Source organism: Mesoplodon densirostris, chromosome 19, assembly GCF_025265405.1.
Source record: "Mesoplodon densirostris isolate mMesDen1 chromosome 19, mMesDen1 primary haplotype, whole genome shotgun sequence".
NCBI classification, from domain to species: domain Eukaryota; kingdom Metazoa; phylum Chordata; class Mammalia; order Artiodactyla; family Ziphiidae; genus Mesoplodon; species Mesoplodon densirostris.
In genome coordinates, this window is record NC_082679.1 from 11,173,453 (window position 1) to 11,317,631 (window position 144,179).

Genomic DNA, 144,179 nt, shown 5'->3' on the forward strand with positions numbered 1-144,179 from the left:
GATCCCCCTCGGCTTGGATCCACTGTGGTGGCCCAAGGCTGCAGCCCAGGGGCAGGGGAGGTCTCCTCTGCCTCTAAATACTTCTTCTGTACTTCTACTCCGTGCAAGCTCATCTACGCTGGTAAGGGCGCGGGGCTCCTCAGGTGAGGGGGTGCTTGGCTGTGAGGCAGGAGGCACACAGATCCCAGGGAGGCTGAGAGGAAATCCAGGGTCATCAGAGGTGATGAGGGCTCTGTGGAAGAGCCTGGGCAGGATGGCTGAGCTGTTACGAGGGCGTGGATGCCAGCTGAGTCTGGGTGTGTGGGTGTGTGAATACTGCTACTACCATGGTGGGGAAGTCAAGGAGCAGGGGCCGGAAAGGTCTGGGCTTGAGGTGGAGGGAAGAGGGACCGGATTAAGCATCTTCAGAGGAAAATGGAGGCTTTGTCTTTGCCTTTGCTTCCAGAGAAGGACAGAGTTCTGCATCATAGACCTCCAGGCTCAGAGCAGGACCATCCAGCTCAGGTCCACACAGCTCACACATCCATGCGCCCTCCAGGCACAGCCCTTCTCAGTGCACACATAAACCCCAAGCACGTGATCCACAATGCTCCTCTCCTGCACCACGGCCCCATGCCACAAGGAATGCACCACCGATATTCCCAAACTCACACTCCTCGTCGTACACGCATCCAGCCGCATCCCTCACATTCCACAGCCCTCACCACCATACTCCACACCCCTGTATACAGACACTGCTCCAGTATCCCCCCCACGCACATGAAAAGCCCACAGATGACACCAGATACACCACTCCGTCCTACGGCTAACAGACACCAAGCTCACGACATAGCTATGTCATGCAAATGTCCCTCTCTCGTCTACCACACCTGCTCCCTCAGCTTCCGGCATGGCCCATGCATGTTATTATGTTCTTAATTTCCTTTTTCAGGAATCCGGAGATTTCATCGAGACACTGCCCAGCCCCTAGTCCAGGATCAGGAAGAAGGAGAGACTGCTTCCCCATCATACTGTGTCTCCTCCTCACCCTCTTCACCCTGTAAGAACTATCTGCACCCAGACAAGGAGGAAAGGGGCATGAAAATATACTACATGCAGGTACAAGTGAACAAGGGTGTCGCTGTCTCCTGGAAGACAAAGAAACCCTTGGAGTTGCCTGAAAAGCAGCTGAGGATAGAAGAAGTGACCCTTCCTGAGGATGTGTGCGCAGTAGCCACTGACCCCTCTTCTGATGTGTCCACCGAAAGCCTCCTGTCTGACAGTGAGCCCACTGGGGAGGAGAAAGAGTATGAGGAAAGGGCAGAGCCAGGCAGCCCATCAGGGTCACCTGCCGTCGAGGAGAGACCCAGCGCCAAGACAGCGGACTGGATGGTGACCATGGAGACCGGCTTCAGGTGCATGGCTTGCTGCCGGGTCTTCCCCACCTTGGAGATCCTCCAACAGCACGTGAAGTTCGGCGTCCTGGAGGGCTTCAGCTGCCGTGTCTTTCATCTCACCATGGCCAAGCTGATGGGCAATGTGGAATCCAGAGCACCCCCGAGGAAGAGGAGGAGGAGGAGGAGGAGGAAGAGAAGCAAGAAGAAAAGGAGAATGAGGGAGAGCAGCCCACGGGGGAAGGCCCCAGCCCGAAGAGACCCCGCAGGTAGGGTCTTTTCTCTCTTTTCATTTCCACACAGCAACTGAGATTCATGGGACAGAAGTCCTGGAAGACGGTGTGGCCGTCCCTTGGAAGAGGTAAGGCTTGAGGCTGGCAGTCTTCTGAGCCTATGTCACGAGGGCCCAGAGGAGTCTAAGGGAAGGGGCCGCACACATGTGCTGGTTGACCTAATGGCTCTGCAGTTGCATCAGCTTGGGACACACCCAGCACTACCAAAGGAACTGAGCTCTGTTGACTTAATCAAGAAGGTGGAGCCTTTTCCTAGGAGTTTTCTCAGGGTCTGCACGATGGACCTCAACTCTTAGAGGACGTACTCCCAGCAGCTCCTTCTCGGCAGAGAGAGCCAGGAGTGGTCTGAAGAGAGGACAGGGGCCCTTGCAGGACCAGAACTTTGAGGTCTGAGAGCCTGGGGCCTGAGCCGAGATCTCACCCTGACCACTGGACCTAGCCTTCTGTGACAAAGGGGAATATGAAAGAGAGTCACGTGGCAATGAGGTCCCCCGAGATATGGCAATGTTCCAGAACCTCCGTTGCGTGGTCGTTGATCTGGAGCCAAGCTCCCTGTGGTGTGTGTGGCTCTGAGCATTAAGGCGACGCTGGAGGGTGACCCTGACCAGCAGAGCCTGGAGAGCTGCTCGTCTCTTCCTGTTCTACCTCATTTGCTTTATCCCTTCCAGGGAGAAGAAAGGACCCTCGGGAGAGTAGCAGACAGAATGCCGTGGTCTGAAGGAGGATGAAGGGACCGGCACTCAGTCTAACATCATATGACCATAGAAACGTCCTATGCAATAAAGGGCATTTTCCAAACCTTTCCTGAGGTTTTATTTAATTACATTGTTCTATCTATGCATCTATCTGTCATCTACATCTGTATCTTTCAAGGTTTGTGAACAAGCTTTCACATAAGCACTAGAGATGTCCGCCAGCATTTTCCAGAAGAGGCCTGCAAATTGCTGGGGACTCCTCACAAATAGGCAATGGCCACAACCCCTGCCACACAGACTATGCGCGTGGCCCTCCTGACGTACTCCCACTCTCTCTCTGAATTTCCCGAGGTCTCAGATGAGGGTACTGGCTGGAGGCAATGATCACGTGCAGGCTGAATCTTCTCCAGATTCTGATGCTCTTCCTGGGCATATCGTCCTCAAGCACAGTCTCCATGTCCCTGGCCACACTGATCTCTCTCCTTCAGTCCTTCCCTCCCTCCCTCTCCTGCCTCCCAGTGCAGAGAATACTTTTTGACATTTGAGACGACATTTATCTTTTGTTCACAGAATTCTCACCTGTTCTACTGTGGCCTCCGTTGTGAACATTCCAAAGCTGAGAATTTTCTTTTTTTCTCCCTCATTTCTGCTGAGTCTTTACCTTCCTAATGCAGTGAACTCAGAGTGCCTAGCTGACTGGATGGGGAAAAAAATCCAGGGAGCAAAGAAAAATAATAAAAGAATATATCAGTTAATTTTTCATAGTGTTATCCAACTACATATTTTTAAAATTTTGGAATAATATTAGGAATCTTCTCTTTATAAAAAACTGAATTCTTGGGCTTCCCTGGTGGAGCAGTGGTTAAGAATATGCCTGCGAATGCAGGGGACATGGGTTCGAGCCCTGGTCTGGGAAGATCCCACGTGCCACGGAGTAACTAAGCCCACGCGCCACAACTACTGAGCCTGCGCTCTAGAGCCCGTGTGCCACATCTACCGAGCCCACGTGCCACAACTACGGGAGCCTGCCTGCCTAGAGCCCATGCTCCGCAACAAGAGAAGCCACTGCAATGAGAAGCCCGTGCACCACAGCCAAGAGTAGCCCCCGCTCACTGCAACTAGAGAACGCCCGCTAGCAGCAACAAAGACCCAATGCAGCCCAAAATCAATTAATTAATTTTAAAATACTGAATTAGTTTCAAGGGTACAATGTACAAAAGCACAATAAAAGCCCCCCTTCATAACCCCCCAACCCCACTCTCAAGATGGAATAGATAGGCTGTGATACAATTTAGAGTCGTAGTCCTACTACTACTCCCACCACATCCGAGATCCTCTGAGCCAGGTGCAGCAGCTTCCTTTCACAATGCTAGGACCCGCCCACAAGACAGATGATAATCCCTTTGGACATTTCAAGGAGCGGCACCAAGGGAACAGTACCTGGGAAATGCCACTGACAGCTCAGAATATCCATGGCATTTCTAGAGCCTCGGCACTGCTCTCGCTCTGGGAATGAAGGTCCAAAAAGCACATCGGAGAATGTTCATAGTTGTAAACAAGCTCCACCTTTGAAACACAATCTACATAGAACCACATATACAAGCCTGCACAATGGATGAAGCCAAGGTCTCCTCCATGATTTCCCTTCTGACCACCTTATTGTCTCCTCAACCATAAAAGGTGAACTTGAAACTCAGGACCTTGCCTTGTCACCAGAAACATCCAAGCTTGGATCAGTCTTTCTAAGACCAGATACTTGCTCTCTGAACTATTAGAGACTTGTCACATACACAGAAGTAGAACAGGATTATTTCTATCTACCTGGGGACCTGGAGTCTTTCACATTGCTCCTGTTCAAACTCTCAGAACAGCAAAACTTTACCTACAAAGGGTTCAAGCTATGACACTCCCAATTTCCACACACCTCCTCATCTCTTGTGAGTCACATGCAGCCAATTCCAGGAATTGGAAACATGGTTGTGAGGAGGAAACTGACTTTGGGGCTCCCCTTGGATATGGTCTTCCAGACTTACCCAAAGGCCATTAAGAGGAAGGTTTACCCCACCTCGGGGAAACCCGAGGCAGTACGTGCAGTACTTGCTGGCCATGGCTTCTGAGCTACATCCAAGAAGAATTTCATCCTGTACCTCGATCTGCTGAAGCCATTTCTGACTGTCCGAGAGCCAGCATGTACCGCTCCTCAACTGCCTCCATTGTGGACCATCAGTAGGGCTGGCAGATTTAGTAAATAAAAATACAGGATACCCAGTTAAACTTGAACTTCACATGAATAATAAGTCATTATTTTTACTATAAGTAGATCCTATGTACTATTTGGGGCCTACTTATCTTCAAAATGTACTCGTTGTTTTTCTGACATTCATATTTAACTAAACAGCCTATATTTTATCTGTCAACCCTACTCAGCAGAAATGATGGAGGCTTATAGAGATCCAGGAGACGCCTCAGCGCCTCCTCAGCTTTTATTTCTACGTCCTGGACAGCGAGCACGAACCTTCCACTCCCAGTCATTGGCTAGAATGGAGGATATTCTCTGTTTTAGAGCTTTTTCTACTTGTCATTGTTATTATCTTCCTTATTTTAAAGAGAGGTTTATTTTTTTCCAAACTTAATAGCTCATCCAAAAGTATTTCAAAGTTCATTAGACAAGGGAAAAACAACATGGTTCTGAAAAGTGAAGGAAACCGCCTGGTGTTTAGTAAAGAAGTAGTAGGGAGATTGAAAAAGCCAAACTTAATAAGCAAATCTCTCCAAGGGTATTTTCAGAGCTTGATACCCTCCCACACCCTGAAAATATTATTACATCAAGAATGTAGAACTGCTAACCAAATGTAAGGCTCCCATATGATTCTATCAAACTCAGGATGCTTCTTTACTAAGCAGTGAGCACACTTGCTGCCCCAGGGACCTTGGCAGTTGCAACATAGGGCTCTTCCCTTTGGGATGGAAACAGCAAGTTTTCCTGTGGTCTACACGCTGGCCCCAAAAATACTACACTCCCAATACTTGTCAACTTTAAGTCTTTTTCTACATAGCTCCATTTTCCTGTTACTATCTGGACTACATCCTAGACTTGACATTACATAAATTGCATTCAAGAAGCTATTTTTAAAAGTTGGTAGGAAACCTTCAATCTATAGCTTGCAGTCCCTGGCTTACTTTCATCCAGGTGCATAAGGGTTTTCAAAAGTAGTCAGGTTAGTTACCCCGTATCACAGCCCCACGCTTGTGTCACAGATATAAAAATGGAACATGATATTTAAGGTTTTAGTTGCCAAATCATCAAGCCTCCCAGACAGAGGCAATAGAGCAAAATGATTACAGAGGCATGGATTTTGATTTGCTCCAGTGTCTTGGGCAAGTCACTTGGCCTCTGTATTTATTTGTACTTATCTGCACTTATCTGTCACTTGGGGGTTATAATTGTACCTGGTCCATGGGTACGTTGTACAAAAGATCTGTAAAGTAGTTACAAGAAACCGACACAGAGTAAGCACTCCACAGACATTGGCTATTACCTATTGGAAATATTTCTCCATGAAACAGATTACTTTATCAGTGGATGACTTGGTGGGAGACAGTGAATCACAGAATCACAGCATGTTGAAAGTGACCTAGTTCACACTCTTAGGTGAGAAAAAGAAAAGTGTGCATGTGTAGAAAATGTCTGAAACTTTACCTAACAAAGAGTTCATCATGTTAACTTTGAGGATTAGAATAAATCAGGAAAGGAGGAAAGAAAAACTTGAGTGTACTTCAATTTCTATATCACTTGTGTGTCTACACTGAGACTCTGAATACACTGGAAGTGCAATTTTGTTTAATGTGGCAGGATAAAGGTTTTCAAGTTTTCCTGATCCATCCGTATTATTATCTCAGAATTGCTGGCATTTCTTGCCATCTTCGGATCTACAGCCATTTGAGTCAGTGGGCCATTCTGGACGGAGGAGATAATAGAGCAGAAGTGAAGTGAGAGAAAAGGAGAGAAAAGATTTTCTCTTTTCTCTTCAAAGAGGAAAGGTCTTTGGAATGGGAACAACTCACAAGCAAACTTTGGGGAAAGGATGTGATGGAAAATGAGACAAACATCCTACCCCTGTGATGAGAAGGATTCCCTGGGCTGGATGGAGGGAGGTCACAGGTGGCTGGACGAGGAAACCAACTAGGGAGAAACACACACAAGTGCACAGCAAACACCCTGAGGCCACTCAGCCTGACTCCATGCAAACATGTGTCCAGCAGCCAGCCCTTCACCTGTGGCTCCCCAGCAAGACAGGTACCTCGGGGGTGCCAACTCATTCTGAGTCCATTAGGCCTGGCCATTCATAAACCGCTGTCTAACGTGTGAGGAATAAACTCTAAATGTTTATGAGGAAATTGGCGAAAGAGATTGAAAGGTTACTTAAACGGAAAAAAAAAGAAGTTCAGGAAGGCAGGATGGTAGAGAGACAAGAAAAAGACCTTAAAAGATAGAAAGGATTTGCCAAAGGAGAGAAGGAAAAAGAAATGATTCCGAATGGGTTAACCTGCAGCTAGGAAGTTAAAGAAGATTATTGATGTGTGAAGACTATGGAATAAAGTGAATAAAATTTCTCAGAAGTTGCTGAGAATATGGTAAGAAGCATGATTATCACATTATGAATTGGCTGCAATGGCATTCTAGGGGGACACTAGGAAGGGGAAGCAAATGTTCATGAGATGACAGTAGCAGGTGGAAAGTGGTTTCAGGGGAAGATCAGTCTTGCAGAGGGTGTATCAGAGGAGGGCAAGTGTGAGCAAGCAAGGAAATACTAAGTGTATACGGTTTCTTCACTGAGTGCACCCAGCCCCGTGGTCAGCCTTGAGAACAAGCAGGACTTCAGGTACTGGAGCTACATTTCATTCATCAAGACTTGAGAAGACACCCTTAACTCAGGTCTTCTCTTCAAACTCCATCTTTCCTTCTTGACCTTCATTTGGCCTCTTCCCTTACCCGCAAGCTGTGGACTGAGGCCACAGAGCAAGATGGGTCACTAGTGTCCTCCATCCCCGAGCGACTGTGGTTCACATCAGTGGAGCACCAAAGGCAGTAACCAAGTCACAGACACAAGAGTGTATGAAGAAGAAGAGATTCTGATAAGGCTTTCTGTGACAGTGTGGGCCAAGTCGGCTCTATATGGCTGGTATCACCTGAATTAGGAGCAGCCTTAGGGGAGAAGTTCTCAGAAGGCAGAGCCTGGCTCTCTAGAGGCTCTGCGTGCTCACAGCCCACTCCAAGACCTCAGTCACAGCTTCGGCCCCCAATATCTCTCCCTCTACCTACTCACAGTTTTTGAAGTCTTCTTTCCTCCACATTTCTCTTGAGAGGTGGAGCAGGAAGATGAGCTTCAGGCCAGCTCAGACTCCCCTGGGATCCCAGCAGGATGCCTATCATTAACCTCCCACCTTCTAGGAAGCTCCTGAGATCTCCACATTTGGGGGAGTTTTCATTTCCGCTGTGCTTCAAATGGCTAGCTGGAGATGGCCTGTTGGAAGGTGGCTAAAAGCAAGTAGCAATCCTTCGGGCAGCCTGGCCCTTCTCGACTGTCAGACATCTTCAGGGATATTCTAGGAAACGTTGTTTGTTCTAGAGAAGGGAGGGAAACAATCCAATTGTCCAATAATGCTTGAATGGAAAATAAATGATGCTATACGCATGTGATGAAATAATAGCAAACGGTCAAAAATCAAAGACCTAGATCTATATGGATTCACGTGGATAAATCTTGAAAACGTAATATTGATTGAAAGAAAAGAAGATCAAGAACGTTAGATTGTGATAACGGGTATGTAAGTATTGAAATATTTAAATCAATTCAACATATTGCTTCTATATATATAGATGCAAGAAAATAAACTTTATCCAAAGAACACATTATTTACATTTAATATGCTCATTTATCTAGGAGACCCAAAGGAACCCACAGATAAACTAGCAGGAACTAATAAGACGGTTCAACAAGGCACACACACACAAGATCAATAAATTTTAAAAATCAATCAGGCTCCTCTACACTGGCGATAACAAATGAGAAACTGTAAAAGAAAATAAGAAAAAAATAAGATCTAAAAATAGTCACAAGAGCTATATAAATTATTTAGAGCTAAGCATACGTAGAAGGAAATAGAACTAACAAACTGAGTACGACCAGTTAAACTCCGCCCAACCCAAGGTTAGGAAAAGACTGTTGTTACTTTATGAGAACAGACCCTCTTCTTAAGGAGCAGATCAATAAGTGAGAGTGAATCAAAGAAACACACCATTTGAAAAGTCAGCTAGTCCAAGCCTCTTGATTGCACATACAAAAGCTGAAGCCCAGATAGGTTGAGTTACTTGGTAAAGGGCCCAATGTCCTGACTCAAGGACTAACATTTTTCCTCATTCGTAAGACACAATCAAATTCAGTACCTTGGAAAGAGATGGGGAAAAAATGAAGAAATCAATTATATAGTTCCTCATCTTTAAGTACAGAAATAGCCGTGACAAAATTACATGTATTGAGGGAAAATTGAAGTGCAGAGTTGAAAATGACAATAATCCACAGGGAAACTGGAGACCATTTAAAATATTCATGTTAAATCTCTCTAGAAAAGACATTAAAAGATCTCCAGAAGAAGTAAAGCTGTCACTGTTTGCTGATGACATGATACTCTACATAGAGAATCCTAAAGATGCTACCAGAAAACTACTAGAGCTAATCAATGAATTTGGTAAAGTAGCAGGATACAAAATTAATGCACAGAAATCTCTGGCATTCCTGTACACTAATGATGAAAAATCTGAAAATGAAATCAAGAAAACACTCTCATTTACCATTGCAACAAAAAGAATAAACTATCTAGGAATAAACCTACCTGAGGAGACAAAAGACCTGTATGCAGAGAATTATAAGACACTGATGAAAGAAATTAAAGATGATACAAATGGATGGAGAGATATACCATGCTCCTGGATTGGAAGAATCAATCTTGTGAAAACGACTCTACTACCCAAAGCAATCAACAGATTCAATGCAATCCCTATCAAACTACCACTGGCATTTTTCACAGAACTAGAACAAAAAATTTCAAAATTTTTATGGAAAGACAAAAGACCCCGAATAGCCAAAGCAATCTTGAGAACGAAAAATGGAGCTGGAGGAATCAGGCTCCCTGACTTCAGACTATACTACAAAGCTACAGTAATCAAGCCAGTGTGGTACGGGCACAAAAACAGAAAGATAGATCAATGGAACAGGATAGAAAGCCCAGAGATAAACCCACGCACATATGGTCAACTTATCTTTGATAAAGGAGGCAGGAATGTACAGTGGAGAAAGGACAGCCTCTTCAATAAGTGGTGCTGGGAAAACTGGACAGGGACATGTAAAAGTATGAGATTAGATCATTCCCTAACACCATACACAAAAATAAGCTCAAAATGGATTAAAGACCTAAATGTAAGGCCACAAACTATCAAACTCTTAGAGGAAAACATAGGCAGAACACTCTATGACATAAATCACAGCAAGATCCTTTTGGACCCACCTCCTAGAGAAATAGAAATAAAAACAAAGATAAACAAATGGGACCCAATGAAACTTCAAAGCTTTTGCACAGCAAAGGAAACCATAAACAAGACCAAAAGACAACCCTCAGAATGGGAGAAAATATTTGCAAATGAAGCAACTGACAAAGGATTAATCTCCAAAATTTATAAACAGCTCATGCAGCTCAATAGCTAAAAAACAAAAAACCCAATCCAAAAATGGGCACAAGACTTAAATAGGCATTTCTCCAAAGAAGATATACAGACTGCCAACAAACACATGAAAGAATGCTCAACATCATTAATCATTAGAGAAATGCAAATCAAAACTACAATGAGATATCATCTCACACCAGTCACAATGGCCATCATCAAGAAATCTAGAAACAATAAATACTGGAGAGGGTGTGGAGAAAAGGGAACACTCTTGCACTGCTGGTGGGAATGTGAATTGGTACAGCCACTATGGAGAACACTATGGAGGTTCCTTAAAAAACTAAAAATAGAACTACCATGTGATCCAGCAATCCCACTACTAGGCATATACCCTGAGAAAACCATAATTCAAAAAGAGACATGTACCAAAATGTTCATTGCAGCTCTATTCACAATAGCCCGGAGCTGGAAACAACCTAAGTGTCCATCATCGGATGAATGGATAAAGAAGATGTGGCACATATATACAATGGAATATTACTCAGCCATAAAAAGAAGCGAAACTGAGCTATTTGTAATGAGGTGGATAGACCTAGAGTCTCTCATACAGAGTGAAGTAAGTCAGAAAGAGAAAGACAAATACCGTATGCTAACACATATATATGGAATTTAAAAAAAAATGTCATGAAGAACCTAGGGGTAAAACGGGAATAAAGACACAGACCTACTTGAGAATGGACTTGAGGATATGGGGAGGGGGAAGGGTAAGCTGTGACAAAGCGAAAGAGAGGCATGGACATATATACACTACCAAACGTAAGGTAGATAGATAGTGGGAAGCAGCCGCAGAGTACAGAGAGATGAGCTCGGTGCTTTGTGACTGCCTGGAAGGGTGGGAGGGAGGGAGATGCATGAGGGAAGGGATGTGGGAACAGATGTACATGTATGACTGATTCACTTTGTTATAAAGGAGAAACTATTTAAAAAATAAATAAATAATAAATAAATAAATAAATAAATAAAATAACATATTCATATTAAATCTCTCTAGAAGAGACATTAAAAGATCTCCAGAAGAAGTAAAGCTGTCACTGTTTGCTGATGACATGATACTCTACATAGAGAATCCTAAAGATGCTACCAGAAAACTACTAGAGCTAATCAATGAATTTGGTAAAGTAGCAGGATACAAAATTAATGCACAGAAATCTCTGGCATTCCTGTACACTAATGATGAAAAATCTGAAAATGAAATCAAGAAAACACTCTCATTTACCATTGCAACAAAAAGAATAAACTATCTAGGAATAAACCTACCTGAGGAGACAAAAGACCTGTATGCAGAGAATTATAAGACACTGATGAAAGAAATTAAAGATGATACAAATAGATGGAGAGATATACCATGCTCCTGGATTGGAAGAATCAATCTTGTGAAAACGACTCTACTACCCAAAGCAATCTACAGATTCAATGCAATCCCTATCAAACTACCACTGGCATTTTTCACAGAACTAGAACAAAAAATTTCAAAATTTTTATGGAAAGACAAAAGACCCCGAATAGCCAAAGCAATCTTGAGAACGAAAAATGGAGCTGGAGGAATCAGGCTCCCTGACTTCAGACTATACTACACAGCTACAGTAATCAAGACAGTGTGGTACGGGCACAAAAACAGAAAGATAGATCAATGGAACAGGATAGAAAGCCCAGAGATAAACCCACGCACATATGGTCAACTTATCTTTGATAAAGGAGGCAGGAATGTACAGTGGAGAAAGGACAGCCTCTTCAATAAGTGGTGCTGGGAAAACTGGACAGGGACATGTAAAAGTATGAGATTAGATCATTCCCTAACACCATACACAAAAATAAGCTCAAAATGGATTAAAGACCTAAATGTAAGGCCAAAAACTATCAAACTCTTAGAGGAAAATATAGGCAGAACACTCTATGACATAAATCACAGCAAGATCCTTTTGGACCCACCTCCTAGAGAAATGGAAATAAAAACAAAGATAAACAAATGGGACCCAATGAAACTTCAAAGCTTTTGCACAGCAAAGCAAACCATAAACAAGACCAAAAGACAACCCTCAGAATGGGAGAAAATATTTGCAAATGAAGCAACTGACAAAGGATTAATCTCCAAAATTTATAAACAGCTCATGCAGCTCAATAGCTAAAAAACAAAAAACCCAATCCAAATATGGGCACAAGACTTAAATAGGCATTTCTCCAAAGAAGATATACACACTGCCAACAAACACATGAAAGAATGCTCAACATCATTAATCATTAGAGAAATGCAAATCAAAACTACAATGAGATATCATCTCACACCAGTCACAATGGCCATCATCAAGAAATCTAGAAACAATAAATACTGGAGAGGGTGTGGAGAAAAGGGAACACTCTTGCACTGCTGGTGGGAATGTGAATTGGTACAGCCACTATGGAGAACACTATGGAGGTTCCTTAAAACACTAAAAATAGAACTACCATATGATCCAGCAATCCCACTACTAGGCATATACCCTGAGAAAACCATAATTCAAAAAGAGACATGTACCAAAACATTCATTGCAGCTCTATTCACAATAGCCCGGAGCTGGAAACAACCTAAGTGTCCATCATCGGATGAATGGATAAAGAAGATGTGGCACACATATACAATGGAATATTACTCAGCCATAAAAAGAAGCGAAACTGAGCTATTTGTAATGAGGTGGATAGACCTAGAGTCTCTCATACAGAGTGAAGTAAGTCAGAAAGAGAAAGACAAATACCGTATGCTAACACATATATATGGAATTAAAAAAAAAATGTCATGAAGAACCTAGGGGCAAAACGGGAATAAAGACACAGACCTACTTGAGAATGGACTTGAGCATATGGGGAGGGGGAAGGGTAAGCTGTGACAAAACGAAAGAGAGGCATGGACATATATACACTACCAAACGTAAGGTAGATAGATAGTGGGAAGCAGCCGCAGAGCACAGGGAGATCAGCTCGGTGCTTTGTGACCGCCTGGAGGGGTGGGATGGGGAGGGTGGCAGGGAGGGAGATGCATGAGGGAAGGGATGTGGGAACAGATGTGTATGTATGACTGATTCACTTTGTTATAAAGCAGAAACTAAAAAAAAAAAAAAAAGTTCTCCAATGAAAATGTTAATTTTATAATAGACATGGTATGATACAATTTATAATAGATATGGTATGAACCTTTCCCTTTCACGGGAAAGGTTCGGCTGGGAAAAAGGAATTGTTCTTGAAAATGGGGCCTGTGCTATTGCAGACACTGTGCTCAACCTAGGTCCACCGAATGCTCTGATGTCATCACTGAGGTCACAGAATTCCGCTGTGCGCCTGGCAACCTTGCAAACGTAACAGCCCTGGTGAGCACTAGGCAGTCCTGCTGGTTCACTAAGTGGCACAAGTTTTTCAGCCATTTAGGAGACTTGACTATTTTTATTTGTATTGAATCATTTCAACGGATTGCCCAAGAGCCAACAAGGGCCAACCTGTAGGGAAGAGGAGGAGTTGGACATCTCTTGAGGCATCTTCTAAGGGAGACTTCTAGTTGGTACGATGGAACGGCGACAAAAGAGGAAACATCTGGAAAATGAAGAGTCCCAGGAAACTGCCGAGAACGGAGGAGGTATGTGGGGGGCAACTTGTCTGGGGCACATGGGTTTCTGCCAAACTGAACCTTCTCTAGGAAGCGGGGGACTGAGAACGTGTCACCTGTGAAGCAGGGAGCGAGAGACCTTGTCTCACTGATGCTGCCGTATCCATCCGGAGGGTCCCTGTGGTGTGAGATGGCACAGAACGGCCAGATGCCCCCTGGGAGATGGGGGAGGTCAGCTCCGCTGGTCTGAGGACTCTCTCCTGGGGCAGCCGGGCCTGGAGCTTTGTCGGACTCATAGCAGGCTGCAGCCTGCTTGCACAGACCTAGAGGTGCAGCTTTTCTCAGTCCCCGATTTCTCTCTTATTCTCTTGGATCTTTCCCTGGGCTCATGAGGTGGGGGATGTGAAGGATGCAAGGATGCTGAGAGAGACCCAGGAGTTGCTTGGCCTCTTTTACCAAAGTGGAAAGAGAAGCCCCATGAGTTGAAGGCCCTGTTGAAAAACATCTTGACAAGTGGAATGCACTTCGAAAGAAGATTGTTTGTCTAGGGATGGTGTCATATGGAAAGCAAGGAGATTTTATTCCTTCAACAGGAAGAATTTCCCAAAGGAGATCAAGGGAAGGGAAGGGTTTTCCAGAGACTGAGACCGCGTGGGCGGGGGTGAGAAATGGCCTCAGGGTCCTGCGGGGAGCTCTGAGAGCCACGGGCCACGGGGTGCCTGCGTGCATTAAATGTAGGCGAGTAGCTTGCCCTGGGAGAGGGGTGGTCACCCCAGAGCTCCAGCTAGAGGCCTCTGCCCCAGATTAGAGCCCAGTAGCTCCTACCAGGCCCAGGGCCCTGGAGACTGTAGGATGGGCCCTGGGAATGGAGCTCTAGACAGCAGGCAGATTTTCAGGCAGTGGCTGGGACAGGCTGGGGAAGGCAATGACCGCCCCTGACCATTCAGAATATTTTTCTCTATGTTCCTCTGTGTGTGTGGGTGTGTGAGTGTGTGTGTGTGTGTGAGTGTGTGTGTGTCTGTGTGTTTGTGGTATTGCAGAGAAGAGCGGGATGAATGGGGGTAGAGTGCTTACCAGATACAAAGTCTGCATGGTAAAGTTCTTGTCACCCTGCCTGGACCTGGCTGACACTCGGTGTACGTAAGAGTGTATACAGAATTCTTGTTAGGGGTGTTTTATGAGACAGTAACTCATACACCCATGTACACTCTGATACAGCAAGAATATCACACACCCCACATATAACTTCCTTATTAAACCATACACAGCACATGGAGGTATATACACGCATCCCTCTTGTACTACGTTCTCATACAACCCACCTGTATCACAATCCTTTCCTCCAACACCAAACGCTGGAGATGAGATATGTATATAGACACGCACACTATCTATATAGGACACACACACACACACACACACACACACACACACTATATATATATGTATCGCCTCAACTCTCGCACAAACACAGCTAACTTCAGCCATCTCTAAATACCTCTATAAAAACGAGTCACGTGTCATACACACCACACTTACAACACATTCTTGAGTAATGCCATACCCGCTTTGTACAAACCACAGTAAACCACAGTCTCACTAACCCATGTCAGGGTTGCCAGAGAAAATATGGGCTATCCAGTTCAATTTGAATTCCAGATAAACAACAAGTAATGTTTCAGTATCAGGATGTCCCAAATATTGTATGGGCCATACTTACACTCAAAATAAGTAAGACCAAATACTGCATGGGAATACTTACACTAAAAAATTATTCTGGGTTTATCTGAAACTGAAATTTAACTGGGTGCCCTGTATTTTTGTTCACTAAGTCTGGCAACCCTTATAAACTTACCACCAGCTGATGTATTATATATTTATTGGAGTTTTGTTTAGTGTGTGTCTTCCCCTACTAGAATGTGCAGCATTACCAGAGACTACAACAATGGAAGAGTGCCGGATACACAGGAGTAGCTGCTCACTGAATCTTGGTGAATGAATGAATGAACACACACCATAAATACAAGCCACACCGTGGAATGAGGAAAAGTTACATGTCCCAGAATTCCTGACTTGTGAACAGAAACCATGCACACAAAGGCCACAGACACAGATAGACACATCTGCACTGGGCTCCCCACGCCAACCCCACACTCACCACAGTCATAACTGATACACATCACTCACTCTTCCCACACACTCACAGTCACCACCGAGGCCTACATTACCAACAAGACAGTGAGAGAATAAGTATTGACTGGAATTAAATCCTGGAGTATCCACTGGGAACCACACTCTCAACTGTGTGTATTCACTGCACCTGACACGTGTCACACACTCAGTAAATATTTGTGCACAGAGGACTGATGAACCCACCCTGAGCCTTTCATTCCTCCCTCAGGAATCTCGAAGTCACAAGAGGATCCCCCTCGGCTTGGATCCACTGTGGTGGCCCAAGGCTGCAGCCCAGGGGCAGGGGAGGTCTCCTCTGCCTCTAAATACTTCTTCTGTACTTCTACTCCGCGCAAGCTCATCTACGCTGGTAAGGGCGCGGGGCTCCTCAGGTGAGGGGGTGCTTGGCTGTGAGGCAGGAGGCACACAGATCCCAGGGAGGCTGAGAGGAAATCCAGGGTCATCAGAGGTGATGAGGGCTCTGTGGAAGAGCCTGGGCAGGATGGCTGAGCTGTTACGAGGGCGTGGATGCCAGCTGAGTCTGCGTGTGTGTGTGTGAATACTGCTACTACCATGGTGGGGAAGTCAAGGAGCAGGGGCCGGAAAGGTCTGAGCTTGAGGTGGAGGGAAGAGGGACCAGATTAAGCATCTTCAGAGGAAAATGGAGGCTTTGTCTTTGCCTTTGCTTCCAGAGAAGGACAGAGTTCTGCATCATAGACCTCCAGGCTCAGAGCAGGACCATCCAGCTCAGGTCCACACAGCTCACACATCCATGCGCCCTCCAGGCACAGCCCTTCTCAGTGCACACATAAACCCCAAGCACGTGATCCACAATGCTCCTCTCCTGCACCACGGCCCCATGCCACAAGGAATGCACCACCGATATTCCCAAACTCACACTCCTCGTCGTACACGCATCCAGCCGCATCCCTCACATTCCACAGCCCTCACCACCATACTCCACACCCCTGTATACAGACACCGCTCCAGTATCCCCCCCACGCACATGAAAAGCCCACAGATGACACCAGATACACCACTCCGTCCTACGGCCAACAGACACCAAGCTCACGACATAGCTATGTCATGCAAATGTCCCTCTCTCGTCTACCACACCTGCTCCCTCAGCTTCCGGCATGGCCCATGCATGTTATTATGTTTTTAATTTCCTTTTTCAGGAATCCGGAGATTTCATCGAGACACTGCCCAGCCCCTAGTCCAGGATCAGGAAGAAGGAGAGACTGCTTCCCCATCATACTGTGTCTCCTCCTCACCCTCTTCACCCTGTAAGAACTATCTGCACCCAGACAAGGAGGAAAGGGGCATGAAAATATACTACATGCAGGTACAAGTGAACAAGGGTGTCGCTGTCTCCTGGAAGACAAAGAAACCCTTGGAGTTGCCTGAAAAGCAGCTGAGGATAGAAGAAGTGACCCTTCCTGAGGATGTGTGCGCAGTAGCCACTGACCCCTCTTCTGATGTGTCCACCGAAAGCCTCCTGTCTGACAGTGAGCCCACTGGGGAGGAGAAAGAGTATGAGGAAAGGGCAGAGCCAGGCAGCCCATCAGGGTCACCTGCCGTCGAGGAGAGACCCAGCGCCAAGACAGCGGACTGGATGGTGACCATGGAGACCGGCTTCAGGTGCATGGCTTGCTGCCGGGTCTTCCCCACCTTGGAGATCCTCCAACAGCACGTGAAGTTCGGCGTCCTGGAGGGCTTCAGCTGCCGTGTCTTTCATCTCACCATGGCCAAGCTGATGGGCAATGTGGAATCCAGAGCACCCCCGAGGAAGAGGAGGAGGAGGAGGAGGAGGAAGAGAAGCAAGAAGAAAAGGAGAATGAGGGAGAGCAGCCCACGGGGGAAGGCCCCAGCCCGAAGAGACCCCGCAGGTAGGGTCTTTTCTCTCTTTTCATTTCCACACAGCAACTGAGATTCATGGGACAGAAGTCCTGGAAGACGGTGTGGCCGTCCCTTGGAAGAGGTAAGGCTTGAGGCTGGCAGTCTTCTGAGCCTATGTCACGAGGGCCCAGAGGAGTCTAAGGGAAGGGGCCGCACACATGTGCTGGTTGACCTAATGGCTCTGCAGTTGCATCAGCTTGGGACACACCCAGCACTACCAAAGGAACTGAGCTCTGTTGACTTAATCAAGAAGGTGGAGCCTTTTCCTAGGAGTTTTCTCAGGGTCTGCACGATGGACCTCAACTCTTAGAGGACGTACTCCCAGCAGCTCCTTCTCGGCAGAGAGAGCCAGGAGTGGTCTGAAGAGAGGACAGGGGCCCTTGCAGGACCAGAACTTTGAGGTCTGAGAGCCTGGGGCCTGAGCCGAGATCTCACCCTGACCACTGGACCTAGCCTTCTGTGACAAAGGGGAATATGAAAGAGAGTCACGTGGCAATGAGGTCCCCCGAGATATGGAAATGTTCCAGAACCTCCGTTGCGTGGTCGTTGATCTGGAGCCAAGCTCCCTGTGGTGTGTGTGGCTCTGAGCATTAAGGCGACGCTGGAGGGTGACCCTGACCAGCAGAGCCTGGAGAGCTGCTCGTCTCTTCCTGTTCTACCTCATTTGCTTTATCCCTTCCAGGGAGAAGAAAGGACCCTCGGGAGAGTAGCAGACAGAATGCCGTGGTCTGAAGGAGGATGAAGGGACCGGCACTCAGTCTAACATCATATGACCATAGAAACGTCCTATGCAATAAAGGGCATTTTCCAAACCTTTCCTGAGGTTTTATTTAATTACATTGTTCTATCTATGCATCTATCTGTCATCTACATCTGTATCTTTCAAGGTTTGTGAACAAGCTTTCACATAAGCACTAGAGATGTCCGCCAGCATTTTCCAGAAGAGGCCTGCAAATTGCTGGGGACTCCTCACAAATAGGCAATGGCCACAACCCCTGCCACACAGACTATGCGTGTGGCCCTCCTGACGTACTCCCACTCTCTCTCTGAATTTCCCGAGGTCTCAGATGAGGGTGCTGGCTGGAGGCAATGATCACGTGCAGGCTGAATCTTCTCCAGATTCTGATGCTCTTCCTGGGCATATCGTCCTCAAGCACAGTCTCCATGTCCCTGGCCACACTGATCTCTCTCCTTCAGTCCTTCCCTCCCTCCCTCTCCTGCCTCCCAGTGCAGAGAATACTTTTTGACATTTGAGACGACATTTATCTTTTGTTCACAGAATTCTCACCTGTTCTACTGTGGCCTCCGTTGTGAACATTCCAAAGCTGAGAATTTTCTTTTTTTCTCCCTCATTTCTGCTGAGTCTTTACCTTCCTAATGCAGTGAACTCAGAGTGCCTAGCTGACTGGATGGGGAAAAAAATCCAGGGAGCAAAGAGAAATAATAAAAGAATATATCAGTTAATTTTTCATAGTGTTATCCAACTACATATTTTTAAAATTTTGGAATAATATTAGGAATCTTCTCTTTATAAAAAACTGAATTCTTGGGCTTCCCTGGTGGAGCAGTGGTTAAGAATATGCCTGCGAATGCAGGGGACATGGGTTCGAGCCCTGGTCTGGGAAGATCCCACGTGCCACGGAGTAACTAAGCCCGCGCGCCACAACTACTGAGCCTGCGCTCTAGAGCCCGTGTGCCACATCTACCGAGCCCACGTGCCACAACTACGGGAGCCTGCCTGCCTAGAGCCCATGCTCCACAACAAGAGAAGCCACTGCAATGAGAAGCCCGTGCACCACAGCCAAGAGTAGCCCCCGCTCACTGCAACTAGAGAACGCCCGCTAGCAGCAACAAAGACCCAATGCAGCCCAAAATCAATTAATTAATTTTAAAATATTGAATTAGTTTCAAGGGTACAATGTACAAAAGCACAATAAAAGCCCCCCTTCATAACCCCCCAACCCCACTCTCAAGATGGAATAGATAGGCTGTGATACAATTTAGAGTCGTAGTCCTACTACTACTCCCACCACATCCGAGATCCTCTGAGCCAGGTGCAGCAGCTTCCTTTCACAATGCTAGGACCCGCCCACAAGACAGATGATAATCCCTTTGGACATTTCAAGGAGCGGCACCAAGGGAACAGTACCTGGGAAATGCCACTGACAGCTCAGAATATCCATGGCATTTCTAGAGCCTCGGCACTGCTCTCGCTCTGGGAATGAAGGTCCAAAAAGCACATCGGAGAATGTTCATAGTTGTAAACAAGCTCCACCTTTGAAACACAATCTACATAGAACCACATATACAAGCCTGCACAATGGATGAAGCCAAGGTCTCCTCCATGATTTCCCTTCTGACCACCTTATTGTCTCCTCAACCATAAAAGGTGAACTTGAAACTCAGGACCTTGCCTTGTCACCAGAAACATCCAAGCTTGGATCAGTCTTTCTAAGACCAGATACTTGCTCTCTGAACTATTAGAGACTTGTCACATACACAGAAGTAGAACAGGATTATTTCTATCTACCTGGGGACCTGGAGTCTTTCACATTGCTCCTGTTCAAACTCTCAGAACAGCAAAACTTTACCTACAAAGGGTTCAAGCTATGACACTCCCAATTTCCACACACCTCCTCATCTCTTGTGAGTCACATGCAGCCAATTCCAGGAATTGGAAACATGGTTGTGAGGAGGAAACTGACTTTGGGGCTCCCCTTGGATATGGTCTTCCAGACTTACCCAAAGGCCATTAAGAGGAAGGTTTACCCCACCTCGGGGAAACCCGAGGCAGTACGTGCAGTACTTGCTGGCCATGGCTTCTGAGCTACATCCAAGAAGAATTTCATCCTGTACCTCGATCTGCTGAAGCCATTTCTGACTGTCCGAGAGCCAGCATGTACCGCTCCTCAACTGCCTCCATTGTGGACCATCAGTAGGGCTGGCAGATTTAGTAAATAAAAATACAGGATACCCAGTTAAACTTGAACTTCACATGAATAATAAGTCATTATTTTTACTATAAGTAGATCCTATGTACTATTTGGGGCCTACTTATCTTCAAAATGTACTCGTTGTTTTTCTGACATTCATATTTAACTAAACAGCCTATATTTTATCTGTCAACCCTACTCAGCAGAAATGATGGAGGCTTATAGAGATCCAGGAGACGCCTCAGCGCCTCCTCAGCTTTTATTTCTACGTCCTGGACAGCGAGCACGAACCTTCCACTCCCAGTCATTGGCTAGAATGGAGGATATTCTCTGTTTTAGAGCTTTTTCTACTTGTCATTATCTTCCTTATTTTAAAGAGATGTTTATTTTTTTCCAAACTTAATAGCTCATCCAAAAGTATTTCAAAGTTCATTAGACAAGGGAAAAACAACATGGTTCTGAAAAGTGAAGGAAACCGCCTGGTGTTTAGTAAAGAAGTAGTAGGGAGATTGAAAAAGCCAAACTTAATAAGCAAATCTCCCCAAGGGTATTTTCAGAGCTTGATACCCTCCCACACCCTGAAAATATTATTACATCAAGAATGTAGAACTGCTAACCAAATGTAAGGCTCCCATATGATTCTATCAAACTCAGGATGCTTCTTTACTAAGCAGTGAGCACACTTGCTGCCCCAGGGACCTTGGCAGTTGCAACATAGGGCTCTTCCCTTTGGGATGGAAACAGCAAGTTTTCCTGTGGTCTACACGCTGGCCCCAAAAATACTACACTCCCAATACTTGTCAACTTTAAGTAATTTTCTACATAGCTCCATTTTCCTGTTACTATTTGGACTACATCCTAGACTTGACATTACATAAATTGCATTCAAGAAGCTATTTTTAAAAGTTGGTAGGAAACCTTCAATCTATAGCTTGCAGTCCCTGGCTTACTTTCATCCAGGTGCATAAGGGTTTTCAAAAGTAGTCAGGTTAGTTACCCCGTATCACAGCCCCACGCTTGTGTCACAGATATAAAAATGGAACATGATATTTAAGGTTTTAGTTGCCAAATCATCAAGCCTCCCAGACAGAGGCAATAGAGCAAAATGATTACAGAGGCATGGATTTTGATTTGCTCCAGTGTCTTGGGCAAGTCACTTGGCCTCTGTATTTATTTGTACTTATCTGCACTTATCTGTCACTTGGGGGTTTTATAATTGTACCTGGTCCATGGGTACGTTGTACAAAAGATCTGTAAAGTAGTTACAAGAAACCGACACAGAGTAAGCACTCCACAGACATTGGCTATTACCTATTGGAAATATTTCTCCATGAAACAGATTACTTTATCAGTGGATGACTTGGTGGGAGACAGTGAATCACAGAATCACAGCATGTTGAAAGTGACCTAGTTCACACTCTTAGGTGAGAAAAAGAAAAGTGTGCATGTGTAGAAAATGTCTGAAACTTTACCTAACAAAGAGTTCATCATGTTAACTTTGAGGATTAGAATAAATCAGGAAAGGAGGAAAGAAAAACTTGAGTGTACTTCAATTTCTATATCATTTGTGTGTCTACACTGAGACTCTGAATACACTGGAAGTGCAATTTTGTTTAATGTGGCGGGATAAAGGTTTTCAAGTTTTCCTGATCCATCCGTATTATTATCTCAGAATTGCTGGCATTTCTTGCCATCTTCGGATCTACAGCCATTTGAGTCAGTGGGCCATTCTGGACGGAGGAGATAATAGAGCAGAAGTGAAGTGAGAGAAAAGGAGAGACAAGATTTTCTCTTTTCTCTTCAAAGAGGAAAGGTCTTTGGAATGGGAACAACTCACAAGCAAACTTTGGGGAAAGGATGTGATGGAAAATGAGACAAACATCCTACCCCTGTGATGAGAAGGATTCCCTGGGCTGGATAGAGGGAGGTCACAGGTGGCTGGACGAGGAAACCAACTAGGGAGAAACACACACATGTGCACAGCAAACACCCTGAGGCCACTCAGCCTGACTCCATGCAAACATGTGTCCAGCAGCCAGCCCTTCACCTGTGGCTCCCCAGCAAGACAGGTACCTCGGGGGTGCCAACTCATTCTGAGTCCATTAGGCCTGGCCATTCATAAACCGCTGTCTAACGTGTGAGGAATAAACTCTAAATGTTTATGAGGAAATTGGCGAAGGAGACTGAAAGGTTACTTAAACGGAAAAAAAAGAAGTTCAGGAAGGCAGGATGGTAGAGAGACAAGAAAAAGACCTTAAAAGATAGAAAGGATTTGCCAAAGGAGAGAAGGAAAAAGAAATGATTCCGAATGGGTTAACCTGCAGCTAGGAAGTTAAGGAAGATTATTGATGTGTGAAGACTATGGAATAAAGTGAATAAAATTTCTCAGAAGTTGCTGAGAATATGGTAAGAAGCATGATTATCACATTATGAATTGGCTGCAATGGCATTCTAGGGGGACACTAGGAAGGGGAAGCAAATGTTCATGAGATGACAGTAGCAGGTGGAAAGTGGTTTCAGGGGAAGATCAGTCTTGCAGAGGGTGTATCAGAGGAGGGCAAGTGTGAGCAAGCAAGGAAATACTAAGTGTATACAGTTGCTTCACGGAGTGCACCCAGCCCCGTGGTCAGCCTTGAGAACAAGCAGGACTTCAGGTACTGGAGCTACATTTCATTCATCAAGACTTGAGAAGACACCCTTAACTCAGGTCTTCTCTTCAAACTCCATCTTTCCTTCTTGACCTTCATTTGGCCTCTTCCCTTACCCGCAAGCTGTGGACTGAGGCCACAGAGCAAGATGGGTCACTAGTGTCCTCCATCCCCGAGCGACTGTGGTTCACATCAGTGGAGCACCAAAGGCAGTAACCAAGTCACAGACACAAGAGTGTATGAAGAAGAAGAGATTCCGATAAGGCTTTCTGTGACAGTGTGGGCCAAGTCGGCTCTATATGGCTGGTATCACCTGAATTAGGAGCAGCCTTAGGGGAGAAGTTCTCAGAAGGCAGAGCCTGGCTCTCTAGAGGCTCTGCGTGCTCACAGCCCACTCCAAGACCTCAGTCACAGCTTCGGCCCCCAATATCTCTCCCTCTACCTACTCACAGTTTTTGAAGTCTTCTTTCCTCCACATTTCTCTTGAGAGGTGGAGCAGGAAGATGAGCTTCAGGCCAGCTCAGACTCCCCTGGGATCCCAGCAGGATGCCTATCATTAACCTCCCACCTTCTAGGAAGCTCCTGAGATCTCCACATTTGGGGGGGTTTTCATTTCCACTGTGCTTCAAATGGCTGGCTGGAGATGGCCTGTTGGAAGGTGGCTAAAAGCAAGTAGCAATCCTTCGGGCAGCCTGGCCCTTCTCGACTGTCAGACATCTTCAGGGATATTCTAGGAAACGTTGTTTGTTCTAGAGAAGGGAGGGAAACAATCCAATTGTCCAATAATGCTTGAATGGAAAATAAATGATGCTATACGCATGTGATGAAATAATAGCAAACGGTCAAAAATCAAAGACCTAGATCTATATGGATTCACGTGGATAAATCTTGAAAACGTAATATTGATTGAAAGAAAAGAAGATCAAGAACGTTAGATTGTGATAACGGGTATGTAAGTATTGAAATATTTAAATCAATTCAACATATTGCTTCTATATATATAGAAGCAAGAAAATAAACTTTATCCAAAGAACACATTATTTACATTTAATATGCTCATTTATCTAGGAGACCCAAAGGAACCCACAGATAAACTAGCAGGAACTAATAAGACGGTTCAACAAGGCACACACACACAAGATCAATAAATTTTAAAAATCAATCAGGCTCCTCTACACTGGCGATAACAAATGAGAAACTGTAAAAGAAAATAAGAAAAAAATAAGATCTAAAAATAGTCACAAGAGCTATATAAATTATTTAGAGCTAAGCATACGTAGAAGGAAATAGAACTAACAAACTGAGTACGACCAGTTAAACTCCGCCCAACCCAAGGTTAGGAAAAGACTGTTGTTACTTTATGAGAACAGACCCTCTTCTTAAGGAGCAGATCAATAAGTGAGAGTGAATCAAAGAAACACACCATTTGAAAAGTCAGCTAGTCCAAGCCTCTTGACTGCACATACAGAAGCTGAAGCCCAGATAGGTTGAGTTACTTGGTAAAGGGCCCAATGTCCTGACTCAAGGACTAACATTTTTCCTCATTCGTAAGACACAATCAAATTCAGTACCTTGGAAAGAGATGGGGAAAAAATGAAGAAATCAATTATATAGTTCCTCATCTTTAAGTACAGAAATAGCCGTGACAAAATTACATGTATTGAGGGAAAATTGAAGTGCAGAGTTGAAAATGTCAATAATCCACAGGGAAACTGGAGACCATTTAACATATTCATATTAAATCTCTCTAGAAAAGACATTAAAAGATCTCCAGAAGAAGTAAAGCTGTCACTGTTTGCTGATGACATGATACTCTACATAGAGAATCCTAAAGATGCTACCAGAAAACTACTAGAGCTAATCAATGAATTTGGTAAAGTAGCAGGATACAAAATTAATGCACAGAAATCTCTGGCATTCCTGTACACTAATGATGAAAAATCTGAAAATGAAATCAAGAAAACATTCTCATTTACCATTGCAACAAAAAGAATAAACTATCTAGGAATAAACCTACCTGAGGAGACAAAAGACCTGTATGCAGAGAATAATAAGACACTGATGAAAGAAATTAAAGATGATACAAATAGATGGAGAGATATACCATGCTCCTGGATTGGAAGAATCAATCTTGTGAAAACGACTCTACTACCCAAAGCAATCTACAGATTCAATGCAATCCCTATCAAACTACCACTGGCATTTTTCACAGAACTAGAACAAAAAATTTCACAATTTTTATGGAAAGACAAAAGACCCCGAATAGCCAAAGCAATCTTGAGAACGAAAAATGGAGCTGGAGGAATCAGGCTCCCTGACTTCAGACTATACTACAAAGCTACAGTAATCAAGACAGTGTGGTACGGGCACAAAAACAGAAAGACAGATCAATGGAACAGGATAGAAAGCCCAGAGATAAACCCACGCACATATGCTCAACTTATCTTTGATAAAGGAGGCAGGAATGTACAGTGGAGAAAGGACAGCCTCTTCAATAAGTGGTGCTGGGAAAACTGGACAGGGACATGTAAAAGTATGAGATTAGATCATTCCCTAACACCATACACAAAAATAAGCTCAAAATGGATTAAAGACCTAAATGTAAGGCCAGAAACTATCAAACTCTTAGAGGAAAACATAGGCAGAACACTCTATGACATAAATCACAGCAAGATCCTTTTGGACCCACCTCCTAGAGAAATAGAAATAAAAACAAAGATAAACAAATGGGACCCAATGAAACTTCAAAGCTTTTGCACAGCAAAGGAAACCATAAACAAGACCAAAAGACAACCCTCAGAATGGGAGAAAATATTTGCAAATGAAGCAACTGACAAAGGATTAATCTCCAAAATTTATAAACAGCTCATGCAGCTCAATAGCTAAAAAACAAAGAACCCAATCCAAAAATGGGCACAAGACTTAAATAGGCATTTCTCCAAAGAAGATATACAGACTGCCAACAAACACATGAAAGAATGCTCAACATCATTAATCATTAGAGAAATGCAAATCAAAACTACAATGAGATATCATCTCACACCAGTCACAATGGCCATCATCAAGAAATCTAGAAACAATAAATACTGGAGAGGGTGTGGAGAAAAGGGAACACTCTTGCACTGCTGGTGGGAATGTGAATTGGTACAGCCACTATGGAGAACACTATGGAGGTTCCTTAAAACACTAAAAATAGAACTACCATATGATCCAGCAATCCCACTACTAGGCATATACCCTGAGAAAACCATAATTCAAAAAGAGACATGTACCAAAACATTCATTGCAGCTCTATTCACAATAGCCCGGAGCTGGAAACAACCTAAGTGTCCATCATCGGATGAATGGATAAAGAAGATGTGGCACACATATACAATGGAATATTACTCAGCCATAAAAAGAAGCGAAACTGAGCTATTTGTAATGAGGTGGATAGACCTAGAGTCTGTCATACAGAGTGAAGTAAGTCAGAAAGAGAAAGACAAATACCGTATGCTAACACATATATATGGAATTAAAAAAAAATGTCATGAAGAACCTAGGGGCAAAACGGGAATAAAGACACAGACCTACTTGAGAATGGACTTGAGGATATGGGGAGGGGGAAGGGTAAGCTGTGACAAAGCGAAAGAGAGGCATGGACATATATACACTACCAAACGTAAGGTAGATAGATAGTGGGAAGCAGCCGCAGAGCACAGAGAGATGAGCTCGGTGCTTTGTGACTGCCTGGAAGGGTGGGAGGGAGGGAGATGCATGAGGGAAGGGATGTGGGAACAGATGTACATGTATGACTGATTCACTTTGTTATAAAGGAGAAACTATTTAAAAAATAAATAAATAATAAATAAATAAATAAATAAATAAAATAACATATTCATATTAAATCTCTCTAGAAGAGACATTAAAAGATCTCCAGAAGAAGTAAAGCTGTCACTGTTTGCTGATGACATGATACTCTACATAGAGAATCCTAAAGATGCTACCAGAAAACTACTAGAGCTAATCAATGAATTTGGTAAAGTAGCAGGATACAAAATTAATGCACAGAAATCTCTGGCATTCCTGTACACTAATGATGAAAAATCTGAAAATGAAATCAAGAAAACACTCTCATTTACCATTGCAACAAAAAGAATAAACTATCTAGGAATAAACCTACCTGAGGAGACAAAAGACCTGTATGCAGAGAATTATAAGACACTGATGAAAGAAATTAAAGATGATACAAATAGATGGAGAGATATACCATGCTCCTGGATTGGAAGAATCAATCTTGTGAAAATGACTCTACTACCCAAAGCAATCTACAGATTCAATGCAATCCCTATCAAACTACCACTGGCATTTTTCACAGAACTAGAACAAAAAATTTCACAATTTTTATGGAAAGACAAAAGACCCCGAATAGCCAAAGCAATCTTGAGAACGAAAAATGGAGCTGGAGGAATCAGGCCCCCTGACTTCAGACTATACTACAAAGCTACAGTAATCAAGACAGTGTGGTACGGGCACAAAAACAGAAAGACAGATCAATGGAACAGGATAGAAAGCCCAGAGATAAACCCACGCACATATGGTCAACTTATCTTTGATAAAGGAGGCAGGAATGTACAGTGGAGAAAGGACAGCCTCTTCAATAAGTGGTGCTGGGAAAACTGGACAGGGACATGTAAAAGTATGAGATTAGATCATTCCCTAACACCATACACAAAAATAAGCTCAAAATGGATTAAAGACCTAAATGTAAGGCCAGAAACTATCAAACTCTTAGAGGAAAACATAGGCAGAACACTCTATGACATAAATCACAGCAAGATCCTTTTGGACCCACCTCCTAGAGAAATGGAAATAAAAACAAAGATAAACAAATGGGACCCAATGAAACTTCAAAGCTTTTGCACAGCAAAGGAAACCATAAACAAGACCAAAAGACAACCCTCAGAATGGGAGAAAATATTTGCAAATGAAGCAACTGACAAAGGATTAATCTCCAAAATTTATAAACAGCTCATGCAGCTCAATAGCTAAAAAACAAAAAACCCAATCCAAAAATGGGCACAAGACTTAAATCGGCATTTCTCCAAAGAAGATATACAGACTGCCAACAAACACATGAAAGAATGCTCAACATCATTAATCATTAGAGAAATGCAAATCAAAACTACAATGAGATATCATCTCACACCAGTCAGAATGGCCATCATCAAGAAATCTAGAAACAATAAATACTGGAGAGGGTGTGGAGAAAAGGGAACACTCTTGCACTGCTGGTGGGAATGTGAATTGGTACAGCCACTATGGAGAACACTATGGAGGTTCCTTAAAACACTAAAAATAGAACTACCATATGATCCAGCAATCCCACTACTAGGCATATACCCTGAGAAAACCATAATTCAAAAAGAGACATGTACCAAAATGTTCATTGCAGCTCTATTCACAATAGCCCGGAGCTGGAAACAACCTAAGTGTCCATCATCGGATGAATGGATAAAGAAGATGTGGCACATATATACAATGGAATATTACTCAGCCATAAAAAGAAGCGAAACTGAGCTATTTGTAATGAGGTGGATAGACCTAGAGTCTCTCATACAGAGTGAAGTAAGTCAGAAAGAGAAAGACAAATACCGTATGCTAACACATATATATGGAATTTAAAAAAAAATGTCATGAAGAACCTAGGGGTAAAACGAGAATAAAGACACAGACCTACTTGAGAATGGACTTGAGGATATGGGGAGGGGGAAGGGTAAGCTGTGACAAAGCGAAAGAGAGGCATGGACATATATACACTACCAAACGTAACGTAGATAGATAGTGGGAAGCAGCCGCAGAGCACAGAGAGATGAGCTCGGTGCTTTGTGACTGCCTGGAAGGGTGGGAGGGAGGGAGATGCATGAGGGAAGGGATGTGGGAACAGATGTACATGTATGACTGATTCACTTTGTTATAAAGGAGAAACTATTTAAAAAAATAAATAAATAATAAATAAATAAATAAATAAATAAAATAACATATTCATATTAAATCTCTCTAGAAGAGACATTAAAAGATCTCCAGAAGAAGTAAAGCTGTCACTGTTTGCTGATGACATGATACTCTACATAGAGAATCCTAAAGATGCTACCAGAAAACTACTAGAGCTAATCAATGAATTTGGTAAAGTAGCAGGATACAAAATTAATGCACAGAAATCTCTGGCATTCCTGTACACTAATGATGAAAAATCTGAAAATGAAATCAAGAAAACACTCTCATTTACCATTGCAACAAAAAGAATAAACTATCTAGGAATAAACCTACCTGAGGAGACAAAAGACCTGTATGCAGAGAATTATAAGACACTGATGAAAGAAATTAAAGATGATACAAATAGATGGAGAGATATACCATGCTCCTGGATTGGAAGAATCAATCTTGTGAAAACGACTCTACTACCCAAAGCAATCTACAGATTCAATGCAATCCCTATCAAACTACCACTGGCATTTTTCACAGAACTAGAACAAAAAATTTCACAATTTTTATGGAAAGACAAAAGACCCCGAATAGCCAAAGCAATCTTGAGAACGAAAAATGGAGCTGGAGGAATCAGGCTCCCTGACTTCAGACTATACTACAAAGCTACAGTAATCAAGACAGTGTGGTACGGGCACAAAAACAGAAAGATAGATCAATGGAACAGGATAGAAAGCCCAGAGATAAACCCACGCACATATGGTCAACTTATCTTTGATAAAGGAGGCAGGAATGTACAGTGGAGAAAGGACAGCCTCTTCAATAAGTGGTGCTGGGAAAACTGGACAGGGACATGTAAAAGTATGAGATTAGATCATTCCCTAACACCATACACAAAAATAAGCTCAAAATGGATTAAAGACCTAAATGTAAGGCCAAAAACTATCAAACTCTTAGAGGAAAATATAGGCAGAACACTCTATGACATAAATCACAGCAAGATCCTTTTGGACCCACCTCCTAGAGAAATGGAAATAAAAACAAAGATAAACAAATGGGACCCAATGAAACTTCAAAGCTTTTGCACAGCAAAGGAAACCATAAACAAGACCAAAAGACAACCCTCAGAATGGGAGAAAATATTTGCAAATGAAGCAACTGACAAAGGATTAATCTCCAAAATTTATAAACAGCTCATGCAGCTCAATAGCTAAAAAACAAAAAACCCAATCCAAATATGGGCACAAGACTTAAATAGGCATTTCTCCAAAGAAGATATACAGACTGCCAACAAACACATGAAAGAATGCTCAACATCATTAATCATTAGAGAAATGCAAATCAAAACTACAATGAGATATCATCTCACACCAGTCACAATGGCCATCATCAAGAAATCTAGAAACAATAAATACTGGAGAGGGTGTGGAGAAAAGGGAACACTCTTGCACTGCTGGTGGGAATGTGAATTGGTACAGCCACTATGGAGAACACTATGGAGGTTCCTTAAAACACTAAAAATAGAACTACCATATGATCCAGCAATCCCACTACTAGGCATATACCCTGAGAAAACCATAATTCAAAAAGAGACATGTACCAAAACATTCATTGCAGCTCTATTCACAATAGCCCGGAGCTGGAAACAACCTAAGTGTCCATCATCGGATGAATGGATAAAGAAGATGTGGCACACATATACAATGGAATATTACTCAGCCATAAAAAGAAGCGAAACTGAGCTATTTGTAATGAGGTGGATAGACCTAGAGTCTGTCATACAGAGTGAAGTAAGTCAGAAAGAGAAAGACAAATACCGTATGCTAACACATATATATGGAATTAAAAAAAAATGTCATGAAGAACCTAGGGGCAAAACGGGAATAAAGACACAGACCTACTTGAGAATGGACTTGAGCATATGGGGAGGGGGAAGGGTAAGCTGTGACAAAACGAAAGAGAGGCATGGACATATATACACTACCAAACGTAAGGTAGATAGATAGTGGGAAGCAGCCGCAGAGCACAGGGAGATCAGCTCGGTGCTTTGTGACCCCCTGGAGGGGTGGGATGGGGAGGGTGGCAGGGAGGGAGATGCATGAGGGAAGGGATGTGGGAACAGATGTGTATGTATGACTGATTCACTTTGTTATAAAGCAGAAACTAAAAAAAAAAAAAAAAGTTCTCCAATGAAAATGTTAATTTTATAATAGACATGGTATGATACAATTTATAATAGATATGGTATGAACCTTTCCCTTTCACGGGAAAGGTTCGGCTGGGAAAAAGGAATTGTTCTTGAAAATGGGGCCTGTGCTATTGCAGACACTGTGCTCAACCTAGGTCCACCGAATGCTCTGATGTCATCACTGAGGTCACAGAATTCCGCTGTGCGCCTGGCAACCTTGCAAACATAACAGCCCTGGTGAGCACTAGGCAGTCCTGCTGGTTCACTAAGTGGCACAAGTTTTTCAGCCATTTAGGAGACTTGACTATTTTTATTTGTATTGAATCATTTCAACGGATTGCCCAAGAGCCAACAAGGGCCAACCTGTAGGGAAGAGGAGGAGTTGGACATCTCTTGAGGCAACTTCTAAGGGAGACTTCTAGTTGGTACGATGGAACGGCGACAAAAGAGGAAACATCTGGAAAATGAAGAGTCCCAGGAAACTGCCAAGAACGGAAGAGGTATGTGGGGGGCAACTTGTCTGGGGCACATGGGTTTCTGCCAAACTGAACCTTCTCTAGGAAGCGGGGGACTGAGAACGTGTCACCTGTGAAGCAGGGAGCGAGAGACCTTGTCTCACTGATGCTGCCGTATCCATCCGGAGGGTCCCTGTGGTGTGAGATGGCACAGAACGGCCAGATGCCCCCTGGGAGATGGGAGGTCAGCTCCGCTGGTCTGAGGACTCTCTCCTGGGGCAGCCGGGCCTGGAGCTTTGTCGGACTCATAGCAGGCTGCAGCCTGCTTGCACAGACCTAGAGGTGCAGCTTTTCTCAGTCCCCGATTTCTCTCTTATTCTCTTGGATCTTTCCCTGGGCTCATGAGGTGGGGGATGTGAAGGATGCAAGGATGCTGAGAGAGACCCAGGAGTTGCTTGGCCTCTTTTACCAAAGTGGAAAGAGAAGCCCCATGAGTTGAAGGCCCTGTTGAAAAATATCTTGACAAGTGGAATGCACTTCGAAAGAAGATTGTTTGTCTAGGGATGGTGTCATATGGAAAGCAAGGAGATTTTATTCCTTCAACAGGAAGAATTTCCCAAAGGAGATCAAGGGAAGGGAAGGGTTTTCCAGAGACTGAGACCGCGTGGGCGGGGGTGAGAAATGGCCTCAGGGTCCTGCGGGGAGCTCTGAGAGCCACGGGCCACGGGGTGCCTGCGTGCATTAAATGTAGGCGAGTAGCTTGCCCTGGGAGAGGGGTGGTCACCCCAGAGCTCCAGCTAGAGGCCTCTGCCCCAGATTAGAGCCCAGTAGCTCCTACCAGGCCCAGGGCCCTGGAGACTGTAGGATGGGCCCTGGGAATGGAGCTCTAGACAGCAGGCAGATTTTCAGGCAGTGGCTGGGACAGGCTGGGGAAGGCAATGACCGCCCCTGACCATTCAGAATATTTTTCTCTATGTTCCTCTGTGTGTGTGGGTGTGTGAGTGTGTGTGTGTGTGTGAGTGTGTGTGTGTCTGTGTGTTTGTGGTATTGCAGAGAAGAGCGGGATGAATGGGGGTAGAGTGCTTACCAGATACAAAGTCTGCATGGTAAAGTTCTTGTCACCCTGCCTGGACCTGGCTGACACTCGGTGTACGTAAGAGTGTATACAGAATTCTTGTTAGGGGTGTTTTATGAGACAGTAACTCATACACCCATGTACACTCTGATACAGCAAGAATATCACACACCCCACATATAACTTCCTTATTAAACCATACACAGCACATGGAGGTATATACACGCATCCCTCTTGTACTACGTTCTCATACAACCCACCTGTATCACAATCCTTTCCTCCAACACCAAACGCTGGAGATGAGATATGTATATAGACACGCACACTATCTATATAGGACACACACACACACACACACACTATATATATATGTATCGCCTCAACTCTCGCACAAACACAGCTAACTTCAGCCATCTCTAAATACCTCTATAAAAACGAGTCACGTGTCATACACACCACACTTACAACACATTCTTGAGTAATGCCATACCCGCTTTGTACAAACCACAGTAAACCACAGTCTCACTAACCCATGTCAGGGTTGCCAGAGAAAATATGGGCTATCCAGTTCAATTTGAATTCCAGATAAACAACAAGTAATGTTTCAGTATCAGGATGTCCCAAATATTGTATGGGCCATACTTACACTCAAAATAAGTAAGACCAAATACTGCATGGGAATACTTACACTAAAAAATTATTCTGGGTTTATCTGAAACTGAAATTTAACTGGGTGCCCTGTATTTTTGTTCACTAAGTCTGGCAACCCTTATAAACTTACCACCAGCTGATGTATTATATATTTATTGGAGTTTTGTTTAGTGTGTGTCTTCCCCTACTAGAATGTGCAGCATTACCAGAGACTACAACAATGGAAGAGTGCCGGATACACAGGAGTAGCTGCTCACTGAATCTTGGTGAATGAATGAATGAACACACACCATAAATACAAGCCACACCGTGGAATGAGGAAAACTTACATGTCGCAGAATTCCTGACTTGTGAACAGAAACCATGCACACAAAGGCCACAGACACAGATAGACACATCTGCACTGGGCTCCCCACGCCAACCCCACACTCACCACAGTCATAACTGATACACATCACTCACTCTTCCCACACACTCACAGTCACCACCGAGGCCTACATTACCAACAAGACAGTGAGAGAATAAGTATTGACTGGAATTAAATCCTGGAGTATCCACTGGGAACCACACTCTCAACTGTGTGTATTCACTGCACCTGACACGTGTCACACACTCAGTAAATATTTGTGCACAGAGGACTGATGAACCCACCCTGAGCCTTTCATTCCTCCCTCAGGAATCTCGAAGTCACAAGAGGATCCCCCTCGGCTTGGATCCACTGTGGTGGCCCAAGGCTGCAGCCCAGGGGCAGGGGAGGTCTCCTCTGCCTCTAAATACTTCTTCTGTACTTCTACTCCACGCAAGCTCATCTACGCTGGTAAGGGCGCGGGGCTCCTCAGGTGAGGGGGTGCTTGGCTGTGAGGCAGGAGGCACACAGATCCCAGGGAGGCTGAGAGGAAATCCAGGGTCATCAGAGGTGATGAGGGCTCTGTGGAAGAGCCTGGGCAGGATGGCTGAGCTGTTACGAGGGCGTGGATGCCAGCTGAGTCTGCGTGTGTGTGTGTGAATACTGCTACTACCATGGTGGGGAAGTCAAGGAGCAGGGGCCGGAAAGGTCTGAGCTTGAGGTGGAGGGAAGAGGGACCAGATTAAGCATCTTCAGAGGAAAATGGAGGCTTTGTCTTTGCCTTTGCTTCCAGAGAAGGACAGAGTTCTGCATCATAGACCTCCAGGCTCAGAGCAGGACCATCCAGCTCAGGTCCACACAGCTCACACATCCATGCGCCCTCCAGGCACAGCCCTTCTCAGTGCACACATAAACCCCAAGCACGTGATCCACAATGCTCCTCTCCTGCACCACGGCCCCATGCCACAAGGAATGCACCACCGATATTCCCAAACTCACACTCCTCGTCGTACACGCATCCAGCCGCATCCCTCACATTCCACAGCCCTCACCACCATACTCCACACCCCTGTATACAGACACCGCTCCAGTATCCCCCCCACGCACATGAAAAGCCCACAGATGACACCAGATACACCACTCCGTCCTACGGCCAACAGACACCAAGCTCACGACATAGCTATGTCATGCAAATGTCCCTCTCTCGTCTACCACACCTGCTCCCTCAGCTTCCGGCATGGCCCATGCATGTTATTATGTTTTTAATTTCCTTTTTCAGGAATCCGGAGATTTCATCGAGACACTGCCCAGCCCCTAGTCCAGGATCAGGAAGAAGGAGAGACTGCTTCCCCATCATACTGTGTCTCCTCCTCACCCTCTTCACCCTGTAAGAACTATCTGCACCCAGACAAGGAGGAAAGGGGCATGAAAATATACTACATGCAGGTACAAGTGAACAAGGGTGTCGCTGTCTCCTGGAAGACAAAGAAACCCTTGGAGTTGCCTGAAAAGCAGCTGAGGATAGAAGAAGTGACCCTTCCTGAGGATGTGTGCGCAGTAGCCACTGACCCCTCTTCTGATGTGTCCACCGAAAGCCTCCTGTCTGACAGTGAGCCCACTGGGGAGGAGAAAGAGTATGAGGAAAGGGCAGAGCCAGGCAGCCCATCAGGGTCACCTGCCGTCGAGGAGAGACCCAGCGCCAAGACAGCGGACTGGATGGTGACCATGGAGACCGGCTTCAGGTGCATGGCTTGCTGCCGGGTCTTCCCCACCTTGGAGATCCTCCAACAGCACGTGAAGTTCGGCGTCCTGGAGGGCTTCAGCTGCCGTGTCTTTCATCTCACCATGGCCAAGCTGATGGGCAATGTGGAATCCAGAGCACCCCCGAGGAAGAGGAGGAGGAGGAGGAGGAGGAAGAGAAGCAAGAAGAAAAGGAGAATGAGGGAGAGCAGCCCACGGGGGAAGGCCCCAGCCCGAAGAGACCCCGCAGGTAGGGTCTTTTCTCTCTTTTCATTTCCACACAGCAACTGAGATTCATGGGACAGAAGTCCTGGAAGACGGTGTGGCCGTCCCTTGGAAGAGGTAAGGCTTGAGGCTGGCAGTCTTCTGAGCCTATGTCACGAGGGCCCAGAGGAGTCTAAGGGAAGGGGCCGCACACATGTGCTGGTTGACCTAATGGCTCTGCAGTTGCATCAGCTTGGGACACACCCAGCACTACCAAAGGAACTGAGCTCTGTTGACTTAATCAAGAAGGTGGAGCCTTTTCCTAGGAGTTTTCTCAGGGTCTGCACGATGGACCTCAACTCTTAGAGGACGTACTCCCAGCAGCTCCTTCTCGGCAGAGAGAGCCAGGAGTGGTCTGAAGAGAGGACAGGGGCCCTTGCAGGACCAGAACTTTGAGGTCTGAGAGCCTGGGGCCTGAGCCGAGATCTCACCCTGACCACTGGACCTAGCCTTCTGTGACAAAGGGGAATATGAAAGAGAGTCACGTGGCAATGAGGTCCCCCGAGATATGGCAATGTTCCAGAACCTCCGTTGCGTGGTCGTTGATCTGGAGCCAAGCTCCCTGTGGTGTGTGTGGCTCTGAGCATTAAGGCGACGCTGGAGGGTGACCCTGACCAGCAGAGCCTGGAGAGCTGCTCGTCTCTTCCTGTTCTACCTCATTTGCTTTATCCCTTCCAGGGAGAAGAAAGGACCCTTGGGATAGTTGGTAGTAAACCAGGGTATATCCTCCCTCAAGGGGACCCAGCCTGCCCTTCATTCAAGATGCTCTGGAAATGGGAACTGACTCATGTTATCCAATTGGCTGAGGGAGCACAACTCCCATGTTGTTTCTGGTCAGACGTGTTCATCAGACCTAGAGCTTTTCCCCTGATTCAAATCAAGTAGGGTATTAGTAGCCTTCCCATTTATTTCAGCCCTAGAGATAGGACATGAGCAAACATAAAAAATCTGTGTATCAAAGCATTCTAATGAGCCCTTTCATTTTGCTGTTCATTGTGAAAAACACTCACTTTATCTCTGCCAATGAAGTGTTTCCACTTGACCAATGATGCGCCACGATCCCATTACCCTCACTGAATTTAGGGAGCCCATTATCATGACATAATTTCCCTCTCATTCCTGGCCTGCAGAGAAGAGTAGCTACAGAGCATTCCAAGACTGCTAACGCTCCCCTCACCAATACGTTTCTTAAACCTCTGGCAAAGGAAGTGGCCTCTGAGCCCTCTCAGGGCACATAGGGGGTTTGGGTGAGCAGATCTTATCTGATAAATCTACTCCAGTGGTCTGGCATTCCTATGCCTTTGTAAACATTCTACAGCGGTGGTTCTCAGCTGGGGACACTTTTGGTCCCCCCTCCCAGGAAATATGTGGCAGTGTCTTGAGACATCTTTCTTTAAGGAGCTGTGTTATGAATGAGCCGCACGTGGCTGGTGCACACGACGGTATCAAGGCACTTTTTTTTTTTTTGCGGTACACAGGCCTCTCACTGTTTTGGCCTTTCCCGCTGCGGAACACAGGCGCTGGACGCGCAGGCTCAGCGGCCATGGCTCACAGGCCCAGCTGCCCCGCAGCATGTGGGATCTTCCCAGACCGGGGCACAAACCCATGTCCCCTGCATCGGCAGGCGGACTCTCAATCACTGCGCCACCAGGGAAGCCCTCAAGGCACTTTTTATTGTTACAACTAGCGTGACAAGGAAGAGTATGTGCCACTAGCCCATCTTACATTGCACAGGACAGCTCCCAACAACAAAGAGCTATCCAGTTCAAAATGTTAGTCATGCCAACATCAAGAAATTTTGCTACAACATACTTAGAAAGTTCTGGCATTTTGACTTTAGCATACGCTAAGTTTGGGTACAGGTTTCAGTCATTTGAGCAAACTGTTGAAGGCATTCCCAGGTACCCAAGCTAACACGCTGAGTCTGGAATGGGTGTTGAATGCACTCGTATCAACAAATCCAGCCTAACCCAATATTACATTACTTCCACCTGCTTCAATACCGACAAAATCCACACATGTTATTTCACAGGTTTCTATTGATAGAAATTATAAAATTCCTTATTTTAGCAGATAGTGTCTCCTCATGGTCATCCTTTATACCCGGTGGGTACCCACCCCTTCCCTGCTCCCGTCCCCATTTCAAGGACTCTAGTCTGATTACTAGGCCTAGAAAAACGAGAGGTAGTGGAGGCAAGTCTTGAGGATCGACAGTCCCCTGCAAGGAAACTCTCTCAGAGTAGAGGCAGACTTCCTTCTAATAGCACAGCAGGCTCAACTAAGAGGTCACAGGTCAGAGGTCACAGGCCTCAGCTTTGTTGGAATCTGCCCATATATTTCCACCTCAAATTTCCAGGATTCTACTCCTTCCCACTGATGCCCTATGACATAAGAGAATGTACAAGGTTGTGAATCAATGTGTTGTCATTCAGCCACTGACTGAATTTGACTTTGGATCCCCTTAAAAAAAAAAAAAAAAGGAAGGAAAGAAAGATAGAAATGCTGATTATAACAGGTCCCCCAAAGTGTTGTTATGTAGCCAAGCTCAAAGCTAAGACAGAAAATCCCCAACGGTAAAAATAGATTTCGAGCTCAAGTTATCAAGTGGGAGTTGAAACTGAAGGCCCTACAAAGGCCAATGGAACTGGATACAAAGCTAAAGATTTAGTCTTTAGCACAGATGGGAGTCAAGGTTAGAGGAAGCCATGCACTGGGAGTGAGTAGTGAACTACTCAACACTAAGAATGGAAGAGCAGCTCTTTCACTGAATGTGAAGAAAGAAACAGGTAGTCCCTAGTTGCTACCACTGTCTTTGAACCAAACTAAAGAACAAGGTCAACCAGAAGGGCAGATATGAGAATCAAAAAGGAAACCTCTCTGGAATCCTCACTGAACCAAGTCTAAGTTCTGCTCTACTTGTGGTCTTTCCACTTACAGAGACAAACCTTTTGAGCTTACCACAGGGATCAACAGACTTTTTCTCTGAAGGGCCAAAAAGTAAATATTTTAGGTTTTGTGGGCCACAGTGCTTGTCACAACCACTGAACACTGTCAGCACAATGGGAAACATTCAAAGATGGTAAATAAATGGATGGGCCAATAAAGAGCTTTTGTGTTCCAATAAAGCTTTAAAGTCAATGAGCCAGATTGGGCTCAAAGGAGGTAGTTTTCCAGCCCTTGACTTAACTCACTAAACTACAAATTACCTTGAGAGTTGGTGGTTTGATATCTACCAAACCAAACCAAACCAAACAAGAAAGCCCTAGGATTTCTGACATCTAATGCAATGCAATTTGAGGTAGCATGGACTTTACATACACATGTGAAGGTGTGGTCTAGGAAACCAATCTTGGAAACCTGCCTCTCACATTACATACATCTTTTGCTGAGTAAAGCCCTTTAACCAAGTAAGTGTTAAACATCAGGGAAATGACTAAGAAGTGGGAAATGGTATGCAAACCTCCTCCTTAACAACTTGTTCCCATCATTCTAGGTTTCTTCCCTATGCACATTTTTCCTTAGGGAATCGTTGATAAATTTTACCTCTAAAACTTACCTATTTCCACTCTCTATCTTCAGGATTTGCCCAATCACTGTTACTTTGTAAACAATTAAAAAAAGTTATTTGGGGCCTCCCTGGTGGCGCAGTGGTTGAGAGTCCGCCTGCCGATGCAGGGGATACGGGTTCGTGCCCCGGTCTGGGAGGATCCCATATGCCGCGGAGCGGCTGGGCCCGTGAGCCATGGCCGCTGGGCCTGCGCATCCGGAGCCTGTGCTCCGCAACGGGAGAGGCCACAACAGTGAGAGGCCCGCATACCGCAAAAAGAAAAAAAAAAAAATAGTTATTTGGGGGTAAATTCCTTTTTTCCCACAGCTAATGGTTCTGTGTGTCATAGTGTCTGGAATGATCCAGCTACTTCTCCAGTCAGACCAAGCACTTGAAAGGACAAGCCGGTACCCCAAGCTATCCATCCATTCACCCAGTAAGGAAGCCTGATGAGGAGAACTAGGATGTGTAAATTTCTACTGTTGGAATTAAAACAGAATATTCTGGGCTGCATGGATTTATCCTAAACTTCAAATGCATTAATTATAAATATACAGTTACACTGACTAATATTTTGTATCTTTGAATAACCATATACATTTTTTCTTTTTATAACTGATTTCTAGAGGTCTATTCCTTAATTTTGGCCATATATATGTATACCTCATGATGATAGCATTTCTTACTGTGAGGGATTAATATGTTCTTAGTAATTTTTAATATTATATTTTACATTATTTTACTACCTATGTTGCTATAAAAATAACAGTATTTTACTGGAAAATTGATGCTCAGTGAAAAATTTAAAATATGGAAGTTAAATGTGGAAAAAATCCCTGAAAATCTTGCCACTGTTTACATAAGGGTGAATATCCCTTTACAGATGATAGGATGCATTAACACACACACATACATGTTTGATTAAGGTATGTGATGTACCTACCTAAAATACATTAAACTGTTACATGCTTCTGTCATTAAGTTTAAGCCATCATTTTAACAGATCTGTTATTACATAAGTATCTTAAAATATAAAGACATTCCTATTGAATATTTCACTTTTACAAAATTTAGTAACATTGACATGCTACTCACCTTTTCTATTTGAATTTCCTAATTATAAGGTCCTATTCTATGATCTCTATATCAAAGGGACGCACGCTCTATGTTTTGATATGTACTCAGCAACTTCACTTTGAAAATCAATTTTTCAATCCACCGCTAGGAAAAAGTGTGCAAGTCAGTCATTGAATAAATATGTTTGATGAAATTACAAATTTCAACAAATAATCTTTTTCTTTTTATCTCAGGCCAGAGAGGAGTAAAGAGATAGAGAACTTGACAAAAGTAATCTACTTCAAACAGCCTCTTTTCTCTACTTAAGAAGTCTTGATGAAAGTAATGCTAAAACCCTTGGGAGACAATCACATCAAAACCTAGACGGAAATGTGGTGAATAAGAAACCAACGATCAGTTCATTTACTAAGAAATGTTTGTCCTCTGTCACTGTCACTAGTAACTCTGACACTTAGACCTCTGCCTTGACATTCTTGAAAAAAGGGTCAACAGTATGTTTTCTGTATTGCAAGATGAACAATCCATTTTCAGTAAGTCTATACTGTCACAAAAGATAACCAAATTTGTACTGTATAAGATTCACAGAATATTAGACAAAGTCCAAGATAATATCCAACTTGAAGCGAGGCTGGGGGGAGACAAATGGAGCTCATTATAACAGGATGATGCCACATTAATATTACAAATTGCAATACTGAGTGGTTTTCTAAGACTTCAAATTTTTGTCTCCCTGAATTACTTTTAAGGCCAGATTTAGGTTAACTGCTCTGAATACAAATTTTTATGAAATTTTGGAGGGGACTGCAACATAATTTTCAAAAAGTTTTTCCTCATTCATTAATTGAACAAATATTGAGCACCTACAAAGTAGCTGACAATGTTCAGACTGTAGATTCAGAACAAACGTCGCTGCATTCGTGGAGTTTATGTTGTAATGGGAATAAATTTTGGCATGTTCATCATACTTTTGTACAAGGCCTGCTAAAACTCACACTAAGGCTTCTCCCCTAATATTTAACAGAGGTCAAAGTTCAAACTTACACCATTTACCAGAGTTCTCTGCCGTGTGGCCTCCTGACTACTGGGACATGTTGAGCTATGGCTGAAACACCAACTTTAATGAAACAAATGATTTTTTTTCTTTTGAACTTGATGACTGGAAGAATTCACATGACACCTGAGTTGTTTTTGTTTTTTGTTTTAATCATTTTATGGAACTTTTTTCGTGTGTGGGCTCTCTGATGATCTTACCACTCCTATCACTTTTATAGCATTTATCAGCATCATGGATTCTGTGATGAATTGTTAGATTGGAGCGCCAACTGAAGTTCTTACCACAGGTCTCACACTTGTAAGGCTTCTCCCCTGTGTGCACTCTTTGATGAGACTGTAGCTGTGAAGACCGACTGAAGACCTTACTGCATCTGTCACATCTGTACGGCTTCTCTCCAGTGTGGACACTCTGATGAAGCTGAAGACTTGAGGCCTGACTGAAGTGCTTCCCACACTCCCCACACTTATATGGTTTCTCTCCTGTGTGGACCCTCTGATGCATGTCGAGGTTCAGGCTCCACTTGAAGCCCTTCCCACACTCCTCACATTTGTATGGCTTTTCTCCAGTGTGGACTTTTTGATGGGCTTGAAGGTGTGAAATCCGACCAAAGCTCCTCCCACACTCTTCACATTTGAATGGTTTTTCTCCGCTGTGGACTCTCTGATGGGCCAGAAGATTTGAGGCCTGCCTGAAGACTTTCCCACACTCCTCACAATTATACGGTTTCTCTCCAGTGTGGATTCTGCAATGAATTTTAAGATCTGCTCTACGACTGAATCCCTTCCCACACTCTTCACATTTGTATGGTTTCTCACCGGTATGGATCAGCTGGTGGATCTGAAGTCGTGAACTCTGATTGAAGCCCTGCCCACACTCCTCACACTTGTAAGGTTTCTCTACGCTGTGGGCCTTCTGATGGATTTGAAGATATGAACTCTGACTGAAGCCCTTCCCACATACCTCACATTTATAGGGCTTCTCCCCTGTGTGGACAACCACATGAACTTGATAATGGGAGTTCCTCCTGAAGCTCTTCCCACACTCATTACATTTGTATGGTTTCTCTCCTGTATGGACTCTTTGATGTGCCTGAAGGTTTGAACTCAGAGTAAAGCCTTTACCACACACATTACATATGTATGATTTCTCTCCAGTGTGGACTCCCTGATGGGCCTGAAGACTTGAAGGCCGACTAAAGCCTTTCCCACATTCCTCACATTTGTAGGGTTTTTCTCCTGTGTGGACCCTCTGATGAATGTATAGATTTGAGCTACAAATGAAGCCCTTCCCACACTCCTCACATTTGTACGGTTTCTCTCCCGTATGGACTCTCTGATGGGACTGAAGGTGTGAATTCCGACTGAAGCTCTTATCACACATGTCACATTTGAATGGTTTCTCCCCAGTGTGGACTCTCTGATGGTCCTGAAGGTGAGAGGCCTGACTGAAGGCCCTCCCACACTCCTCACAATTATAAGGTTTCTCTCCCGTGTGGACTTTACAATGAATAGTAAGTGCTGACCTACGACTGAAGCCTTTCCCACATTCCCCACATTTGAATGGTTTCTCTACAGTGTGGACTTTCTGAGGAGTCTGCAGCTGTGAGCTCTGACTGAACTCCTTGCCACACTCATCACACTCACTGTGTTTTCCTCCCATGTGAACTCTCTGATGAATATGAAGAACCGAGCTGTAACGGAAGCCTTTTCCACACTCACTGCACATATGAGACTTCTCTTTTGAGTGTAATTGCTGGTGAAGATCAAAGGTGGAGAGATCGATGAAGGTTTCTTTACATTCATTACACTGGTAAGGTTTTTGTCCTGTGTGAATCATAGTATTCTGATCCAGTGTTGAAACCCTCGTGCCATCTTTTCTATAATCACTGTAGCCATAAGATTTTTGACCCTTGTGTACTCCATGAGCATCAAGGTGATGTGAAATCCAACTGATGGTGTCAACAACCTCTTTACACTGACACAGTTTATTTTTCATGGAAATTTGCTGCTGTCTATTCTGATAATTCTGTGACTCAGTCAATGAAGTTTTCCTCCAAGAATCCTGGGCTCTCAAAGTTGCAAACCTTGGATTTCCAGTACTACTGGGATCACCTGCTTTATCATTTAATATATGGTTCTCATCTTCAGAAATTTGAATAGAAAGTCCTGCCCCAATCTGGCAGGGGGAATCACCTTGTTTGTGGAACTGACAACTATTTATCATGGAGTCTTGGCATCTGGTTAAGTCATTTGCAATTTGTTGCCAGATTTGCCAGCAGGAAAGCTCTTCACGTGATCCTCTGTCTTGAACGGCCCTCAACTCACTTTGATTGTTTTCTTCTATAAGGACAGAGAATTCAGAGATGTGGACACGTGAAAGCTTTGTTCAAAGATTCAAGATTTTACACTTAAGACACAGTATGAGACTTTAATGAACCTCAGGATGGTTCAGCTTATCTTTCGCACGACAAATGAAGTTCTCTGGTTTATATACTAACAGAAACCAAGAGATGGTCTGTTAAACTCCCAAATACTTAGCATTAATGAAACACATTTAAAACCAAATGACTACTCTGACGTATTATTTAAATCATCTTCCAAAAATTACATGTGATTCCTACCACAATACAGTATCAATAAAGACAAGCATTTTGCTGTGCTCACAGCTTTAACAGTGCCTGGCAGTTAGTCAGGGCTCAAGAAATGCATGCACAGGTGAACTCAGTTTGATTTCTAGGGTTCTCCACAATTCTGAATCCCAGGTTAAGTTTGAACCAAGTCAGAGAAGCGAAACAGCTTTTACAAGTCAGGTATCAGATACAGGAAAAGGACTGGAAAGTACAGTTTTGCTTAAGTTGAAAGGCTGCACCCGAGGCGGCAGCACACCAAGGGGGTTAGTGCTGAGGAGGATATGAAAGGTGCTAAAAACCGGGACTTCCCCGGTGGCGCAGTGGTTAATAATCTGCCTGCAGTGCAGGGGACACAGGTTCGAGCCCTGGTCCGGAAAGATCCCACATGCCGCAGAGCAACTAAGCCCGTGAGCCACAACTACTGAGCGTGTGCTCTAGAGCCCACAAGCCACAACTACTGAGCCCATGTGCCACAACTACTGAAACCCGCGTGCCTAGAGACCGTGCTCTGAAACAAGAGAAGCCACTGCAATGAGAAGCCTGCGCACCGCAACGAAGAGCTGCTCCCACTCGCCACAACTAGAGAAAAGCCCATATGCAGCAACGAAGACCCAATGCAACCAAAAATTAACTAATTAATTTTTAAAAAGGCTCTAAGAATCAGTGGGGGTAAAAATAAGCATGAAGACCTATGCACTGGATCCTTCTGAGGCATTTGTGCTGCCTAATACGTTCCTCCACTCCCCCTGCCAAGCAGGAGTCAAAATTTAGAGGCTAGGGAAGAATGCTGCCTCTTTAAAAACAGCATGGAAAATTTCTGGACACAGATACATTGGTCTTTAACAAGAATGAGTTCCAAAGTGAAGAATGGGGTTTATGAGTGAGCTGGGAATAAATTCCATAGCCTGTGATAAGTATTGAGAAGAAACAGACTAGAAACTGTTAAAGAATGATCAAAGTACTCAAGGTGACATTATCTAAAATGGCTTCTACAAGATACATACAAATGCACACACACACACACAAAATGTTTGTAGAGCTAACAAAGATCGATTTCTTATTAGTGAGGTGGGCTTTGGAGGAGGCAAATGGGACGCAGCGGGGCGAATCTTTTAAGGGAAAGGCTAACTCACCAGCTGGCTGTTCTCTGAGACCTGTTCTCCCCTGGTATAAGGGATAAGGAAATAGAAATTTCTTTCCTTCTATGGGAGGGTTACCTAAGAAGTAGACATAAGAATCCTCATTCAAAACAGTATTTCCTCCCCAAATGAATTTGCTCTGCTACTAAGAGCTCAAGGAAAGTCACAGGGAAAGCATTTTACTCAGTTTGGTTATAATTACAGGTTCTATACATATTTTTTGTGCAAGTTGATGAGGGCCAACTTGTACAGAAAGGCAAACACACACATACACACATCATGGGCACCTGAGAAGTTAGAATTAGGCTAGGAATTCATTTGAAGACAAAAAAACATTTAGCAATATCCCTTATTCACTCGGATTTGTTCACCGCCTACTAGCTATTTTCATGGAAGGCTAATTTCTCTATCCATTAACTCATTCGTTTATTCAAGAAATATTTAAGAGTCCCTGTCATGTACCAAGACTATGCTAAGCACTGAGGCTAGTGAGCAATAAACATAACAGACCAAATTCCTCCTGCACTCCTGGATTACCCTCCAGTGGAAGAAAGAGAGGTGAGAAACAGGTGAACAAAATGTACATGAGTGAAATGCTTAGAGACAAAACAAGGCAGGGCAGAGAGAGTAAGAAAGAGAGGACTGTATTTTCCATAGGGTGGTCAGAGGACAGCCACCTCCTCATCTTTAAGGTGACTGACTGAAAGAAGTAGAGGCCTAAAAGATTACAGGTGAAAGAGTATTCCAGGCAGAGAGAAGGACAAGGAAAAGGCTCTGTGGCAGAAGCATCCTTTGCAGGTCTGGAAAAGACAGGGTAAGAGGGAGGAGAGGTGATGTATTCAGGGAGGTGGTGGAGAACGAACAGCAGCCCACAGAAGGTTCTAGAAGCCACTTTAAGTGGTTTTTATTCTAAGTAAAAGAAGCCACAAGAGAATTTTGAAACAAGAACATAACCTGACTTAAAGTTACAAAAGATCACTTTGCCACCTGAAGAACAAACTGTGGGAGGAGAAGGGTGGGAACAGGTGACCAGTACAAAGACTATGCAATAATCCTGGAAAGAGATTTCCAACTGGGACCAGGTGATGGACAGCACAGGGCTGGTGAGAAGCAAAACAGATAAAGAGCTAACCACAGGAACTCACAACTGCTTGGGTTCTTATCTAAATTTCTATCTGGGTTGCTGAATTCATCAACCAATGCCTCTTTTCTCTTTCTATATGTTTTCTATCTTGTTTGAAGAATGAGAACATGCAAAGTCACAAGTTAACATGAACGGGCTAGAGCTAAAGTTTACTAGAAATTTGAGTTCCAACTGCATATTCAAGATATTGAAAGCCGTGTTTTTTCAAACTTTGTATCACGACCCATTGAAGAAATAGCATTTATTTCACGACCTAGATACACATGTAGAAGTATACATTACTAAAACGAAGCTTGAATGACCTATTTCTAACCAATGTCTATTTCCATGAAATCTGTTCCCACTGGCTCTCACACCACTCATGCCATCGCCCAGAGTTTCTGCTGCAATGTGTTGTACTCTTCCTAAGAAACTGATATTTTCTATACTATTTTATTTCATTAAAAAAATCACACGTAGGGCTCAATAAATTGGCTTTATCATCCACTAATGGCAGGGAGGGAAATCTGAAAAAGAATACACAAGGTACAGCAAGATACTGTCGATTTACAGTTCTTTTACAAAATAAATGAAAACGACCTGAAACACACTGTTTAGAAAGACCAGAGACATCCTCTCATGTCCCACAGGAATTGCAAAAGTCTAGTGTCCAAACTCAGAGAACCACCTCAACAGGCCCAAAGCCTTGAAACACCAAGGTCACAAAGACACTCGCAGAGAAAGGCTGTCCTCACCCACTGAGACCAGGTTCCGGAAGTTTTCCACCATCACATCCTGGTACAGCTTCCTCTGGGCCGAGTCCAGCAGGCCCAGCTCCTCCTCTGTGAAGGCCACGGCCACGTCCTTGAAGGTCACTGCCTCCTACAACAAACAACACCACCTCAATCTTATACCCAGTGGCCAGTGGAAGAGGGGCAGCCCCGAGGAGACTAGGAGGATGGGAAGTTGCTCCGGCTCCTGTGAGGTGTGCAGACTTCCCAGCACCCCCTCCTTCCATCCTGCCAATGCCACACACTGACTTTCCTCAGCCTCACCGGACGTGCGGCTATGAAAGAGAAAGCTTTGTGTATTTACCTGGGGCTCTCAGACAACTCATAAGTAAACTCCCTAGAATTCTAACCACTGGATCCTGAACTAAAAAGCTTTCACTGTTTAATTATTATTGACAAGTGCCCCAGAAACAGTTACCAATTTAGTCCTGGCAGTATTTGATAGCACCTGCTTTCTCATTGAGGTGGGAACCAGCTGAGAAGGAGTGTTATATGTGGAAATTAACCAAAACGCCATGCCAGGTCTCTGAATGAAAACTCTCTCTTTCCCCGTTTCTGTCATTCGCTTGAATGCAATACTCTGACTCCAGACCCTTGGTTTTCTGGGTGAGTCTGAGTTGGTTCCTCCTTTTTTCACAACCCCTATTCTTTATATTTAAAACAAAGATGAAACCAAGCACCTCTTTATACAATTGTTCTGAGCTGTCTATGCAGTGACAAGTGCTTTAAGTACCACTGGACTTTTTAAACTAAGGTCATGTATTACTCTGATTAGAAAAAAATATAAGATGCAAAAAGAAACAAACCAGTAAATAAAATACACAACGGGTCTGACTCAAGCATGGGAAAGACTGAATCTCACTCTGGTCGTGAGAAAACTTCTAACAATACATTATTTTTTCTGCGTGAAGCAGCAGTTTGATCCTGCTGTGCTCTGCCGTATTTGGCTATTCTACCAAAAAACATCCAAGGCACCACATATAAAACATACCTCTTAAATTCTGAATACCTAAACCTACTATGTTAAGGGCAAAAAGGGGCAATATTCTTCAGAACAGATATTTTGAGAAAAAGGTTAAATCAGGAACACTGTCACTGTAGTGCTCCTAAAACAGGAGAAGTCTTTAAACTAAATGTCTGTGAATAAAGAATAGTTTAAAAAATAGGTGCAGGGCTTCCCTGGTGGCGCAGTGGTTGAGAGTCCACCTGCCGATGCAGGGGACACGGGTTCGTGCCCCGGTCCGGGAAGATCCCACATGCCGCGGAGCAGCTGGGCCCGTGAGCCATGGCCGCTGAGCCTGCGCGTCCGGAGCCTGTGCCCCGCAACGGGAGAGGCCACAACAGTGAGAGGCCCGCATACCAGAAAAAAACAACAAAAAAAAATAGGTGTATAAGTTTGCAGGAACATGATAAAGCAATTAAAAGTGAATGTTAGCTAGTATTAAATGAAAAAAACAATTTAAAACTGTATCTATGTTATAAATACAAATACACATCCATGAATACATATGATGAAGAGATTACAGAAATATAAAAGCAGCTAATTTGTAAGCAGGTAAGCAGTAGAGTGGAAGATGTCCTTCATTTCCCTTAATTTTTCTTTTACTTGTAAAATAAAAAAATGATGAAATAAAACAAAAATTAAAACCAAAACCAATTAAATTTAACAGGAATTTTTAAAAAAGCACACATGGGGCCTCCCTGGTGGCGCAGTGTTTGAGAGTCCGCCTGCCAATGCAGGGGATATGGGTTCGTGCCCCGGTCTGGGAGGATCCCATATGCCGCGGAGCGGCTGGGCCCGTGAGCCATGGCCGCTGAGCCTGCGCGTCCGGAGCCTGTGCTCCGCAACGGGAGAGGCCACAGCAGTGAGAGGCCCGCATACCGCAAAAAAAAAAAAAAAAAAAGCACACATGGCACACTCAGGTCCTCATATGCTTAGACTCTCCTTGAAAGAGAAAACCCATATGGAACTATACCCAATATTTTGTAATAACCTATAAGGGAAAAGAATCTGAAAATATATGTATATATAGGTATAACTGAATCACTTTGCTCTACACCTGAAATTAATACATTGTAAATCAACTATACTCCAATCAAAAAAAAAAGAGGAAAACCTGTGTCCAATCTGAGTATAAAAATGGCGTTTTTAACAGCAAGAAAGGCAAGCTCTACTCACCTGGAATGTGCTCATTTTCTCTCTCCTTCTGGGGAAGTGCAGAGTCCTAGCAAGACAGACAGGGAAAGAAGAAGTCAATGGAAACTGGTTTAAAGAAAAAAAGTCACTAACCCACGTGGTGCTCATTGTGAATTACCAAGGCTCCCAGTCCTCGGGGTGGCTACAGCTGATTATGCTTGATGAGCAGAGCCCCACGCAGATACCAGATGCCCCCGTGACCCCCCTCAGTGGCTGTGTGAGGAATGACCTGCCCATCCATACACAGTGGCCCCCTCACAGTGTGCCTGCAGCTTCCACAGGGGTCATTCTTATTCTGGGTATGGTGTAAACAGAGACCATGTAAGTCAGAGTAGCTTTTGGAGTCAATATGCATGGGCTGTGATCAGGCTACGCCATTCACTAGCAGTGTCATCCTGGGCAAATTATTCACATCTCTTCGCCTCAGTTCTGTCCTCTGCCAGTGGGGGAGAACACGGGCATCCACCTCGTGAGATCGTCGTAAGGTAGGAAGCTCTGAGAACACCACTGTCAGGGTTTCTTATTTCTTAGCAACTGCGGTAAAGCAGATGATATTTTAGTTAGAAATTATCCTTAGAGATGTGATTTCTACCAACACAACACTGTCAGACATGTGGAGGTCATACGTTGTTGCCCTGTTATGTGAGAGTCTTTAGACTTCTGAAAATCTCTGCTTGTCTTCCTAAAGATTTTGTGACTGCAACAATAATATTTAAATTGACATGGACAACTTTTTACAAAAGGTATAAAAATACGTTAAGTTTCTTTTTCAACAGGAAGTACCCTTTTGACAATTATGCACAGAGGTAAAGAGAACTAATAAAAGCCAGGATTCTGCAACAACAATAAAAAATAGTTTGACAGTCCATACCTCATTCAAATGAAAAAAGACAGGAATCTGAATTGTAATTATATCATTATAAATATAGGGAAGTTTAAGAAATAAATGGGAGACTTCCCTGGTGGTGCAGTGGATAAGACTCCACATTCCCAATGCAGGGGGCCCGGGTTCGATCTAGTACAAAGGATGGCAATGATTCCACTCCCCAAAGCCTGGGAGAGATAGATCTTCACAACTTCTAACGACCTCCATTTTGACTCTACACTTGCTAGCTGTCTTCTGCTCAATTCAGGATTCTGAAAGGGGCCCTGACAGTTGACAATCATTAGTGGGGGAATAAAATCATTGGACTAAGTAGGGCTTTGGTGAATCCAGCTCAGTTTTATCTGTGACATCCAGCAGGGTCAACTTCCTCGGCCTCAGGTTCCAGAAAAGACCCTCTCTTGAGCTTCTCGAATTTTCACGTGCATGAGAATTACTGCGGGATCTTGTTGGAATGCAGCCTCCTGGGCCCCCTACGCAGAAATTATAAATCAGAAGGTCTTGAATGGGGCTCAAGGCTGGGCATTTCTATCCAAGTGATGCCAATGACGCTGGTTTGTCGACCACAATTTGAGTAGCACTGCAGTGTAACATCACTCCCACAAAAAACAGCCTCCACTACACAGAAACATACACAAAGAGTAACCAGACAAAAAGGCACTAAAACATTAACAACTGTTATCTTTACATCCTAAAGTTATAGATTATTAAAATTTTTCTTTATGTCTATATCTGCATCTTTCCATAATGATTATGCTACTTCTATGATATACATATTATTTGAAATAAAATAAATGACCCAGTTGAGAAAGCTATCTTAAAAACTCATAAAATAGCCTAAACCTTGCTCTCAAGGTCCCCACAAGTAAGTCCCAACCTACTTTCATGATATGATTCTAGCCACTACCCTATGCTCAAAGAGAAGATACCAAAGGGATTAGCAAACTCAGCTGCTGGGCTCAAACTGCCTGGGTCCCAACCCCAGCTCTGCCTCCTACCATCTGGGTGAGGATGGGCCAACAGGGTTGTGGTCCCTGCCCCCATCTCCTCAGCCTTAAAGTAGAGAAAACAGCAGTACCAATTCACAGAGCCACTGCCTGATGGAAATGTGGTCATTTGCATAAAGCTTTTAGAATGGAAATTAGTGACCAAGGCTCAGTTATCATCGTTACCCATGTCCCATACGTTCTACAATTTATAGGAATATCTGAAGTAGAAGAATGCCAAGTCCTACTCACGTGGGGCTCCGTTGCCTCTTCCTCCGAGCAGTGCTTTTGGAGAGGTCAGGGCTGGGGAAGGAAAGGAGACTGTGAAATACCAGGGCTGTGTTTCCATCCCCACTAATTCATACCGCACCCCCTTCCGCCCCCGTACCAGCTAGAAGTCCTCTCCTTCCAAAACAGGCCAGGAGTCCAGGACAATTCAGCTTCCTGGGCTCACAGAATTCCGCTGCGAAATGGGTGCCTCCCGAATTTGCGTAGTATTAATAACAACAATGTATCAGGCAGTTGTAGACCTTTCACTTGTGCTATCTCGTTTCTTCTCACAACACTATATTAAGAAGGCATTCCTTTTTCCCCCCTTTTACCGAACAGCAACGGAGGCACAGAGGAGTTAAGCAACTCACCCAGTGTGACGCCGTATGAAGCGGTAGGGCTAGCTCATAGGTGGGGGACGGGGTCAGGTTAGGGGTGAAGAAAACCGGGGAGACCCTCAAACCCCAGGAGGCACGACCTGAGCCCACCCCATCCCGGGTACGTTACCAAACGCAAAGAAGCTCCGCCCGCGGGACGTACATCACCACTCTAGGCCCTCAAACCTCCGCTTTTAGCCGCTCCTCCTCTTTCTCCCCAGATGAAAGGTCTGGAAAGGTTGGACCCAGGCGCATGTCGGGGAAGCTTCAGTGGGTCGTGAAGAGCGAACCTGAAACACCGTCATCAAGCAAAAGATGGCGGCTACGTGTCCTCCTGGGGCGGAAGTGCCTGCGACTAACCCGGAACTCCTGGACCACATTTCCCAGAATTCCGCGGGTAAACCTTTACAGCGAGGCGTTACTGTAGCTGCAGTATATGGGACTACACGAGTTTACGAGCTCTGGACTACATGTCCCAGAATGCAAGGGTGGGTGCGGGGGTGTCTACCGGCACGAGCTCTGGACTACATGTTTTCACTCTGGTTTTCACTTTCCGGAATCCCTGAGGTCTCAGGCAGTCTTGCGGTTCTACTGTGTAGGCCTCAGAAGAGTGTAGATTCTGTTCATTGAAAGGCGTACAAACTCAGTAGAATTTTGGACGTCTTCAAGAGGCTAAGCGACATAAAAGCATTACCAGCCACGAAGGCTTCCTGGTAAACCCCAAAGAGTTTCACCATTGGAATAAGGGGTGAAGGAAACTGGGCTTTCTTTGGCACGGACTGAAGCCAAACGCCAAAACACCTCATTCCCTGAAATTGTGTAAAGGTGAACGTGTTTTGTTAGCATCTTACAACCCGTGCAGAAGCAAGGGAAAATTCTTTCTAGAGACAGACATCAACATCCTAGGTCTCAAGTTATTTCTGTAATTATAAAATCTGTGACATTGCTATTTGACCAAGTGAACTTTAAGGGGAAGAAAAAAAGCATTACTTGACATACGGAGGGGCACTTCACAGTCATAAAAGTTTCAAATTATCAGAAACTAATAACTTCAGCTGATACTTTATAAGGCAAAAATTGACAGAACCATGAAGAAAAACATTCAAATTCATAATTGGATCTGGAGATTTGAACACATACATAGAGGGAAATGTTGAGCCTTAAAAGCATATATGAAAGTAGAAAGGAAGTTGAAAATTGATTCAGAAAACATCCATTTCAGGAAGTTAATAAATGAATAATAAAACTGAAGAAGGCAGATGGAAAAATATAAGATCAGATTAATGAAATACAAAATAAAGTAGATCCCACACACACCCACAAAACAGAAATTAAAGAAAAAAACAAAACAAAAAAAGATCATCCATAGTATAAAGATTTTTTCAAAAATTTGTTCCAAATTCTTTCAGGAAAATATCCTCCAAGAACTATTCCTGACTTAAGCCAACATAGCAAACAGGATTTCTTTCCACTACAAGTAAAGTGAAATCTTGGATATAGAATGATGAAATATGGTAACATGATTTTTATTTATTCACCTCCTGTTCCCTATGGCACCCTCCACTCCCTTCTCTACCCCGTAAGCTACCATTCTAATTTGTTTGATGTGTTTTCTTTTGGGTGTGTTCTTGTGCAAAATGTGCACTTGTGTATATTTTCAATTTATATAAATAATATTGTGTCATAAAATTCATTCTGTTGTTTATTTCCTTCATTCAGGAGTATATTTTTAAGATTCACCCATCCGGGCTTCCCTGGTGGCACAGTGGTTGAGAGTCTGTCTGCCGATGCACGGGACGCAGGTTCGTGCCCCAGTCTGGGAAAATCCCACATGCCGTGGAGCAGCTGTGCCTGAGAGCCATGGCTGCTGAGCCTGCACATCCGGAGCCTGTGCTCTGTAGCGGGAGAGGCCACAACAGTGAGAGGCCCACGTACCACACACACACACAAAAAAAACCATTCACCCATCCATCTAATTTGTTTTCATATAATTCCATTTTCTGCACCCACATTTTACCTGTACTCTTCCAACTGCCATGCCAATGATAATAAAATAAACATCTTCTTACATTTGTTTATAGACGTATCTGAGCATTTCTTTGGAATACATACCCGAGTGAAATTATTTCATAGCAAATGTGTATACTTTAATAATATAGCCAGATTGACTTCCTGAATGGCTACACCAGTCCAGATTACCAAAGAGTTGCAAGTCAGGTTTTTGTGCAACCACTTACCTTCATTTGCATGACTCATCATCGTTTTGCTAGTGTATTAAATGTATACTAGTATCTTGTTTTAGTTAAATTTCTCTGATTTCTAATAAGTTTGATCTTTTTTTCAAATGCTTGGTAGCTTCATCTATAAATGTCTACTTAAAACTTTTGCCCCATTTTCTAATGTGGATGCTATCTTTTTCTTCCTCATTTCTATTACATATTCTGATTATTAATACCTTTTTAGTTTTACCAATTACAAGTATCCTTTCCTAATTGGGCACGTGTTTCTAAAATTTTTCTATTGTGTTCTTCATGGAATAGAAATCTTTAACTATAAGATAATAAACCAATAATTTCTTAATATCTGTGCTTCTGAAACTCCTCAGGTGAAAAAATATATTTCTACCTTTTAAAAATTAACTTTCTAGACTTATCTTTCACATGTAGGTCCTTTAAATATTTTGGAGTCTATTTATGTACATTTTATTCCATGGGATCCACTTTTATTTTTCTCCAAGAGAAATTCTTAAAAATAATGATATTCATGGCTTGAAGGTTCAATATTACAAAGATATCAATAATCCTCAAAATGATCTATAGGCTCAATCAAACCCCAATAAAAACATCAGCATTTTTTCCCTTGGAAATTGATGAGATGTTTACAAATATTATGTGGGAAAGCAAAGAGCTACAAGAAGAGCTGGGGGCTTCCCTGGTGGCACACTGGTTGAGAATCTGCCTGCTAATGCAGGGGACACGGGTTTGAGCCCTGGTCTGGGAAGATCCCACATGCTGCGGAGCAACTAGGCCCGTGAGCCACATACTGAGCCTGCGCGTCTGGAGCCTGTGCTCCCCAACAAGAGGCCGTGATAGTGAGGCCCACGCACCACGATGAAGAGTGGCCCCCGCTTGCCACAACTAAAGAAAGCCCTCGCACAGAAATGAAGACCCAACACAGCAAAAATAAATAAATAAACTCCTACCCACAACATGTAAAAAAACATAAAAATAAAAAATAAAAGAAGAGCTGGGACAATCTGAAAGAAGAATGAAAAGAAAGATATTAGTCACATTAAATCTTACTATAAATCTACAATATAAGATAGTCTGATGTTTGCTCAAGGATAGACAAGATAATAGACATCAAAATCCACGTCGAGGGCTTCCCTGGTGGCGCAGTGGTTGAGAGTCCGCCTGCTGATGCAGGGGACACGGGTTCTTGCCCTGGTCCAGGAAGATCCCACATGCCGCGGAGCGGCTGGGCCCGTGAGCCATGGCCGCTGAGCCTGCATGTCCGGAGCCTGTGCTCCGCAACGGGAGAGGCCACAGCACTGAGAGGCCCGCATACCGAAAAAAAAAAAAAAAATCCATGTTGAAACAGACATTATAACAACGTGTAAAAAGAAAACACTGCAAGGAGTTCCCTGGTGGTCTAGTGGTAAGGATTCAGCGCTTTCACTGTGGTGACCCTGGTTCAATCCCTGATCAGGGAACTGAGATCCTGCAAGCCATGCAGCACGGCCAAAAGAAAAAAGAAAGAAAAGAAAACACTGCAGCAGAGAGGGGAAAGAACTCTTGTTAATACAGTTGATCCTTGAACTAGGGTTCAAGGGGGTTAGGGGTGCCAACCCTCTGCTAAGTTGAAAATCCAAGTATAACTTATAGTCAGTCCTCTGTACGTACATGGTTTCTCCATAATCGGCAATTCTGCATCTGAGGATTGAACCAACCTTGGATCGCGTAGTAGTGCAGTATTTACTATTGAAAAAAAACCCTCGTATAAGTGCACTTGTGTAGTTTAAACCCATGTTGTCCAAGGGTCAACTATTGGTTCTCAGTCAGCTGGATACCCATATGGGAAAAATATTAATCATTACTGCATAGGATATAAAAATATAAATTCCAGAAGACCTGCAGACTTAAATTTAAAAGTAAACAATGATGCTTTAGGAAAGAAATGTAAGATAACAGCCTTTTTGCCTTGGAGTAGGAAGAATTTCTTAAGACCAAAAAAATCACCAACTGTGAAAGAAAAAATTGAAAAATTGGACTATTTTAAAGTTAAGAAACACTATAAATCCAAACGCAGCACTCTTGGGCCAAAAGTGAGAGATATTTTAAAAACATCTATGGAATAAAAGACTCAGATGCATCCCTCATGCCCATGCATTCTTCAAGGGTCAACTGTATCTACCAAAGTTGAACATATACCCTATAACCCTTTGGTTCCACCCATAGAAATATCCCTCAAACAAGTGCACAAGGCACGTTCTAGATTGCTCACATCACCACTAACTGTGATAGCCAAGAATGGGGAAGTACCCAATACCCACCAATAATGGGATTAATAAATAGATTTTGATATGTTTACACACTGCAATAATATCCACCAATGAAAATGAATCAAAGTTATCCACTCCCAACAATATGGATAAATGTCATGGATATACTGTGGAGCAAATGAGGCCAACACAAAATAGCACCTATTACATGACTCCATTTATATAAAGTACAAAATAGGCTAAGTGAATCTACACCATTACAAATTAGTGGCTACCATATGGAAAGGAAGGTTACTAGAAAGAGCCAAAAAGGGATGCTTCTAGGGTTTGGGGTTTGTCCTGGTCCTCCAAGAACTAGATGGCAAAGTGCTGAGAAAGACTTTATTGAACAAATATTTCATTAGGGAAAACATCGGAGAGAAAATGGCAGGGAGCTCTGGAAGGCTGGCAGAACTATCAGCTCATAGTGCAAGTCTGACCCTGAGTGAAGATTTGGAAGAAAGGTTTGGTAAATCATCCGAGACTGCCTTGTCATCTACGTAAAATCCTTCAAGGCTGTCAGAGTCCTTGAAAAAAGGTCACTGGACAGAGGAATCCTGGTCTCCAAGAAATGGCCTGCCTTAGGATCCCTGCTGTGCTGACTAGGAGCGATCAGGGGCAAGGCCGGCCTCCAGGCAAACGTGGTGATGGATTTAAGAGCAGCAGCTGGGACCTTTGGCCAGTTATGCTCCCTGTGGTCATAACTGTGAAACAGGAGACTCTCAACGTGGATGCTTCCTTGTGATAAGATCTGGTTGTTTATTTCTGTCAGTAATAATACTGAAGCAGCATTGCGTCCTTCTCAGTATATCATACCCCAGAGATCTAAAATGTTCGTTTGTTGTTATTGATAATGTTCATCTCTTGGCTAAGGTAGTGTTCACCAAATTTATACCTACTGTATTTCTTGTTGTGATTAATACTTTGTGGAGAGATATTTTGGGTTTTGTAGTATCCTGCTCCTCGTAACCTTTCAACCAGTAGTTCTATAATTCATTGATTACTCTTGCCAGAACCTATCATTACTATGATGGCTGTAAATAATGATTTTTACATTACATCATTCCTTCTATATATTTATGGTTTGGCATTCTATTATGAGAGCCCTTCCTTCCCTCCCTTCCTCTTTCTTTACTCATATTCTGTATGATAATTATTTATTTTATGGTCAAATTGCTCAGATTTACCCAGTGTGAGTCTCTTCAAGCTGGATCATTTTACACGTCCCACCACTCTTTTCCTACTTTCTGGCACAGCAAATTTTCTCCAGGATCATTCTACACTTTCCTTGCTCCAGCCCTGAAATAGAAACGTGGATATACATGCTTATATACATCACATACACATGTGTGTGTTTGTATATCCTCACACTTCCATATCTACTTCTGTAAATACCTAGCAGGTGCACTCACTCCCTCTCTCTCTCTACCGATGGGTGGACGGATGGATGGATGGATAGACAGATCTGTATAAATAACTTATGGTCAGACTTCCATATCCGTGGTTCCTCTGTATCTGCAATTCTGCAACCATGGGTTCAACCAACCACAGATCATGTAGTACTGTAGTAATTACTATTAAAAAAAACCCTGCATATATGTGGACCTGCCCAGTTCAAACCCATATTGTTCAAGGGTCAACTGTAACTTGCTAAATAAAGCCCTTTAACCAACTATATTAAAAAGACCAGGGCCTCCCTGGTGGCGCAAGTGGTTGAGAGTCCGCCTGCCGATGCAGGGGATACGGGTTCGTGCCCCGGTCTGGGAGGATCCCATATGCCGCGGAGCGGCTGGGCCCGTGAGCCATGGCCGCTGAGCCTGCGCGTCCGGAGCCTGCGCGTCCGGAGCCTGTGCTCCGCAACGGGGGAGGCCACAACAGTGAGAGGCCCGCATACCGCAAAAAAAAAAAAGACCACCATTGGTCTGAGTATGGAATGCCATCCAAACCTGCTTTGTCCTTACTGGTTCCGCATCCAGAGGGTCCTCTGCTATTATGCTCAGTTCTCTCCTCATGCACATCTTTTCAACAAGAGAAACTTTTATTTTTTTTAAACCTCCACAATGTAGGTATATCCACTTTTGTTTCTAGCTCCAGGATTTTCCCTCTCCCTATTATGGATCTGTAGTTAAAGCACAGCATAAATAATAAAGCTTCAATTGTTGAAACTCATCAATTTTTCTGTGTATGCAAAATAATCTGAGAATTGTTTTGTTTTTGAAATTGGCTTCCAGAGTTCATACCGTAATTTTGATCTTATATGCCTTATGACAATATAGAACAATCATATTATGAGGTCTTAACTGCAAGGGATAATTATTTAGTACTTTTTCAAATTCTATTGTAATAATTTCCTGCTTTGGCAATATTCACTATTCAATGAAAAAAATATAACATGAAGTTACAAAATGGAAAAATACCACAAAATGCTCCTTGCCTAGGAAAACCACTCCGGAAGAGTACCCCTTTACACATCATCTTATGCATGTACACATACATGTGTGCACACGCACACATACACAAACACTAACAAAGATTTATGGTTGATTATACTATGAAGGCTACAATCTGTGATCTCTCAAATCCCACATTGTGTATCTCCTGCCATTATGGTATCTGTCATAATTTTCTTTTTTTAAATAAATTTATTTATTTTATTTATTTTTGGCTGTGTTGGGTCTTCGTTGCTGCGTGCGGGCTTTCTCTAGTAGCAGTGAGCGTGGGCTACTCTTCGTTGCGGTGCGTGGGCTTCTCATTGCAGTGGCTTCTCTTGTTGCGGAGCACAGGCTCTAAGCACGTAGGCTTCAGTAGTTGTGGCACACAGCCTCAGTAGTTGTGGTGCACAGGCTTAGTTACTCCGCGACATGTGGGATCTCCCTGGACCAGGGCTCAAACCCATGTCCCCTGCATTGGGAGGCCAATTCTTAGCCACTGCACCACCAGGAGAGTCCCTGTCATCATTTTAATGTCTTCAGATTAATATAGGAATATATCAAATTCTTACAGCTGTACACTAATTTCCATTAAAAAACTGAGTGACATCATTGATGTGGTGCTCATCTTTTTGGTATTTTAATCTCATAATCAATAACTTCCAATTATATGATTTCTAGATCAAAGAGATCTAATATATTCTGATATATATACTCCTTTCCTGAAACCATGCTTTACTGCAACCAATAGGGAAAAGCACATAAATGTCAGTCTTGTCTCAATAATACACTGGATAATTTTATCAAATTCCTACAAGTTTTCTGGGTATTTGCCTCATGGATGTGGGGGAAGAATATGGCATTGCCCCTACCTGAGAAGTTTAGAAGAAATGCTACAATAATTAGAAGGCAAACATTTCAAAGTCTGGATGAAAATTCAGAGAATTAGAAATCAGTAAGTTCAAGGACAACTAAAACATTGTTTTCTAGGGAAAAACAATTTTTGTGACACTTTCAAAGTGTTACAGTAAACCCCGCCTTAACATTGACAGACAAAAAATTCAATTGTATACTATGCAGTTACTGTTGTTGCAAAGTTAATCATGTTTTTTCACTCTGTACCATCAGAAAAAAAATCACAAGATAGTTCAATTTCTACTGAACACAGTCCTTGCAAACTAGACGGGGCCTCAAATAACCACCCAACTTGAGAACAGAGGCTGTGGGAGGCAAGGAGCCAGTTGTGATAGGCTAATAGTATATTAATATTGAAGATTGGGGGGCTTCCCTGGTGGCGCAATGGTTAAGAATCTGCCTGCCAATGCAGGGGAAACGGGTTTGAGCCCTGGTCCGGGAAGATCCCACATGACACGGAGCAACTCAGCCGCGTGCCACAACTACTGAAGCCTGCACACCTAGAGCCCGTGCTCCACAACAAGAGAAGCCACCACAATGAGAAGCCCACGCACCGCAATGAAGAGTAGCCCCTGCTCACTGCAACTAGAGAAAGCCTGTGTGCAGCAATGAAGACCCAACGCAACCAAAAATAAATTTTAAAAATGTATGTTGCACATTGGTTTTCTGCAGTGGTTTTCAGTATTTCAACAAATGTTCATGTCCTGAATTAATTTTATTTTGGAGGTTTCCTCCTCTGGATACAACTTTCATATATTATACATTTTCCCCTTTTGGTTTATTTAAAACACAAGTACTGAGCACACCTAAAAGCACTAGTCAATGATAAGGTCGTGTAGATTCAGCAGCCAAGTCCCTGCCCTCACAGAGCGCACATTCTCATGGACGTCAATTTTGACTAGCTCATACTTACACTTTTGTTAAAGGCTAGACCAAACTCTTTTCCTTTCGAAGTGCTATCTCCTAAGTGACATCTGATAAATGTCAAAGTTCTGAATGCAGCCCTTACTGCACCACTCAGAAGGGGTCTCTGCTGTGTGGTCTGGTGAACACTAGGATGTGTTTAGCTACTGCGTCAACACCAAGTAACCTAAAATATTTTCTCTCCTATGAGACCTGACGTTTGCAAGAATTCACGTTGCACGTGAGTCTTTTGAAAACATCATTTTGTAGAACTTCTTTCCTCTGACAGTTCCTTGATATTCTTACCACTCTCGCTGCTTTCATAAAATGTATCCCCAGGATGCATTTTGTGATGACTTACAAGATTGGAGCGCCAACTGAAGCTTTTACCACACGTCTCACACTGGTAAGGTTTCTCCCGTGTGAACTCGCCTGTGATACTGAAGTTGTGAAGACCGACTAAAGACTTTACCACACACATCACATCTGTACGGCTTCTCTCCAGTGTGGACACTCTGATGAAGCTGAAGACTTGAGGCCTGACTGAAGTGCTTCCCACACTCCCCACACTTATATGGTTTCTCTCCTGTGTGGACCCTCTGATGCATGTCGAGGTTCAGGCTCCACTTGAAGCCCTTCCCACACTCCTCACATTTGTATGGCTTTTCTCCAGTGTGGACTTTTTGATGGGCTTGAAGGTGTGAACTCCGACCGAAGCTCTTCCCACATTCTTCACATTTGAATGGTTTTTCTCCGCTGTGGACTCTCTGATGGGTCAGAAGATGAGACGCCTGACTAAAAACCTTCCCACACTCCTCACAGTTATACGGTTTCTCTCCGGTGTGGATTCTGCAGTGAATTTTAAGATCTGCTCTACGACTGAATCCCTTCCCACACTCTTCACATTTGTATGGTTTCTCACCGGTATGGATCAGCTGGTGGATCTGAAGTCGTGAACTCTGATTGAAGCCCTGCCCACACTCCTCACACTTGTAAGGTTTCTCTACGCTGTGGGCCTTCTGATGGATTTTAAGATATGAACTCTGACGGAAGCCCTTCCCACATACCTCACATTTATAGGGTTTCTCTCCTGTGTGGATGACCAGATGAACTTGATAATGGATTTTCATCCTGAAGCTCTTCCCACACTCACTGCATCTGTATGGTTTCTCTCCTGTGTGGACTCCCTGATGGGCCTGAAAACTTGAACTGTAAATGAAGCCCTTACCACACACTTTACAGACATATGGCTTCTCTCCCGTGTGGATTCTCCGATGGGCCTGAAATTGTGAAGGCTGAATGAAGCACTTACCGCACTCCTCACATTTATAAGGTTTCTCTCCTGTGTGGACCCTCTGATGGATATGAAGATTTGAGCTACAAGTGAAACACTTCCCACACTCCTCACATTTGTATGGCTTCTCTCCAGTGTGGACCATACAATGACTGTTAAGGGCGGATCTACGGCGGAAGTTCTTACCGCATATATCACATTTGAATGGTTTCTCCCCAGTGTGGATTCTCTGATGTTCCTGAAGATGTGAAGCATGAATAAAGGCCCTTCCACATTGGTCACAATTATAAGGTTTCTCTCCCATATGTAATTTACAATGAACAGTAAGTGTTGACCTACGACTGAAGCCTTTCCCGCACTGCTCACATCTGAATGGCTTCTCTATGGTGTGGACTTTCTGATGAGCTTGCAGCTGTGAGCTCTGACTGAACTCCTTGCCACACTCATCACACCTATAGCGTTTCTCTCCCGAGTGAACTCTCTGATGAATGCGAAGTGCTGAGCTGTAACAGAAGCTTTTTCCACACTCACCACATGTATGAGACTTCTCTCCTGGGTGTATTTGTTGACGAAGATCAAAGTTGGAGACATCACTGAAAGATCTTGTACATTCATTACACTGATAAGGTTTCTGGCCTGTGTGAGTTTCAGAGAATCCTGCCCCAACCTGGCTGGATGAGTCACCTTGTTGGTGGAATTCAGAACTTTTTATCATGGAGTCTTGACACCTGGTGAAGTCACTTGCAATGTGTTGCCAGATCTGCCAGGAGGAAAGCTCTTCATGTGGTCCTGCTTCTGAAACAGTCTCCATCTCACTTTGGATCTTTCCTTCTGCAAAGACATAAAGTTCAGAGATGTAGACAACTGAAGGCTCTGCTCAGTGCTGTCAAGATTTCACATTTAGGAGAGAGTGTGAGACTTGAATGAATCCAGAGAATGTTCAGTTCGCCTCTTCCATTGTGTGTCATGGGCTCTGGTTTGCGTGCCAAAGGAAACCAAGAGGTGGTCCAGCTGGCTCCTATCCACTAAGCATAACAAAACCCACTGGTGCAAATTTCCTATGTGAGGCGCAAGTTAGACATCAAAAACTTAACTTAGGGCTTCCCTGGTGGCGCAGTGGTTGAGAGTCCGCCTGCCGATGCAGGGAACACGGGTTCGTGCCCCGGTCTGGGAAGATCCCACATGCCGCAGAGCGGCTGGGCCCGTGAGCCATGGCTGCTGAGCCTGCGCATCCGGAGCCTGTGCTCCGCAACGGGAGAGGCCACAACAGTGAGAGGCCCGCGTACCGCAAAAAAAAAAAAAAAAAAAAAAAAACTTAACTTAAAAAATTGATAACTAGATTCAAATTGTTCACCTATGGCCATTTCTACTGAATTTCAAAGGCGGCCTAGAATCTTGGATAGTAAACTATATAGTTAATAAATGATGTAGACAAAAAAGTTATATAGATAATAAAATCTGAATCAACAAGAACTTTAAGGAAGAGCAATAACTTTTCCATAAACAAAATTTGGAAGCAACCAAGATGTCCTTCGGTAGGTGAATGGATAAATAAATTGTGGTACCTCCACACTGTGGAATATTATTCAGTGCTAAAATGAAATGTGCTATCAAGCCAGGAAAAGATATGGAGGAAATGTAAATGCATATTATTAAATAAGAAGAAAGAAAGAAGCCAATCTGAAAAGCCTACATACTGTATGGTTCCAACTATTTGATGTTCTGGAAAAGGCAAAAGTATGGAGACAGTAAAAAGGTCAGTGGCTGCCAAGGGTTAGGGGGAAGGAGGGATGATCCTCTACTATGGGGTGGGCGTGGGGTCTCAATGCAGTCAAAAGGGCCCTTCAAAGAGGAAGTGGGATGCAGAAGAAGAGCGGGAGAGGGGCGTGCGAATACACAGCAAGGGGCAGAGAGAAGTGATGTTGCTGGCTGTGAAGATGGAGGAAGGCGGCCACAGGCTAAGAGATTTGGGTGACTACTAGCAGCTGGAAAGGCAGGTTCTCCCCTAGAGACCCCAGGGAGAAACGCAATGGTGCCAACACTTTGATTTCAGCCCCATGAGAACCACGTTACAGCTCTGACCTCTAGAAGTGTAAGATGATCAACATGTGTTGTGTTAAGCCATGAAGTTTGTGGTGATTTATTAGGGCAGCCACGGGTGATACAGCGTCCCCAGCAGGTCTGAGAACACTGGGGAAGCTGCCAGGGGTAGGAGGGATGGAGCGAGAGAGGAGAGCAGAGGAGAGGAATTGGAGAGGCAGCAGGGGCCCATGAGCGGACCCTGGAGGACTCCAGAAGCCACTTGAAGAGGTTTTAACTTTAAGAAAAATAAGCCATAAAAGGTCTGGAATAGAGGAATGGCAATCTTTCCTAAGCATCACTTTTGGCTGTGACGGGGAGAACAGACTATAGGAGGGGAAGGGTAGGAGCAGGGCAACCAGTACAAAGGCGTGTGAAAGAAGGGGTCTGGCAGTTTGGACCAGATGACAGCAAAGGATTGGAGAAAAGTAAAAACACATAGAAGAGCATCTCCAAGGACTCTTATCTGCCTGGTTCTTAGCTGATGTCCCTTCTCTTTGGGTTGCTGTCTTCATCACCCAAAGCCTTTTTTCCTTTTCTAAGTGGAATATATCATGTTTGAAGGAGTGACACCCTGTGAACATGCAGAGTCACATACTTAAAAGGAACACACTAAAGGTACAATTTACTGGAAATTTAGATTCCTGAATTAAATGTTGATCAATGAATCAAAACCAGTGTCTTTAAACAAAAAACAAAAAACAAAAAAACATGACCTATTTGAAGAAATACCAGTATTTCAAGACCCAGACACATATGCGTAATAAGTATTACAGAAACCGATCTATTGCCAACGTCTATCTTCATTAAATCTCCTCCCATCAGTTCTTACATCACTCATGCAATTGGCAAGAGTTTTTGCTGCAATGTATTCCATTCTTCCCAACAAATCCTGGTATTTTTCTGCCTTATTTGATTTTGTTAAAAAACTGTTGGTACAAAAGTGAGGTCCCCAAATGCAGGTGACCGTTTCAAGACCCCCAAAGCCTTCAACACCTGAGGACACAAAGCCAAACCAGGGAGCTGACATTAGGTTAGAGAGGGTGCCTGTCCTCACCTACTGAGACCAGGTTCCGGAAGTTCTCCAGCATCACTTCCTGGTACAGCTTCCTCTGGGTGGAGTCCAGCAGCCCCAGCTCTTCCTCCGTGAAGGTCACAGCCACATCCTTGAAAGTCACCGCCTCCTGCAACACCAAACACATGTAGCCTCAATCTTACAACCAATGGCCACTTGAAAAGGGACAGCTGGGGCTTCCCTGGTAGCACAGTGGTTAAGACTCTGCGATCCCAATGCAGGGGGCCCAGGTTCGATCCCTGGTCTGGGAACTAGATCCCACATGCATGCCATAACTAAGAGTTCGCATGCCACAACTAAGGAGCCCGCCTGCCACAACTAAGACCCAATGCAACCAAATAAATAAATAAATATTTAAAAAACAAAAAAGAAAGAAGGAAAAGAGACAGTGCTGAGAAGGTGGAGAGGATGAGAGTGAAGTGAGCCCAGATTCTGAGGGACTTCAGTCAAATCTGTATACTTCCCAGACCTTCTCCTTTCATCCTGCCAATGTCACACACTGATTTTCCTCAGCCTCACGGAAAGTGTGGCAGTGACAACTGTCCTTGTATTTTGTGCCCTCACTGGGTCTACTTACAAGTAAGCCTCCCAAAACCCTAAATATATATCCTGGACTACATGCATTTTACTTTTTGTTGAATATTGCCAATTGTCCCCAAAAGAATTTCGCAATTTAGTCCAAACATATTTGACAGCAATGACCTTCTTCCTCTCACACAGAAGAACCCTGTTGTGATAGAAACACTACCACTTTTCTTTATTGTCTGCCAAGCTAACAAGCTTTTAGTAACCTGTGTGGGACATCGATGTAGTTCACCCTATGTAACCTCAAGGTACAATTTTGTGGGGTTTTTTTGAGAAAAAGCTTTATGGCGAGATCAACCAACAAGGAGACAGGAGGCAAGGCTCTCAAGTCTGTTTCCTCGATCCAGGGTCTGGGGCAAAATTTAAGGGGTCAGGGGAATTTCAAACTTGGAAGCTGACTGGCTAGACTTGAATTAGAGTGCATATAAGCTACTCATGCTGCTAGAAGCCAGATTTTCCTATTGAAGGACTTCTTGCTTGGTAAAGGGCTCTGGTAGCAACATTTCTATTCTCTGAGTTCCACAGTCTGAAGAGTCTCGGCTCCAGGATCTTCCTAGAGACATGGGTTCCCATCTTGCACACACTACGTCTCTTAATTGCAGCATTCAGTGTCACGCTCTGGATCCAGCATGCCTTGGCATGATTCCCAAAGGTCTGCGTGGCCCTTACCCTTACTAGCTGCGTGACTTTGGACAAGCTTGCCTATGTGCCTGAGTTTCCTCTCTGTATAATGGTCCTTACATGACAGAGTTCTTTCAAGGATTAAACAAGGGAATATCTATGGCATTTGGAAGAGTGTGTGGCACAGAGTAAGTGCCTGATAAACATTTGCTAGTACTCTTATGATTCCTTCATATTATCATTATCAACACCTATTTCATCCCATTTCGTGGCTGCGTATTATGCCAGAGAACTGATGATCTACATTTACCTGTTCTAAATAAAGCATATTTAATTTTACATATTTTTCTCTTTATAATCCATCCTGCAAAGAACACCATTTTGTAGATGTTATTATTTCCCTCATTATTAAAAAATAATTGCAGGACTTCCCTGGTGGTGCAGTGGTTAAGAATCTACCTGCCAATGCAGGGGACACAGGTTCGATCCCTGGTCCGGGAAGATCCCACATGCCACGAAGCAACTAAGCCCGTGCGCCACAACTACTGAGCCTGCTCTCTAGAGCCCATCAGCCACAACTACTGAGCCTGTGTGCCACAACTACTGAAGCCCACGTGCCTAGAGCCCGTGCTCTGCAGCAAGAGAAGCCACTGCAATGAGAAGCCTGCGCACGACAACAAAGAGTAGCCCCCACTCACCACAACTAGAGAAAGCTCGCACGCAGCAATGAAGACCCAACGTGGCCAAAAATAAATAAACAAATAAATAAGTAATTGCAAATGATAATTAAAATGTCAAAATAGGCATATTTAAAATTATATTTTAATTATATATTAAAAATATAAATTATAAAATTATATAATGGCAGATTTTCTTCCCAATTTTTTTCCTACTTCCCTAATCTTTGAAGAGAGTACAAGTACCCTGAATCTCCATATATTGGCCAAGAGCAGGTTATAAATTTTCCCATGGTTTTTGTAATCTGATTTGGAAGAACAATTTGCTTTAGTATTCCCACTTATCTGATTATAAATTAATACTAATACCTTTCCAGACGTTATTAACCATCTGTATCTGTCCTCTTTAACATACCTGTCCATGTCCTCATTCATATTCCGCTAGATTTTTTCCTTTGTCCTATGTATAAGATTCTTTATTCTGGATTTTGTCTTTTTTTGGAATCCGTTTGGTAAATACTTTTGCCCCAGGTTGCTATTTTTTCTTGTAATACCATGTAAGGTATCTTTTGCCACAGAGAAATTTAAAGATTTTATACAACGACTGTGCTAACTGCTGTCTTTGTGAGCCTGGAGCGCTGAGCATCTCAGAGTACCTGGGGCGGTACTCAGGTAGAGGAGAGATGCAAAAGGGGAAGAGATGCAACCCAAGAAAGGGGTCAGGGAGGAGCAGCGCCACCTACTGACTGTGGAAATCATCACTCAAAAGGCTCTCCAGACAACAACACTACAAGACACAGGTCTCAAATGAACTCCTTCTTTCTTCCTGTTTATCTTTCACTTAAGCAGACTACTTAGCATTCCAGACCCTTGGTTTCCTGTGTCAACGTGAGCAGGTGTCTCATATTTCAAGTGTTAAGAAGAAAATGAGAAAAAATCTCCTCATGCAGCTGCTCTAAAGAGTAAATGCAGAAACAGAACTCAAGTTACTGGCGAATCTAGTATCACTGGACATTTTAAGCTAAGGTTACATACTACTTTAGTCAAACTGGTTAATACATAAAAGAACAAAAAAGGACCAATAAATAAAATATACACAAGCCATGACTCAGGCCTGGGGAAGTCAGAATCCAGCTCTTCCTGTATGAAAACCTCCAAATATGTTTGTGCAAAGCAAGTTAGGGCTGCGCCATGCTTGTATTTAGATATTCTACCTAGAAAACAGCCAACATGACACATATCAAATGTACTCTTTCTATACTGAGCTCACGGTACAATAAGGAGAAAAAAATGAGACTGTTTTCAGAACTGATTTGCAGGCGGGAAGGTTTAATGTAGGAAAACTGTCACTGCAGGGTTGCTTAGAACAGTCAAATTCCTAAACCATCTAAATGGCTACAAGTGGGAAGCAGTTATAAATAAAAGGGTACCAAAAAATAAAATAAAAACGTACATCAATTCAATGACAAATATGTTGTATCCATTAAAAAAAATGAATGTTATCTAATATTAAAGGAAAGAAGTTACAATTTAAAATTAAATGTAGACCATAAATACAAAAGACTTATGAATGCACATGAGAAAAAGAGTAGGAGAAAATAAAAACAGCTTGTTTGTCAGGAGGGAAGCAGTGAAGTGAGAGAGTTGTTCATTTCTAGTCATTTTTCTACTCTATAAAATAAATAATAATAACACAAATTAAACAATAAAAACAAATGCAATGAAAACTCAAAAGGGGGCTTCCCTGGTGGCGCAGTGGTTGAGAGTCCACCTGTCGATGCAGGGGACACGGGTTCGTGCCCTGGTCCAGGAAGATCCCACATGCCGTGGAGCAGCTGGGCCCGTGAGCTATGGCCGCTGAGCCTGCGCGTCCGGAACCTATGCTCCGCAACGGGAGAGGCCACAACAGTGAGAGGCCCGCGTACCGCAAAAAAAAAAAAAAAAACTCAAAAGGGACAACTTAAGAGCTGGGAGGAGAACAGGCCCTCCCACGTCTCTTGTTCTGCTTGAGTCATCCCAAGACAAACATGCAACAGTCTGAGTAATGAGATGGAACTTTAAAAGTGAGAAAGGCGGGCCCTACTCACCTTGAACATGGTCATGTTTCCTCCTGTGTCTGGGGATGGGCACAGTCCTGAGTTACACAGATCCTGGGAGGTCAGAACTGCACCTGGCAGAGTGTCTGGGAAGGCAGAAAAAAGACATGAAAGAGTGACCTGGGTTGCCGCTCACCCATGCAGATGCTTCTTGTGAATGAGCATGTGAATGTTCACAGCAGCATTATTCATAATAACCTAAATCTGGAAACAACCAAAATGTTGGCCTATGCGTGAAAGAACAGACAAATTGTGGCATATCCATACAATGGAATATTATGCACCAATGAAAAGGAATGAAGTCCTGATTATGCTACAACGTGGATGAACCCTTGCAAATGTGTGGGAAAGCAAAAAAAGACTGACACAAAAGTCTACATGTTGTATGATTCCATTTATATGAAATGTCCAGAATAGGCAAATCTATGGAGACAGAAAGTAGGTTAGTGGTAGCCTGGGTATCTGGTGAGAGAATGGGGGTTAACTAAGGAATCCAACTGGGGAGATGAAAATGTTCCAAATTATTATGGCAATGGTTGCACCACTCAGCAAAGTTACTAAAAATCATTGATTTGTACATCTCAAGTGGGTGAATTCTATGATATGTACAATATACCTCAAGCTGGTAAAAATAAATGTTTATTAATCTACATGTCATTTAGAATACTAATTTATGGATCCTGAGCCCATACTAATATTTATATTTATATTTAAATGAATAAATAAGTGGGAGAGAAGAAGCTTCTCTTTATAGTAGAACGCCCACTAATAAATGTATCTCCCCACAAGAAAACTTTATTAATTCCGAAAAACAAGAGTAACTTTACAATGGAGAAATCTGACAGACGTTACCTTAGCCTAGTAAACAAAGTTGAGTTTACCAATATAGGGACAAACTGATATCCTTTGGCTCCTGCTATGTTGCAGTGACGAGGACACTTCACCACTTCTGTGGAATCCCTGCCAACAATGCGTAATCTGCAGCTAAACATGGAATATATCAGATGAACCTCAAATGGTCCTCCAAAATAACTTGCCTCTATACTCCCTAAAAGCATCAAGAACAAAAAAGACAAAGGCTGTGGAATCATTCCATGTCAAAGAAGAACATTATGAAAAGTATGAGAAAAATTTTGTAAAATGTTTATAAACAAATATACACCTTAAGGCAAGGCATAAAATTGGAATTTTTTTTAATGATCAAGTGCATGAGCTTTATTATTGCTTTTTAAATTGAGGTATAATTGGCTTATAATATTAATTTCAGGTGTACGACATAATCATTCTAGTTTTGTATATGTTGTGAAATGATTACCACAATAAATCTAGTCAACATACATCACCATACATAATTACAAATTTATGTTTTGTGTGTGATGAGAAATTTTAGGATCTACTCTTCTAGAAACTTTCAAATGAGCAATACAGTATTATTAACTAGAGTCATAATGATGTACATTATATATATCCATGATTTATTTACTCTGTACTTGCAAGTTTGAACCTTTTAACCACTTTCATCCATTTCACCCACCCCCACCACACCCTGTCTCTGGCAACCACCAATCTGTTCTCTGTATCTGTGAGCTGGGTATAAAATTGGACTTTGAACTGAGGGGAAAACCAGTTATGAAGACTTCCAATGAAAAACAGAACAAAATACAGGACGTGGATTATATAACAGTATGTTACCTAATATGCTATCTGGCATTATCTACTGTTACCTATTAACTATGATTAGAAATAACTTAATAGACATCTAATTATAATATAAACACTATTCTCTAGTATAATCTCTAGTATAGGGGCTTCCCTGGTGGCGCAGTGGTTTAAGAATCCGTCTGCCAATTCAGGGGACACGGTTTGAGCCCTGGTCTGGGAAGATCCCACATGCCGCAGAGCAACTTAGCCCGTGTGCCACAACTACTGAGCCTGCACTCTAGAGCCTGCGAGCTACAACTACTGAACCCGCATGTCGCAACTACTGAACCCGCGTGCCTGGAGCCCATGCTCTGAAACAAGAGAAGCCACCACAGTGAGAAGCCTGCACACCGCAACAAAGAGTAGCTCCCACTTGACGCAACTAAAGAAAGCCCACGTGCAGCAACAAAGACCCAACGCAGCCAAAAATAAATAAATTAATTAATTAATTTAAAAAATATATCTAGTATAATAGTCTAATTATTACCAAGTTTCTGATGCTAAAATCCTATAGTCAGCCTTTCCTAAATCCCTCTTACCAAGACACCTCCTGATTACTCATGGTATGTGGGCTTCCTTCATGCAGAAAGCTAAGATGAGCTGTCACTGAATATAGGTACATTCCTGATGGAGGAACAAAGTAGATAGGGAAAATGTAAACAATTGGTGAATTTAGGTAACAAGTATAGGACAGTTCTTTTTTTTTTTTTTTTTTTTTTCTTTTTGCGGTATGCGGGCCTCTCACTGTCGTGGCCTCTCCCGTTGCGGAGCACAGGCTCCGGATGCGCAGGCCCAGCGGCCATGGCTCACGGGCCCAGCCGCTCCGCGGCATATGGGATCCTCCCAGATCGGGGCACGAACCCGTATCCCCTGCATCGGCAGGCGGACTCTCAACCACTGTGCCACCAGCGAGGCCCTAGGACAGTTCTTTACACTACTTCTGCAACTTTGCTATAGGTTTAAAATTATATAAAAATAAAACTTCCTTAAAAATCACAAAAGAGTCACAGGAATAACAATAATAATGAAAATAGTAAGACTGATCATTAAATTACATGGAAGTTCATTAGTTTATTCTTTCTTGTCAGTGTTTGGAAATCTCTATAGTTAAAACACATATGGAAAAATCACTGAGAAAGGTAGGATAAAATAAAATCTGTAAAATGTTTATAAACAAATACACAAAAAGAATCACTAAACAGAAATGCATTAGAAGCTTAACTGCTGCTATCTTTACACCCTGGACTAATAAGTAACTAAACAATTTTTTTCTCTCAAACTTCTTTAATTTCTGAATGTTCCACAATGATACAGTTCTATGAGAGTAAGAAATATTTGTAACAAATGAAACAAAATAGTTGACGATATTTTTAAAAACTCATAGAAAAGTCCAAGCCCATTTTATTTGATTTTAAGGTCCCTCACAGTCAAGTCCTGACTAAACTGCTTGATTCCACCTAGTTCCTAAAGCTTAAGGAGAATTACATCCAAAAGATTATGAACTCAAGCTCTGGACTCAGACTGCCTGAATTCCAACCCCAGCTCAGCCTCTTACTTGGTGGGTGACTATGGGCAAATAACTTTCAGCTCCCTGGGTTTCAATCTCATTTTTCAGAACCGGAAAAGAGCAATATTTCTTCACGGAGCCATGGTGTGACATAATGTATTTATTTGTGTAAAGCCCTCATCAGTTAAGTTAACAGTTAAGGATTAATTACTATCAATACTCATGTCCAATTACACATCCTACACTTTCTCTGACTGATGTGAAGATCATTGTAAAACAAAACTGTCAAGTCCCACTCACGTGGAGCTTTGCTATCAGTAGCTCAGGAGTCACTCCCTCTACCTCCGTGTGGTCCTTTTTGAGAAATCACGCTGGAGAAAGAAAGAATGCTATGAAGTGCCACGATTGAGTCCCCGTCCCCATAAAAGTTAAAGCTTCCCCTCCCTCCGAGCAATCTAGACGCAATCCCGAGCAATCCGGAACCTTCCCCTCCAAAAAAGTCAGAAGGGGTCCGGGATTATCCAGCGTCACGCAGAGATAGAGAGAAGGGCAAAGGTCATTGAAGCTGGATTTCTGACCCTAACCCGGGGACCTGACCGCTCCTCGAGAAATTAACACCAAGGAGAGATCACCATTCACTACGTGCCATGAACTAAGACTTCTATTTGTACCACCTTTCTCAATTCCCAAAACAATTCTACTAGGAAGGTCCTAATATTTTAAAGAAAAGCAACGGGAGGCACAGGGAGATTAACTCCCCACGCGAGGAAGTGGAAGCGCGCGTGGAAGGTGTAGGGAGGCGGACTGGGGTAGGTGAGAGCCGTGTAAACTCCCAATCCAGGGGATACGCGAGCGGCGCCAGTCCCCTCTTGGGGTTTCAAGAACGCCCCAAACGCACAGAGGCTCCGCCGAGGGGCACGCACACGGCCGCCCTCGCCCCTCCGCACCTGCGTTCTCCGCCGAGGATTCTTTTCCCCTAAATCGATTGCCAGTTGGTTGCGCATCCCAAGCGGAGACCCAAGAAGCTCGCAAGGGCCAGCTAGACGCGGAACAGACGCACGGGCCCACAGAAAACACACCGGCAGCCCGCCCACTCCGGGAACGGAAGTGCCTACGAGTCCACCGGGCTTCTGGACTACACTTCCCAGAATTCGTCAGATCCGCCTTCCTGAGCGGAAGTGCAAGCGACTACACAGAGTGCCTGGACTACATCTCCCAGAATGCCGAGGAAAACAGTCCGGAGGCTCACTTTCCAGGAAGACTACGGGAAGCTCCTTGACTACGGTTCCCAAAATGCCAGAGAGAAAAGAATCCCGCTGAGTCCCGACTTCCGGGGTGGTAAGGCGGCTCCCTACACTGAGAGTCTGCATTACGTTTCCCCGAGTCCTCCAGCGAAAATGTTCCATAGACACGACTTTCTGAAGTCGAAATGCCTCCAATTATGGCAGGAATATTGTTGGAAAGGGAACAAGTGAGGAGATGCAATCTTCAAGAAATTAACAGGGTGGGGGACTTCCTTGGCCGTCCAGTGGCTAGGACTGGACGTTCCCACTCCAGGGCCTTGACAAGGGTTTGATCCCTGGTTGGGAACTAAGATCCCGCATGCCGCAGGGCGCAGCCAGAATTTTTTTTTAATAAAAAAGAAAGAAGTTAAGGGGGGATGACTGTTTAGGGAACACTAGGTGATTGAAAGTGGTTTAATTTGAATATAATCTGACAATATGAGGCTAAAACTGAGAGGTCAAAGAATAGGCGAGGTAGAATGATTTGGGAGGGACCAGGAGGATCGAAGAAGGTACCAGACCCTGTGGTACCACTGGTTTGGCAGGAAAAACAACTTGAGAGGGCCAAAGTGGAAGCTTGTCCTCATGGAAAAGTGCTCTTCACTCATTTAAACTTTTCATTGAAGTTATGATCCCTACTTTGGAGGTGAAAACACCAAATTTCAGAGACGTTAAGAAACTGTCTGCTATCTCAAAGCAAGCATAATGAAGGCTGAAGAGCTTGGCATTGGAGTCATTCTGACTCCCAAAGCCAAAATGCCAGAGCACTGAGGAGGATTCTATTGATGACGGAGGATGTTTTATACTGAGTTTTTTCCTTTATATTTTCTGGTTAAAATATCTTTATTATAGTGAGCAATTTAAAAACACATATGTTGGGACTTCCCTGGTGGCGCAGTGGTTAAGAATCCGCCTGCCAGTGCAGGGGACACAGGTCCGAGCCCTGGTCCCGGAAGATGCCACATGCTACGGAGCAACTAAGCCCGTGCGCCACAACTACTGAAGCCGGTGCACCTAGAGCCCGTGCTCCACAACAAAACAAGCCACCGCAATGAGGAGCCTGTGCACCAAAATGAAGAGTAGCCCCCACTCGATGCAACTAGAGAAAGCCTGCGCACAGCAACAAAGACCCAACGCAGCCAAAGATAAATAAAATAAATTTAAAAAAAACACATGTTATTGGAAGCCAATTAAAAATAGTATAAAGCAAAATGGGGGAGAGGGGGATGCACCTAGACTCCTCCCCCTTGAAGATAACCAGATTTTTTTTCTTTCTGTAAACATGTCAACACATATGCCTATCAACATACATCTTTTGTTTTTTTAAATGAAATCTTGTGGTCTGTATCTATTTTTCTAAACTCAATATAAGCTAGTCATTTTCTAATGTCAGCCACTGAAAATCTAACTCCTTCCAAAAGATGGCTGTATAATGGTGCGTTGAATGTAATGAGAACTAAAAAGAAAATACTCCTGACCTCTGGAAGCTGGCATGGCACTCACAGGCCAATAGTATTCTCCTTTGGGACATAAATCACAGACTACCATCCTCAAATGAGGTTCCTCTGAGACCACGGTAAAGTGAGACAAAAGAAGCCCCCTTCGTAATTTTTAGACAGACAAAAACAAGGTCACTGTGCCACCCACACAATGCCAAACCTCCTTCTCTTGGCTAAAAGAGTGATGCTATTTCCTTACCACTTGGAGCTTTATCTTTGTTCTAGTCTGCTCTCCCAAAATATAACATTTATTGAGATACTAAATCTTAAAATTGCTCCTGCTTTCTGGCAGCATCCAATCCGGAGTGAACCCTGCATCCTTAGGCCCTCTCCCAAAACACTTAAATGAAGCCCAAATCCTGTAAAAGATTTTTTTCTGACACCCTCTTACCCTCATGGCACCTCATGGTTCCCCATGGTGGGTGTAATCTCTCACTGCAACGAATAAACCCGATTTATCAAACCACTGCTGTGTTCCTGGATGAATTAAGTAAGCATTTTGGCACAATCCCTGATGAGTACTAGATTTGCCATTGTATAGGAAGCTGCAATGAACACGGTCTTATGTTGTTCTGGGAAAGATACTCAGGTAGAGGAGAGATGCAGGAAGATGCCACAGGAAGGGAGTTATTTATCCTTATCTTTGAGATGGATAGTCTTTACCTCAATGGTTAAAGCAGATGTGCTGTGTGTGTTTGACAGGCCATGAGTCAGGCTGCTTTGGCTCACACAAAGTTCAGGCCGAACCATGTATAAGCTAAAATGACTGCCCCATACCTCGATATGTGAACATTTTCTCCATCATTATTAGGAAGGTAGTGTTAAAAAAGAAAAAACAGGCCCGGTACTTCCCTGGTGGTCCAGTGGTTAAGACTCCGTGCTTCCACTGCAGGGGGCAAGGGTTTGTTGTCTGGTGGGGAGAAACTAAGATCCCGCATGCCCGGAGGCGGCTAAAAAAAAAAAAAAAAGGCCCCAAATGGAGTCATTTGCTACACCCCGCCCCATGACAGCAAACCAAGACTTAACTGCAGTTTCCACCTTACATAAAAATATAATGTTAATCAACCAGGCTGGTATTTTATGGCCAGCACTAACGAGGTAATCTATTACAAAGCCCATTTCCAACCCCCAGAGAAGAGTCGATCTTCACGATAAAGCCCTTGCCATTCCCTTCCCCACAAAAAGAGATCTTGACCTAAAAACAATCCTTTCTTTTCTTTTACTAATAATTCCTTACTCTTCTGCTAAAAAAAAAAAAAAAAAAAAAAAAAAAAAAAAAAAAAAAAACTTTCCATTTTGTACAACCCTTCTATTTACTAGATGGGATGCTGCCCAATTCACCAACTATTGCATAAAGCCAATTAGATCTTCAAATTTACACAGTTGAATTTTGTTTGATTTTTGCCTTTTTTGTTTTGTTTTTGGCCCCGTCATGTGGCTTGTGGGATCTTACCTCGCCCACCAGGGACTGAACCCCGGCCCTCGGCAGTGAAAGCTTGGAGTCCTAACCACTGGACCTTCGGAGTATTCCCTGAATTTTGTTTTTTAAGAGTAGTAATGTCATCCCAATTTTACAAGAAACCATCAGAGACAGAAATTTAAGTAATTCACCCAATGTTCTACTGCGGGAAAGGACAGAGCAGGGTATTAGGTGCACGTCCTAGGGGATGGGTCCTCAAGGCGAGAGCCCTGGAGCCCCTCCAACCAGGCCAGGAACGATCCCATCCACCGCACAAAACGCAGAGGACTCCGCCCAAAGGAACCACCGCCCACGCCCCAGCCCTCAAACCATTGCTCTCTGAAGCAGCTCTTTCCCCCAAATTGATGGCTGGGTTGGACAGGTTCCCGGGGAAATTCCCACGGGTCGCAAAACGCGGAAGCAACTCACCAGCGCGAGGGAAGAGAGGGAGACTACCTGACCGCCCAGAGCGGAAGGACCTGAAACCCCGCCCCCAGGCTGCGCTGGGGATACACTTCCCACAATTCCCCTGTCCCAGCGGCGCCTGCGCGGAAGCGTCCGAGTCTCTACGGGACTACACTTCCCAGAAAGCCAGAGGAGAACACAGCCCGAGTTCCCACCCTCTTCCGCCGGAAGTACTTGAGCCACTTCGGAGCTGTTGGACTACAGTTCCCACAAATCCCTTGAGGACAAAGTTCATATTACCGAGTTCCTGGGCAGTAAGGTGGTTTCCTACTGGGGCTAGTGTTACCTTAACCTGAATCCGTGAGCGAAAACTATTGTATGTTGTTTAAGCTGCTGTTCGTTTTATCTCTGTTAGAACAGCAAACCTTGATAGTATATCATTGGAAAGTTCAGTTCAAACTCCATTGGTGAACTTCAGATCCTCTGAAGAATGCACAAGATGAAGGCTCAAGAAGCTGCGCATCTGGAGATCTACCTAGCAGAACTGTTGATAAAATATTTTAATTTAAAACTGTATTACAAGGAGTTCCATGGTGGGCTAGTGGTTAGAATTCTGGCCTTTCACTGCTGTGGCTGGGGTTCAGTCCCTGGTCGAGGAACAGAGATCCCGCAAGCCATGTGGCGCGGCAAAAACAAAATAAAACAGAAAAACTGTATTACAACCTTCATGGGCCCAAGAGAGGTAGAGTAATTTGATTGATTCTTTATTGTGTCTCCTACATGAGTCCGAGTCACCCAAAATCCGTGAGCTCCATTCTGGCAGCGCACTATCAGGCCATGGCCTGCAACATTTGGTTGCAACAATTCGTTTACAATAGTCTTTTTAAAATCTATTGACAAAAATCATGGAAAAAATCATTTCAATTTGAATGGGGGCCACCCCAACAGCAGGCCCATGTAAAAAGACCATCCAACAAGTGATGCCACATCTGCCTGGTGACCCCTTGGTGGGATGGTGGAAGTCCTAGCAACTGTCTTGTGCCCCTTGGAGTCTTTGGACCACACATGATAGCCAACAACTCCCTATGTGTTTCAGATACAAACTACCCTCAGCGGCTGAGGTAGATTTCTCTTAAGAGACAAATCTTAGTGCTGATTGGGCCCTACTTCAGAAAAAAGCCATCATAGGCCCTGAGCCCATGACCCTTAAGTGCAACTGCCTATTTTACCATAGGTTATGGAAACAACACCCCACAGGCTTGGAACAGGCAGTGAAGCCTCCTTATTAAAAGGAAATGGTACCTACAGGATACAGCTTGAACCCTCAGGCATATCCAAACTACAGGCGAATGTGGCTTTTCCCACCCTCTGTCCTTTGCCCAAGTCCACAAATCCAGGAGAGATTGCCCCCTCCTGGCCCCACTGGCCATCCGTGGGGCCTCTTGGGATAAACCAAGTCCTAGTGGAAAGGGAGTCCGTTTATTTCAGACAGCAGCACCACATCATTCGTGTTGGAGCCCAATGGAGAGTTACCACTTTCCATCCCACGACTGGGACATCCCGAATAAAGGATGACAAAATTCAGAGCTAATTGTAGTCACTTTGACACTGGAGGACACCATCAAAAAATTATGTCATTTTTTTCATATTTTTACAGACTCCTAGACTGTTTGATTCAGTTGATGGGCTCAAAATAGATTTCACATTCAGGCTTATCCCCTATGACAGGGCCTTCCACATTGGCAATATATTACCTCTCAGACCTCATGTATTACAATGAAAATTTCCCATCTCAGCTCCTACCATGACTCCCAGAGGTGGCTTATTTAAATGTCGTATCTGTCCAATTTGCTCCCATTTCTCAAATAAACTCAAGTATTACCCTCATCTTGGGCCCCAGATGATTATATCTGGGGCCAAAATTCATGGCATCTCCATGTCACTGGCCCTAACCCAAACCCTACCCTCCCAACGTGATTACTGGTGACACAGCCCATGAAGGTCTATACCAAAGGGTGAATGACCCTCCCCTCACCAGCAGATTGATTTTATTGGGCCAATGTGCTGACACAAATGATTTTGTCCTCACAACGACAGGTACGTATACACGTCTACTCTTCGCTTATCCTTTCCAGGGTGCTAACCTCACCACTATAGCCCTCATTAAAACTTGGTTTCCTCTGGGCTCTCAGATATCATGGACTCTGATCAGGATACACACTTCAGTGCTCATTCAGTTCAGGCACAGACCTTACAAGAAAGCAACACTTGCAACGTTCATTTGTCCTATCATCTACAGATAAACAATGATCTACTGAAGGATGCCCTATTAAAATTACAAAATGGATAATGGCTTCCAAATGGCTCTTTTGCACACTGCTTACTTACCCTGAACTTTCAACCTGTAGGTCCCAAGACACCCTGTCAAAATGCAACTAAGGGACCCATCCCCTCCTCTTTCTAGTCTCTCTAAAACACCCAGACAGAACTCCCTTTCCCAATTGATGACACCTCTCCACTCGCCTAATCTAAAATAAAGAGAACTGAAAAGATTCTGGCACAGTGTGTGCCAGATTGGCACTCAGTTCTAAGGCAGGCAATAGAATGAGACCCATTGAGAAGTGAGGACCCATGACCCCCCAAAAGGCTATTCTATAGGCTACAAGAAAGCTCTCTGCCAAACCTTCTATCCTTCCCCAACAGAGTTTTTAAAAAATATTTATTTGGTTGTGTCAGGTCTTAGTTGCGGCTCGCAGGCTCCTTAGTGGCAGCTCGCTGGCTTCATAGTTGTGGCATGTGGGCTCCTTAGTTGCTGCTTGAGTGCTCCTTAGTTGTGGCTCGCCAGATCCTTAGTTGTGGCATGAGAACTCTTAGAGCCCACGAACCACAACTAGTGAGCCTGCATGCCACAGCTACTGAAGCTCACATGACTAGAGCCTATGCTCCGCGACAAGACACCACTGCAATGAGAAGCCTGCGCACTGCAGTGAAGACCCAATAGAGCGAAAAATAAATACATAAAGTTGTATTAAAAAAAGAGTAGAGGGCCTCCCTGGTGGCGCACTGGTTGAGAGTCCGCCTGCCGATGCAGGGGATACGGGTTCGTGCCCCGGTCTGGGAGGATCCCATATGCCGCGGAGCGGCTGGGCCCGTGAGCCATGGCCGCTGGGCCTGCGCATCCGGAGCCTGTGCTCCGCAACGGGAGAGGCCGCAACAGTGGGAGGCCCATATACCGCAAAAAAAAAAAAAAAAAAGAGTAGAAAGGCGGGGCTGGTGGAACTGTTAAATGTCTTGATTGTGGTGATGTAATTTGATAGTAAGCATTTGCCAAAACACAGAATGATCCACCAGTCGATTTTACTGTATATAAATTATTCCTTAATAATAAAGGAAGAACATGAGCATATAGGATCTTCATAGATGCCTTTTATCCCACTGAAGAATTTTTATCATGTATACTGAGTTGTCAATTGCCTTCTGTGAACCTAGGATGATCATATATTTGATGAAAAGAATCCAGACATAAACAGTACATACCGAACACACAGGAAGCTCAAGAACAGACAGGCCTAATTAATACACGGTATAGAAATCATAGTACTTGTTGCCCCTGGAGGTGGGAATGACAAGAATAGTCCACAAGGAAACATTTTGGTTTAATAAGAAATATGGTATATATTGATCTTGGTGATGATTACACAAGTAGATACATTTGTCAAAATTCATGAAGCTGTAAACTTATTTATGCATGTGGCTGCATGCGAATCACATCTCCATAAAGAACTGTTAGCATAGAAAAGTGCTGGCCACAACCTGGTAAACTGACTTCTGGACCCACTAATGGGTTAGAACCTTGAGCTTGATAAGCACTAGTTCACAGGACCTGCAGGGTTGGGGAACTGAACCCAAGTGTCTTATTTAATCCTCCAAGCCTTGGAGAATTCCTCCTTCTACAATTTTATAGAAAGTTTTAGAGAGGAACTGAAAGAAAATTTCAGAAGTGACTGTTCTCCCTTTTACTCATTTAACATTACTGGACACCTGCAGTGTGTTAGGCGCTGAAGAGGCAGAGTGGACTTGGCTGTCAACAAAGTCCCAGCCCTCCGAGAGCTTCTATTCTGGTGGAAGAGATTTGGGCATTTCCATCTTAGTACTTTTGGTTACCTTCAGCTCAGACTCATCCTTCTTAAGCCTCTCTTCTCTGTCATATCTGCTAAATGTCAAGGTTCTGAATGAAGTTCTTATGTCTCCTCTCTTATGAGGCTTCTCTGCCGTGTGGTCACCCAATCACACACATGTCGAGCTCTGGCAGAAATACTCTTTTATCAAACAGACGTTTTGTCTTCTACGGCAGGACTATTTCAGCACCCGTTTGAGGTATTAAACCATGTAATTTTATAGAGCTTCTTTGCTGTACGTATTCTCTGATGAGGGACAGTCCTTGTCACCCTCATCCCCAGCATGGACTCGCTGATGAATTATAAGACTTGAGCTCCAACTGAAGCCTTTCCCACACTCCTCACATTTGTATGGTTTTTCCCCAGTGTGGACTCTCTGATGGGCTTGAAGGTATGAGCTCCAACTGAAGACCTTACCACATTCCTCACACTTATATGGTTTCTCTCCAGTGTGGACCCTCTGGTGGGCTTGAAGGTATGATCTCTGCCTGAAGCGCTTACTGCACACATCGCATCGGTATGGTTTCTCTCCTGTGTGGACTCCACGGTGAGCCAGAAAATTTGAGGCCCGACAGAAGCCCTTCCCACACTCCTCACACTGGTAGGGTTTCTCTCCAGTGTGACACCTCTGATGGGCCTGAAGCTGTGAGCCCACACTGAAGCCTTTCCCACACTCTGCACACTGGTATGGTTTCTCTCCGGTATGGACTCTTTGATGCACTTGAAGGCTTGAGAACTGACTGAAGGCCTTTCCGCACTTCTCACATTTATAGGGTTTCTCTCCCGTGTGGATTCGACAATGAACATTAAGATCTGAACTCCGGCTGAAGCCCTTCCCACATGTACCACATTTGTATGGTTTTTCTCCAGTGTGGCCTCTTTGATGGGCCAGAAGATTTGAGGCTTGACTGAAACCTTTCCCACACTCCTCGCACTTATAAGGTTTTTCTCCTGTATGGACTCTAAAATGAATGTTAAAATCTGAGCTACGACTAAAGCCCTTTCCACATGCATCGCACTGATATGGTTTCTCACCACTATGGCCTCTCTGATGGTCCAGAAGATTTGAGGCCCGACAGAAGCCCTTGCCACACTCCTCACATTTGTATGGTTTCTCTCCCGTGTGGCTTATCTGATGGGCTTGGAGGTGGGAACCCACACTGAAGCCTTTCCCACACTCCTCACACTTAAAGGGTTTCTCGCCTGTGTGGATTCTACAGTGGATGTTCAGGTGTGAGCTGTAACTAAAGCCCTTGCCACATGCCTCACATTTGTAGGGTTTCTCCCCAGTGTGGATTCGCTGATGAGCCTGTAGGCGTGAACGCCAACTGAAGCCCTTCCCACACTCTTCACATTTATAAGGTTTCTTTCCCGTGTGGGCTCTCTGATGGATGTGAAGATAGGAGCGCTGATTGAAGCCCAGTCCACACTCCTCACATTTATAGGGTTTCTCCAACGTGTGGGCTATGGGAGGAGCTTGACAATGTGAACTTTTCCCGACGTTCCTCCCACACTCCTCAAATCTGTGTGGATCCTCTCCAGTGGGGACCCTCTGATGATGACGAAGATATGACCTCTGACTGAAACCCTTACACGACATATCATATTTGTTCAATCTTGTTCTACTGTGGACCCTCTGATGGGCTTGAAGACTTGAAAGCCGACGGAAAGCGTTTTCACATTTTTCACACTTGTAGGGCTTCTCTCCTACATGGGCTGTCTGGTTCATTTGAAGGTGAGAGTCCGGTATGAAACCTTTCTCACACTCCACCCCTTTGTAGGGTTTTTCTCCAGTGTGGTCTCTGCGGTGAACTTGAAGATGTGAAGTCTGATTGAAGTCTTTACCAAACTCCTCATCTTTATTGAGTGTGCCACCTTGTTTTTCCATCTGAGAGCCAGTTCCTTGAATATTTCCCATGGAATCTTGACACCTGGTTAATTCCTTTGTAACCTGTTGCCAGACTTGTGAGCAGAAAAGCTCTTCATGTGGCAGATACCTTAATCCAACTTCTTGAAGACTCTCCATGCCATTTACATTCTTGTCTCCTAAATGGATAAAGAGAATTTAGAGATGGGGCATGTGAATGCTTTGCTCAGAGATGTCAAGGTTATAAACTTAGGCCCACACCCTAAGGCTTTACTGAACCTCGAAAAGCTTCTGTTTTTCTTTAACATCATGTATCATGTTCTCTGATTTACATGCCTCCAGACACCAAGAGGTGGCCCACCAGGCTGTCATTCACTACACATTAGTGGAATCCATTTAGAATCATAGTAAGTTTCATAGGTGAGATATAAATTAGAAATCTGATGGCTACAGAGCAAGAAAAATACCTCCTAGGGAATGTTTACAAAGATGTACCTTACTCAAAGCCTTATCTTCTTTGCTGTAGCAGATGGCTAATAAACAGCTTCCACATAATTCTGCCTACTGCACGCACATCTGACGAAGATGCTCAAAATGTCTAGTAAGACCCTTAGACAGATTATCAGAGGATGTCGCCAAGCAATGTTGAAAAACCTCTGCTTTATTTTAATGGAAGTTTACTCCAATGGAAGGAGACTTTGAGGCAATGAATAAGTTGGAAAGATAAATGTCTGGGAGAAATACCTTATCACCTAAGGCCCTAAAGTTCAGAGTATAAGCAGAGAGTGGTTCTTTGCCTCCTGCTGGGAAATATCCTTACAAATGGGCTGTAAACTTTACTTTCCCTGACCACAGAGCCAGGTCTTCCCAACACTGAAAGGATTAGCTGGAAAAAAAATCAAAGCCAAGTTTTGGAATTAGTATGTTACTGTAATAACATACATTATCTAAAACCTCATAACAGTAAAGTTCCTATAACCACCAGGGGTAAAAAAAAAAAAAGAGTGAAAAATTAGAAGGTTATCTTTTACAACAGAGCAAGAACTCACAAGGAGGAAATAAATAGGGCATAATACAGAGTCTCGAAATCAACATTGGACCGGAAGAGTTACGTTCTCCTTGGAACTTTATTCCACTGATTAGCCATATAGCTTGCTACTAACTTCTTTTCAGGTGTCTTTTCAAATAACACCTTATCTGTGAAGCCTCTTTTACCATACAATATCATATAGTAAAGTCTCCCTATCCATTCTACATGCCTGGCAATCTCCATTTGCCTTACCCTGTTTTGTTTTTACACAGCACATATTCCTATCTGACATACTACATACGTCCTTGATCTTTTTCATTTTATGTCATCTCCCACTTGAATGCGATACCCATGAGGACAAGCATTTTGTATTATTCACTGGTTTATCACCACTCCCAGAACCCTGTCTGATACAGTCAGTGTTCAATAAGTACATGTTGAATGGATAAATAAACCCCAGTTTGACATCTCTGTGAGAGTTAGAGCCATGTTACAAAAGTAAAAGAGCTTTTTCAAGTAAGTTACCCATAACAGGAAAGAAAGTGGAAACAGCCATGTTGTTGGGAAGCTGAAAGGCCTCACTAGATGCAGGGCAAACCTACGTGGATGTTGCTGGTGAGAAAATCATAATCACAAAATCAAGGAATTCCCTGGCGGTCCAGTGGTTAGGACACCACACTCTTACTGCCAAGGGACCAGGCTCGATCCCTGATTGGGGAACTAAGATCTCACAAGCCACACGGTGTGGCAAAAAAAAAAAAAAAAATCACTCAGAAGGCCAAAAAAAAGAAAGCATAGGGTATAAAAATGGCCATGCGGCCTATGGATTGCCTGCTTTTGAAATTTTTATATTCTTTTTCTGTATGTGTAAAATTTTTCCTTTTTCAAGTAGGAGTCAATATTTAAACCACTCCCCCCCACGCCACAGCCAAGGGAAAAAGTTGTTTTTGAAACCAGACTATAAAACTGGTGGGCATATGGGATATCATAAGCCACTTTCAATGATGGGATTTTATTCTGAATCAGTAAGAAGCTACAAGAGGTTCTGAGCAGAGAAATGACAAGATTTGAATTTAAAAGAGTCACTCTGAGTGGAGAATTAACTGTGAATGAGCAAAGCAGAAGAGAGAGCGTTACAAAGACTGAGGCAGTAATCCACAGTCTAGGTGCTGACTTGGACCAGAGTCACAGCTGCGGAGGCAACAAGAAGCAGGACAGACTCAGGGTCACACGGCTCTCACCCGAGGAGTGACGGCTCTGGGTTGCTATCTTTATCATCCAAAGCTTTTCTTCTCTCTTTAACTGGGATATTACATCTGGTGTGAACGACTGATGCCCTGCAAAAAAAGGCAAGGAAAAACATTTAAAATCAATATGTTAGATGCCCAAATTAAGAAAAATTGTGGTGGTTCCCACTGCACTGTCTTCAGGACATCAAAGTCAGTGTTTTCCAAACTTTTAATTATGACCCATGGGAGGAAATACATTTTATGCAAAAACCCAGGATAGGTAGACATAAGCATAAATTATGGGAAAACATTATTTTCATCGCACCCTTTTCACCATTTCTCACACTATTCTTGGCAACGGGCCACAGTTTTTACTGTAACGTGCAGTTATTGCCAAGGGCTCTGGTATCTTCTACCCTATTTTATTTCGATTCCCTAAAGAGTGTCATGACCTACTAATTGGAGATGACCACAATTTGAAAAGCCAGAAAACATACAGCAGTCATGCGGTCAATTAACAGTTCATTTACAAACACACTTTGGCCTGGGGAGAAAGACTAGAAAACGCCATCTCTGTGTCTCATGCTGATTAGAAAACCGGAAACCAGTTCAAGAGCTCCAAAGCCCCGCCCATTCAAGGACATGTAAATAAATACCACAGGGGCTGATGCGATGTTCAGTCCCAGAGTGCCCTTCCTCACCCACTGAGACCAGGTTCTGGAAGTTCTCCAGCATCACTTCCTGGTACAGCTTCTTCTGGGCAGAGTCCAGCAGTCCCAGCTCCTCCTCTGTGAAGACCACGGCCACATCCTTGAAGGTCACCGCCTCCTAAGACATCAAACACACTCCACCTGAACCTTGCAATGCAGGTCCCCTGGTGAAAGGGCAGCACTGAGGAAAGTGGGGACGATGTGTACGAAGTGGTTCCAGATTCTGAGAGACCAGAGTCAATTTTACCGTAACATAAACAGTCCCCATAACGCATTTATGTTTTAGATTTTCTTCTTTTCACAATAAATGCGGAGAACAACTTTTTACATAGATTTTTGCTTCCCATCCAATTATGTTCTTAGGATAAGTTCCAAAGAGTGAAAACTGCAATGTCAAAGAATAGGCAGCTTCAAAATAATTATCTACAGCAGCAGATTTTCTTTTCAACTTTTCCCCTATTTTATCCTCCTCCAAGAGTATGTAAGTATCCCTGATTCTCTAAACCATACACATTCAATATAACCATATTTTTAAATCCTAGGCAATTTTATCAGTAAAAAACAACTTATCTGGATTATCTGTACTTATTTGATAATTAATAAGCTCATATTTTCACATATTTACTAGCCATCTTCATTTTTTTCTTCAGAACCTTGCCTGTTAATGATCTTTGCTCATACTCCAATCGGGGTTTTATCTTAGGATTCTGTAAAATTCCTATTAGAGATTTTAAGTTTTTTTTTAGGGTGTGTATTATAAATATTTGCACCCACATTCTGCTATTGTTCTTGTACAGCTTTAGGTACAGCATGCTTTCTCATCCTTGGCACTCCTGACATTTGAGGACAGATGACTCTTAGTTGGGGGTGGGGCAGGGGGCTGCTGAGTTCACTGTAGGATGTTTAGCAGCATCCCTGGCTTCTACACACTAGATATCAGTAGTACTCCCAAGCTGTGACACTAAAAATGTTTCCAGATGTTGCCTGAGGGGTAAGATCACCCATAATTAAGAATCACTCGTATACAGCATTGTTTTAATTTTTCCTACAAAGACTGTGTTCAGTGCCAGAGCCCTGCACATCCAGTGCCCTATATGAGCAACAGAGGTCATGGAGAAGAAGGGGCCACCGAGAGTGATCTATGGTAGGGACAGTATCATCTATGGAGTCTTCCACCCACCAGGACAACTAGGCACCCCACAGAACAGGCTAAGTCCCAGATGGAGAATTCTCTTCCCTTGTCTCACTCTCTTTATCCAAGTAAAAATCCTAGGAGTCGGGCTTCCCTGGTGGCGCAGTGGTTGAGAGTCCACCTGCCAATGCAGGGGACGCGGGTTCGTGCCCGGGTCCGGGAGGATCCCACATGCCGCGGAGCGGCTGGGCCCGGGAGCCATGGCCGCTGAGCCTGTGCGCCTGGAGCCTGTGCTCCGCAACGGGAGAGGCCGCAGCAGTGAGAGGCCCGCGTACCGCAAAAAAAAAAAAAAAAAAAAATCCTAGGAGTCTTTTTTTGGATCAGTTGGATCTTTGGTTTCCTATGTGAACTTGAGCAGTTTTCTGAAATTCTACAATCCTGTTTCTTTGTCATTAAAATGCAGAGGAGACCAAGTTCAGCCTCGTAAGGTTGGTCCGAGACTAAATGCAGTTAAGAAATGAAAAGTCTCTGTACAGGTCCTTTTGTACTTTTAAAATTAAGTACATTAGTACTTTGAAAAAATTCATTAATATGTGAATAAAAAATATAAATCAATAAATAAAACGTACATGATATGATTCAGACATGGGTAAGAAACAATCTAGCTTTCTTACATGGAAATATCTAATAATATTTTCTCTGCGTGAAGTGTTAGTTAGATCCTGGTGCACTCTGCCATTCTGGAATATTCTACATACAAAATACCCGAGGTACTGCATAGCAAATGTACTTTGTCAATTTAGAGTACCTAGAACATTAAGACCAAAGAATGGCAAATTCTTCTAAATTCCCTTTTGAGGAAATTGGTTGTATTAGGAAAACTGTTATTACAGTGTTTTGTTTTGTTTTTAAAATTTATTTTTATTTATTTATTTTTGGCTATGTTGGGTCTTCGTTGCTGCGTGCGGGCTTTCTCTAGTTGCAGCGAGCAGGGGCTACTCTTTGTTGCGGTGCACGGGCTTCTCACTGAGATGGTTTCTTATTGCGGAGCACAGGCTCTAGGTGTGCGGGCTTCAGTAGTTGTGGCATGCAGGCTCAGCAGTTGTGGCTCACGGGCTCTGGAGCGCAGGCTCAGTAGATGCAGCGCATGGGCTTAGTTGCTCCGCAGCATGTGGGATCTTCCCTGACCAGGGATCGAACCCGTGTCCCCTGCACTGGCAGGTGGATTCCTTACCATGGTGCCACCAGGGAAGCCCCTACAGTGTTCTTTAAAACGGTAAAAATTCTAAACTACCTAAATGTCCATGAATGGGGAAAAGTTATGAGACACACACACCCCGCCACACACACACAATGTACACAAATTCAAGGGAATATGATGTTGCCATTAAAGATGTGGGATATATAATATCAATTAGAAAAGGTATAATTTGAGAAGTTTATACTATAGGAATTACAAATATATAGTTATGAACGCATATGAGGAAAAGAACGTGGGAAAATGAAGACAGTTGTTTTGTAAGGGAAACAGTAATAACGTGAGAGATTTTTTTCGTTGCTATTGACTTTTTCTGTTCTACTCTTATTTGTGAAATTACAAAAGGTGATAAAACAAAAAAAATAAATCAAACAAAAATAAAAGGTAGGGGTCATTCGGCCCTCTTCTTGGGAAGAGTTTTCCAAATGCCTACTGTTCTCTTTAACCTTTCCCAAGAAAGAGAAATAGGATGTGTCTTATCACTGAGAAATGAGGTGACAAGTTAACACCTAGAAGGGCAAGCCCAACTCACCTTGAACTTGGTCATTTTGTCCTCCTCCTTCTGGGGAAGTGCTGAGTCTTGGGCAGGCACAACGGGGGAAGGAGAAAAAAGCCGTCAGTCTGGCCAAGGGTGTCACGGACCCATATGGCTGCTTACTGTGAAGCAGCAGCAGTGCTGCTTCCTCAGGGTGGCCTGATGAGCAAAGCCTGGGCTGGATTCCAGATGCTACCCACCCGTTCAGCCAAGACCCCCTGGGCAGTGAACGAGCCACCCAACCACACACAGTGGCCCTCATACAAGTTCGTGTAGCTCTCAGGGTATGATTCTGATTCTGGGGAGGGCGGAAATTGAGAGTAAAGTACCCAGGTTAAGAGAGTAATTTCTGGGGCCAAACGTCTAGGTTCATGAAACTGTGATGTATTAGCTGTAAAATCTTAGACAAATTATTAGTATCTCTGTGCTTCAATTCTTCCATCTGTAAAAATTGAGGGATTAACAATGGCTATCTCATAGGATAGTTGTAAGAATTAAATAAGTAGGCAGAAAGTTCAAAGAACACTTTCAGGGCACCTTATTTCTCAGTAGCAGCAGAAAGCAGGTAATATTCAGTAACATAAAACCTGTCCTCACCAATAGCTTTAATGGAGCCTTAAAAGGCTGTTGCTTTATTGTATGAAAATCACCTTTAACCTCTGCAATATCTGTTATTCTCTCTTGGTTTGTCATATTTAAGTTGATGCTTTTGCAGTAATATTTAAGATTACATTGGTTATTTTTTTTCCTGTATAAAATATACATCACATAAAATTTTCCATTTTAACCATTTTTTAGGTGTAGAGTTCATTAGGTGCGTTCATATTGTTGTGAATCATCACCACTAACCATCTCCACAACTTTTTCACCATCCCAAACTGAAACTCTGTACCTATTAAACACTAGCTCTCCCCATTCCCCTTCCTCTCGGTCCCGGGTAACCACTATTCTATTTTCTCTATGAATCTGATATTGTGGATGACAGCTTTTTCAAAGATGTAAGACCTTGACAATTCTTTTTTTTCTTTGTGGTACGCGGGCCTCTCACTGTTGTGGCCTCTCCCGTTGCGGAGCACAGGCTCCAGATGCGCAGGCTTCAGCAGCCATGGCTCACGGGCCCAGCCGCCCCGCGGCATGTGGGATCTTCCTGGACCGGGGCACGAACCCACGTCCCCTGCATCGGCAGGCGGACTCTCAACCACTGCGCCACCAGGGAAGCCCCAGACCTTGAAATTTTGACTTTGTTAACAGTAGGGCCTTAAAAACACTCTTATCATGGAGATGAAGAAAAATGAATAGAATCCTGTGATGTAACAGTAAGTTTGTCAACATGCCACTTAACAAGCTAATCATAGTAATGATGAAAACAACAAAAACGGCAATGTTTAACATTACATAAGCACTAAGTACGTGTTAGGGACCTTGAGAAGCACTTGGCATGCATTGTTCCACTAAGGTACCTCCCACACACCTGTGAAGAAGCTAAGGGTGTACTAGCCGTGTGACTCCAGTCTGATCACCTCCACCTCTGTGCCTCTCCTCAACTATAACAAGGAGAGAAAAAAAAAAAGAATGTCAGTCCTAGGGTTACTGTGGTGGATGAATGAGCTAAATGCCCTTGGCATTGTACCTGGCATTTTACGAAGTTCTCAATAAATGATGACGATGACGACTGTTGTTCCCACGTAACAGATGAGGAAGCCAAGGCTTGGTGAGGTCAAGGGGCAGGGGTGGAACCTGAATCCAGCTCTCACAAAGAAGCCAGTCTTCTAGATCTTGTCCCTCTGCTGCTTCTAAAGAAAAAAATAAACAGATGGGAGTCTGAGGTCTCATGCAAAGAGAAATGAGAGCTTGAGAGCTAGGGATAAAAGACTGACATAGAAACAGGGAGAGGACTCTGAAGCCAGAGGATCTGCTTGAAGGAGATGAGAACAGGGTTGGGAAGGGTGTAGGCTCTGGAATCAGACCCCCAGTATTTGAATCCTGGCACCTCCAACTTGTTACTACTTAGTCCCAGGGTCTGATCTATAAATTAGGGATGGTTATAATAATAATAATAATTATTATTATTATACAATATATTATAATTATATATTATATAGATATATAGTATAATATATTTATATAAAATATAATTATATATAATATAGTAATAGAATTATAATAATACCAACCTCACAGGAAGGTTAGTCAGTCTAAGTGACTCTACATAAAACATGTGGAACAGTATCTGGCAGCTTAAACATTCACTAGGGCTGCTTTACATGAAATAGTCAAGGAAGCTCTTCCTTGGGGTAGCTGCAACCGCACACGGCTTGATGAGCAGACATGGGCAGTATTCCAGATGCCACTTACGCCTTCAACGGAGAGCTCCGGTGCGATGAACGACCCGCCCAGCCACACACAGTGGCCCTAATACAAGTTCTCGTAGCTGTCAGAGTATGATTCTGATTCTGGGGAGTGTGCAAATTGAGAGTAAAATATCCAGATTAAGAGATTAGTATTAGTTAATTACTGGTTCATTAATTACTTATTAGTTTATTATTATTAGCTAGTCCTACTCCAGATAGAAGAACCCTGTATGGAAAAGGGCAGTGTAAAACTTTCCAATCTTAGAAGAGATACCCTTTCAGGATTTGTAATTCACCTTGTTCTGACTCTATATTTGTCCAGTGACTTCTGCTCAGTAAGAAGTGCTTTACAGGGAGATCTTTCCACTACCTCTGTGGAAAGGGGATAATCAGTAAATCACTGTCTGTTTTGGGATTAATACTAACTCAGCTTTACATCCCAAGCACCTAAAGCAGTGCCTGTAACACAGTGATCACTTAGCAGTCAGTGTCAATGTCAGTGTCCTGACACATGAGCCCCCCCATCCAGGTTCATTCCAGCAGAGGCACGTAAAAAGACTAGACTAGTTGGTCAAAGGTCTCTTTGAGAGGCAAAATTCTGAGGCTGGTCCCACTTGGGAGGATTGGGAGAGCGGGGGTTTTATTTCCAAGTTTTTCTTCTAGGTCTTCCACAATATTTGCAAGATCAAGGTCATCTTTGGAAGGAAAAGGGCCTCTGGATTTTTAATACTATCTTAGGAAAGTGCTTCCCACCCTTCAAAGTCAATGTCTAAAGAGACTCCTGTTACAAAATCCACAGAGTGTGTCCATCAAAACACTGAGAACGACAACTATTTAATTGCCTGCATGATTAGCACTAGACAGGATAACTTGTTAACTCTTCATTAAAAAATGAGTGTATGAATTCAATGAACATTTATGGAAATCAGACTAAAAGATACGACTACTCAAGTTCACAGTCTAGTGATTAGGAAACCTGCAATCACCCTGCACATTGCTAAGTACCAGGGTAGTGAACTGGGTACTTTAGAAGCACAAGTTATGGGCCTTGGGGTCCACACTTGTTTGGAGCAGGTTCTACGTCAGCGTGGCTTGAGCTGAGCCCTGGAGGATGACTGAGTTCTATTGGCCAGAGAGAAGCAGAATCTCTGAAAAACTTTAAGTGAACAAATGTTACAACTGTAAGTGAACGCAAACAAGAGGCAGAAAAAGCTGGGCAGGAAGGCAGGATTCAAACCATAATGACGGGTGCCCCAGTTTATCGGCAAGTCAGCAGGAAAGCAGCAAAGGAAGGGAGAGTCAGAAGATTCCTTCAGTGCTGGAAACAGATCACTCTCCCAGCAAATGGGAGATCTGAGGGGGAAGGGGCTGGGGCCAGAGAGACTGTTACCAGGGCCACACCAAGAACCACGTCCTTCTTTATTTGAATGTCACCTCCTCAGACAGTTCCTCCCTACAGAGAATTTCAATCTCCCAATGACATCCCAACACTTCTGACCCCCCCATCCCTGCTTAATTCTTTTCTCTTTAGCACGTATCACTCTTTAACATCCTACTAGGTATTTTGCTCATTTATATTCATCACATCTGTCCTGTAGGGAGTTTTGTTTCTTGCTGTGTCCCCAACACCTAGGACGCTGCCACAGGCGCTTGCCAGGAACTCAACAAAGATTCACAGAATGACTGCTGGAACGAAGAACTGAAAGATGCACCATGTAGATGAGGGCCTCGTGATTTACCTCCCGAATCATTCATTCAAAATATAATTACTGAGAGCCTGCTCTGTGCCAGCCAAGGAGCCTAGATGTGAAAGATACAGCAGTGAACAAAGCAGGCACAGACCTTGATCTCATGGAGCTGACAGCATAATGGGGTACCAGAGCAGTAACGCACTGATACAGTGAGAGATGCTTTTAAGAAGAATAAGGCAGGGGCCTCCCTGGTGGCGCAAGTGGTTGAGAGTCCGCCTGCCGATGCAGGGGATACGGGTTCGTGCCCCGGTCTGGGAGGATCCCATATGCCGCGGAGCGGCTGGGCCCGTGAGCCATGGCCGCTGAGCCTGCGGGTCCGGAGCCTGCGCGTCCGGAGCCTGTGCTCCACAACGGGGGAGGCCACAACAGTGAGAGGCCCGCGTACCGAAAAAAAAAAAAAAAAAAAAAAAAAAGAAGAATAAGGCAGGGTAAAGGTATAGGAAGAGATGGAAGGAGGGGCTGGTACAGAATAAGTGTTTGTCATGGAAGGCTTCTCTCACCTTTGAGCAGAGACCTGAACTAAGGCAGACAGAACCATGCAGGTATCTGATATCTGAAGGACAAGTAATTTAGCCAGAGGGAAACAGAAAATATTTTTGTTAAAAAGTCCTGAGTCAGTTCTCACTACCAGTGTGTCTCAAATTTTAATGTTCCATGAATCAACCGGGCGGGGACCCTGCCAAGATAGAGGGTCCTCTGTCTCACCCCCAGAAATTCTAAGTCAGGAGGTCAAGGATGGGGACGAAGAATCTACATTTCTACTAAGATGCCAGGTGATGATACTGTTGGTCCCTGGATCACAATTTGAGTAGCATCAGTCAAAAACAGCCCTCTTGGGACTTCCCTGGTGGAGCAGTGGTTAAGAATCCTCCTGCCAATACAGGGTACACGGGTTCGAGCCACGGTCCAGGAAGATCCCACATGCCGAGGAGCAACTAAGCCCGTGCGCTACAACTACTGAGCCTGTGCTCTAAAGCCCGCGAGCCACAACTACTAAGCCCGCATGCCACAACTACTGAGCCTGCGCTCTAGAGCCCGCGAGCCACAACTTCTGAGCCTGCGTGCCACAACTACTGAGCCTGCGCGCCTAGAGCCCATGCTGCACAACATGAGAAGCCACTGCAACGAGAAGCCCACACACCAGAGTAGCCCCCGCTTGCCACAACTAGAGAAAGCCCGCATACAGCAACAAAGACCAACACAGCCAAAAATAAATAAATAAATAAATAAATAAATTTATTTTTAAAAAGCTCAGACCTTATCCAAAACTAATTAAATCAGAATCTGTGGAGGTGGGTTGCTGATATCTGCATTTTTGCCCCCCTCCCACCATCCCAGGCTATGATTTCATTGTCCAGTCAGGACACTGCACCAGGCAATGAACCCCAGGCAAGATGACACCGAGGCCCATGCCCTTGACCAATATGCAGTGGTTCTCAAACTCTGGTGTGCATCTCTGTTGTAAGGCCTCAATTTCAAGTGCTACCAAGACATCTCTGAGCCTCACAGGGCCCAGAAGGCCTAGCCGTGAGTTTCTGTGCTCTCTCCAGATATGGCCCTTTCCCCTGGGAAGAGGTGCCCCATCCAGCTAGTTCCCCTATGGATTAACCATGTTTTTAGATTCTGTATTAGCTGTTTGACATCTGTGATTACTAACCTCTTCCTAAGTCTGTTGAATCACAAGGCCAGACTGTCGACCACAGTTCTTTACACATTCCCCGCAAGCAAGTTTTCGAGGGCACAAGAGGGTCATAATATAATCCGCCCAGTCACTGCCCTCTGACCTGCCCGTTCTCACATAGTGCCCAACAGGGGATGTCTCCACCTAGTTCCTTCCCGCTACTACAGTCACAGAGGCACGGTCCTCTCTCCCTGCTCCCTGACCCCTGCATGTGACAGGATTCGTGTGGCCCTCGGTGGCATGCTGTGTCTCTTGTTCCTGGGGGACTTGTAAGTACTAAAAACCTTCTTTCTCAGTCACCTCTCCACGCTGTCATTCGGTCACCTTTATAAATGAAGACCTGACACAATTCACTCCATCAGCTGGACCGGCCTCACCCACTGAGTCCTCAGCCTAACAGGTTTCATCTCCGTGCCAGCTGCGAAATTGTTCGAAGAAGCCTATCACGTCCTCCTGCCGGAAGCAAGGTCACCCTACCCTCTGTTCACTACCGAGCCTGCCTCCCAGAGCCCCCGCTGCTTCATTCTAGTCCCGAGTGCAGCCCTGGGTGGCCCGGCATAGCAGGCAGCGTCCTCCTCCCAAAGGCTGTGAGTATGTGACAAATAAACTGACGCCAATATCAGTTGGCCGGTGTGGCCATCTCATACTGTTTATGACAAGGATTTCTCCTTCCTAAACCAGGTGAACAGGAAGTGCCTGGAAGAGCATCAGAATCATCCAGAGAGCTAATAAAGAACACAGAAGCCTAGACTCATTGAAGTAGTAAAAGGACTGGGTCTTTATTTTTAACCAGGTTCCCCAGGTGATTCTAATAGGACCAAAGTCTGGGAACCACTGCACTATTCTATTCTGCCTCTCAAGGAGTTATCCGAGCTGCCCAAGAATAGCCGGGCAGCCCAGGGTAGGGCTAGGCCTGGCACTCAGGCTTCCTGATGACCAGCTCCCTGCTCCTCTCCATTGTAAGATGACCTTGGAGGTCTAAGAGGCAAGAGTAACTTGTAAACGCCCCCTGGACGCAAATCCTCAGAGGGAAAAGGGAGGCTTCCATTTAAACCAGTGCTGTCCAACAGAAATATAATGCAAGCTACATGGGTAATTTAAATGTTTCTAGCAGCTACATTAAAGATGTAAAAAGAAGTGAGCTTAATTTTTTTCTTTTCTTTTTTTTTTTTTTGCGGTACGCGGGCCTCTCACTGTTGTGGCCTCTCCCGTTGCGGGGCACAGGCTCCGGACGCGCAGGCTCAGCGGCCATGGCTCACGGGCCCAGCTGCTCCACGGCATGTGGGATCCTCCCGGACCGGGGCACGAACCCGTGTCCCCTGCATCGGCAGGCGGACTCTCAACCACTGCAGCACCAGGGAAGCCCAAGAAGTGAGCTTAATTTTAACAATATATTTTATTTAACCCAACATATCCAAAATATTACTACAATATAAAAATTATTGAGATCTTTTACATTCTTTTTTAGTGCTTGAAATCTCTTGTGTGTCTGACACTTACAGTACATCTCAGCACCAGCCACATCTCAAGAGCTCAACAGTCTCATGTGGCCAATGGCTACGATACTGGCTGGTGCAGACTTAGGCCTTTTTAAAGCAACAGAGACCATATAATCATCCCCCAGGGACTCACTAGGTTCAAAAGACAGCCAACTATGTTAGTTGTAAGTTTCAACAATGATTATTACTGAAACTATTCATTTTTGTTCAACTGTATGGTAGAACTGAAGTATTAAAAGAATAAGGTAGGGGAGAAAAGAATACCCTAAAATATGCTTTGCCCTTTTAATAACTCACTGCATTTTTCATATTGCATACTCCCCTGTAATAAATAAAGGACAACTCTAGTCTGTAATATATAGAGGAGGTACTATGTGCCAGGCACTATTTCAAGCACTTTCCATATCATATCCCCTTTAATCTTCACAGAAACTTTAGGAGGTAGGCATTAATTTTGTGGTAGGTATTAATATTGTGACGTAAGAAAACTTAGGCACAGACAAGTAAGTTGCCCGAGGTCATCCAGTCACAAAGTGCTGGAGCCATGTTTCAAACCCAGCGGCTGAGGTTTGATCCTGGCTCTGCCCCTTGCTGACTGTGCAACCAGGTCATTTATTCAATTGTCTGCAACTGTTTCCTCCCTTTATTTATTTATTTATTTATTTATTTATTTATTTGGCCATGCCTCACAGCTTGTGGGATCTTAGTTCCCCCACCAGGGATTGAACCCATGCCCTCAGCAGTGAAAGTGTAGAGTCCTAACCACCAGACTGCCAGGGAATTCCCTGCTTCTTCCTTTTAAAAATGAGAGTAATGATAGCATTGTGATGAAAGAAAAATGAGTCAGTGCACATACAGCACTGGAAATTCACTGAGTCACAAAAGGTGCCCAACAAATGTCAGCTATTCTCATCATCTCTATCATGTTCCCTACATATTAAACAAAAAAACTGAACATTAACATCGATTGAAAAACAAACTTATGGTTACCAAAGGGGAAGGGGGGAAAAATTAGGAGTTTGGGATAAATATATTCATGCTACTATGTATAAAATATATCACCAACAAGGACCTACTGTACAGCTCAGGGAACTATACTCAGTTTCTAGTAATAACCTAAAATGGAAAAGAATATGAAAAAGAATATGTACATATATGTATAACTGAATAACCTTGCTGTACACCAGAAACTAACACAACATTGTATATCAACTATACTTCAATTAAAAAAAAAAAGATGGATTCTTTTTAAATGTATATATACACACATGTATAACTGAATCACTGTGCTGTACACCTGAAACTAACATGACACTGTAAATCGACTATACTTCAATTTTTTAAAAGAATTCGTTGCCAAGGAAATTTGTTTTAGAGCATGATGATACTAGGCATGCTCATACATTAACTTTTGAACGCTCCGAAAAAGTTGGTGGATTCTACATCTCCCCAAAAGTAAGTGAGGTATCAGACAAGGCATATGGTTATAGACTGTCGTTCTATTTTTGTTCTCTAATCACAGGCTGTAGCCCTTTTGGGCAGCTGCATGAATCACACTTACTGAACAACTCCTCTCTGCCGACCCCGTGCTGGGCACTCCGAGAAGAATATAACCGCATCCATGAATCAGAGGACCCTGCAGCCTAACAGGAGAGAGAGATGAAACTGAGAGTTACATGCCCTGTGGCAAGTGCAACTCCAATGGAGCAAAGGAAATTCATCATTTTCCTTTCATAACTGCAACTCTTTCTAACTTTCTCATATAAATAACATTCTCCTAGTTGCCATGTGTGAAAATCTTAGAGTTGCTGTTAATACCTGTTATGGGCTGAATTGTGGCCCCCCGCCCAGCCCCAAACTCATGTTAAACTCCTAATCTCCAGGACCTCAGAATGTGATTGTATTTGGAGATGGGCATTTAAAGAGGTGACTAAGTTAAAATGAGGTCATTAGGGTGGGCCCTAAATCAATCTGACTGGTGTCCTTCTAAGAGGAAATTTGGACACAAACAGGGACAGCAGGGGCATGCACACACACACAGAGGAAAGACCGGGAGGACACAGCAAGAAGGCGGCCATCTACAAGCCAAGGAGAGAGGCCTCAGAAGAAATGAAACCTGCTGATACCTTGATCTTGGACTCCCAGCTCCAGAACTGTAAGAAAATTAATTTCTGTTGTTTAAGCCACTCAGGCTGTAATAGTTTGTTCCAGCAGCCTTAGCAAACTAATACAATCTCCCCTCCCTTGGTCTTCGTATATAAACGACTTATAATAATTAATTTTTTACTAACTCAGCATCTGGGTTTGCTTTAAAATAATGGGAAAAATGTGTGCGTGGGGAGAGGGAGATGCAACAAGATTAGTAAGGACTGAAGCAGGGTGACTGTTACACAGAAATTCATTATATTGATATTATACTTCGGGTTGTCTGGCAATTTCCAGAATTAAGAGTTAAGGATATGGGGCTTCCCTGGTGGCACAGTGGTTAAGAATCTGCCTGCCAATGCAGGGGACCCGGGTTCGAGCCCTGGTCCGCGAAGATTGCACATGTCACGGAGAAACTAAGCCCGTGAGCCACAACTACTGAGTCTGCGCTCTACAGCCTACGAGCCACAACTACTGAGCCCGCGTGCCACAACTACTGAAGCCCGTGCGCCTAGAGCCCATGCTCCACAATAAGAGAAGCCACCACAATGGGAACCCCGCGAACCGCAACTAGAGAAAGCCTGCACACAGCAATGAAGACCCAACACAGCCAAAAATAAATAAAATAAATTTACAAAAAAAAGTTAAGATATGAATAATCTGATAACAATTTTGTATAATGTAAACACACTGAAAAACTGACAAACAGAAATGCACTGAAATGTTAATAATCATCTATATCCTATATGTCTATGTCCTATATATGTCATACATATCCTATACATTATAATATATACATCTATGTTGGTAATTCTTAATGTTTTTCATTACATCATATCTCTACATTTTCTGAATTCTCTAAAATGAATGTGCATTTCTTCTATAATCGGAATATAAATATAAATATTATTTAAAATAAGATTAAATGAGAATGCTTTCAATTTTTTTTAATGTATTTACTTTTATTATTTATTTTATTTTCGGCTGCGTTGGGTCTTCGTTGCTGCGCATGGGCTTTCTCTAGTTGCGGCGAGCGGGGGATACTCTTCATTGCCGTGTGCGGGTTTCTCATTGCGGTGGCTTCTCCTGTTGCACAGCACGGGCTCTAGGCACACAGGCTCAGTAGTTGTGGCTCGCGGGCTCTAGAGCGCAGGCTCAGTAGTCGTGGTGCATGGGCTTAGTTGCTCCACAGCATGTGGGATCCTCCCGGACCAGGGCTCAAACCCGTGTCCTCTGCATTGGTAGGCGGATTCGTAACCACTGCGCCACCAGGGAAGCCCTCAAATTTTTATAAAGACACCCAAACTCACTAACCCTGCTTTCAAATCCTCTACAATAAAATTCCAACCTACCTCCACAACTTGATGCCAAATGCCTCCTCTGCAGCCAGTTTCCTAGGGTTGAATATTTCGATAGACTGTTTTTCTATTTTGTTTCCTAATTCCAATTTTGGGATTTTAAACTAGGGGACCAAGGATATAAGGAACGCAAGCCCTAGACTCAAATCCCACTGCTCTTAAGTAACGTATGCTCTCTCTATCTCCATTTCCTCATCTGTAAAATAGAGGTAATAAAAGTATTCACTTCATAGGGCCTTGTGAAGGTTAAATGCACTAATTTTTATAAAGCCCTTAGGATGAGACTTAGGCCTCAATGTTTAACTATTTTGATTACCACTCATGCCCTATACACGATCTACATGTTTTCACAATTATTTAACAGTAACTGAACGCTTTTGTAGCAGAAATATTTACTAATGAATAAAATACCTTTTACCACTGGAACAGAAAAGGAAGACGCTAAGTCCTGCCACGGTGGGGATCTGCTACCAGAAGCCCTGGGCTCACTCCTCTCTTTTCGACAGCCCCCCTTTTCAGATACCAGGGCAGGAGAAGGAAAGGAGGCTGGGAGACACAACGACTTTGTGGTCCTGGGAAAACTACAGCGGGTATCTGTGGGTGACCCACTTTTTCTTTAAAAGCGGGTCAGAAGTCGTCCAGGCACAGCCTCCTTTCCGGCAGGGATCAGAAAGAAGAGCCGGTAGCACTTCGAGGAGCTTCCACCAAAAGCGATGCTTTTCTGATTATCATATCATTAACATTAACAGCTGACACCTTGCCACACGCCTGATCTGTCCCAAACATTTATCTTGTATAAGGCAGGTACTCGTAATATCCCTTTTTACAGAAAAGAAAACCAAGGCACAGAAAGATTAAATTCTCATCCAACCTTATGTCACTAGGAAGTAACAGAGCGTGTGGAAGGAAGGTGCTGGGGGCAGGCGGGTTGGACGGCAAGGAGCCCGGGAGACAAACTGCCGATTTCAGTCCGCCTACAATCCGAGGACTTGAGAACCGCCGCAAACGCAGAGAATCGGGCGAGGGGAAGGCAAGCGGCCGCCCCCGCCCCTCCACCCCGCCCTCTGCAGCAGGTCGAGGCTTTTCTGCCCTGTGACCGAGGACCGAGGCCGGCTGATCCCAGGACCAGATCAGAAAAGTTAAAAGAAATCGCAGGCTCCCAAAGATCACTCACCTCCCTGAGAGAACCGAAGGCCGCAATCGCAACCTCCTGAAGCGGAAATACCTCCGACTACGCGGAGCTCCTGGACTACATTTCCCAGCATCACCGAGAGGAACAAGAGCCGCTGCCCCGCCCCCCGGGGCGAAAGTGCCGACTCCAACATCGACGGCCTGAATCGAATTTCCCAGAATCCACGAAAGGAGCGGCTTCGTATTCTCGCCCTCCGGTATCCGAAATGCCTCCAAACACGCACAGCACTGGATTGTACTCTCCTATTTCTCCAGCGGCGCGATTAACACATCGGCGCTTTCCTGGAGCGGAAGTGTCCCAATCGCAGGAAGCGTCGAGACTACACGTCCCAGAATCCTCTGTAGGGCTGAGCTTCCCGCCTGTCTGCAATTTTATTTTTGAATCAGCAGGTGGAGTCTTGGGGCGCTTGTAGAACTTGGCTTGCGTTTTCTTTTTCTCATTGTTCCCTCAGAGAAATTGGAAATATAAATGGAAAAGTAAATGGAAAATAATTATAAAGGCGTGCTACGCGTGAGGTAAAAACAGAGATCGTAAAAGGGACGGGCTGAGCTATAATGAACAATCTTCTTTACTACCTGGACCTGGAGTCACCTTTGACCAAGAACCCATAAAAAGGAAGTGCAACCAATGGGACATGAAAGAGAAGCAGCAAAATTCTCCGCTTTTCCTTTGCTTTGGTTTCTTGCACGATTAGGTAATTGGAGAAAATATTTCAGTATTTAATACCACCATACATAATATTTCGAAAAAGTTATTCTTTGAGTTCCAATTAAGAAATCACACCATATAATTCGTATTCCTTTTTAACGGAAATATAATTGATATATAACATTGTGTAAGTTTAAGGTATACAACGTGTTGATTTGATATATTTATTTATTGCAATATGACTACTATCTTAGTGTTAGCTAACACGTCTATCACCTCACCTAATTTTCATGTCTTTTTTGTGGTCAGAACAATTAGGGCCTAGTCCCTTAGAAACTTTGAAGTTTATAATGCAGTAGTATTGACTGTAATCGCTATGCTGTCCATTAGCTCTCCAGGGCTTATTTATCTCCTAGTTTGTACCCTTAAACAAACAAACAAACAAATGTATCCCATTTCCCCAACCCCCAACGTGTAATATCCATCATTCTACTCTCTGTATTTATGAGTTCGCCTTAAGATTCCACATATAAGTGATATCATACAGTATCCCTCTTTGTCTGAATTAATCTCACTTAGCATAATCCCCTCAAAGTGCAACTACGTTGTTGCAAATATCAGCGTTTCCTTCTTTCTCATGGGTGAATAAATTCCATTGTATATATGCCACAACTTCCTTATCCAGTCATCTGTTGACAAACACTCAGGTTGTATCCATACTGTGAATAATGCTGAAATAAACATGGGAGTGCATACACCTCTTCAAATTCCTATTTTCATTTACTTTGAATATATACCCAGAAGTAGAACTGCTGTTATCATATGGTAATTCTATTTTAAATTTTTCGAGGAAACTCTATACTGTTTTCCATAATGGATACACCAATTTACATTCCCACCAACGGTGTACAAGGGTTCCCTTATCTCCACATCTTCACCAACACTTGTTATCTCTTGCCTTCTTGATGATAGTCATTCTAACAGGTGTGAGGTGATATCTTATTGAGATTTTGATTTGTATTTCCAAGCTGATTAGTGATGTTGAGCATCTTTCATGTACCTGTTAGCCATTTGTATTTCTTCTCTGGAAAAAATGTCTATTTAATTCTTATGCTCTTTTTTTAAAAAAATGGACTGTCTGGGTTTTTTGGCTATTGAGTTGTATGAGTTCTTTACATATTTTGGAAGTTAACCCCTTATCTGATATATGCTTTGAAAATATTTTCTCCCATTCCATAAGTTGCCTTATCATTTTAAAAATTATTTCTTTTCCTGTACAAAAGCTTTTCAGTTTGATGTAGTCCCACTTGTTGATTTTTGCTTTTGTTGCTTGTGCTTTTTGTGTCATATCCGAAAAATAATTCCCTGGTCCAATGTCAAAGAATTTTTTTCCTGTGTTTTCTTTTAGAAGTTTTATGGCATCAGGTATTACATTTAAGTCTTTAATACATTTCAAGATAACTTTTGTGAGTGGTTTAAGATAGAGGTCAAATTTCATTTTTATGCATGTGGTTATCCGTTTTTTGAAGAGGCTATACTTTTCCTACTGAGTGTTCTTGACTCCCTTGTCAAGTATTAGTTGACTATATATGCAGGGGCTTATTTCTGGGCTCTTGATTCTGCTCCATTGGTCTATGTGTCTAACTTTATGTCAGGACCACACTGTTTTAGTTACTATATCTTTGTAGTATAATTTGAAATTAGGAAGTGTGATGCTTCTGGCTTTGCTCTTCTTTCTTCTGATAGCTTTGGCTATTAGGGATCTTTTGTGGTTCCACACAAAGTTTTAGAATTTTTTTTCTATTTCTGTGAAATATACCATTAGAATTTTGAATCTATAGATGGCTCTGGGTAGTAGGAACATTAGGGTTAGGGTTAGGAACATTCTAACAATATTAATTCTTCTGGTCCAAGTACACAGGATATTTTTCTGTTTATTTGTGTCTTCAATTTCTTCCATCAAAGTCTTATCATTTTCAGTATACAGGTCTCTCATCTCCTTATTTAAATTTATTCCTAAGCATTTTATTGTTTTGATGATATTGTGAATGGAATTTTTAATTTCTTTTTTAGACACTGTTGTTACTGTATAAAAAAGCAACTGATTTTTGCACGTTAATTTTGTATTGTTCAACTTTACAGAATTCGTTGATCAGTTCTAACAGTTTTGGGGTGTAGTCTTTAGGATTTTCTATATATATAAAAGCATATCATCTGCAAACAAAGGCAATTTTATGTCTTCCTCTCTGATTTGGATGCCTTTTAATTTCTTTATATTTTCTGATTGTTCTGCTGAGACTTCCAGTACTATGTTGAGTAGGAGTGGTGAGAGAGGGCACCCTTGTTTTGTTCCTGTTCTTAGAGGAAAATCTTTCAACCTTTCACCACTGAGTATGATGTTAGCTCTGGGAATGATGTATACGGCTTCTATTATGATGAGATATGCTCCATCTATACCAATTTGTTGAGAGTTTTTATCATGAAAGGATGTTGTGTTGTCAAATGCTTTTTCTGCATCTCTTTAGATGGTCCTATGATTTTTATCTTTCATACTGTTAATGTGATGTAATATGGTACACATTGCATTTTTTTTAAATCCTTAATTTTTTAAAATAAATTTATTTATTTATTTATTTATTTATTTTTAGCTGTGTTGGGTCTTTGTTGCTGGGTGTGGGCTTTCTCTAGTTGCGATGAGCGGGGGCTGCTCTCCGTTGCAGTGTGCAGGCTTCTCATTACAGTGGCTTCTCTTGTTGTGGAGCACAGGCTCTAGGCACGCAGGCTTCAGTAGTTATGGCACGTGGGCTCAGTAGTTGTGGCGCATGGGCTTAGTTGCTCCGCGGCATGTGGGATCTTCCCAGACGAGGGCTCGAACCCGTGTCCCCTGCATTGGAAAGTGGATTCAAGGAAGGAACAAGGAAGCCCCACATTGCATATTTTTTAAAAATATTTATTTATTTTGGCTGTTCCGGGTCTTAGTTGTGGCACACGGGATCTTTGTTGTGGTATGCAGACTTCTTACTTGCGGCATGCATGTGGGATCTAGTTCCCTGACCAGAGATTGAACTCGGGCCCCCTGCATTGGGATTGCAGAGTCCTACCCACTGGACCACCAGGGAAGTCCCCACATTGTGTAAGTTCAACCATCCTTGTATCCCAGGGATAAATCCCACTTGGTCATAGTGTATGATCCTTTTAATATGACGTTGAATTCAGTTTGCTGATATTTTGTTGAGAATTTTTGCATCTATGTTCATCAAGGATATTGGTCTGTAGTTTTCTTTTCTTGTAGTGTCCTTATCTGGCTTTGGTATCAGGATATTTCTAGGCTTGTAAAATGAGTTTGGGAGTGATCCTTCATTTTTAATTTTTGGAAGAGTTTGAGAAATACTGGTGTTCATTCTTCATTAATGTTTGGTAGAATTCACTAGTGAAACCATCTGGTCCTGGGCTTTTCTGTGTTGGGAGGTTTTTGATTACTGATTCAACCTCCTTACTTGTTAGCAGTCTAATTAGATTTTCTATTCCTTTCTGACTTGGTCTTTGTAGGTTGTATGTTTCTAGAAATCTGTCCTTTTCTTCTGGGTTATCCAATTTGTTTGCATGTAATTATTCATACTAGTCATTTATGATTCTATGTATTTCTGTGGTATCAGTTGTAAGGTCTCCTCTTTCATTTCTGATTTTATTTGAGTACTTCTTTTTTCTTCATCTAGCAAATTTATCAATTTTATTTATCTCTTTAAAACAGCTCTTAGCTTCATTGATCTTTTCTATTGTTTTTTCTAGTCTCTATTTCATTTATTTCTGCTCTTTGTTTTTTCCTTCCTTTTGCTAACTTTGGGCTTAGTTTGTTCTTCTTTTTCTAGTTTCTCCTGGTGTAAAGTTCAGTTATTTATTTGAGATCTTTTTATTTTCTTAATATAGGTGTTTATTACTAATAACTTCCCTCATAGAATTGCGTTTGCAGCATCCCTTTAGGTTTTGGCATATTGTGTTTCCATTTTCATTCATTTCAATATATTTTTTGATTTCCTTTTTAATTTCTTCTTTGATCCAGCGGTTGTTCGAAAGTGTGCTGTTTAAGTTCCACATACTTGTAGATTTTCCACCTTTCCTCCTGTTATTGATGTCTAGTTTCATACCATTGTGGTTGGAAGAGATACTTGATATAATTTCACTTGTATGATTCAAGTTCAACATTTCCTTGTTGAACTATTCATTCAAATAGAAAATCAACAAGGATATGTTGAACTTGAAGCATACATTAGACCAAATGAACCCAACATACATATATAGAACATTCCACCCAACAGTAACAGAATACACATTATTCTCAAGAGCACGCAGAACAGTCTCCAAGATAGATCATACAATAGGTCACAAAATAAATCTTAGAAAATCTAAGAGTGAAATCATTCATTAACAGATTATAGTAGCTATAGTTTTTTTTTTAATTGGGTCTTTATTTTTCCCCTCAGTCTATATGTCTGAGGAGGAGACCATACACGCAGGGGTCCTTCTTTCAAAAAAAAAAAACTTTTATTTTTTAAAAATTTCATTTATTTATTTATTTATTGGCTGCGCCGGGTCTTTGTTGCTGTGCACAGGCTTTCTCTAGTTGCGGTGAGTGGGGGCTACTCTTCATTTCAGTTCGTGGGCTTCTCTTCTCATTGCAGTGGCTTCTCTTTTTGCGGAGCACAGGCTCTAGGCACACGGGCTTCAGTAGTTGTGACTCGTGTGCTCTAGAATTCTGGCTCAGTATTTGTGGCGCATGGGCTTAGTTGCTCCACAGCATGTTGGATCTTTCCGGACCAGGGCTTGAACCTGTGTGCCCTGCATTGGCAGGCGGATTCTTAACCACTGTGCCACCAGGGAAGTTCCTATAGTTATTTTTAATACTCCTGTCCTTTATACTATACTTAAGTGGTTAACACACTACCATACTACAGTAGTAGATTTTGAGTTTGTATATTTATATTTGCCAGTGTGTTGTATACTTTCATATTTTCATGTTACTAATTAGCATTGTTTCATTTCAGCTTGAAGAACTCCTTTCAGCATTTTGTGAAGCAGGTCTAGTGGTGATGAATTACCTCCATTTTTGTTTGGGAAAGTATTTCTCCTTCATTTCTGAAAGATAACATTGTCAGAGTATCCTTGGTTTGCAGCTTTTTTCTCTCAGCCTTTCACAGAGGTAAAGTGCCTCTTTATCACATCATATTAAGGATGTACAATCAACAGGATGTATCACTGTTGATGTTGACCTTGACCATCTAGATGAGATAGGGTTTGTCAGGTTTCTCTATCATAAAATTTCTCTTTTTCCCCCTTTCCATATTGTGCTTTTTGGAAAAAAGTTACTACGCATAGCCCACACTGAGGAAATGGGGAGTTATGGTCCACCTCCTTGAGGGCAGAGTAGCTACATAAATTATTTAGGAATATTTCATAATTTTAGTGCTAGTATAAAGTGTTTTTTACTTTCAATTTCTGATTGTGTGTTTATTTCTCCTTTCAATTTTTGCTTCATGTATCTTGGAGCTCTGTTGCTAGGTGCATACACATTTAGGACTGATATGTCTTCTTAGTGAATAGGTCCTCTATAATTGTGTAATATCCCACTTTATCCCTAGTGATTTTCCTTGTTCTAAAGTCTAAGATTGTCTGATATTAATGTAACCACATCAGTTATATTTTTCCTTTTTAATTGTGATAAAAATTTTTATTTTACCCATTTTTAAGTGTACCATTCAGTAGTGTTAAGTATATTCACACTGTTGTGTAACCACAACGACTACCCATCTCCAACTTTTTCATCATCCCATACTGAAACTGTACCCATTAAACAATAACTTTCCATTTTCCCTCCCCTAACCTCTGGTAACTGCTGTTCTACTTCTGTATCAATGTATTTGACTATTCTGAGTATGTCGTGTACTTCCACATTCATATTATTAACCAGAATTCAATATTTACTTATAATAATTTTCTTTTGAGGTAAAACTTACATACAATGAAATGCACAAATCTAAAGTAAACATTTACTAAGTTCTGACTAATGCATTCATTGGTATAAGCCAAATCTCCATCAGGATATAGAACATTACTACCAGCCCACAAAGTTCTCTCATGCCCTTCTAATCAATCCTCACTCCAACTCCACAGGAAGGAACTACTGCTCTCATTTTCCACCACAGATTACTTTTGCCTGTTTTAGAACATCATAGAAATTGAATCAAAGTGCATATACTCCTTTGATTAATGTATCTTTCACTCAATATATTTTAGATTCATCCACGTTGTTGTATATATATTCTAAGTTCATTCCTTTTTACTGATGAATAGCAGCCCATTGAATGAATAAACCAGTTTGTTTATCCATTCTCTTAAGGATGGACAGCTGTGCTGTTTCCAGGTTTGGGCTATTAGAAATAAAGCAGTGATTGAGCGATCTTGTACACATCTTTGGGAGAACATATGTTTACTTTTCACTTAAACAAATATTTGACTTGAATTGCTTGGTAAGGGTATGTCTGCATGGTAAATGTTAACAGGGTTAGTTTCATAAGAACATGCCAGACCGTTTTCCAAAATAATTGCAACACTTGACACTCCACCAAAAAATGTGAGATTTATAAGTGCTCCAGACAGCATTTGGTGTCATCAGTCTTTACAACTTCAGCCATTCTGATGGGTGTGTAAGGGTATCTCATTGCAATTTTAACTTGGATTTTTCTGGTGGTTAATGAACACCTTTTATGTGTCTATTAGCCATTTGCATATTATTTGGTGAACTCTCTATTGTAATAACTCCATTTAAAAAATATATTTATTTATTTTTGGCTGCGTTAGGTCTTTGCTGCTGTGCGCAGGCTTTCTCTAGTTGCGGCAAGCAGGGGCTACTCTTCATCGTGGTGCGCAGGCTTCTCATTGCAGTGGCTTCTCTTATTGTGGAGCACAGGCTCTACGCGTGCGGGCTTCAGTAGTTGTGGCGCACCGGCTCAGTAGTTGTGACTCGCGGGCTCTAGAGCATAGGCTCAGTAGTTGTGGCGCACAGGTTTAGTTGCTCCTCGGCATGTGGGATCTTCCCAGACCAGGGCTTGAACCTGTGTCCCCTGCACTGGCAGGCAGAGTCTTAACCACTGCACCACCAGGGAAGTCCCTATCATTCTTGATACTGGTAATTTGTGTCTTCTCCTATTTTTCCTTTTTAGTCTGATGATAAGTTTGTCAATTGTATTGATCTTATCAAAGAACCAGGTTTTGGTTTCATTGATTCTGTTTTTCTATTTAATAAATTTCATTTTAAAACAGCTTGATTGTAATATTATTAACATACCATACAATTCACCCATTTAACGTGTACAGTAGTTTTTAATATATTTACAGAACTGTGCATCCATCACCACAATCTAACTTTAGAACATTTTCATCCCCCTCAAAGTCCCAAACTCATTAGCTATCTTCCCACCCCACCCCCCAACCACAATTCCTGGCCCAAACAACCAGTAATCTATGTACTATCTCTATAGATTTACACATTCTAGAGGTTTCATATAAATGGAATCACATAATATGTGATTTTTCTGTGATTGGCTTCTTTCACTTAGCATAATGTTTTCAAGGTTTGTCCATGTTTTAGCATGTATCAGTACTTCATTTCTCTTTTAGTATTGAATAATATTCCATTGTGTGGATACACCACATAAGTTGATGCGTATTTGGGTTGTCTCCACTTTGGCTATTATGAATATTGCTGAACATTTGTAACCAGAAGCCTGAATATTATACCTAATGGCAGGCAGTATAGGTACTTTATAATAGAGTATTCCCAATTCCTCCTTCTCATCCCTTATAACAATGCTGTCATTCATTTCACTTACGGGTATGCCATAATTACATTATTGTTATTATTACTTTGAATAAATATAATTTTTATATATAAGTTAGATCAATAATAAGAAAAAATAAAAGATTTTATTTTCTCTTCATTTATTCCTTTACTAGTGATCTTCTTTTCTTCATGTAGATCTGAATTTCTGACCTATATCATTCCATTTCTCTATGAAAAACTTCTTTTAACATTTCTTGAAGGCAGATTTGCTGGCAACAAAGTCCCTCAGTTTTTGCTTGTCTGAGGAAGTCTTTATTTCTCTTTAACTTTTGAAGGATAATTTCACTGGATATAGGATTCTAGGTTGGTAGATTTTTCCTTCAACACCTTATTTTATTTATTTATTTATTTTGGCCACACCATGTGCCATGTGGGTTCCCTCACCAGAGATTGAACCCAGGCCCCCTTGCATTGGGAGTGCGGAGTCTTAACCACTGGACCACGAGGGAAGTCCCTCCTTCAACACTTTAAATACTTCATTTTCTTCTTGCATGTTTTCTGAAGTCTATTTTTTTTTTTTTTTTTTTTTTTTTTTTTTGCGGTACGCGGGCCTCTCACTGTTGTGGCCTCTCCCATTGCGGAGCACAGGCTCCGGACACGCAGGCCCAGAGGCCACGGCTCACGGGCCCAGCCGCTCCTCGGCATGTGGGACCTTCCCGGACTGGGGCACGAACCCGCATCCCCAGCAGGTGGACTCTCAACCACTGTGCCACCAGGGAAGGCCTGATTTAATTTTTATCCTTGTATCTCCATAGGTCAGTTGCTATCCCCACTCTCTAGCTTCTTTTCCAAGATTTTCTCCTTGTCTTTGGTTTTCTGAAGCTTGAACATGGTATGCTTAGGTGTCGTTTTTGGTATTTATCTTAAGCTTTCTGGATCTGTGGTTTTGTGTCTATCATTAATTGTGGAAAATTCCTAGCCACTATTAAGTCAATATTTTTTCTCCTTTCTCTGTCTCTTCTCCCTGTGTTCTCATTTACATATGTTACACCTTTTATATTTATCCTCAAGGTTTTTTTAAATATTCTGTTCCACTTATCTTTTTTTCATTCTTTTTCTTTACATTCCAGTTTAGAAAGTTACTACTGACTTATCTTGAAGCTCACTGATTCTTTCCTTGGACATGTCCAGTCTACTGGTGATCCCATCAAAAGCATTCTTCATTTCTGTCACAGTGTTTTCATTTCAGGCATTTCTGGTTTTATTATTATTTTTCTAAGTTGTGGTAAAATACACATTACACAAAATTTACCATTTTTATTTTCTATTTATTTTTTAAAATAAATTTATGTATTTATTTTTGGCTGCGATGGGTCTTCATTGCTGCACGCGGGCTTTTCTCTAGTTGCAGTGAGTGGGCCCTACTCTTTGTTGTGGTGCACGGGCTTCTCACTGCAGTGGCTTCTCCTGTTGTGAAGCATGGGTTCTAGGCACGCGGGCTTCAGTAGTTGTGGCTCACAGGCTCTAGAGTGCAGGCTCAGTAGTTGTGGCACATGGGCTTAGTTGCTCCACAGCATGGGGGGCCTTCCCGGACCAGGGCTTGAACCCATGTCCCCTGCATTGGCAGGCGGATTCTCAACCACTGTGCCACCAGGAAAGCCCTCATTTTACCATTTTTAAGTGTACAGTTCAGTAGTGTTATGTACATTCACACTGTTATGCAACCATCACCACCATCCATCTCCAGAACCCTTTTTATGTTGCAAAACTGAGAATACGTCCATTAAATAATAACTTCTCATTCCTCCTTCTCACAGACCTGGAAACTGCTACTCTATTTTGTGTCTCTATATATGTGACTACTCTAGGTACCTCATATAAGTGGAATCATACAGTATTCATCTTTTTGTGATGGGCTTGTTTCACTTAGTATAATGTCCTCTAGATTCATCCATGTTATATAGCATGTGTCAGAATTTCCTCTTTTTAAGGCTAAATAATATAATCTATCATATGTATATGTCCCATTTTGTTTTCCTGTTCATCCATCAGTGAACACTTGGGTTGCTTCCAGTTTTTGGCTACTGTGAATAATGTGGCTATGAACATGGGTGTCTAGCATTTCCTCTGGAATCTTTCCTAGGGTCTCCATTTCTCTGCTTATATTACTTAACTGTTCTTGCAAAGTTCTCTTGTGGAAGGATTCTAAAAAATGTATATAACCTCTGTCCTGGAATTCCATTAGGAATTTATTTAAAAGTACATATACCCTTATTTTTAGGAAATGCATACTGAAGTATTTAGTATTTTATTAAAAGTGGAAGGAAATATAATTTTAAAAAATCAATGAGGGGCTTCCCTGGTGGCACAGTGGTTAAGAACCAGCCTGCCAATGCAGAAGACACGGGTTGGAACCCTGATCCAGGAAGATCCCACATGCCACGGAGCAACTAAGCCCATGCGCCACAACTGCTGAGCCTGCACTCTAGAGCCTGCGAGCCACAACTACTGAGCCTGTGTGCCACAACTACTGAAGCCCGCTCACCTAGACCCTGTGCTCCACAACAAGAGAAGCCACCACAATGAGAAGCCTGCACACTGCAATGAAGAGTAGCCCCCACTCGCCTCAACCAGAGAAAAGCCTGCGCGCAGCAACGAAGACCCAACACAGCCAAAAATAAAATAAATAAATTTATTTTTAAAATAAATACATTTATTTTTTAAATAAATAAATAATCAATGTGAAGAATGGGAACAGCAAAGATATAACTATTATTACTGACAATGACCACTCTCCCATTCATAGTTGCCATATTTTAACAGCAATAAGGTCTTACATAGGAAATAGTACTATAATTTTGCATTTCATATTTATATTTACAAAACAATGTATTAATTACCTATAATTTGAAGTTTGGCAAGTAGCTCTCTGGTGGACAAACTGAATGGTCTTAATTGTGTCTTCTCTGAGTCACAGTTTTCTCTTCAGAAAATGAAGTAACAATGTTGCTTGATGTAGAATTCAGGTCATGACTCCCTGGTCCTTCTTCTCTGACTCTCCAAGTGTAAATAATTAGGTTTTTAGTCCAGGGCTTTCCAAACTTATCCACTAAAAATTCCTTCACAGCACAGAAGAATGAAAGCTTACCTCTGGGAGTCTAACATGGACACAAAAGTGGCAACCGTTTGCATATACAGCATATGACTCTGAATTCTTTCTTATTTGAAAAGATATGTTGATTTGGATTCTTCTTAAAAAAAAATCTGTCTGACTGAACATAAAATATCCAAATGATTTGCCAAATAAATAGCAAATCCTTTTACCCAAATCTTAAGTTATTGCTGCAAAAAGGTGCAACATTTCTCTTTCATTGTTGAGAAGAGTAAGGCGGCCTAGTCACTCACAAACATACACAGTCATAATATCACAGGGTTCTATATTCATATAATCAAAATCCCACATATCCATCTCGGAGTCATGTAGTTTCTCACTCAGTAAGCCTGTTCACAGTGATCCACATTCACAATATTCACAGAATGCACAGATAAGAAAAGCAAAAAAGTCAAATAAATTTTAAGTCATGCTCACAGATAAAAACATACAATCTCATAACTAAAGTCATAATCTCACAGGCCTCAAATAGTGCATCATATTATATAATTCCACACACAGTCACAAAAGCACTCAAACTTTTTAATGTTTATTCAAGAAGAGTCTGGGAAATAAAGTTTTATTAGGAGACTAAAATACGTTCAAACTTCCTTTCAAGCTGCCCAGAGAGCTGGGAAAGGAAATGTTCCACTCTCCACTGGGGCCACGGAGGGCTCACATGAGGGAAGGTCAGAGTTCACCGCAGTTTCATCTAAGGTCAGCGGGTACAGTGCTGTCTTCACAAGTCCCACTGGGGAGCTGTATTGAAATCTGATTTGATTTGGCTAAGGCTGCATTATGACCTTTGTGGGCCCCTTCTTCCAAAAAACAGAAAATAAAAATAATAGTATTTTACGATTGTTTAGGTATAGTAATAATAATAAATTGAGTTTCTTTGAATTAAACACTTTCTTTGACCAAAAATTAATGTTTATTTCTGATTTTAAAAGACATTTTTGTAGGCCCCTAAAAGTATTGTGGGCCCTAGGCATTTTGCCTTCTGTGTCTAATGGATGAGTCGGCCCTGCTAGTATGTGTCTTCGGCAAAAGTCAGCCATACTCGGCCTTTTATGGACAGAAAGGCAAGTTACTGGGCAGGAGGAATTTCGGGGTGGGGATGGAGGAGTGGGGAGGAAGTGTGTTTAACAAGTTTTATAATACCTCAAAATCTGAAACACAAACCATTTTCACATCCACACTCTACGAAACAAACCAAACAGAAAGAATCCCATACATGGTTACAGACACACAATGGGTTCCACAACATCGTACAGCATGAGAACGCGAACACACCTACACACGCCCAGGCGTTCTTTCTTTAAAACAAATGCATACTTAATGCCAGCTGTGCTCCTGGCGCTACTCCAGGTGATGATGCTACCTGGGCGAAGGGTGAAAAACTAAAGTCCTGTCTTCACAGCTCACACGTAGGTAACCACCGTACCCAAGAGCCCACCACCTACTCTTCCTCCTGCTGCACGCAGGTCTGAGGCTCTGAAGTCCCCAAGCGCCTGCTCGGCCTGCTACAGTCTGGACTCGTATTCCACTCGCCTTTTCCACGTACGCAGGTCGACCTGAAGCCACAGTCCTCCCGAGGTCGGGTCAACCTCCGCCGCGCGCCGAGACACGTCTGCGCCTGCGCACTCAGAACACCGCGCACTCCCGGAGCCAGGACGGTTCCGGATGGACTGCATTTCCCAGAAGCCACCGGGCTCGCATCAGCCTCGGTCCCTGGGTCCTCTTCCGGTGGCCGAGCAGCTGTGGTCCCTACGTGGTGAGTAGATCGTATCCAAAGATAAAAATCGGCGGAAGCTTCCATAGTCTCTCACTGCAGCTGGACTGGAACCCGGGGTGGGGGTGACAGGCGCTCAAGGAAAGGACGCTCGGGGCGCGGACGCGGCTTGTCGGGCCTCGAGTCTCAGGCTCGTGTCTGCGTGAGCAGCAGAGAAGATTTGTATGCCTATTGAGATATTTGTGTGTGTGTGTGTGTGTGTGTGTGTAGGTGTAGACGTGTCTCCGTGACAATGTTTGCGTGTCATTATTTAACTGGGCGATTGTGCTTATTTAACTGCGTGGCTTATGGATGAGCGAGAGTTGTGTGGCCATGTGGGTTGTCACTGGAACTCTTGGCTCTAGACTTCGCTGATTCCTCAGCCCTCTCCCCTCACAGCCACTTGGGGTCTGGCGCAGATAAAGGAGGGAAGCCAGATTCTGAGCTTTAGAATGGAAGAATGGAGGATCCCAGCAAGAAGACACAGACTCGATCATGAGATGAGATTTTCTGAAGCTGGATGCGGCCCCAAGACAGGCATCTGGGAAGACCTGATAAGGTCCCAGGAGTAGGATTCCCTCCTGGGAGGGTCCCCTTAGAAAGTTCCGAGGGGCCAGCTATGTTTCACAACCACAGCATTTCCAAAACTCTGGCCCCAGGAACCTGCTGTGAATTAGACAGATTCCACCCTAGACATCAGTGACGGGGCCTCTCTCATACTGGGAAAGGTCAATGCTGTCCCAGTCTCCTTCCTACTCCCATTTGGTTTTTTGTGGTGGACTGGGTAAAGGGGTATGGTCATGGAGGGAGGGTATTTTGTAAATGAATGTGCTCTCTGAGAAAATCCTGATGTCTCATGATTGCCTTCTCTTTTCCCAGTGCTGCCTGTCTCGGAATAAAAAAAGGATCCTGAGAGAGGAAAGAATTTTTGTTACACAACTAGAAGTTTAAGTTCAGGTGAGTTGGTGTTTCCTCATTACTCATAAAACACACTTTAATTTTAAAGGCATGTAATCCTTCTTTTCCTTCAGCTGAAATGTCCTGACTGGTACTGACATATCTGTAAATCATAGGGCCATGCAGAGGAATCACCCCGTCAGGGTCCCCAAGCCCTTCTCTCCATAATGTATTTAACCTGTGGCCTACTGTTAGCTATTATATTTCTATTTTTGACTAAAAATTAAATTAGTCTATAATGAACATCATTATGCATAGATCTTTATGTCCTATTATAGTCATAACCTAAGGATAAATTTCTGGTTTTGAAATTTGAGTCAAATACCAGATATTTATGCTTGTACTCATTGGAACACAATGACAAGAAGATATAGTTGCTATCCTCAAATGACTTGTTATCCAGTAAAGAAATGAAATCAGTGGACCCAGAGACTGTCATACAGAGTGAAGTAAGTCAGAAAGAGGAAAAACAAGTATCATATATTAATGCATATATGTGGAATCAAGAAAAATGGTACAGATGAACCAGTTTGCAAGGCAGAAATAGAGACACAGATGTAGAGAACAAATGTATGGACGTCAAGGGTGGGGGGAAGGGAGGGTGGGATGAATTGGGAGATTGGGATTGACATATATACACTAATATGTATAAAACAGATAACTAATAAGAACCTGCTGTATAAAAAATAAATAAAATTTAAAAAAAAAAAGAAATGAAATCAGGAGAGGAATAAGTAAGATAGAGGATCTGAAATGCGACTAGAGAAATTCAGGTGACCTGCCTCAGGAGTTGATAGGAAGAGACATCATTTTGTTTATAGCAGCACTGCCAGAATATGACCAAATTATTAGAACTCTGTGAAGAAAAATGGATTTTACACCTTAGCGTTTTTATTCTAGTGTTGTTAAATGCATAGTGACAGTAAATGCGACAAGATGTCTCACCAGCTGTTTGCAGGACATCTTAGGTAGGAGGACAGGTTCAGAAGCAAAATAAATCTATCAATCAGGAATACATAATAGGAAGCAGCATTGAGACTACCATTAATGTATACAAAACATCATAGCCTCCAGTTTACACAGACATACATTTCTATAGACAAACAAATTAGGGTTGGTTCAAGTACTGGGAACTGATGGAAATGAAGTAAAACCATTCAGTAAAAACACAGGAACTGTTTTTAGAACAGCGTTGGTTCTCAAATGTAAGCTGCATCAGAATCACCTGCAGGGCTTGTTCAAATACAGTTTGCTGGGCCCCAGCCTCAGAATTTCTAATTCAGTGGGTCTGGGATGGAGCTGAGAATCTGCATTTCTGATAAGTTCCCAGAGGTAAAATTTTGAGAACCTTTGTTATGGAGTGTACTAGGCTTTATCTTCAGGTTCAGGGATATTAAAAGGGGGGAGGAAGAGGTGAGATTTTTTTCCACCTGTTTGGAGAAGAGGTTGCTCCTTTAAAAAATAAACATATCTGTGTGTGTGTGTGTGTGTGTGTGTGTGTGTGTGTGTGAAATTAAGGAATGGCTATTGTTTAAAATTTTCTGAAATATACATTTAGGAAAAGGAAGAAAACCAGGGCTATGACACACAAATAAGCAATGTTAATAAATAGGTACATACATTTATATATTTTTTCTATTTATTGATGTCTGTCACTTTTTCTATATATATTGATAAGTATATATATTTTTTATAAATATAATCGTATTTTGTATTTGTATGATTTTGTGCATTCGTAACCTAATTTTTTAACAGTGTTATTGAGATGCAATTCACATACCACATCATTCAGCTACTTGAAGTGTACAATTTTATCCATTTAATATATTCACAGGCTCGTGAAACCATCAACCACAGTCAACTTTAGGACATTTTCATCACCCTAAAGAGAAACCCTGTTCCCACCAGCAGTCACTCCCCATTTCCTGCAACCTCCCCAGCCACGGTCAACCATTTTCCTACCTTCTGTCTCTATTAATTTGCCCCTCTGGACACTTTGTAGAGCTAGAATCACACAATATGTGGTCTGTGACCAGCTTCTTTGAGTTACCATAGTGTTTTCACTATGATTCACATAGATTCATCCATGTTGTAGCATGTGTCGGAAGTTTCTTCTTTTTTAAGGCTGAATAATATTCCATTGTATGGATATACCATATTTTATTTATCCATTCATCAGTTGATGGACATTTGAGTTGTTTCTACTTCTTAGCTATTATGAATAATGCTGACAGGAGCATTTGTGTACAGGTTTTTGTGTAGACATATATTTTTGTTTCACTTAGGTATACATTTAGGAGTGGAATTGCTGGGTCACATGGTTTTTGAGGAACTGTCAGATTGTTTTCCAAAATGTCTGTACCATTTTACATTCCCAACAGCCACGTGTGAGGGTTCCAATTTCTCCACATTTTCACCAACACCTGTTATTATCTGTCCTTTTTATTATAGCCATCCTAGTGGGTATGAAGTGGGTCTTGTGGTTTTGATTTGCATTTCCCTGTTGGCTTATGATATTGAGGGTCTTTTCACATACTTACCGGCCACTTGTATGTCTTCTTTGGAGAAACGTCAGTTCAGATTCTTTGCCCACTTTTTAATTGAGCTTTTGGTCTTTGTAACCTAATTTTTTTTACTGACATGATATTTTGAATATTTTCATTCCCTTAACAGTTTCTCAAACTTAGCATTTAATGACTGTTTAATATTTCATTACATGGACACATCGGCTGTTGCTGAGTTTAGAATGCTGAACACGCCTGCTCTCCATGCTGTACCACTTATATATCTTGATCAACTTCATTTCTTCCAATTTCTCAGGTCATATGGGAACTTAGGGCTTTGTCATTTCAGGGTTAGTGATGTTTGGGAATGTGGCAACAGCCTCTACTGATAACTGTACTGTCTCAGAAGAACTTGTATAAGGATGTGATACTGAAAAATCATAGAAGCAGAGTCTTTTTTTTTTTGCGGTACACGGGCCTCTCACTAGTGTGGCCTCTCCCATTGCGGAGCACAGGCTCCGGACGCGCAGGCTCAGCGGCCATGGCTCACGGGCCCAGCAGCTCCGCGGCATGTGGGATCTTCCCGGACCGGGGCATGAACCCGTGTCCCCTCCATTGGCAGGCGGACTCTCAACCACTGTGCCACCAGGGAAGCCCAGAAGCAGAGTCTTTATGATCAAATCTTTAAATTCAAAATATGATCTCTGGGGCTTTTTTCTTCCCTTAATGAGACCCTCTAGGGAGGTTGAAGTGTTTGAATTTCCAAGGGATTTGAGATTTAAATGACTGTTTGACTCTGTTTTCCTTGAGGCATCATCATCCTGGTTCCTTGAATGGCTTTCCTTTGGCCTTTCTTATGCTGGACTTCCCTGCCCCTTCACCATAGGACTGTATCTGGATTTGTTGAGAGCTGCAGCATGCCTAAGTTCCATTTCTTTTATGTGCAGGTTTTTCTGTTTCCAAGCCAGGTGTAATTCCTGAATTGGAACAAGGAGTCCAGGCCTAGTAGGTGGAGAGTGTAGTGACAAGAGGATTTGTCCAGGTGAGTCAGGGGAATCCAGAAAAGGGAAAACTATGGAATATCAAAGTTCATGACTGATGACACAGAACCTTGATATTCCAGTATGAGACAATCAACTCAAAGACTTTAAGCCCTTGGAGGAAAAAAAGGCCTCATCATCATACCCCAAATATCACCATATTCATCTTTTATTTCACCCTCCAATCTCAAAGAGAGTGATTAGCTCTATTATAATTTTTATTATAGAAGTAATACATTCTCATACAGTAATTCAGAAAGTACAGAAAAGCTCAAAATGAAGAGACTACTGTAAACATTTTACTCCAAATTTTTTTATCCATCCCTCAATGCACATGCATATATTCGTACATGTTATTTTACTTGTCATAATAGGGTAACATTTTGAAATATAATGGTTTTACCCATTATCATCAAATAAAGGTCTATCATTTTTTCATGGAAATATATATAATAAAGTATACATATCTTAGCTGTGCATATAGCTTAATGAATCTTTACATTTGAAAACACCACCCAAATCAAGAAATAGAACATTTCTGTCCCCTCTTGGAAGATGTGCTTGCGTCCTGTCCCAGTTAGAACGAACCCTCCCCCACAAGAAGTAAACATTATACTGACTTCTATCACTCAAGAAGAGATTTGCCTGTTCTTGAACTTCATATAAATGGTATCTCTTGTCTCTGCTGCTTTTTGTCCAAAACTGAACTTTTGAGATTCATACGTGTTGTTTTGTGAATCAACCAACCCAAGTGTTGTGTAGTATTCCATTGTATGACCTTACCACAATTTGTTTATTCATTCTTATGATGATGAGTTGTTTCCAGTATTTGACTATTATGAATAAACCTTCTATGAAAATTCTTGTACAAGTCTTTTTGTGGACACATGTTCTTGTTTTTCCTGGGAATATACCTGGGGGTGGAAGTGGTTAGCTTAATTTACACTCCTACTGCAATGTATGCAAGGTCTAATTACTTCTCAAACTGGCCAACACTTGATATTGTCAGTCATTTTAAATTTAACCATTCTGTTGCATGAGTAGGAGTATCTCATTGTGATTTTAATTTGTATTTTTCTGATAAAAAATGTGAGCATCTTTTCATATGATACTGCCCATTTTGACAGACTCTGATGAACTGTCTATTCAAATCTTTTGTCCATTTGTTAGCCTGGCTTTTGTTGCTTTTCCTATTGATTTGTAGGAATTTTAGATATATTTTGAATACAAGTCCTTTGTGTGTGTGTGTGTGTGTGTGTGTGTGTGTGTGTGTGTGTAGAAAGAGAGAGACAGAGACAGACAGAGAAAGGGAATATCTCCTGTTAGCCTGTAACTTCTTATTCACTTTCTTAATGATATCTTATAATGAAGAGATATTCTTAATTTTAACTGAGCTCATTTAGCAATCTTTTTCTTTTATGGCTATTGCATTTTTGTTCTGTTTAAAACATCTTTTCCTGGGGAAGAAGGGACAGATCTTCCTTATGGTAGAATTCCAGTTGTTAAATGTAGAAGGAAAGAGGGACATGGAAAATGGCCATTAGGCAAACACCACAGTAATCGTTGTTTTAGACGAGATCTACTGGTAGATGCTAAAACTAGAGGGTGAAAGTTTGAAGAGAAAAAGGGTTTGCATAGTGTCAAAGGATTCCCCATCACCCACGATATTTATTAACAACAGAGGGAAAGGTAGTACCTTTCTAGTGGGGAAACACATCAGAAAGCAGTTTCACCAAGTGATCAAGGTTAACATCATCAGTGATAAAGTATTGACATCATGAGCCCTTTCATATCATGCAATGAGAAGGACAGAGCATCACTGTGGTACTGCCAAAAATGCAGAGCCTCATTCCAATTGTGAAACATCAGACAAACCAAGTGGGGGGAACGTTTGATAACTTAAATGATTGGTACTCCTCCAAAGTGAAGAGGTCATGAATTAGGTGTGATAGACAGACTTTAGGGTGACCGCCATGATTCCTGCCTGCTGGTGTCTATACCATTGTAAAATCCCCCTCCACTGGAGTGCAAGCAGGACCTGTGACTTGTTTCTAACCAATAGAAAATTGGTGAGGGGATGTCTGTCCTGTAATTAGGTTACTTTATATGGCAAAAGTAATGGGATGTCGCTACTGTGGTTACACTGTGTCACATAAGACTCCATCATAGGGACTTTCCTGGTGGTTCAGTGGTTACGACTCTGCACTTAAACTGCAGGGGACGTGGGTTTGATCCCTGGTCAGGGAACTAAGATCCCATGTGCTGCGAGGCACGGCCAAAAAAAACCAAAAACAAAAAAAGACTCCATCATAGCAGACTGGAGCTAGAGACTCTACTCGTGGGCTTGATGAAGTAAGGCAGTGTTGGACAAGCCCTTGCAAGAAACTGCAGGCAGCCTCTAGGACCTGAGGTCATTCTCCAGCTGACAGCCAGCAAAAAGTTGAGGCCCTCAGTCATCCAGCCGCAAGGGTATGAATTCTGCCAACAATCTGAATGAAATTGAAAGTGGATTCTTCCCCACTTCAGCCTCTGAATAATCAGCCCAGCTGATACCTTGTCTGCAGCTTATAAGACCAGCATGAGGAGACCATTCATCGAAACTGTGTCCAGACTCCAAGTTCACAGAAACTGTGAGATAATAAATGTGTGTTGTTTTAAGCTAAATTTGTGGTAATTTGTTATGGCAGCAATTGAAAACTATTACCATAAGAAAGACTGTGGAGATTGGAAGAGACTGAGGAGAAATAACAGCTCAATGTAGTGTGGGATCATGTATAGGATCCTGGAAAAGAAAAATGACATTAGTGGGAAAAACTGGTGATATTTGAATAAGATATGCCATTTGTAGTACTGTACCAATGTTAGTGTCCTGGTTTTGACCATTGTCCTATGTAAGATGTTCAAATTAGTTTGAGCAGTATATAGGAAACTGTACTACTCTTGCAACTTTTCTCCAAGTCTAAAATAAGTGGAAATAAAAATTAAACCAAAAAAAAGAGAGAAAATTTTGCCTACCCCAAGATCATGAAGATATTTTCCTGTTTCTTCTTACAGAAAATTTATTGCTTTAGCTTTCACATTTAGGCCTATGATCCATCTTGAATTTACATCTGTATATGTGGTGGGATCAGGGTCAAAACCATTTTTTCCACACAGATGGCCAATTGCTCAGGCACCATTTGTTGAAAAGACTATCCTTTCTGCTCTAAGTCAGACTTTTATTGTTAAAAAATATATATATATGTACAGGGCTCTTTCTGGACTGTCTATTCTGTTGGTCTGTTTGTCAATCCTGTGTCAGTCCCGCTGTTTTAATTATAGTAGCTTTATATTATGTCTTGATATCTGGTAATGTACATTCGACAACTTTGTTCTTCAAAATTGCCCTGACTGTTCTGGATTCTTAGCATTTCCATATAATTTTAGAATGATTTTCTTAATGTTCTAAAAAAAAGCTGCTGATATTGTTTAGAGATACATTGAATCAGTAGATCAATTTAGAGAGAATTGGTCATCTTAAAATAGATTCTTCCAATTCATGAACATGAAATATGTTTCCATTTATTTAATTCTTCTTTAACTTCTTTCCTTAATGTTTTGTTGTTTTCAGTCTAAAAGTCTTGCACCTCTTTTGTTAGATTCATTCCAAAGTGTTTTATATTTTTCATGTTTTTTATGAACTGTTGGGATTTTTTAAATCTCATTTTTCAATAGCTTTGCTTTAATATAATTGTTTGTTTTATACTGTGACCTTTTAGTCAACAAACTTTCTAATAAATTCATGTACTCTAATAGTCTGTAGGATTGAAAATTTTTTTCTCTGTACAAAATCATGTTATCTGCAAATAAATATGGATTTACCTCTTTCCTTCCAATCTTCATACCTTTCATTTCACTTTTTTCTTTTATGGTATTGGATAGGTCTTCAAATACAAAGTTAAATGGAAGTGGTAAAAGTGGAGACCCTTGCCTTATTCCTGAACTCAAGACAGTAGTCCATATTTTACCTCTCAGTTTTATTCTGTAGATCCCCTTTATCAAATTAAAGAAGTTCTATTCCTAGTTTGCTGAGAATTTTTATCATGAACTGATGTTGAATATTATCAAATGGTTTTTCTGCATGTAATGAAATGATTGAATGGTTTTTCTCCTTTATTCTTTAAAGTTTGAAGAGTACATTGATTGCTTTTTAAAAATAAAGTGACTTTGCATTTCGAGAATAAATCTCTTGGTCATATATATCACTGGCCTCTCCTTGCTAATATTTAATATACTTGCATCTGTGTTCATGAGAGAGATATATTGTAGTTTTCCTTTCTTGTAATGTCATTGTCAGGTTTTGATATCACAATTATGAGGGCCTCGTGACATGGTCCATTTTTATGTTTTCTAGAAGATATTGAGTTTGATTGGCATTTTTAATTCCTTAAATGTTTGGAGAATTTGCCACTGAAGCCTCTGGGTCTGACATTTTATGGGAAGGTCTTTAATTAATATAGATTTAATTTCTTTAATATATATAACAATATTCAGATTTTCCATTTCTTATATCAGTTTCATTGAATTGTGTTTTCAAGAAATTTTAAAATTTCATCTACATTTTCAAGTTTATTGTCATAGAGTTGTTCATAAAATTCTGTTATCAATTTAATAATGTCTATAATATATGTAGTGATATCTCCTTTTATAGTCCTGATATTGGCAATTTTTTTCTTGAACAGGATAGCTAGAGGTTTATTAATCTTATCTCTTCAATGAAATAGCTTTTGGCTTTATTGATTTTTCCCTGTTATAGATCTGGGTTTTTTATGCCATTTGTTTTAGTATATTTTACTTTCTGTAGGCTTAATTTGCTTTTCCTTTTCTAGCTTCCAAAGGTAGATCATTGGTTTTTAACCATACTACTTTTATAAAACATAAATTTATGTCTGGGTGAAGGGGATCAAAGAGTAATAAGAAAGGAAAATAATAAGTGGGCAATCATTATAAATGCTCATGCTATCTACTGGGAGAAAATAAATTATGGGTTTATTTGGCATTGTAGTAACTTGACAAAGGATTTTCATAATTTCACTACTAATTGATTTACTATGTCAATATGTCTTTAGTACACCTAGTAATTACCAGTGGTGATTAGATAATGAATGGCATTTATCTGCAGCATTTGTAAAAACAAAACAAAAACAAAAAATATATATTTAAAACTAAAAATGTCATTGTAAGCATTGGTTTGACTGCATCTCACAAGCTTTGTTATGGCATACTTTTATTATCATTTAGCCTCAAATATGTTCTAGTTTCCATTATGATTTATTCTTTGACCTGTACTTATTTCAAGTGAATTTTTATATTTGGAAACATTTGAGAAATACCTGTTTTTGAGTTCCAAAATATACATTCTTTGATATTTATCATTTGAAGTTTATAGATACTTGCTTTATGGCCCAGAATATTCTGAAAAATAGGCAAAGAATGTGTAGTCTGTAGTTTGGGAGTATAATGTTCAGTTGGGTCATTTTGGTTATTCCTGTTCAACCTTCTATGGCCTTGTTGATTTTTTTTTTTCTCTTCCTGTTATCAGTTACCAATGGAGGGTATAAAAAATCTCTAAATTTAATTATAAACTTGTCCTTTAATTCTGTTGACTTTTGCTTTTGAAGCTATCTTATTAGGAGTATGAGGAATGTAGGATAACTGTTATATTCTTGTTGAATTGTAGGAAATATCTCTATTACTTATAATACTTCTTGCATTTAAGTCTATTTATCTGTTGTTAATATACCAGTGTGCTTCTAATTACTCTCTAATATACTTTTCTACTCTTACTTTTAACATATCTGTGTCTTTAAAGTATGTTTCTTATAAGCAGTGTAATTTATCCTGTTTTTAATTTAATCTGAAAATCTTAGTTTTTAATTGCAATGTTTAGTCCATTCACATTTTATTACAATTACTGATACAGTTTGGTTTAAATCTGCCATCTTGCTATATGTTTTCTGTTTATCCCATTTATTCTTCATTTCTCTATTCCTCCTTTCCTGCCTTCTTTTGAATTAATCAGGTATTTTTCATTATTCCATTTAATCTCCTCTTTTAGCTTTTTTAGTTGTGCATCTTTGTATAATTCTTTTAGTAGTTACCTGAGCTATTATAGGATGCATCTTTTTTTTAACATCTTTATTGGAATGTAATCGCTTTACAATGTTGTGTTAGTTTCTGTTGTATAACAAAGTGAATCAGCTATATGTATACATATTTCCCCATAGAGGGTGCATCTTTAATACAGTCTTCCTTAAAATAGGGTTTTTAGGGGACTTCCCTGGCGGCCCAGTGGTTAAGACTCTGCACTCGAAATGCAGGGGGCATGGGTTCGATCCCTGATTGGGGAGCTAAGGTCCTGCATGCCGCATGGCACAGCCAAGAAAAAAAAAATGTAGGGTTTTTAACCACATACCAAATAACATAAGAACATTTCAATAGTTTAAATCCATTTATGCTGTTATTGTCATTCCTTCTTCCAGTAATACAATCTTCATAAAGCATTCTAGTTTTGGTTCCTTTAAACAGTCCATTTGCTTAGTCATATTAGTCATATATTTACTTGTCCACAGCTGTTCATTGCTTTTTGGCAAATTCATGCTTCCATCTAGGATTATTTTCCTTTAGCCTGACTGCTGTCCTTTAGTATTTCTTGTATTGTGGGTCTGTTGATCAGAAATTCTCTCAGCTTCTGTTCAAAAAAATCTTTATTTTACCTTCATTTCTGAAAGATATATTCTCCAGCCATAAGATTCAGAGTTGTCAGGGTTTTTTCTTTCAGCACTTTGAAGATACAATTCCATTTTTCAGGCCGCTAATGTTTCTGTTGAGATAAGAACTTTTTTCATTGTTGTTGTTTATTTATAACTGATGTCTTTTTTAAACTACATACTTTCAAGATATGTTTTTCCATTTTGTTTTTCAACAATTTGGCCATGATGTGCCTGGGTTAGAATTTCCTTATTTTATCTGGTTAGGTTTGCTGAGCTTTTTGATTTATGTATCAAGGTATTTCATGAGATTTGGAATGATTTTGTCCATTATTTCTTCAAATCAATTTTCCGTTCTGTTTTCTTTTAGGTGTTCAGTTCCACATTTTGTCTGTTCCTTGTATTTCTCTTACGTTCAGCTCTGTTCTTTCTTTTTCTCCCTGCGTAAGATTATTGTTAATTTGACTTTATGTTAATTAATACCATTTTCTGCTGTTAAATCCATCCAGTACATTAAAAAAATCTTGAGAGTTATATTTTTATAACTATAAAATGTTCATGTGGGTCTCTTTTTTGATTCTACTAAATCTCTATTGATATACTCCATTTTGCATTCCATTTTGTCCATCTTTTCCTCTATTTTCTTTAGCATGTTAATCATAATATCTTCAAGTCCTTGTCTACTAGCTCCATTGTCTGGATCATCTTTGGGTTTATTTCTATTGAGATTTTTCTCTTGATTATCAGTAACTTTCCTGTTTCTTTGCATTTTTCGTAAGTTTTATCATATACTGGCATTGTCGATAATATATTATAGAGACTCTGGATTACGTTATCTTCCTTTAATAAGTCTATGTCAGGGTTTCTCAACCTTAGCACTGCTGATATTTTTGACTAGATAATTCTTAGCTGTGGTGGGGGGCTTTCCTATGCCTTGTAGGATGGTCAGCACCATCCCTGATCTCCACCCACTAGTTATAGTAGCACCCCTCCACACATTTTGACAAACAAATATGTCTCCAGACATTGCCAATTGTGCCCTGGCGGGCAGGATCACCCCCTATTGAGAACCAGTGATCTGCACTGGTTCATTTTCAGTATCTATTTCATTTTCCATTATATGAATGAATACACTTTTTTGAATTAACTACCCATCTAAGTACATTTAGATTTTTCTCCAGCGTTTTTTTTTTTCATTTTCACTAGTGTCTATCATCATATTCCTTTATACATCTCTAGGCACATTTTACAGTTATTTCCTTTAGGTGAAGTCTCAGAAACGGCCTTTCATTGTTAAATTCTTCTTATGCATAATTTTTCGTACATGCCTCAATTGCACTAGGTTTTCACAGGTCTATAGGACAGCATGAGAATGCTCTTTTCCCTACAGCCTTACTAATATGTGGTGTATCATCAACTTTAAAAATCTGACAGTTGAATACCTGTAAAATTGTACCATCTTTGTTGCTTTAAAACATCTCTTTAGTAAATCTTTTGACAGGTGCTGTCTTAATTATTTATGTTCAGGTTTCATATAATGAAACAAAAAATCTGGGTGTCAGAGACAACAGTTCAAAAAAAAAGTTGACTTTATAATTATAGAAATGTGATTGAAAACATCACTTCTACTTATAGTTTGTGATATGGGAAAATACCTTTACTTCTTTGAGCTTTTATTTCCTCATCTGTTGAATTAAGTTAATAAGTACATTTCAGGATTAAATGTTAATGTGTATAGTGCAGCTATCACATAGAAGGTTACAAATATCTATGTATTACTGTATGGCTTTACCAAGTATGAATTCACATCTCCCTTGTGGGTACTGGGTGGCAGTGATTCATGCCAGCAAGCAAAGTGGATCCTGATAGGGAAATCCAGGTTGGTCAGCCCAGAGGACCTTGGAGTCAAGTTCAGGCTTCACATGGGCAGACAGTTTTACAGTGGTCAAGTTTTCCAGGTTGGTCGCTACTCTTTTCTGCCTTTTTAAAATATTTATTTTATTTATTTATTTTTATTTTTGGCTGCGTTGGGTCTTCTTTGCTGCGCGCAGGCTTTCTCTAGTTGCAGTGAGTGAGGGCTACTCTTCATTGCGGTGCACAGGCTTCTCATTGTGGTGGCTTCTCTTGTTGCAGAGCATGGGCTCTAGGCACATGGGCTTCAGTAGTTGTGGCATGTGGGCTCAGTAGTTGTGGCTCGAGGGCTCTAGAGCGCAGGCTCAGTAGTTGTGGCTCACGGGCTTAGTTACTCCACGGCATGTGGGATCTTCCCAAACCAGGGCTCGAATCCATGTCCCCTGCACTGGCCGGTGGATTCTTAACCACTGCACTACCAGGGAAGTCCCTGTTTTCTGCCTTTTGTCTGGCAGAGTCCAGGTCCACTTTGAGGACATGAAGGTTGTTGAAGTTTGTGTTGTATGGCCTGGTCTCAACCCTGGAAGGTAGGGCTGAATTGAGGAGGACCTACTTAGTGTGACTGGACAACCCAAGCTGGGTACATTTGGCATGATCAGAATGAGAAATAGGCCAGAGGGGCGTGTCTGGAGCTGGCTTTGGTTCAAGAGAGCCTCTGCTCTGTATCCACGCTTGTGAGGCTTGTTTCTCAAACACAGGAAAGGGTTTGAGTTTGTCTGGACTCTGTCTCATATCCCCTGACATGTATTTATGTGTTTGGGAGGGCAGAGAGTGGGCAAGGATGGTGAGAAACAGGAATAAAGAAGAAAAAGGAAAGGCTCTCTTACCTTAATTTTGGGAGTTCTGAGCTACATTGGGTCTCAAGCCTTCTTTTTACTCCCTCAGCTCTGGCTTCTCTGGACTCAGCTTCTGAGGATGATTGGCAGTTCTAAAACCATGGGCCAGGTAAGTGGATGTCTCTCCTTCCTGAAATATTACAATTTTTGTGTGTGTGTGTGGTACGCGGACCTTTCACTGTTGTGGCCTCTCCCGTTGCGGAGCACAGGCTCCAGACACGCAGACTCAGCGGCCATGGCTCATGGGCCCAGCCACTCCACGGCATGTGGGATCTTCCCAGACCGGGGCACGAACCCATGTCCCCTGCATCAGCAGGCGGACTCTCAACCACTGCACCACCAGGGAGGCCCAAATATTACAATTTTTAATTCAGATAATATTTTCATTCTTTATCCCAAAACCTCCTTCCTAGGAAAGCTGTGTCTCAGCCTGTTTCACAGTTGCTGCCTTTACAGAGAAGGATGGTGTCCTTCCTATTTGCTCCCTTTTTTCAACCTGATTTTTCAGTTTTTCATCAAATGATTTATTCCTCTTCTATATGTTCAGTCTTCTCTCGAGAGCAGTGTTGGAGCAGTAAAGGGGTGAAGTACCTTGAAGGAAGTATTTTAGCTTCCCTTGTTAGGTTTGTAGTTTCATTGTATAGAAATGGTTGTCCTATTTGACCAGAAGAGGGAGAACTTTCTCCATAGTTTTCCAGGTAGATAAGGGAGAATTTAGTTTCGAATGGTCTCAGTCTCAGTGTGAGATGAGATCTCAGCTTTGAAAAGCTTTTAGGTTTGGGTTGAAATGGGATTGGTGCCTGCCTAGAGAGAGGAGGGGTTCTGGCTAAGGAATCACTAAGAAGTGAATAGGGTTCTGAGGCCCATTTTGTAGGGGAAGAGAGATTGCTTGGCTTGAGTCATTCAGTGTTGTTCTGGATCACCCTACATTAATTAGTGTGTTCTAACTCAAGAACCAGAAGTTCAGTAAGGGATTGTAGAAAGGGAAGATGAGAACCACATCTGGTGGATAATACTGAACTGTGGGGGAGAGGTTAAAGAAAATTTTGAAAATTAAAATTAAAGAAATTTCTTGTGTTCCAACAGGATTCTTCAAGATTGGGTAGGGAATCTACTTCAGATATGCTAATTTATTTATTATTTATCCTCATCTATCCATGTCATGATCTTTAATTTCAGCCTACTTGTTTTTATATATCACCCCCATACTGCAACTCAATATTCCATCTTGAAATTTTTTTTCTACTTTTACAAATAATGCATGAATTTGTCATTTCAGGTGCCATTGACATTCAGTGATGTTGCCATAGACTTCTCTCAGGAGGAGTGGGAATGCCTAAACTCAGATCAGAGGAATTTGTACAGAGATGTGATGTTGGAGAATTATACTAACTTGATATCACTGGGTAAGGACATCTGCCTGAAGTAATGTAGAATCTGCTATCTGGAATATCCACTTTTTCTACTGTATATTTTATGCTCTGTGCCAAGAAACTAGCGAAATTTCTGCTCCATATTCTCAAAGGACTATTTTGGGCTATATTAGATTGAAATAAGCACCTTCATTCAGCACCTAAATCTTTTTTAAAAATTAATTTATTTATTTATGGCTGCATTGGGTCTTCATTGCTGCACGCGGGCTTTCTCTAGTTGTGGCGAGCGGGGGCTACTCTTCGTTGCAGTACACAGACTTCTCATTGCGGTGGCTTCTCTTGTGGAGCATGGGCTCTAGGTGCACAGGCTTCAGTAGTTGTGGCACGCAGGCTCAGTAGTTGTGGCTCGCGGGCTCTAGAGCACAGGCTCAGTAGTTGTGGCGCATGGGCTTAGTTGCTCCGCAGCATGACAGCACCTAAATCTTCTCTGTCCTTCATTTACCTTCCTACCTCCTTCTGATCCATCCTGCAGTTGCTTTTTCTAAATGACCAAAGGATTGAATTCTGGGAATTTTCTGCATAACTACTGGCAAAGGAAACAAATGTCAAATTATGTATATTTTCATAATGTCAATAAATATTCTATTTTAATTGCCAATCCACCTACATGGAGAACAGGTAACATAGAGTCCTGGTTTTCTCTTTATTACAGATGAGCCTTTGTAATTTTTACAGTGGTAGAATGAGTCAAGATCATTATCTTTTTGAGTATTTTCTGTTATAGCAGTGAAAATGTTGGCTTTCAGTGACTTGATAGATTCTACTCAGAACTGTCTTTGTTCAGTTTTTGGACAATACTTGACCGTTCTCTCCTCTCCTCTGGGATTCCAGTTATACCTACATTAGATCTTTTGAGAACTTATCTCTCTAGAAATTCACTTTGATTGTCTTTTATAACTTCCAGTTACCTGTTGCAATTCTTTTATTTACTGTCTTTTTATTACTATTTTTTATGTCTTAATTTATTTATTCTTATTTATTTATTTTATTTTTGCCTGTGTCGGGTCTTAGTTTTGGCATGTGGGATCTTTCATTGCAGCACGCAGGCTCTTCGTTGAGGCGAGCAGCCTTCACTCTAGTTGTGGTGTGTGGGCTCCAGAGTGAGCAGGCTCAGTAGTTGCAGCATGCGGGCTTAGTTGCCCCTCGGCATGTAGGATCTTAGATCCCCGACCAGGGATCAAACCCACGTCCCCTGCATTGGAAGGCAGATTCTTAACCACTGGACCACCAGAGAAGTCCCTGTTTTTTTTAATTTAATTTATTTTATTTTTCTTTTGTTGACTGCGTCGGGTCTTAGTTGCGTGCAGGCTCTTCGTTGTGGCGTGCGGGCTTCTCTCTAGTTGTGGTGTGCAAGTTTTCTCTTCCTAGTTGTGTCACGTGGGCTCCAGGGTGCATGGGCTCTGTAGTTTGCGGCACGTGGGCTCTCTTGTTGAGGCACGTGAGCTCAGTAGTTGTGGTGTGCAGGATTAGTTGCCCCATGGCATGTGGGATCTTAGTTCCCCAACCAGGTATCGAACCCACATCCTCTGCATTGGAAGGCGGATTCTTTACCATTGGACCACCAGGGAAGTCCCTCATCTGTTTTTTAAACACTTCCGTCAATAGTTATTTTGGAATTCTTGTATGCCTTCATTGTTTGGTATCATCTGTGGATCTGTTTCTACTGTTTCTGGTTTTTCCTCTTGTTATTTGTCATATGGTAATGCCTCTCCAAGTTACTAGTAATAGTGATCATGTGCTGGACATTGTGTACAAAAGAACTGAAGAGGTTCTAGATAGTGGTATCTTCCACCAGAGAGAACTTAACATTTTCCTCTCTGGGTCTGATAGAATAGCAGATATTAAGCTGGGTCAGTGCTGGTTTTCAGTTTGGTAATACTCAACTACCTCTTTTTTATCACTGTGCTCAGAATCAGTGAGTTTCTCTAGGGGAAAAGCAGTGGTAGATCTTCAGGGCCAATTCATCACTCCTTTAATGGCTCTTATCTGTTTGGATTTTAAATTTACTCTCCCAATGGATCTTTTATTTCCAGAAGAAATGCTGACAATTAATAAGCTAACCATCCATTTGGTAAGTTAGGAAGAGCACAACAGACTTAAAGAAAGTGGAAGAAAGGAAATAATAAAGGAAAGAACATAAATTAATGAAATAAAAACTGAACATATAAAAGAGCAAGTCAAAACTATAAATTTGGTTATTTCAAAGAATTAAAATTGGTGCAACTCTCTCAACATGAATCTATGTAAGGAAAAAAGGGGGCCTCATTACAAATCCTGAAACCTTGAAAATATGATGCTAATTTTGATAAACATTATGCCAAAAACTGAAAAATTGAATGAAATAAATTATTAGAAAATTTTAATCTACAAAACCAACACTCAAGAAAAAAATAGAAAATATGAAAATTCTCACAAGCACTAAAGAAACTGCATCAGTCATCAAGAGCCTTCCCACAGATTGGAAGATTCAGGCCTGGGTCATTTATCATTAAAGTGCAAAACTTTGAACATGTAAGAATTAGGGGGAAATTTTTCCCATGACCTCTTATATGTGGATTCTGACAAAGGATAAGCTACAGAAAAGTAAGAGATGACTAGAAAATAGCTACTTGAAAATACAGAGTATATTTATAATAGCTCTCTAAATATCCTTGTCTACTAATTCTATTATCTGTGTCACTCCATGCTCTGTTTCTTTTTATTGATTTTTCTCCTAGGAAGGGTTATATTTTCCTACTATTTTGCATGCCTGATAATTTTTTTTTTTCGGTACACGGGCCTCTCACTGTTGTGGCCTCTCCCGTGGCGGAGCACAGGCTCCGGACGTGCAGGCTCAGTGGCCGTGGCTCACGGGCCCAGCCGCTCCGCGGCATGTGGGATCTTCCTGGACTGGGGCACAAACCCGTGTCCCCTGCATCGGCAGGTGGACTCTCAGCCACTGCGCCACCAGGGAAGCCCATGCCTGATAATTTTTGTATTAGGTACCAGACATTGCAACGTTTACTGTGTTATAATGCTGGATTGGGGGACTTTGTTCTGGGATTCAGTAAATGGGACCTGTTGATCCTTTCATGGTTTGCTTTTAAGCTCTGTTAAGCTGGGTCCAGAACAGCTTTTAGTCTAGGGCTAATTTGGCCCCATTACTGAGGCAATAAGGTGTGAGAGATTAGAGTCAGAGTGAGATAGTTGGTAACTGTTGCATAATTTTCAGAGAATAGATCATCATTTTACTCAGTTGCCTTCTCCACTGACCTTGATTTTTATCCTTACTTACCTTGATTTTCATCCAAGTTACCTTTTTTAATTCACTATTTTATTCTACAGTTCACTATTTAATACTTACCTTTTGGTAGAACTTGTTTTTCAGTGGTAGTTGAAAGAAATTTTGAATCCATACTTGAGCTTTAGAGTAAGAAAATAAGTAGTAAAACAAATGAAACAATAAATATGTATGAGAAAAAAGCATCATGAAGACAAAGAATTAGATGTTGGAATATAGAATAAAGGATATGAATTTACTTACAGTTAGCAGAGCCAGCCTTTCTGAGGAAGTAATTTGTAACCTGCAACACCTGGAGATAGTCATTTAGAGAAGCCACCTAAGAGGATTCCTGCAAGGTAAAGCATCCGTGTGAAGCCACAGGCAATGGGAAAAGTTGCAGTATGTTCTAGTAGCTGAAAAGATGCAGTGTGGTCAGATATAGGGAAAAAGATGTCAAGGGCTTGAAATAATTTGTACAAGTAAGACAGAGTCTTCTTATTTATGGTTATGCGCTTAGGTTTCATTCTAAGATAAAGACAGCCATTGAAAAAATTACATAGAGAGCCTTCTGGTAGAGAATATTAAAAATGTAGATGACCAGGACCTACTCACAGGTTCTGATTCACTCAGTCTCAGTGGATATCTAAAGGGTAGTATATACATGAGCTGATCATGCCCTCTTTGAACCATTATTATAAAACTTCTCACTACCCCCCTCCAGATTGGCACACACAGTTTTGAGGACATTAGCCTGTTGTTGTCCCATTTGCCTGGCAAAGCAAATAAAGCTATTCTTTTCTGCTTCACCTCCCTCAAAAAAAAAAAGGGTTGTATATGTAAGAGATTCCTGTGGTAATACTGATCCACAACTAAATATGAGAACTACTGATTTTTCCCTTTGCCTATTCACAAACTTTACATTCTCATGTTAGCTTTAAATTTTTTCTGAGCCCTTCTTGCCTTTAAAAAATTTCATCAGGGCCTCCCTGGTGGCGCAAGTGGTTGAGAGTCCGCCTGCCGATGCAGGGGATACGGGTTCGTGCCCCGGTCTGGGAGGATCCCATATGCCGCGGAGCGGCTGGGCCCGTGAGCCATGGCCGCTGAGCCTGCGCGTCCGGAGCCTGCGTGTCCGGAGCCTGTGCTCCGCAGCAGGGGAGGCCACAACAGTGAGAGGCCCGCATACCGCAAAAAAAAAAAAAAAAAAAAATTTCATCACATTATTTTAGAATTTTATGACCCTTTTACTTCTAATGGAATTTACTTGTCAATTTATTATTACTATTACTATATTTCCCCTTGTACAAGAAAAATAGCATTTGTTTGTTCTCTCATTTTCTTTCAGACATTGATTTCACAAGTGAGAGCAACAAATTATCTTCAGAAAAAAGCAGTTACGAAGTAAATTCATACCATCGGGAGACAATGAATAGAAGTAAAACCTTCAACTTTACGGCGTTTATTTTCAGAAATGACTCACAGAACAGAACTAAATTTGAAAGACAACAGAAACTTAAAATGGGATATTTTAATCAAATGATATTCAGAAAACATATATCCCTTCCTCTACATCAAAGACTTCACATTAAAGACAAGTCATATGAATGTAAGGAATGTAGAAAGGGCTTTAGGAAATACTCACACCTTATGGAACATCTGAGAGACCATAGTGGTGTAAAACCCTATGAATGTAAGGAATGTGGAAAGATCTTTATAGTTCTCCAGCATTTTATTAGACATAAAAAAAATCACACTGATTTGAAACCCTTTGAATGTAATGGATGTGAGAAGACCTTTAGGTTTTATTCACAGCTTATTCAACATCAGATAATTCATACTGGTGTGAAACCCTATGAATGTAAGCAATGTGGGAAGGCCTTTAGACGTCATTCTCACCTTACTGAACATCAGAAAATTCATATTGGTTTGAAACCCTACAAATGTAAGGAATGTGGGGAAACTTTTAGGTTGTACCGACATATGTGTCTCCATCAGAAAATTCATCATGGTGTGAAACCCTATATTTGTAAGGAATGTGGAAGGGCCTTTGGTCATCGTTCAAGTCTCTATCAGCATAAGAAAATTCATTCTGGTGAGAAACCATATAAATGTAAACAATGTGGAAAGGCCTTTGTTCGCAGTTATCTACTTATTGAACATCAGAGAAGTCATACTGGTGAGAAGCCTCATGAATGTAAGGAATGTGGAAAAGCCTTTAGTAGGGGCTCAAGCCTTCTTAAACATAAGAGAATTCATAGTAGCGAGAAACTCTATGATTGTAAGGAATGTGGCAAGGCCTTCTGTAGAGGCTCTCAACTTACACAACATCAGAGAATTCATACTGGCGAGAAGCCCCATGAATGCAAAGAATGTGGGAAGAATTTTAAGCTCCATTCTTACCTTATTCAACATCAGATCATTCACAGTGATTTGAAACCATATGAATGTAAACAATGTGGGAAAGCCTTCAGTCGTGTTGGAGACCTTAAAACACATCAGTCAATTCATGCCGGGGAGAAACCTTATGAATGTAAGGAATGTGGAAAAACCTTTAGACTTAATTCTCAACTAATTTATCATCAGACAATCCATACTGGTTTGAAACCATATATATGTAAAGAATGTAAGAAGGCCTTCCGTTCTATCTCAGGTCTTTCTCAACATAAGAGAATTCATACTGGTGAAAAACCTTATGAATGTAAAGAATGTGGTAAGGCCTTTAATCGTAGCGATCGACTTGCTCAGCATCAGAGAATTCATACTGGTGTGAAGCCACATAAATGTAAGGAATGTGGGAAAGCCTTTACTCGTTGCTATCAACTTACTCAACATCAAAGATTTCACATTGGCAAGAAAGTCTTAATGTAATGAGAGTCAGAAAGCCTTTAGCCATGACACATCCTTTAACATTATCACTATTCTACCACCTAACGATATGGTAAAGATTAAATTATTTAACATAAAATATGATTGTTTGGAAGGGCATCTGGCACAGAGTATTTGCTTACTAAATATTGTATCATTCTTTAATGATAATTACTAGTATTACTATAAATAAATTCATGTGGAAGGAAGACCCTATGAGCATATTTTAAAAATCTATCATCACTCATCCATATTTCATTTCAGATAATTAATTCTGGACAAAATCCCATAGGATGTTTTAAACAAGAAACTTTTATTTAAAGCTCATCCCCCTGAAGATTAATAATGGTAAGAAACCCTATGCTTTTGCTGAATATTGAGAGTAGAGCTGTTGAAAAATTGGAAAGTGGTTTGAAGAAATTTTTTTACAATAATTTCTATAATACAGATAACATACAATCCACCTTCCCTACAATTCATGGAAATTAGAGATTAACAATGGGTAGCCAAAAGACAGATGTTGACTTGGAGGTTTCCTCAAGTATTTGAAAAATGTCAAATTTACATAAAAGGTACAACAATGGTACAATGAAAGTTTATTTACCCTCCACCTATATTTAGTATCTCTCTCATGAAAATGTATATATACAGATTCACATATATCATACATTTTATATATATATATGATATATATAATTTTGCTGTGCTTTCTGAGTGAATGTTTTAGGTATCACTTCACCTCTAAAAAAAATCAACATACAACTCAAAAATACAACTGCTAGATTGAAAGATTATCTTCTACATGACCACTAAGCCATTGTCACCTAAAAAACAACAGTAGACCTATAATGTTCTATAACATTCATCCCATTTACAGACTTCTCCAGTTTTTTTAAAGAATGTCTTTTGAAAGTGCTGGCTTTTTTTAAAAAAGGCTAAAACCAAACTAAGGTCACATATTTTATATGATTATGGCTATTGAGTCTCTTTTGGTCAAACACTTATCCTCTACCTGTTTTGTGACGAACTTTTTGAAGACTCAGGAGAAGTAACCCATACAATTTTGCACATTCTGTATTTGTACTAATTTTTCTCTGAGTGGGCTTAAGTTGTTTCTCTATCCCTCGCATTTATTCTGAGCTGGATGTTATGTCTAGAGACTTGATTAGGTTTCAGATTAAGAATTTTTTTTTTTTTTTTTTTTTGCGGTATGTGGGCCTCTCACTGTTGTGGCCTCCCCCGTTGCGGAGCACAGGCTCCGGACGCGCAGGCTCCGGACGCGCAGGCTCAGCGGCCATGGCTCACGGGCCCAGCCGCTCCGCGGCATATGGGATCCTCCCAGACCGGGGCACGAACCCGTATCCCCTGCATCGGCAGGCGGACTCTCAACCACTTGCGCCACCAGGGAGGCCCCAGATTAAGAATTTTTGACATGATAACATAGATAATATTGTGTACTCAATATTGTAAAATAACAGGTGGCACTTAGTGAAGCTATGTTTGATCTCTTGATTCATGTATTGACCACCAGCTCTCTCCATTGTATCAATACTGGTTTTGGGGGGTTTTTTTGTTTTGTTTTTTGCAATTAAGAAGTAGCCCACAGAAAGTCACATCACCATTCCACTTGGAAATTTAAACAGTCTTTTGTATTTTTAAAGAAATTAAGACCAAAAAAACACCATCATCTTTCATATTTACCCATATATTTACCTTTTCACATGATCTTCATTCCTTCCCAATGATCTAAATTTCTATCTGGTATCATTTCCCTTCAGCTTGAAGTACTTAATTTAGCACTTCTTGGAGTATATGTCTGCTGGTGGTGAATTTTCATTGTTTCTTTTACTGAAATGCTTTGTTCCTGAAGGATTTTTTTTCTTGCTATAGAATCCTGGGTTTTGTTTTATATATTTTTACAAAAGATATTATATCACTGACTGCTGGCCTCTATAGGTTATGAGAAGTCATTTGAATTATTTTTCCTCTGTGTGTAATGTGTCATTTCCCTCTTTGTGCTTTCAAGATTTTCTTATTACCTTTAGTTTTCAGCTGTTTGAGCATGATGTGCCTTGGTATAGTTTTCTTTGTGTTAATCCTTTTTGGGGTTCTCTGAGCCTCTGAAATCTGTACACTCATGCCTTTCACTAAATTTCAGAAAACTTTGGCTATTATATCTTCAGATATTTTTTCTGCCCTTACTTCTCCTTCTGGAGTAAGTTTTCTGCCCTTACTTCTCCTTCTGGAGTAAATTCCAAGTAGTCATATGTTAAATCTTCTGATATTGTCCTACAGGTCACTGGCTCTGTTATTTATCTTCAACCTTTTTTTTTTTCAGTTTTTCAGATTAGATAATTTCTATTGCTCACTGATTCTTTTTTCTGTCCTCTCAATTCTGCTGTTAAGCTTATCTATCAAATGTTTATTTTGAGATATTGCATTTTTCAATTCAGAATTTTTCTTTAGTACTTTTTTTTTTTTTTTTTTTTGTGGTACGCAGGCCTCTCACTGTTGTGACCTCTCCCATTGAGGAGCACAGGCTCCGGATGCGCAGGCTCAGCGGCCGTGGCTCACGGGCCTAGCCGCTCCACGGCATGTGGGATCTTCACAGACCGGGGCACGAACCCGTGTCCCCTGCATTAGCAGGCGGACTCTGAACCACTGCACCACCAGGGAAGCCCTTTAGTACTTTTTTATAGTTTCTGTTTCTTTACTAAGATTTCCTACTTCTTCATTGCCAGCATATTTTTACAGTGCTTTTGATTACAGTGAATTTTTTCTATGTTGATTCATCTAGAAAATATGTAAAATTATTTTTATTAACTTATTAAAAGTTTCAGTTTCAACAAATGTTCCTACCCTTTTAGCTAGGTCACAAGAAAAGCTTTTCCTTTCCTTGGAGTTTCAGGTTTTGTTTGTTCATATGCAGCGTGACATGGTAAGAAAACATAAATCACATTGTCATTTGGGGGGGTTTTGATTATGAAATATTTGGCAAGTATTTTTTTTAAGTCTCAAAGTTCAAAGTATGGTAAATCTTTGTAAAACTCTGTCGTCATTCAATCAATGAGCATTGGCCAAAAACATAAGATAAATAAATTCATTGTTTCCTCTTTCAACAGTTCCATAAAGTAATAATGATTCATAATATTTATGTGTATATTCTAAACCATGATACTTTTCACACTGTGAAGCGAAGCAATTAGGAAGACATTAGTGTCTTGCCTTAAAATTCCAAGGAATCCACATTTTTAGTGTAACATTGTCGGAGCACTATCCATTGTGATAGAAATTATTTTTTTTCATACCTAGTGGAAACTGTTTTTTGACATATATAAAAAATTCAAAAATATATGTGCTATGAATCTGATTTTTTAGGCTGAAAATTGACAAAATTTCCTTTTGATTTGGAAGCCTTTTGTATTACAATGTACCCAGAGTATTAAATGGGCAGTATCTCATATTGTACAACTCATCTGAAACTAAAGAAGAATATGTGTAGCTTTACAAATTTTAAGTTAATTGATTTTTGATATTGTTAGAAAGACCTTGTATTCTAAGGGCAGTTGTTGGGTGGCTTAATTGAAGATTCTTTTCACTTTTTATAAAATATAATTTTTAGTCTTTGCTCATAAAATCATAATAAAATTTCCACAATTAAACTAATCATTTATCTTGCTATTCTCCATCTAAAATTTGATTCCTTTTTTGGGGCAAGACCCAAAGCCATTTTATAGCTAGACAGTTATAAGCTCAGATTATGTTTAAAATTTATTTAAAGTTTTCGTTGCACATTTAATTCAGATTTTAGGCAACTAATTTCATCTATTCCTATTTGCTTATCAAGAGGAAATTTCTCATCAAATTTACTAGTATTTGCTGAAAATGTCTCACCATATTTTCCACTTCATTAACTTAAATGTTCTTTTTTTCCATAATCAAACAGCTTTTTTGATTTGCTCTGTCACAGCAAATTGCAATTGTCATTCGTCATGAAATTCACAGTATATCTTCTTCCAGTCTCTTATTTTTAACTATTCTGGCCATAGTACTTACTCCACTTGATTCTGCATCAGTAGTATGCTTTCATTTTAAATTTTTTAAATGTACATACTTATTTTTTTAAACCTAGAATGCTAATTTAATGATAAAGTAACTTAGTTACCAATTATTTCCTTCTTATCAGTGTAACTCGTGTTGTCTTCATAAAATATTCAAATAAACACATCAATTTCTTGACACCAACTAGATCAGTGATGTGTTTATGTGTGATGTTAGACACAACACATACATACAACATGCACAGTATACTACAAATATCTATGCAGTGCAATGACTAAAGTGAAATGCAGTCTTACCAAAACAAAGTTGTCAGTGATGGGAAAATATCTGACACTGCTTCAGTTTTTAAATTTAGATTTAAATTAATTAAAATTAGATAAAAGTCAGTTCTTCAGGCACACTAACCTTGTGTCTTACAAAGTTCAATCTGGTGGTAATACAGAATATATTAGACATAGTATGGGAATGAGAGAAAAAAACTGAATGCAAGGTATCTGCAGTATTATTAGTTATTGCAATAATCCAGATTGGACATAAGGAAGACCCACCACAGCTGTGATGGTAGAAAAATGTCAAATCTTTTTCATATGTTAAGTAGAATCAGCAGGACATAGTGATCAATAGGATGGGAGAGACCAAAAATTCCAGAAAGATCTTAAACACTGTAAGGTATACCTATAAGCCCACATTTCAATTATCTAATTCCAGCCTGCTAGATATTTTGTACCAGTACTGGTGTCCAGGAAGTTGGGTTCCATCATTGGTATTTTAATTAGGGGCCAAGTCTGCTAATTATTCCCAATATTCATCTCCCTTTCTTCCAATAATAAAAGAACCATCTCTTTTTTATTTGCTCATGTAGAGCCACTTAGGATCATGATTGTCTTTCTCCACTTTATTGGTCCATGGATTTTCAGTTATGGCCAATTGGAGATAACTGGAACTGTGTGGCAGTTTGGGGAACCTTCCTTAAATGTGCCTAGTTCATCCCCTTTGCTTTCTTCCTCCATGCCTCCATTCTGCTGCCTGGATTTGAATAAGATGCACTGGAGGGCTTTGGAGCAGAGCCATAAAGCCAGGGTTAAACTTCCAACCTCCAGAATTTTATGTGACATAGAAAATTTTTCCTGGTTGAACCACTGTCCTTCTGGGTCTATCTGTCTTACTCACAGCCAAACATAATCTTTGCTTATGCACCCAGGTTGCTATACACTAAAATAGTCATCAAATCCCCCTATCTCATCTCAATCAAAAGCAGAGCAAAGATTTCCCATGAGTGTTCCCTAAGTACTCATCCCCACCTCATCAAAAATTTAGAGTACCTGCAAGAGGGAGATACTTATATTTTCCTTCTAGGACATGTTTTTCTGGTAGGATGAGAAAAATGCTAAATGACATTTTGAAAGGTAGCATGAACTTTAGAAAAAAAAGGTATTAGGGGATGCTATTTGAGATTATCCCTGGGGGAAGAAGAGCAACCAGGTTAATTTATAGAACATTGTAAGATAGGAGCCTTAGTAAGATAAATGCTCCTAAGCTTGAGAAACATAAACAATGAGCATTAGAAGTCGAATTATCAAACCACACTATCCTTGGCTTTTAAAACAAGTAACTGATTGTTTCCCCATGCCTGTCTTTGGGAAACTGAAATAGAGCAGTGCTTTAAGGCAGGTAGAGAAAGGGGAGTTACATCCATGAGTGAATAGTCTTGTTTTGTATCTCCTAACTGACCAATTTACAATAATTCCATTCTGAAATTTGGACTTATTAAGCTTGAACTCCTACCTCCAATCTTGGGAACTCTAGATTCTTTCAAGAATGAAGATGGAACTCTAGCCTATTAGATGCCATATTCTGATTCATTCAGTTCACAGAGGGGGCTTACAGCTTTTCTTACAAAAGGTAGAATTGAAACTAGACTGACAGAGAAGTCTGAGGATTGAGGTCTAGCCTAAGATGTCCATCCTTGACCTGTTTTGAGCTGAATTCCTGACATAAAAACCAGATATAAGACTTATATCCCTGGCACTGTAAGGATGAAGGCTTCTGCTCTAAGGCCTGGGATAAATACTCCTGTGAACTTCCAGATGCAAATTAACCCCTATAGACATGTGATTGGCCCTTCTCCCACCCAGCCCAGAAATAAATATTTCAATTCCTTCCTCCAGCAGCCTACCATCTACTAAATTTGCGTAAGTCCCAATCACACCCTCTGACACTGTGATTTCACTTCCCATCAGCATGTGGGGACCAAGGACCTTCTTTTATCCTACAGATAGCCCTTCTCTGGGGCCACACAGACAAATCTGAAATGTATCTACCTTCAAAGATCTGCCTGTTGGTTTAGAAATGTAGACCAATAAAAAGATACTCATAACGTATTGCAACTAAGAGCTAATGAAGGGGGGCTGAGGCAGGTAGGCACCAAAACAGAGTCTAGCAGGACTTCATGAAATAATATGGAGACTTCTCTTTGGGGCAAACTAGGTAACCTGAAAAATCTTACAAAATACTTAGAAATGCTCACTCAGTAAAATAGAGAAATTATTATTTCAAATGCTGATAGACAGTCTATCAAATGCTTAGATAGCTGAGTATCTAAGAATATTAAAGAAATCTGCACTGGGGAAAATTGAAAAAGGAAACTGAAAAGTCAGCTCCGATGAGATGTTACAAAATGAATGGACCTGGAGAGAAGAGTGATGCCAGAAGCACAAGGAGAGCCAAATTCATACACATAGTGGACGGTTTAACGTATCTCTCAGTAAGTGATAGGCCAGGCAGACAAAAATTGCAAGCTAAACATATTGATCTAATGAGCATATTGTAAAAGCCACGCACTTAACATGCACTGAATACAAGCTGAAACTCACATGGGTTATTTTTTTTTAATGGACAAAGTTTTGAAACATCCTGATTTCAAAACTTATACTGCAAAGGTATCGTAATCAAAACTGTGTTACTGGGCTTCCCAGGTGGCGCAGTGGTTGAGAGTCCGCCTGCCGATGCAGGGGATACGGGTTCGTGCCCCAGTCCGGGAGGATCCCACATGCCGTGGAGCGGCTGGGCCCGTGAGCCATGGCCGCTGAGCCTGCGCATCCAGAGCCTGTGCTCTGCAACGGGAGAGGCCACAACAGTGAGAGGCCCACATACCGCAAAAAAAAAAAAAAAAAAAAAAAAAAAAAAAAAAAAACTGTGTTACTGACATAAGGACAGACATACAGGTCAATGGAATAGAATTGAGAGCCCGTAAATAAACTCACACATTTATTGTCAATTGATTTTGACAAGGGGCTAAGACCATTCAATGGGGAAAGAAGAGTCTCTTCAACTGACAGTGCTGGGGAAACTGGATATCTATATGCAAAAGAATGAAGTTGGACCCTTACCTCAGATCATATTCAAAAATTAACTAAAAATGGATCAAAGACCTAAAAGTAAGAGTTAATACTGTAACACTCTTAGAAGAAAACACAAGGGGAAAGTTTCATGACATTGGATTTGGCAATGATTTCTTGGACATGACACCAAAAGCATAGGAAACAAAAGACAAAAATAGATCAACTGGACTTCAAAATTAAATACCTTTGCGCATCAAAGTAACTATAAGTATAGTAAAAAAGGCAACCTCAAAAAGGGAGAAAAATTTCAAATTATTTATCGGGCAAGAGATTAACATCCAAAATATAAAAACAATTTCTACACTTCAACAACGACAAAACAACCCAATTTTAAAATGATCAAATGAATAGACATTTCTTCCACAAAGATACACAAGTGGCCAATGAGAACATGAAAAGATGATCAACATCAATCACTGGGGAAATGCAAATCAAAATCACAATTAGATACCACTTCACACCCATTATGATGACTATAATTTAAAAATAAATGAGAAAATAACAAGCATTGGTGAGGACGTGGAGAAATTAGAACGCTTGTGCATTGCTGATAGGAATGTAAAATTGTGCAGCTGCTGTGGAAAACAATATGGTGATTCCTCAAAACTTTAAATTACCAGGTAATCCAACAATTACACTTTTAGGTAT

General features: G+C 41.9%; 4 protein-coding genes and 2 pseudogenes across 26 annotated transcripts; 3 read left to right on the top strand and 3 right to left on the bottom strand.

The window, feature by feature from the left end:
• Positions 1-1,610, top strand: part of LOC132480095 (protein FAM170A-like) — a 4,043-nt pseudogene extending 2,433 nt beyond the window's left edge.
• A 12,065-nt stretch (positions 1,611-13,675) lies between these two features.
• LOC132480096 (protein FAM170A-like) lies at positions 13,676-17,744 on the top strand (annotated as a pseudogene).
• A 24,134-nt stretch (positions 17,745-41,878) lies between these two features.
• LOC132480078 (zinc finger protein 226-like) lies at positions 41,879-52,461 on the bottom strand. 16 transcript variants are annotated; one of them, XM_060083941.1, is made up of 7 exons: positions 51,865-52,461; positions 51,729-51,779; positions 50,479-50,963; positions 49,726-50,141; positions 49,590-49,635; positions 47,375-47,501; positions 41,879-44,067 (listed from the first exon to the last, which is right to left on the bottom strand). In XM_060083941.1, exons 4-7 carry the CDS (start codon positions 49,842-49,844, stop codon positions 41,879-41,881), a joined length of 2,481 nt encoding a protein of 826 aa, XP_059939924.1. In that variant the 5' UTR covers positions 49,845-50,141; positions 50,479-50,963; positions 51,729-51,779; positions 51,865-52,461. The 16 variants fall into 16 exon arrangements, with proteins under 16 accessions (XP_059939924.1, XP_059939930.1, XP_059939925.1 ...); XM_060083947.1 differs by lacking the exon at positions 50,479-50,963 and having other exon boundaries at positions 52,310-52,461; XM_060083942.1 differs by having other exon boundaries at positions 49,726-50,963; positions 52,310-52,461.
• A 6,927-nt stretch (positions 52,462-59,388) lies between these two features.
• On the bottom strand, positions 59,389-73,636 carry LOC132480083 (zinc finger protein 234-like). Its single transcript, XM_060083982.1, is given in 5 exon segments — positions 59,389-61,326; positions 61,328-63,035; positions 65,341-65,467; positions 69,329-69,423; positions 73,493-73,636. Coding segments are annotated over 4 exon segments (2,007 nt in total). The 5' UTR covers positions 69,344-69,423; positions 73,493-73,636; the 3' UTR covers positions 59,389-61,169.
• Positions 73,637-80,636: 7,000 nt separating this feature from the next.
• ZNF45 (zinc finger protein 45) lies at positions 80,637-101,453 on the bottom strand. 6 transcript variants are annotated; one of them, XM_060083980.1, is made up of 9 exons: positions 101,090-101,453; positions 97,974-98,055; positions 91,486-91,583; positions 90,761-90,923; positions 90,602-90,674; positions 89,128-89,174; positions 86,197-86,323; positions 85,508-85,603; positions 80,637-83,415 (listed from the first exon to the last, which is right to left on the bottom strand). In XM_060083980.1, exons 6-9 carry the CDS (start codon positions 89,140-89,142, stop codon positions 81,587-81,589), a joined length of 2,067 nt encoding a protein of 688 aa, XP_059939963.1. In that variant the 5' UTR covers positions 89,143-89,174; positions 90,602-90,674; positions 90,761-90,923; positions 91,486-91,583; positions 97,974-98,055; positions 101,090-101,453; the 3' UTR covers positions 80,637-81,586. The 6 variants fall into 6 exon arrangements, with proteins under 6 accessions (XP_059939963.1, XP_059939959.1, XP_059939960.1 ...); XM_060083976.1 differs by having other exon boundaries at positions 86,152-86,323; XM_060083977.1 differs by lacking the exon at positions 101,090-101,453 and adding an exon at positions 98,539-98,596 and having other exon boundaries at positions 86,152-86,323.
• A 13,023-nt stretch (positions 101,454-114,476) lies between these two features.
• On the top strand, positions 114,477-136,322 carry ZNF404 (zinc finger protein 404). Of its 3 annotated transcripts, XM_060083988.1 has the most exons (6): positions 114,546-114,697; positions 115,394-115,471; positions 118,923-119,017; positions 128,561-128,620; positions 129,791-129,917; positions 134,549-136,322. In XM_060083988.1, the coding sequence occupies exons 4-6, from the start codon at positions 128,591-128,593 to the stop codon at positions 136,069-136,071; spliced, it is 1,680 nt and encodes a 559-aa protein (XP_059939971.1). In that variant the 5' UTR covers positions 114,546-114,697; positions 115,394-115,471; positions 118,923-119,017; positions 128,561-128,590; the 3' UTR covers positions 136,072-136,322. The 3 variants fall into 3 exon arrangements, with proteins under 3 accessions (XP_059939970.1, XP_059939971.1, XP_059939969.1); XM_060083987.1 differs by lacking the exons at positions 114,546-114,697; positions 118,923-119,017 and adding an exon at positions 114,477-114,517; XM_060083986.1 differs by lacking the exon at positions 118,923-119,017.
• Positions 136,323-144,179: the final 7,857 nt, after the last annotated feature.

Bases quoted from the DNA above. Each gene is read 5' to 3' on its own strand.
- ZNF404 (XM_060083987.1), top strand. From the start codon at position 128,591: ATGATTGGCAGTTCTAAAACCATGGGCCAG. The intron at 128,621-129,790 runs GTAAGTGGATGT...TTGTCATTTCAG, and splicing joins GTTCTAAAACCATGGGCCAG to GTGCCATTGACATTCAGTGA. The intron at 129,918-134,548 runs GTAAGGACATCT...ATTTTCTTTCAG, and splicing joins TACTAACTTGATATCACTGG to ACATTGATTTCACAAGTGAG.
- LOC132480078 (XM_060083947.1), bottom strand. From the start codon at position 49,844: ATGGGCAGGTCATTCCTCACACAGCCACTGAGGGGGGTCACGGGGGCA. The intron at 49,636-49,725 runs GTAATTCACAAT...CTGTCTTGCTAG, and splicing joins CCCGAGGACTGGGAGCCTTG to GACTCTGCACTTCCCCAGAA. The intron at 44,068-47,374 runs GTGAGGACAGCC...CTGTCCTTATAG, and splicing joins CCGGAACCTGGTCTCAGTGG to AAGAAAACAATCAAAGTGAG.
- ZNF45 (XM_060083978.1), bottom strand. The intron at 85,604-86,151 runs GTATTTATTTAC...CTTTTTTTGCAG, and splicing joins ACATCGCATCAGCCCCTGTG to GGCATCAGTCGTTCACACCA. The intron at 83,416-85,507 runs GTGAGAGCCGTG...TTATCCATTTAG, and splicing joins CCAGAGCCGTCACTCCTCGG to GAGACAAGAATGTAAATGGC.